The sequence below is a fragment of the Equus quagga genome, chromosome 3 (genome assembly GCF_021613505.1).
Source record: "Equus quagga isolate Etosha38 chromosome 3, UCLA_HA_Equagga_1.0, whole genome shotgun sequence".
Classification (NCBI taxonomy): domain Eukaryota; kingdom Metazoa; phylum Chordata; class Mammalia; order Perissodactyla; family Equidae; genus Equus; species Equus quagga.
Window position 1 is genome coordinate 90,911,670 of NC_060269.1, and position 144,179 is coordinate 91,055,848.

General features: G+C 40.5%; 1 long non-coding RNA gene and 1 pseudogene across 1 annotated transcript; one reads left to right on the forward strand and one right to left on the reverse strand.

Moving 5' to 3' along the window:
* The first annotated feature begins 21,058 nt into the window (after nucleotides 1-21,058).
* LOC124236641 (uncharacterized) lies at nucleotides 21,059-63,429 on the forward strand. Its single transcript, XR_006887822.1, has 4 exons — nucleotides 21,059-21,134; nucleotides 22,405-22,472; nucleotides 37,824-37,885; nucleotides 63,355-63,429. It is a non-coding gene; the product is annotated as an uncharacterized LOC124236641 (long non-coding RNA).
* A 16,995-nt stretch (nucleotides 63,430-80,424) lies between these two features.
* On the reverse strand, nucleotides 80,425-81,659 carry LOC124236640 (glyceraldehyde-3-phosphate dehydrogenase-like; annotated as a pseudogene).
* Between the last annotated feature and the right edge of the window lie 62,520 nt (nucleotides 81,660-144,179).

The following is a 144,179-nucleotide window of genomic DNA, read 5'->3' on the forward strand; positions in this document are numbered from 1 at the left end:
ACTGAAGCGGAACGTGCAAACTTAACCTCCATGCTACTGGGGAGGCCCCAACGCAGAGAGTATTTTGATGACCCTCTATTTTTCCTGGTACATTATATAAATGTGTCAATGTGAGGTTAGTTATTAGTTTTTGTATTATTAGCACAACACTTTGGCAGGGCTTGTGTGTCAGGAAAAAAATTGATATTTGGGTTCATTTTATTTCAGGGTTCTGAAACACTATGTAGTTCTTTCCAGCTTTTGTTTTACAATCCATTTAGATTTGATTTAAGTCCATTGTCAAAACAAAATTTAAAATGTTTATTGACGAATACAGTGAAACTGGAAATCACATAATGTTCCACTTTATATAGCTACATCAAAATTCTGTACACGAGCCAAAAATATAGTGAAGGAAAAAACTTACTAATCTACCAGAAATTCTTTAATTAAATTATAAATTTTTAATGTATCTTTACTTTCATATGAGTGTATTTTATTTTCTTTGTCCGTTATTCATTTGAAAAGTTATGCAGTTTTGAAACTGTGTTGTTACAAATATGCTTTTATTGGAAATTAATTGAATACTAAAAATTATTAACAAAATCTAATTTTACTCAAAACAGATTGACTCAATAATGTATGAAACAAACGTATGTAATATATAAAGCAAACTTGTTAAAAGAAGGAAATTTAGAGATCCTAAACATTGATAAATAAAGCAATATCAATATTAATATTTTTATTTCCTTTCCCAAATATGACAACCCCTTGATGTATCCTTTGGTTTTATGTCATTTAATCAACCTTTAATTGTCTGTGCTGTTTAGGTAAGGAAAATTATGAATATACAAAACTAATTTTTTTTTCAACAAGACTCTCAAGAAAAGCTTCATGAGTTAGATGTTACATGAAATAAATACTCAAAACAAATGCTCAAAAAATATTTAAATTGCTTATAAGCAATGAATAATTAACCTTAGTAATGGCAATAGTATTTACAATTTTGGATACAGATGGCAAGAGTTCCTTGGAAGTGATTTTTAAACAGCTCAGATTTTATTCAGATTTCATCAGCTTTTCCGCTAATGTCTTTTTTCTGTTCCAGGAGCCAATCCCAGACACCACATTGAATGTAGAATGTATTTTATTTTATCAAGTAGTTTCTGTTGTGCCCGTGTTTTATAATAATCGCTGAACAGTAGAAATCTTTATCATTCTGTGCATGTATGCGTGCGTGTGTGTTTATGTATTTTTTCCCTCCTCAGTGGCAGAATAGCAAAAGTAATATTATGGGATTTGAGTCATACTGACCTGAGTTTTAATCCTAAGTTTGCTGTGTAACTTTGGGGCATTGAACAAGTTACCTAAATTCTCTAAACTTCAGTGTCTTCATCTGTAAAGTAGAAATAGTAGTGACAATAATGCCTATCTAATTGAGTTGTAAAGACTAAATGTGACTATACAATGAACTGTAGTGGTGATTCTTGGTATTATTATTACTTACTGTCTAATGAAGATACTAAAGAAAAGAGAATTATCCAGAAAGCAGATGGTCAAGGATGACTTTTAAAGATGGGGGAGGGAGTATGGCACAGAAGAGCCACAACTTGTCAATCCGACCCTGAAATAATCAGGAATCAATTGTTCAGTAAAATTAAGAAGCTTCTTTATTTCTTGCCAGCATATTTATATCAAAATGCGTAACATGGGGCCAGTTTTTTCACTTGGCATGTTCCCGGCCATTTGTAAAAAGAGTGTTCAGCAGCTGTTGCTCTGGGAAGCAGATGGATGGATGACATTTATGAATTGTATTTTTCAGATCGAGAAACTGAGGCACCAAGTGGTTAATTGTTTTTCCTAGCCTTCCGTGTCCATGAAACATCAAATTTGAGATTACAGTTCGTGAATATCTTCTGCCTTCTAGCTATATGCTGCAGAAAGGAACTGCCAATGGATGAGATGGTAAAAATGGAAGGCTTTCTCTAAGGGAGGCCAGCTGAAGAGTCGTGCTTTTGTGTCTGGTACAGATGGCCAACGGGTAGTGCTTACCAGGGTTTCCCTCCCCTACAGCCACCCACCCTCAAGTGACAGCTTTTTGCATCTTCTTGTCTAATTAAACCACCAACAGAGAATGCCAGTTATCTGCCTGTGTGACACCTCTGAATATTAAGTAGCTTTTGTAATTAATTATTTTTTGAAAGCCTTGATCCTCCATAATTAAATAAATCTTTGAGAATTAATAATAGGTTAGCATGGTATATAGACTGAAAACACCGTGAGCAGCAACTTGGCAGTGAGGGAAGAACTTTGCATCCAATATAGTGTCTCTATTGATCAATCTTTGATGATCTGCATGCTCCCGAAATAACATCAAGATATGTTTCTTGTTTTCTCTATATTCCTGTGCACCCAAGTGGAACCAATTGTTTCTGCACAGGGTAAGATATAAAAATGCAGATTTGCTTAAATAACTTACTGCCCAACAAGGCAGTCTGTGAGGTACATGAGAATAGGCTGCAAGCAGCTGTCTCCCTCATATTGCCCTCTGGGTTATGACTGTGATGCTGGTTAGTCACTTTTGCATCTTTTTGTGCTGGCAGCAACATTGAGACCAGATAATAGATGCTGGCAAGATCCTGAAATCAAAGGCGTGGAAAGAGCGCCTTTAAGCAGGTGGTCATGTCCTTCAATGGCGAGCTTGTGGGGTGTGACAGAGCTGGCCCACTGCAGAGGACAGTCCAATATGCCACCACTGTCTGGATGAGGAGTCTGCCCTTTTGCCCTTGAGGGGCTGGGCAGCTGGGGAAGCAGGAGACTTGCTGCTGGGGGATATTCTGCCTCCAGGGCCTGGGGTCATGTCATTTTGCGTGGGACGATGGATAGAGTTTGTTGTTGATAGTGTTGTGGAGTCGATTCGGACTCCTAGTGACCCTGTGTACAGCAGAGCCTTTTTGCACCATCCTCTCACCTTCCAGCACTCTATCAGACAATGCTCAGCTACTATTCATAGGGTTTTCATGGCCAATTATTTTGGAAGTGAGTGGCCAGGTCCTTCTTCCTAGTCCGTCTTAGTCTGGAAGCTCCGCTGAAACCTGTCCACCATGGGTGACTCTGCTAGTATTTGAAGTACCAGTGGTATAGCTTTCAGCATCGCAGCAACATGGAATGACCACAGACAGACTGGTAGTGTGGTTCCCTGACTGGGAAACGAACCCGGGCCATGGAGGGCTTGGATAGGGTCAGGTGAGCAAAAATAGGAAAGACCCACACATATTTAAAGGCTATTTCCTGCCTTTCCTTTCACCCGGGCCACTCTCTTTCCTTCTGCCTTCTTTTCCTCTCTGTCTTTCCCCTTGTCCACTTGTCCTGATTCTGCATCTTGGTTTTAGAGGTTGGCACCAGTTTTGTCTTGCTTAGATTTCAGCTTTCAGAGTAGCGGGATCTTGTGCCAGCATTATAGAATTTTAGATCTGGAAGATGTCTTGGGAATTCTGGATCAGCCATGGAGAGTCTTGAATCTTAAAGATTCTGGAGAGACTCCAGGGTTCTTCCCAGGGGTTTGACTTTTCATTAGATAGACCTAGGAGTGCTGTCAGGTTCAGAAACGTAGGGGAAAGGGTAATGATTCTAGTAATAATTATCATCATAATTAATATGCATTGAGTAATGCACACTCTATATACCTTGTCTTTTGTCATTTTAGTTCATTTTTCAATAGGTAATACATCTGTTTGGGTCTCAATTCAAAAATTATAAGAGATATCTAGTAAAAATTTCCTCTCTTCCTTCCAGAGTTACCACCTCCCAAGAAATAAATAATAGCTGTTATTCATTTGTTGTATATCCTCTCAGAGACTTTCATGTATTCACAAGAAAATATAAATATCTATATGTATTTTCCCCGTTTCATAGCACAAATAGTAACACATTATACCTTGTTCTGCGCTTCATGCATTGTCTTTATTTAATCCTCACAGCAGCCCTATGTGGAATGAGCTGTTTTTACCCCAATTTACAATTAGAATTCAGCTCTAGCTGAGTCTCTTGCTCAGGGCAACATAGCAAGGTGGTGGCGTGGGATAACCCTGACTGTCTAACTCGATCAGTTGTGATCTTCGTCACTAGGCTGTCCTGCCTCGCTGGAGCCGGCACAGACTCCTCAGGGTTCCTGCTGATTTGCATAAGTTCCCCAGGGGCTCAGCGCAGTGCTGGCTCCTAACCACAGACTCCAGCCCACAGTCAGGGAATGCGGCAAAACTTATTCAGCTCTGCATCAGTCAGCATCTCTTTTCTTTTTCTGGGGGGAGGAGAAGTAATGACTTTTAAAAAGTTGTGGAAAATACCTATAACAAAATTTACCATCTTAACCATTTCTAAGTGTACAGTACTGTGGTATTAAGTACATTCGTGTTGTTTTGAAACCAGTCTCCAGTACTCTTTTCACTTTCCTGAGCTGAAACTCTCTACCCATCAAATAGTAACTCCTCATTCCCTGCTCGCCTACTCCTGCGTGATCTCCCTTCTACTTTCTGTCTCTGTGAGTTTGACTACTCGAGATGCCTCGTATGTGGAATGATACTGTATCTGTCTTTTCATGACCCGCTTATTTTATTTAGCACAATATCCTCAAAGTTCATCCATGTTGTAGCATGTGTCAGAATTTCTTTCCTTTTAAAGCTCAATAACATTCCATTGTATGAATACACCATGTTTTGTTTATTTATTCATCTGTTGGTGGGCACCATTTTATATTCCCACCAACAGTGCTCAAGGGTTCAGTTTCTCCATATCCTCACTGACATTTGTTATTTTCTTTTCTCTTTTCCATAGTAAGCGTCCTAATGAGTGTGAGGTGACATTTCTTTTATAACGTGCCATTAAACATATTTCTTAGTTCTTGTATTCTGCTCACCTGCCACAGAATTCAGTTTTTCTCACATCAGGTCCCTCTTGTAGACAGGTTAAGGTTTGTTGAGGAGTGACCAGCCCACAGGCCAAGTGAGGCTAGCTGGTGGCTCGGCTCATTATACCTGGTCAGACCCCTCCTGCCACGTGGATCCTTTGTGACCTCATTCTGTGCTTTAGGGTGGCCGCATCTTCTTTCTGGTTATTCCTCAGCAGGAAGATTTTCTTGACCTTTACCAAAAAGACAGGATGAGCTCCCAGAATGCAGAGGAATCTTTCCCATCTCGTAGGTTCCTCACATTCTTTATCCTTCCTGGATGGTTGCTCTCTTGTTAAACTGGGAGATTTTTCAAACCTAGTAACATTTTCATTCAATAAGCCAAGTCATTGTTAGACTCATCCGCCTTCCACCTTTATGTCATCCTTTGTTTTATCCTCCCTGGGAAGAAGATGGGACTCTTTCTCTCCCACAGTGTACCACAGGATACATCAGGTCTTATGTGGACTCCCCAGGTTAGTGACTCAGTTTGGCACTTTCAATGAGCTATCTTTCCCCATCTCCCAGCCCCAGGCTCTCTGGAGGTGTGTCTTGGGAATGATTATGCAGCTTTAATCTCTCAGGACCAAGAGTGGCCTCAGAGCAGTACCAGAGAAGTGTTTGTCTATATTTCCAGCCGTAACCCCTACATCTAATCCAAGGCTTAGCTGCCACTAGGAAGGAGGTGGAGCACCTTCACTTGTGGTGTAATCCATTCTCAGTCTGTCTTCTGTATGTCCTTGAATATGGCCATTTTAAAAAGTGGTGTTTTTTTCTAATTACAAAAGCAAATATATGTTCAAAGCAGAAAACCTGAAAAATGAAGAAAAACACACCACTAAAACCTCGTAGTGCATGGGATCAAATATAGGTACTGTTTTATAGCCTTCTAATTTGCTTAAGAGATTGTGTAATTTGCCTATACCTACAAATATTCTTTTACCATATAACTTTTAGTGAAAATATTTGTGGCATGATATGGATATGCTATAGTTTATTTAAAAATTCCTTTACTGTTGGAAGTTTAAGCCATATTCTTTTTGGCTGTCATGAACTTTCCTGAACATCTCAGTACATATATCTATGAAAACTATGCTATTTTTAAATGCTATGTTTGGAAAGATGTATAGAAAGGTCTATTTGATTACAGTGACCCTGACTCCACAGGGAAGCGAGCTGAAGATGTAGAGAAAATGTCGATAAAAGGGAGTGGAAAGAGAGTACCTTCCCTTTGAATTAAGATGAAGGGTATCTGGGCGCTGACACCAGCTCCAGAGAACTCAGAACAAACTCAACATCACTATTGCTTCGCCAATTTTGTTTGACACTCAGAGTTGCAAGATGTTCAGGATGCTCTTTTTTCTCCCTCCCTGCTATTCATGGTCCCAATTAGTGGAACCCTTGGAGCGATCTCTCTAACCACTCAGGACAATAGCCACGCCCTCAAAATGTAGATCTATGCCTTTGTTCGATTGTTTTGAGAGATGTTGGATGACCTTAACAGTGCATTTCCTGAAGTAGCCTATATTTTCCCAGATTTTTGCTTTAATTCTTATTGTATAGACAAAGGGCATGATGTCACTGTTATTTTCATTGTTATTCTGGTCATATCCTCTTCATTGGCGATTTACTGCAGACAGTCCTAGCTTTTTTGCCCAAACACATTCCTGGAGACTGTCCTCAGGCAGATTTTTAAAAAATCATATTTTCTAATGAGAATAACACAATTGGAAATCTACGTATTCATATCAATGAACTTGAAAGCAAATAAATCATAGGTATGGTAAATAATGTGTCATTAAAACAAAGAAGCATCTTTCTATAAATTTTCTAAATTTTCCTTAGAACAATCAGAAACAGTCAAAGTGGTTCCACAAATTCAGGTCATATAAAGAGAGGATAAATGTATTTGTTTGTTCAGAGGGCCTCAAACGTATGTAGAAAGTGTAAATAGAGACTATATAAAAATATAGTTATATAGTGTGATAAGTTTGGCCCACATCTAGATCCTTAGGGCTGAAGAAACTTGAGAAAGATCTATCCTGTCTCATTTGACAGGTAAGGAAAACGGATCTCACAGCATTAAGTGACTTGCCGAAGATCACCATGCTTACATGAATTCAATATGTAATTAATGATGGTTTTGCTTCCTTCGATACAGTGAGGAGATAGTGTGGTGCAATTATCAGAATCCCCCTTCAGGACTGAAGCCCTTATTATCCTAACTACTAGGAGTGTTGGCAGTGGCCAGTTCCCAGCTGAGTCCCTCTCCAGGGACTTGCCATTAGCTGCACAAAGCCTCTTTACCCAAGGTCACGCTCTTATCCCAAGGGCAGCTCACATCTGATGATGGGTGTCTGGTTGATGCAGAGGTATAAAGGCCTGATCCCTCAGCCCTGACTGAGACAACTCTGAAGGGCCAGTAGAGTCAGCTAAGCCTTTGTTGTCCCTGCATTGTGGCCCAGTGTCTCCCTCTGCCCACTGCCGCTTCCCTCCCTTCCCTCCAGATATTGATCCTGAGAACAATTCCTAATAAATGCCCTGTATGCAAACTCCATTTCAGAGTTTGCTTCTCAGGGAAGTGGACTGTGACATACGACAAACCTCTGGGAGATATTTTGGATCACTGGGTCTTAAAAAATTTGTACCATGAAGTTTGAACTGATGTCTTATTTTTTTATACTCTTTATAGATTTTCTTAGAGAGTAAACAGTGGTATTCAAAATGATTCTATTAACTCAAGTTTGAATATATATGTATTTATATTATATACAAGCACAAACATATTTCTGGTAATTTTGCAGCATCTTGTTAAGGACTTTAATTTGGAAAAGATATATCTTATTTATAAATATTTTTTTATTCCTTCCTTTCTCATTCAACAAATTCACAGTCATTATTACAGGGAGAAAAAAAATTCCCTAAGTTTTGTGTTTGGGTAGAAGGGAAGGCTGATGGGTGGGAATCAGGAGATGAAAGATATTTATGAGCTGATTTTATGGAAATTAAATCTGAGGACTTAAAGAAAAAAATACAAAAAATAAAATAACAAATGTCCATGTATCTATTACCCAGAATTAATATTTGTTAATCAATTGTCATATTTTATCTTTTAAAATATGAAATAACATGTTACAGATAGAGCACGGAGGATTTTCTCCTAACAACATGGCAGACCCCCCCAGTCCTGTCTGCTCTCAGGGGTTGGCTGAATTGCCAGCCAGACAGCAGCAGAGCTTTGACACCAAAAACACAGACCTGGTAAATGTGGACAGGAGCCATGTGTCAGCATTACTGGGTAGCATCAAATGAGCAGAGGGATGAAATATGTTGAAAACAGAACACACCTTCCCTGAATATGGACAATCACCATAATGGAGTCAGGAAGGTACAAAGTGAATTCCAGACAGTGAAACTCCAGTGAACAAAGCCTTTGGGAAATAGCTCTTTTTATACTACAGCCAGTAGTATTTTAAGAGTCTTCAAAATTTGTGGAGATTGAGTGGCTTGTGTAAAGGGGTTTGGAATTCTTGATGAATTCATAAACAACTCCTCATTTTCCCAAACAAGTTTCTTCTCCTTCCTTGTTCCAGTAAACCTATTGCTGAGTCACATGAGTCAGAAACCTGGGAATGTCCCTAAAATTCTCCTTATCTGACACGCCAGAACAATTTAGCCTTCTGAAGAAGCCGGTCAGATCCACTCCTTACTTCTTCTGCTTGCTTCTCCCGTCCTTCTTTGGAATCCCATCAGCTCTGGTTGGACTATTACAGAAGTCTCCTAACTGGTGCTGATGCCTTTAATCTTGCTCCACTGCCACCTGCCCCACGCCACCTCAGACACAGGATTTACACTGCCACCAGCGGGGTCTTCCTAAAATGCAAATCTGGCATATCATTCATTTTTTTAAAAACTCTTTTTCAGTTCCCCACTGCTCATAAACAGAATTCAAGCCCCTCAGTGAGGTAGTCAAGCCCTCCACATCCGGGCCACTGGCCTTCAGCTTCATGCAGCATCTCTTCAGGCTTCACACTTCAGATTCCAGTAAGGCTGCATGGATTTTATACCTCCACACCAAGTATTTCACGCCTCCATGGCTTTGATCATGCCTCTTCCTTGTCTTGAAATATAATCCTAGCTCCTACAACTTCAGTTGGCTAACTCCTGCTCATACTTCAAGACTCAACATTGGCGTCCTCTCCTTAGGAAGGCTTCCACAGTTTCTTCCAGCATGGCACAATTTCTGCTGTCTGTTTTTATGTCTGCCCCTCTACTCTACTGTGAACTCCAGATTCCATTAAACTCTGCATCCCAGTGTCAAACACAATACCTGCACTTTGTCAGTGCTTCTAAATGTTTGTTGACTGTCAGATCAGTGCAGCTGGGAAAGAGATTGAACTGCTAGTCAGAACACCAGGTGGGTGGCGAGACCTGGGCAGTATGTGGACTACATGTTGCTGGATGGAGCATCAGTGAGACTAGCTGGGGCATCTTGAGCATAGTCATGTCACCTGCAGTGGTCTCCTCTCTAAGAAGGAGGCAGAGGATTGGGCACCAGGTTTGTTTTGAGTCTTTGCTGAATCTCTGAGAGCCTCTTGGGCCCACATGGGCTAGATCACTGGAGGTGGGAGGTGGGAGAGATAGTGTAGACTTCATGTCATTGGGCAAGTGGAAGGGAAAGGTGGAGGTAGTGGATAGGACAAGGTGTTGCTAAGTATTGTGGGAATGCACAAGAACAGTAGCAAATTTTTCATGGAAGGGACTGATCAGAAGACATCTCCTTTTCTTCATCTTGTTCCTCTTCTGTTTCCATTCTTCTCTTTCATTCACTTCCCTTTTTATTTCTCCTTCTTCTTCTGCCTCTTTTCTTTAATTTTGGCAGACGTCTGCCACCAATCTTCCTCCTTTTGCTGAGGAAGACTGACCCTGAGCTAACATCTGTGCCCATCTTCCTCTACTTTATATGTGGGACGCCTACCACAGCATGGTTTGACGAGCAGTGCATAGGTGTGCACCTGGGATCCGAACCGACGGACCCTGGGCCACCAACGTGCAACGTGTGCACTTAACCACTGAGCCACCGGGCCAGCCCCCCAAATAACCTTTTAATAGTAGTGGCATAGAGAAAAAAGGTAGAGAAAAATATGTAGAAGTGCAAAATAAATTTAGGCTCAAAAGGAGGGTTGAAATTAAAGAGATTACAAGTAAAACGGTTCATTCATTAAATTGGGCATCAACAGCCTTAAAACCAATTGTAAATCAAGCACATGCATTATGTGAGGCATATTGTCTTGGTGCATAAATCTAGTAACATTATTACTGCTAAAATAAAGTGTAAGTTCAAGATACTGGCTTATGAACCAAAATAGGAAATATATAATGTTAGGTGATATGGCACAATGCTTAATCTCCCTCAGCCTCTGTCAAGCACGCAATAAGTATTGAGTTTATTTGGTCATTTGCGGATCAGAATTTGCATAAACTATTGATGACTTCTTGTGAATACTTTGAGAAGCTAAAGACGGATACTAAACTTCCGAGCATTTATATCACAGGTAAACCTGGTAGTGCTGGAATGAGACCATAGTAGAATTTCCATGCTGTTGAATTTACAGTGTCTTTGCTTGAAGGAGTTATTTTCTGTGTTTAGTTTAAGATACGTCCACAGGCCAGGACATCGTTTCAGCCTTTTTACTCATTCTTTCTCACAATGTGGGCCTTTGACCTGCATTAGCAACACCTGAGGTGCTTGGGGCTGGCCCCGTGGCCGAGTGGTTAAGTTCGCGCGCTCTGCTGCAGGCGGCCCAGTGTTTCGTTGGTTCGAATCCTGGGTGCGGACATGGCACTGCTCATCAAGCCATGCTGAGGTAGCATCCCACATGCCACAACTAGAAGGACCCACAAAGAAGAATATACAACTATGTACCAGAGGGCTTTGGGGAGAAAAAGGAAAAAAATAAAATCTTTAAAAAAAATAAGAAAACAAAACCTGAGGTGCTTGCTTTGGTCCAGATTCCTGGCCCCCGCTCAGATCTACAAGATCAGAATACCAGAGAGTGGGTGCTGGGGCTCTGCAGTTTTAAGAAGCCATTAGTGCCCATGTAGAGCCTGCTGATTGTGCATTATGAAAGTGATGGTTAGTATTTGAGTAGCATGGACTGAAGTGGTGATATAACCTGTAAGCTCTAAATCATATTGGATGGAAGATGTGCTTTGCTGTCAGATATTGTTAAATTTCAGTCAGAAATTGTGGGTGATACCATTCATGTCACACAAATGGCAAAGCGGGTGAACTTCTAGGGGCTGACCTAGCGGTGGGCAAGGTCTCTTGGGTGGCTGTGGAAAACCCTTCCCTGGAGAGATGACAAAGCAGCGGCTTGAACAGTGCCCATGACCTTGGAGGGGCCTCCGCCAAAGGATCTTAACCACAATTGAATTTGACTGCCTGACTCATGCATGGGAGGGATTTTTTCAGAGAATAATCCTGACCTTGAAAAAACCACACAGGGAAGTGGTCTGTTTGTAGGTTGTGAATTGCATCCGAGCTATAGCCAAGTTTGTCTGCTATTCTGTACAGCTCCTGAGCCTTCAGCTAGCCAGGCCTTCTGCCACCGGCAAAGCAGGCCTGCAGTAAAGCTGTGGGGCCAGATGCATGGGCAGCCCGCCCACTCTATCTTAGCGCATGGAACAAAGTCATATCATGATCTCTCTTCATGGCTTTCAACCCATTTGGTGATATCCCAGAAATATTTAAACATATTTTCCTGCTCTGATTCACTCCCTCTTCTGATAACTTAGAACATCTATACCTATTATATTATTTCTGTCCTTAGCAATATAACGCCTAATAAAGAATGTCATTGGTAAAAAGCATTACTGTCTGTGATGTACTCACATGACATCTTGGAAAAGTTGTTGGATTTATTCCAAGAATTTTTCAAGTTAGCGTTAGGAGTATGTGAACATTCACTACTGATTCTAAAAGCTCTTGCTTCTCTATTGTACCACTCAGATTCCTTGCTATGGGACCGAGGGAGGTGTGGTTCACTTATTTTGGCTCTGGGTGTTCCTGTCTGGCTACGAAGTAAAACATTTGCAGTTTTACTTGAACATGCCACCATCCTGACCTCACAGAGAGCCCAATAGCTCTGCCCCGGCACCAGTCTAGGTTAGAAGCTCCCCGCAGACCTCAGGATTGTCCTGTTTATAACACACTTCTCTGGGTTCCAGCAGGCTGTCCACACTTAGCTGGGAGGAAGATACAGTAAGGCAGAGAGCAAAGGGCCTCTAACTCAGGGTCTCTGATAGTTTTCCCCATTGGTTCCTGGACTCTTGCTTTTATCTCTGACCTTCCAGACTCTGGACCTCATCTTTCTAGAGCTGTGGCATCTGCCGGTGCCTCCCAGCCTTACCTGACCCCTCTGGGATGCACCCTTGTAAGACTGATTCTTGCAGCCTCGTACGCCCTTTGCCTCTCTATCACTGGCAGTATCTGTCAGATATCCACCTGGCAAAGCAGGCCTCTAGTACTGACCCTTCCTGGCTCCCCAGATTCTGTTTCCACCGGAATCTAGAATTTATCCAGACCTGGATTAAGCTCTGTGTGGGCAGGCACTATGTCGGTTTGCTCACTTCTGTATTTCCTGTAGCAAGTACTAAATAAATACTGGCCAAATGTTGAATGAAGCTGTAAACAGACTTTGACATTTTAAAAAGTAAGTATACATTATAGGATTGGGAACCTAGAAGGAAAATTATTTGAATAAAAGACATGAAAGCTATGATTCTCGGGGCTGGCCCCGTGGCCGAGTGGTTAAGTTCGCGCACTCTGCTGCAGGCGGCCCAGTGTTCCGTTGGTTCGAATCCTGGGCGTGGACATGGCACTGCTCATCAAACCACGCTGAGGCAGTATCCCACATGCCACAACTAGAAGGACCCACAATGAAGAATATACAACTATGTACCAGAGGGCTTTGGGGAAAAAAAGGAAAAAAATAAAATCTTTAAAAAAAAAAAAAGTCTCTTCAATAAATGGTGTTGGGAAAACTGCACAGCCACATGCAAAAGAATGAAAGTAGACCATTCCCTTACACCATGCACAAAAATCAACTCAAAATGGATTAAAGACTTGAATGTAAGACCCGAAACTATGAGACTTCTAGAAGAAAACATAGGCAGTACGCTCTATGACATTGGTCTGAGCAGCATATTTTCAAGTCCCATGTCTGACCGGGCAAGGGAAACAAAAGAAAAAATGAACAAATGGGACTACATCAAACTAAAAAGCTTCTGCACAGCAACGGAAACCATCAACAAAACGAAAAGACAACCTAACAATTGGGAGAAGATATTTGCAAACCATATATCAGATAAGGGGTTAATATCCAAAATATACAAAGAACTCATACAGCTCAACAACAAAAAAACCAATAATCCAATTAGAAAATGGGCAAAAGATCTGAACAGAGATTTCTCCAAAGAAGATATACAGATGGCCAACAGGCATAAGAAAAGATGCTCAACATCATTAGCTATCAGGGAAATGCAAATCAGAACTACAATGAGGTATCACCTCACTCCGGTCAGAATGACTATAATTAACAAGACAGGAAACGACAAATGTTGGAGAGGGTGTGGAGAGAAGGGAACCCTTGTTCACTGCTGGTGGCAGTGCAAACTGGTGCAGCCACTATGGAAAGCAGTATGGAGTATCCTCAGAAAATTAAGGATAGATCTACCATATAATCCAGCTATCCCACTGCTGGGTATTTATCCAAATAACTTGAAAACACAAAGGCATAAAGATACTTGCACCCCTATGTTCATTGCGGCATTATACACAATAGCCAAGACGTGGAAGCAACCTAGGTGCCCATCAAGGGACGAATGGATAAAGAAGATGTGGTATTTATACACGATGGACTACTACTCAGCCATAAGAAATGACGAAATCCGGCCATTTGTGACAACATGGATGGACCTTGAGGGTATTATGCTGAGTGAAATAAGTCAGAGGGAGAAAGACAAATACCATATGATCTCACTCATAAGTAGAAGATAAAAATGACAAAAAAAACCCCAACACATAACATTGAAGATTGGACTGGTGGTTACCTTTGGAGAAGAGGGGGAGGGGGGAGGGCAAAAGGGGTGATTAGGGTCACATGTGAGGGGATGCACTATAATTAGTGTTCGGGTGGTGAACATGATGTAATGTATACAGAATTTGAAATATGATGTACATCCGAAAAAAATAAAAATTAAAAAAAAAAAAAAGAAAGCTATGATTGTCTTTCTCCTGTTCACAATAATTCCTGTGGTTCGCTCTGTTATCAAGAGGTATTTCCTATATTCTTTTCAGCTCTTAGGAATAACAGGGAAAAATCACTGCCATTCCAAAATACTGACTTAATAGGATTCTCCCCTTAATATGAACTGTGCACTGAAGAAGGGCAAAAACCTCTCCAAATCAGGGACTCAAACTGAACAGTTCTGGGGCCTAAAATCTAGAAGAGGCCACTGTAATTAATGTTCCTGACTCTGAAATGAACACTTTTCTTCCTTTTCCGTCCAAAAAGTCAAATATCATATGCGCCAACTTTTCTTTTCTTTTCCCTGTTCAGTTTGCAATATAGCTCTCTCCAATTTAAGGGATCAACTTATTTATTTATTTAAATTGAGGTAACATTCGTTTATAACATTATATAAACTTGAAGTGTCCATCATGATATAAGCCAACTTTTTCGCCAAAAATTCTTGATAAATGTTATTGATCAAGAATGGAATCAATAAATACATATTTTTTTCTCATCCCAATTCTTATTTGCTGTAAAATAAGAAGAAAGATCACTTGTGATCCTACTGCTTGTCTCCATGTTCCCTCAAATTGGAATATTAGTGTCTTATGTGAGTGAAAGCCTGAGCTGAGCCAGCATGATGCTAATTAATTTACTTATTTACTTATCTATTTACTTACTATTTTTTAACTTCTGTCTTGGCTTGCCTTCTTGGTCATTGCAGCTCGTCAAGTGAACTCCTGGGGCTGGTATTACTGTGAAAAATTTTCATGGGCCATTCTCTTTGAAAATTTTATTCTTCCTAAGTAGAAGGAACTAGAAAAGGTAAATACATCCTTAAGATAAAGCCAAACTTTGGATAAGAACATATGTTTTTACATAGATTTTGAAAGAGCAGAATGTACCTTAAGATGAGAAGAGCCCAGCAAATGCTTAAGTTGGTCTCTGGTGTGTGTACATGAGGAGGAAAGATGGACAGAAAAGAGATTCCAATATCTGACCTTGGGCAGCTCCAAGGGGCCAGCATCGTGGTAGTGGTCAGCACTGGTACAGAGGTATAAGTTTGTTTGCAAGTGTTCCCTCCTCTGAGCTTCTCAGCAATCTTGAGATGTAGTCGGATGGGCAAGATGGTTCACTAACCTCATCTTCTACCTAAGAAATGGAAGTTCAGAATGTTGCTATATCCCACTCAGCAAGTATGTGGAAGAGTTGAGAATCAAACCTGGGTCTTTTGACCATAAATCTTGCTCCTTTCCATTCACCCCTCCTGGAGTGGTCACTGTTCTATGTTCTTTTGGAGCTAAGAGCAGACCGACTAATCTCCTTAGCCATGGATTGCCTGAAGACTGGTATGGGTGTGAGAGATTTGCTTGTTGTGCACTTTTGTTTTTGGTTTCTTATTGTAATATTTATTCAGAATGATTTACCTAGCATAGTGTTGTTTATTAGGTCCAAATTTCTGAGTAAATATTGGAATTTTACCTACCTGGAGTTTATCAAGTAAACTAATATCTTTGATATAAACATAAGTCAAAGCTACAATAAAGAGAAATTTGAAGCATGTTCAATGGGTTTGGTTTTCATTCTTTGGATGCCTTTTACCTGGGCTGTTGGGTTTAAATAGTGCCATAAATCATATTGTCCTCAACAGAAAGTAGGATGGAAGCCTCAAGGAATTGCCAAAATATTTGGTTTTCCTTTTAAGCTCCTCACTGATTGTGAGTTTTACTTCTTTTCTATTGGAGGAAGAGGCATTAAAGCAGATTTCCTCTATAGCTTATTCTTGATTATACTTGTCTACAATTCCTCACCTGCAATTCTGAATTCCAAACAGTTCTGAAAATCCTAACTTATTTTTCATAAATTTTGGTGCATACTTATTTGGTGGAAATTCCAGAGCTAAACTGAAAGGAGTTTAGGCTTTATTTATCTCATTTTAATGTGGATATTTATGTGTTTTGCTGCAGAAATATTAACACAAAATGTTCCCCAGATCCCATGTAGTGTATTACCTAATAATAGTTTCATAAAATCTGAAAAATTCTGAATTCCAAGATGCATCTAGCCCCAGGGGTTTCAGATGAGTGATTGTAAACCTCTTCTCAAGAAGAGAGGGGAGTTGTGTGAATAACATAGCATAATGGAGAAGCATGAACAGTAGACTACAGCCCTTTCACTCACATTGGTGCCTTCCCTGATGGAAGATTACACATCTCCTCCCTGTTGAACTCATGTACACCCACGTGATTGATTTTCTTTGGCAAATAAAATGTGAGCAGAAGAGATGAGTCATTTCCAGGCGAAGCTTTAAGTGCCAACATGTAGCTCTCCATTTTCTCTCCCTTCTGCCATGAGCTCAGCAAAGTTCCAGATAAAGGCTGGAGTCCATCAGCGTGGATGCCCAGTGAAGCCTGGCATAGAGCTGTGGCTGATCTGCTCTGGAGATGTAGCATGAATGAGAAAGAAACCTTTGTTGTTCAAGCCTCTGCAGTATAACCTACTCTGTCTTCACTGACATATGCAAAATCAATGCCTTCCGGGATGGAACCATCCATTAATGTAACATCTGTGGGCCCCAACACAGTTAATGACCAACAGTCAGTGTCTTCTAGGGGTTCACAGTCCAGCTATAGAGATGAACAGTTAAGAAGGAGATACCAAGTCAGGCCTGGCCTGCTACACTGCCACACTTTCTTCCCCACTCCAGTGTTTGGTTCCATACCTAGGCCCAAGGCCTAATATCTCCTGATGTTACGTATCCAAATAAGTGCTTGGATATTAATGCACATTTTTCTTACTTTGCTAGATTTAACAAATTACATAAGTAATTCATGTTTATTATAATAAACTATACAAAAGTGTATAAGGAAAAAGCTTATTCTGTCTTCCTCTTTCGTCTTCCAATGGTGTGTATCCTTCCATACGTTTTTCTATGCTAGGCAAATATATATAGATACATAAGGTCACTTTTTGATATTTTCCTACCATGAACATTACTCTGCCAAGGACGTCTATTCAATTCAGTTATTAGCTCTAACTAGACAATTAATTCTTTTAATTATTAATAGCCTCTTTGATTGAATGCTGACTATGTCCACATCACTCTTGTAAACACTTTATTTAATCCCTTTGTCAACTCTGTGGAGTAGGTACTGTTATTATCAGCATTTTCCATTTGAGAAAACTGAGACCCAGATAAACTGAGTAATTTGTGAGAGTCACGCAGATTAGGAGGTGATAGAGTAAGAAACCGAGGCAGTCTCACTCTATACTCCAAGCTCTTCACCTCTAAGTTATATTGCTTCTCTAATTGCATAATAGTCTGTGAATGAATGGACAACAATTTATTCAACCATTTCCCTATTGAGGGAGATTGAGGTGATTTACTTTTTTTCTCTTTTTATTTTGGTATCACCAATATTGAAATAGTAACACTGAAATATATACAGACACTCTTTTCTCTGTTGAAAAGAGTCCCATGTTAATTTCTTCCTAATTTGGAATAACCCTATCAACTCTGGCAGTCTCCGTCCTGGTTAGGCAAGGGGTCCTGGTTATAGTAATTCATATTCCAGTGACCAGTTAGGAGTTCTTGTTTCACCAGATCCTCTGAACCTTCCACACATCTCTCTAGTATGGAGCAGAGTCGAGAGCCCTGTTTAAGTCAATGCAGCTTACGTTTAGAAACAGGAGGAAGTGGACTGTAAGGGATTATCTTCTCCTAGATGTGTCAGATGCAATCACACCGCATGGATTTATGAAGCGGAGTGAAATATTTGTTTTGATTGCTCACTGATTAAGAATACACTCTAGTGCACAATCTTGACAGACATCTAGGGCAACTACCCTTACTTTAAGAATCTGGGTCAGGGTTGCCCAACTTCTTCTAATTCAGCAGTCTCATTTCATTAAAGGATTATGCAAAGAAACCTCAGTTGCGTCTGTACAATTGGCTGCTTCATCTTTGGTATTTAATATTGCAGGAGCCCCAGCAGTTACCAATGTCATTGTACACTGATTTGTAATGTCTTCTTCCTCATTGTTCAGTATAGAGTTTGGAAAAGCAGTTAGCTGGGGGTCTTATGAAAAACAGACATTCCTAGGAAAAGGGGACGTATAATTTAACACTAAAATAATTGACAAAGATATTCAAGATAAGGTGTTAGACAAAACCCTATATGTTGGAGATGCTTAAAAATGGGGTTTTCAAAAACCTGAAAATTATTTGGATCAAAATAATTAAAAATCTCAAGAGGTGTGTTTTAAAAATTTAATCTAGAAGCACTGCAGGGTATCTATTTGTCAGCAGATTGCTACGATGTGCTACCATATGAAAATTGGAGAGTGAAACAGATTTGGTTACTTCAAAGCAAATCATCCAGTGAAATTCAGAGAAGAAAGTCATAGCATAAATTGGGAAGTCTTGTGTTTGTGCCTGGGTAATGTCTTTCTGTGTGGGGTAGGGAGTAGGGTGGATAAGCACATGGTCTCCTTTAAATTGTTGGTTTTTTTTTTTTTTAGTACAACATAGGCTTTAGGGTAACCAATAGTCACTCTATACAGTGTATGTTTGAAAGAAATGCATTCAAGAGCTCACAAATTGATGATTGTATATCAACAAGTAAGAACTTCTGCTTTCAAAAGCAAAGCCTCTCATTGTCTCTGTCCTGAAATGTCAGTTTGTCTATTTCTCTCCTCAGCAGCCCTCTTCCTTTCTGTTTGCGTTTTTATTGATGGAGGGGAAGGGCACAGGAGCATTTACGGAGGAAGCCTCACTCTTAAGCATGGATGCAGGCTTCAATCTGTTCTTTCACTCTGTTCCTACAGGGGTGGGGCATGTGACAGATATTTTAACCAATGCTCATTATCTTACATTATCTTGAATACCACTGTTTTCGCCAGTGAGAGCCTGTTTCTACATCCATGATGGTGATTAAGATACTGCTAATTTCACCAGTGGAGCTCTATCTCTGAAATTCTTTGTGCTCATTAGCAAAAGCACAGGTGAGGACCAAGATACGAATACCTGAAGGGCAAGTAGCAGTAGTGCCTCTGGTGTGTGGGCTTTTACCCCATGAATATGGATTTCTGATTAGGACAACTGACTGCCTCTTGTGTAAAGCCTAAGCCAACTCACACATTATTGTGTCCCATTGTCTATGCTGAAGATTTTAAAGTAAATTATGGCCACTTAACTGTGATGGACCTAAGCAAGGCTTAAACTCAGCTGCTCTCCATCTTATTTCTATCTTTCTGTATTCATTCAGATTTTGCCTTTGGCCGCATACTTATTCCATTTCTAGCTCAGCTCCTGCCCTGGTTTCACTCACGATGATAGTTCTCTTTTTATACCTAAGTGTATGAAAAAGTATGGTTACTTTTTTGAGTGATCATTTAGGTTACTTTATTTACTATTGCATTGTGCTAAAGGCAGTGAGTTTTGGCCTGAAAGATGCAAAGCTCTGTCTGCCAAAAGAGAAAAAAAATGACGTTTCCCCTTGGTGTGGAATGCCTTCCACCTTAATGCTTTGGGGGCTCTGCTTCCTTCCACCTGTAAAGTGAAGGATTTGGGCTGGAATAGCTTTACCTTCCCTGTGAGCTCTGATAGTCTGAGATGGTCTTCCTTAAGCTAAACCTACAACAGCCTGTGAAGCAAAGCCATGGAACAGGGCTTGCATTTTAAAGGGCCTGCTGAATTGGTATGGGTGTTTTCCCTTCTGACGGTGAATCAGAGAACTCCAGACATCATTATTTGATAATCCAGCCAGCTCTGTTCCTGTAATGACTAATGGATGTGTATGCTGTGGTGCCAAGACTCTGCTATAGGTGAGGCATCCTTTAGACCAGGAAGTACATCAAAGGGGGAATCCATGGGATTCAACTGCCTGCCTTCAGTTTTTATGCAGTCGTTGATCAAAAAAACATGAAGAGTGTAGCACATCTTCCCATCTTTGCTTTTAAATTGAGTTCTGCTCTCTCAGCGGGTTGCATGATTTGTTCAAGGCAGCAGAGACTCTGCCTCTGAATATCGAGGGTTGTTTTAAAAGGAATAATTGGCTGGTGTAGACGTCTATATTTAATCTCAATTTAAATATTATTTTATAATAGGCTTTTGTTTCAATGTCCACTTATTCTTTACTGGTAGAGTTATTCCTCATTACACAGAAATTCAATATAGTGAAACTTGAAAGAAGAATTTATAGGTACAGTATTTATTCAATATGTGGTACCTGTTGACTGAATTCAAGGAATGTGCAGACCTCTTGACTGACATTCTAGTAAAAGGACTCCTTCATTTGTTCATTTGTTCCTATATTCTGCTGGTTGTTTTTCTCTCTGTTCTCTCTTCTTCAGTTTCCATGATTTTGCTCATTTTCAAAAGGGAGCAGCTTAGACATGTGCTTGGGTACTCTCTGAACCGACTGTCCCCTAGAAAACATGGGAAAGGAAGATTGGCAGAAAATGGCTGCTTTTTTATCCCAATTTTATTTTTCTGGATAGTTTAGTTCAACCCTTTGCTTTTCCTATAAATCAGCAAGCCATCAGGTCAAGCAAAGAAAAGCCATCAGGTCAAGAACACTTACAGTCACATTTTGATTATTCTTAATTTATCAGAAAGTAAAAATTTAAGGATATACTATTATATTTTTTCTATAGCCTTAAAGTGTAGTTTTTATTATATTTTAAGCCAAACTTACCTCTCCCCACCTCCCTCCCTCATCCTTAGGAATAATATGCCTTTCTTTGCCTCTTCTTGCTGATTCTAAAGAAATCTCACGACACCATGATTCTCACTTAAATTCATGTTGGTCAATCTGTTTCCTTTTTCAGGTCTGCTCTTCAGCCTTTTCCACTTTGTTCTGTGCCTCGGCAGTTGGACAACTTCGTCAGGCTCCCTTACCCCCTGGTTCGAGGTTGGTTTTCCCAATGGGGGTGTTGGCAGGCTGTTAGAGGGAGGGAGGAGACTGAGGCCTGTGTATTTATTGCCCCTCCCCTCTCTTTGAGTGTCCAATCCATTGACTGCATTTCTGGACTATCTTACAGATTCTGTAAAATGTCCCTCTCTTCATAGCCTCTTTGTTGCCAAATTCCAGCAGCCACCTTGCCCCTCAGGCTAATGGGTATTAGCAAGGACCACTGATACTAACTCTGCATTATCCCTTGATGTTCCCTACCCCCTACACCCTGTTGTAGACAGGCCCTTTATTAAACTTTCCTCAAGTTGTTAAATTGGAATGTGCCATCTGTTGCTTGCTGGGGCCCTGACCGATAGAATAATTCAATGAATGCTTATTTTACTGGGAGGTAGTATGGTATAATGGTTGTCTTACATTTGGCATCAGACTAATCTAGGTTTGAATACATCCCCATCACTTGCTGTTTGGCCAATGCCCAGTTAGGTAAGCATGCAGGATAGGTTGCAGAGAAACTGAAGAAAAGACCTGGAGATGGCAAACAAGACATATAGGTTTATTGGGATTTACTCACAGGGAATGTCCAGTGGCGGCTGGCTGGATGGAAGTGTACACCTGCTACCAAAACTGTGAGAGACACATGCTTAAGTAGGCAGAGGAACAAAGGCTGCATGCTTGCCAAGGGGCAGGGACCTTGTATGACCTGCATTCCAAGGACCAGAGCTCCCCCTGGAGGGCCTCCGTGTTCCCTCAGACTCCAACGGTCTTTGTGCTAACTGTCCCATGAGAAACAGCTGGGTTGGCCAAACCCGGGACTATTATCAACACTCATCATGAGTGTTGGTGTGTAGCCCACACAAGGGGCTTCAAGGACGCATGGCAGCTGTTAAAAGGCATACAGGCTAGTTCCTTTACACTTACTAACTCAGAATGGAGATTATTTAACCACTCTGAGCCTCAGTTTTCTCAAATTTAAAGTGGGGATGATATTACCTACTTCACAGAATTGTTACAAAATATGTGTGAGTACTCAAAATGTTAATTATTATATTAGTTTAAATATAAATTAAAATGTATATAATGTTTTAATTTCCCCTCAATTTACACTGAATAATTTCCTCACTGGTAAGTCTTGAGCAACTACAAAGCAGTCATTTTTAGTTCCTCTACACTTTGTGCTGTGATCTTTGTGTTTCAAATTATGGGAATACCCTCTTCCCTTGCGCCCCACAAGTTCCTGCTTGTCTAAATGACACTTTGTCTCCCACAGATGGTCCTGGATGCTCTGGTCATCTTACCGCAAGTCTGTGGAACTTTCAGATGACTCTTCTTCAAATGGTGAGTGTTAGACATAAGGGGTCCCTGGTGAAGTGAAAATCTTTGCTGGTGTCTTAACTCTGCGCATTGGCTGCTGGCTGCTCAGGTACTCTGAATCATTGGGTAATCCACTGCTTTACAGGATAGCTATTTTTTGTTTCTATCTTCTTTAAACTATATCTCTAAATTGTTATGAGAGCACTGGCTAAGCCCAGAGAGGTGTTTCAAGGATTAGCTAATTGATTATTTTAAATGCTTTGAAACTGGCAGATAGTTTAGTAAGAAGAACAGGCTAAATAATTTTTGCAGGCTCAATGGGAGTACAAAGTGTACCAAATGACTCTTCTAATTTGCTTTGGTATCTGGTAGGACTTGCTTATTGTATAACGTGTCCCATCAAAATGAATTATATATGTTATTGCATTTAAAACATGACCTGGGGAAATGCTTTAAGATAAAAAGAGATGTTTGGAAAATACACAAAGCTTTTGTCAAATGGAGTTTCAGATACTGAAACCACTGGGATTTTTTTGATTCCAGAGAAGCCCTGTGACACATGACTCAGTAACATTTGTTTTTTAAGGGCCTGCTGTGCATCAGGGCTGGATGTGGTAGTCATGGTTCCCAGCCTCAAAGGGCCATGTACTAGAAGAGGAGACAGCTATATAGACAGTCAAAACCTCTTAAAAGCGTGCAATAGGGGCTAACATGGATGAATATACAAGGTACAGAGTGACAAAATCAAGTGATAATTAACTCAATCTGAGGGAAATCAGGAAAGATTCAGAAAGGAGGAGGGTCTTGAGTTGGTCTTTAATGACAAGTGAAATTTGCCAAATAAAAGAGGTGAAGGACTTTCCAGACAGAGGGGAACAGCACATGAAAAGTTTCTCTCTCCTTGTTTCATTGAAACATCTGTTAAGAGTTTCTACTTCCTCTTTTTCTAGCTCTATCTTATTCTTTGCACATAGTAGATATTCAATTAACAGTTGTAAGAGGATAGTAGTGGGTGGTGAGATTATCGGCAGTGATTTCAATTTTGTTCATTAGATTTTTCTTTATTTTCTGTAATAAATGTGTCTTCCTTTTGTGATTAGAATATTCTAAAATATTCAGGGAATGGTTGTCTCAGTCTGTGGCTGCATTGGAGTTGAAGATTATTGTAGTCAAAGAGGTCGGTGAACTTTGGGCTTCAGGACAGTTGTTCACCTGGTCAGGCGAAGGCTCGAGACTGTGGCAGGTATCACTGGAAAGGAAGCTGGAATGGTAGGTTGTGATCAGAAATTTGGACTTTACGTTGCAGACAGTGGGAAACCGTTGAAATGATTAGGCAGGGGAGTGCTGTGCAGAGTCCTCTGGCAACACTGTAGAGGTGAACTGGCTGTGGAAGAGATTGGAAAGAAAAGGACCAATTGGGACACTTTTATAATCCAAGTGGAAAGTATTGAAGGTTTTCATGTTTGGGTAGGGTTGGGGAGAAGATAATGAATGTGGTATTAGACAGGACAAATTTGAAGTGTCTGTGAGCTAGTCTACAGGAAGGCCAGTAAGTATTTGGAACTCCCCAAGGTTGAGGAGTCACCATAAAACATTGCTGCCACCAGAGACCTTAGAGACTTGGAGGAGAGGATGCTGTCTGGAAACCCAGGGGGGAAGTGAGGAACAGGCACAGCGTGGTCGGAAAGGCAAGAGGAAAACAGAAGAAAATGGTGCTGTAAAAACCATCAGAGAAAAGGAGGGAGAGGTGGTTCAGAAATGAGTGATTATCTAGTCAGGGAGTAGATTATTTTCCTTTCTCCAGACATATCTCTTCCCCCCTGCCTTCAGGTTTCTACTCAAAAGACATCTTTTTGAAAATGCCTTCCCAGCCCACCTACTAAAAACAGTACCCTTTATCACTCCATTCACCTTCCCTGAGCACTGTTTTAAAGATTTTATTTTTTTCCTTTTTCTCCTCAAAATCCCCCAGTACATAGTTGTATATTCTTAGTTTTGGGTCCCTCTAGTTGTGGCACGTGGGATGCTGCCTCAGCATGGCTTGATGGGCAGTGAGACGTCCACGCCCAGGATCTGAACTGGCGAAACCCTGGGCCGCCGAAGCGGAGCACGTGAACTCAACCACTCGGTCACAGGGCCGGCCTCCCCGAGCACTGTTTTAAAACATAGGTTTTACTATTGTTCGGGTATAGTGAGGCTACCAGATCAGGAGATCATTGCCATTGAAAAGATAGTTTGTTACTCACAGTTCCCAAGAGGAAGGGACATGCCATGCCATGCAGGGCCACACGGGGAAGCACCAGGGTCAGTGAGAAGGCAGAGGGAGAGGTGGGAAATGTGGTCAAGAGGCTTTATTGTGCTTTCCATGGGAAGGAATAGGCGAGGCAGGATAAGCAGGTTTAGGAGTGGCTAGTTTGAGCGCCAATGGTGGGCTTTTGGGCTTAGGAGCTGTCCCTAGCTGTCTGATCCCTGGCCCTGGGGTGATTAGGGCAGAAGACTGTGACCTGAGCGAGGTGGTTGGAGTAAGGGTTTCAGACTGGCTGGTTTGCGTATGAAAGACGTGCTGGAAGGCGAGGTGTTTACTGTCTCTAGGAGTTGGCTATCCCTGGGACGAGTAGTCTTCTCAGGGTCAGTAGGACCCCAGAGGTGAAAACATCAGAATAAAAAGATGTGCTTAATACAAGAACCACCTAAACACTGCATGTTTATTTGTTTGTGGAGCACTGCCAGAGCTGGGGCTAGGGTGAGGTGAGCGAGGCATTCTCCTTGGGTACACAATGAAAGGGGGAATACCAAAAAACTCAGTAATCAAGGTAAATAATATATTAATATTTTAAAAAATCAAAATGAATACAAAAATATACATGATGAACAAATATCAAAATTTTAAGTAGAGACAACATCAATAACAGTGCTGTGCTGAGCCATATTGGAGCCGGAAACAAGAGGAAAAATCACTAATACAGATCTGATCTCTCTCTCTTTTTTTTGAGGAAGATTAACCCTGAGCTAACATCTGCTACCCAATCCTCCTCTTTTTGCTGAGGAAGACTGGCCCTGAGCTAACATCTGTGCCCATCTTCCTCTACTTTACATGTGGGACGCCTACCACAGCATGGAGTGCCAAGCAGTGCCATGTCCGCACCTGGGATCCGAACAGGCGAACCCTGGGCCGCCGAAGCGGAACATGCAAACTTAACTGCTGCACCACTAGGCCAGCCCCCCCATCTGTTTGATTTTTAAAACTGCTGCATTAAAATTATTCAGCCTTAAAAAGAAAGGAAATTCTGACACATGCTACAATGTGCGTGAATCTTGACGCTAAGTGAAATAAGCCAGGCACAAAAAGACAAACGCTGTGTGATTCCACTTACGTGAAATAGTTAGTCAAAATCATAAAGACAGAAAGTAGAACAGTGGTTGCCAGGGGCTGGGGGCAAGGGGAATGGGAAATTATCATTTAATGGGTATAGAGTTTGAGTTTGGGAAGCTGGAAAGAGTCCTAGAGATGATGGTGGTGGCTGTCCAACGTTATGACTGTATTTCATAGCACTGAACTGCACACTTAAAAATGGTTAAGATGGTAGATTTTATGTTATGTATATTTTACCACAGTAAAAAAAGGAAAAAAACCCACTATTGCATTAAAATGTTGCTTATGTTGATTACTGAGTTTTTTGGCATCCCTTTACATTTTTCGCTTGCCTCAGCCTGATCCTGGCCCTGGGGAGCACTGTGGGAGGAGCTGGGTGGAGGGAGGAAGGTGGGGAGGGGAATCAGGAGCTGAGGTTTGGCTGTCCTCCTTCAAAGGCAATGTGCCTTTTCTACTTATTATTGGTTTCGAGCCATTTAGTTTAAATGATAAGAGGAACTATATTAGTTAAGAAACGCAGGGCCGGCCCCGTGGCGGAATGGTTAAGTTCACGTGCTCTGCTTCGGTGGCCCAGGATTTCACTGGTTCGGATCCTGGGCGTGGACATGGCACCGCTCATCAGGCCATGCTGAGGTGGCATCCCATATAGCATCAACCAGAGGCGCTCACAACTAGGATATGCAACAGTGTACTGGGGGCCTTGGAGGAGGAGGAAGAGGAGGGGAAGGGGCAGGAGGAGTTGGAGATTGGCAAGAGATGTTAGCTCAGGTGCCAATCTTTAAAAAAAAAATTCTAGAAGTCACCACTGCTGGGGTTGATTTAGTGACAGTGTAGTTGGATCTAATGGTCTCTCTGGTTGTTTATTGGTTTTAGGGGAAGGAGCAGGACCATATACATCCTTTATGTCATGGAAGCTCAAACTTTTTCAGAAGCACACCTCCCAATAACTTCTTAAGTGTCATTGCTCATTCCCGCATCAAATGGTACCCTGTCCACCAGCCGCAAAGGAGGCTGAGAAAGCAAGGGACAGAGTTGTCCGGACTGACTAGGACCAATCCTGATCCGTTGCCTGTGTCTGGGCATAGGACCTTTGGAGATTGAGGTTCTGTTAGGAGGGAAGCAAGAAGAAAAATGGACATTGTGAAAGTAATTAACCCATGTCTGCCACAGGGTCCTTGACTACTGACACCTTTCACAGAAACTAGGATTTTGGTACCTTGGCATATTTACATATTTTTTCCTCTTGCAAGTCTAGTAAGCATTTTCTTCATTGCACTGTGTGGTATCTAGGCCATTGTTTTTATGGGCTTAAAACCCTGAGCTATTAAACGGTAAGCCTGTGGTACTGCTGGGGGATCCATCCCTCTAGCCTTTAGGAATGATTAACACAGAAAGCATTAAAAATATGGCTCATGTTCTATTCAAATGACTTAGAATTGCTTGGTGTTTATCCTTTCTTCCTGCTGGGCCTTCTGTCCAGTGTCCTCATCTCATCACTGCAGACAGATGACTTTCCTGGGGTGATGGGCCAGGGAAATGGATCATTGCATTTTTCTCTTTAACTCACACTGGATACGCAATCTGCTATTTATTGATTTAGAAAACTTCCTGTCTTGGATTTTTAAGATCCAGCCAAATGGGATGGAGATATCTGAGGTCTTACAAGATTTCATTAAAAATGATTATACAAATTCCGTAGTCTAGATGTCCCAAGTTCAAATCCACATCTGGCATTCCCCAAATATTTTAATATGGAAGAAGTAGGTTCACTAATACTGGAAAGTAAAAAGAAATGGAGAAAAGATCCAAAGAAGTCACATGTAAGTTGAGATGTGTGCGGGGAAGGGGGACCCTGCCTGGGTGGTGGTGGTGGAAGGATGGTCCATGCTGATGATGGATAAGCACTTTGGGGCTCCGTATCAGTGTCGATTGCCACTTGTTTCTTCACCTTTTTCTTCTTCTGCTTCCCTGTGTCACAGTGAATTCAGAGCCTCCATTTCTGGTTCCCATGATTGCCCTCTCTAGTAAGTTTGCAAGGGAGGGTCTTCATTTTATGCAAATATAGCACAGCTGTACATTGTACCATGTTTTATGACAGATCCCTAAAGTTAGATGAGTCCTAAAGAAGTAACTTAGTCTAGAACATTTTGCCTTCTCCTTTGCAAGATCCCTCAGAGATCTTCATATGAACTGTCAGAGAGACCTTGGCAGGGCTGATCCGAACTACATTCATTGCAAGCTAAATTTAAAAGCCCTGATAAATATATAATTGCATGTGGTGGCTTTCTAGGCAATGTACTAAGAAAGAGGCTCAGATCTGTCTTCTAGACACTTAAAATCTAAAATGAAAAATAAAGTATAGAGGAGCCAGCTGGTGGCACAGTGGTTAAGTACACACATTCTGCTTTGGTGGCCTGGGGTTCGCTGGTTCGGATCCCGGGTGTGGACATGGCACTGCTTGACAGCCATGCTGTGGTAGGTATCCCACATATAAAGTAGAGGAAGATGGGCACAGATGTTAGGTCAGGGCCAGTCTTCCTCAGCAAAAAGAGGAGGATTGGCGGCAGATGTTAGCTCAGGGCTAATCTTCCTCAAAAAAATAAATAAATAAAATAAAGTGTAGAATAATTGATGGGAGTGACTGTTCTAGTTCTTGTCTACAATGCACAGACTTTATTATCATTATCATTATTATTATTCAAGAGTGAGAAATGGAAGAACTTTCTCACCAGTTCTGCAATGACAACCTAAGAACGCCTTGCTTCTTGCTCAGAACATTTCCTTGCTTGCGTTGACCCTCAGCTTAAGAAATCAACCAATCCAAGGATGCACCTGCTTCTGATATCCTAAGTAAGAACTCTAAGCCCAACCTGCCAGCTATGAAGAATGGACACTCACTTTCCCTCATGAGACACTGTTTCAGAGTTTGCATGGTGTTCTCTCTTGCTTCAGTAGTTCAATAAAACTCAAAGTAATACTAAAAAATAAAACTCAAAATAAAGTTTGCTTATATCCTTATAAGGGCTTTTCCACATGGATACATTAAAATAAATACATCTTTTAAGAGTCTGGAGGAAGGTTGTGAGTGAGGCTGAAGACTGAGGAGCAAGTCCGCTGATGTTCATACACGGTCTGGATCTGCGGACCAGGCAGCGTGGTTGGGTGCTTTTGAATATTCCAGCCTTTCTTGATCGGGGCACCTACTGTTCCAGGTTCTTCCGGGTGTCCCCAAGGGAGCTTCTTGCAGAATCTTTTCGGTATGGTTTTACAATTCCTGGCACAAATATTTGTTGGATGATCAAAGGCCTGAATGCCAGGTTTCTCTGGGCCTAAAGAAGACCCTTAACATTTCTGAGGACCTGTCTGGAGATATTCAAGAATCCCCAGATCTGCCAACCCCTCTGTAGCGTACAATTCCCTCACAAAATGGGTGTTTTTTCCACTAACTGGAGCAGTCACTGAAATGGTTTCAGGATTCCCCTCTGCCCTGCTTTCATATAGAGCATACTGTGGACTCTTTCAAGTCCTAGATCCAAGTTCATTGCCAAATTTAACATTCTGCCCTTTAACATGTCCAAAACTCCCATGGGAACTCAAGCCGCATTCCAATACCTCCAATGAATCTCTGGGGACTTGCAAATTATGTTCCAAGTACTGGGTCTTTTTCATTCATCTTGCAGCATTTACTCTGATGCTATAGGCCGGCACCTTGTCTATTTTGTGGCAACTGCTCTGGCCCACTGTGGCAATGTCCCTTTTGCTGCTTGTTTTGACAGTGGCTCCTATATGGCTGATGTCCACTGAAGGCATTGCTGAAGCTGGTACCTCTGTTGCTGGTACCAGCCAATACCTGTGCCCAGGAAGCCCGATGCCAATGCCTGGTGATGAGGCCCTGTTATCAGGAGGGCTGGTTCCCAGGCCACAGAGCTGCCAGCACCAGCACTGGGATGCCTTTTCTCAGAGATTATAATTTTGTAGTTTTTCTTCTCCACAGGCACCCTTCCTTCCTTAACCAAGCCGAAGTACAAAATAATTCAAGATAGAAGAATCAGAAACCCTTGTAGCATAAAAATGTACAAGAGAAATGTTAAGAAGAGGTCATTTTAGGCAATGTGAAAGGTCTGGTAGTCTTGACGGTTTTTGTATATGTGATATACCAAACTTGGGGAGTTTATTGCTTCTTCAATTTTAAGAAGTAATTATATTCTATCCTGTGGCTAAACCGTAAAGCCAGCATGTAAAAAAAAATCGAAAATAGACAAAATCACTCTTGAAATTCTCTTAAATTGCTTGTAGACTAAGTATACATGGCCATCTCTACAATGAAGACTGACATACTGTCTTTCAATAAATCTAACACAGCTGGCTTTTCCACTGGCATTGAAACAAACCCTTACTTTTTGACTGACTGCTAAAAGTCATCGACTTGGGTGTAGGGGTCATGTTATATCAGATATATAGATCTTTAAATACTGTAATCCTGTGGAACCCAGTAAGATGTTCACACTATGAGAGCCATAAAAACTGAGCCAACTAAGGGAAAAAATGTGGTGCATCCACTCCTTTAGTGGAATAATAATAATAAAATTATCATTTATTAAAGACAGGCTATTGGCCACTCTTTTAAGCACTTTGCATGTATTAATTCATGTAATTCTTAACAACAAACCTGGAAAGTGTTTACTATTATTATACCCATATTTTAAAAAGTAAAACTGAAGCCCAGGGAGGTCAGGTGACTCGCACAGTTAGAAAGTGGCAGAGCTGGAGTTTGAACTCAGGCAGCCTGGCTCGAGCACTCCTGCTCTTAGCTGCTTTGCTCTACAGTTTTAACCATGATTGCACTACTTAAATATGTCTTTTTTCTCTCTCTTTTTGCTCTGGGCAGGGTGGAATTTACCAATTTAAATGTTTTTAATGATGTAACTCCATTGTCCTTTCTTGTAGCAAAAATCCGAACTATACCAAAAGGCATAAAGTATATAAAGAGATGATGTCACGTGTTCTCACCCTTAGAAGAAATATTAATGGTTTGTGCATTTTTTTCTCTGGGATTTCTCTTATGCGTGCACACACATATTTTGTTTTTGTTTTTTTGTTTAACATATATTTTACTCTAATTTCCTTTTTTAATCATCAATGTCATAGACATCTTTCTATGTCAGAATATGGAATTCCACCTCCTCCTTTTAAAGAGCTGTTTTAGTAGGCACATATTATTCCACTGCATAAATAAACCATAATTTATGTTTTCATATTCCCTTACTGATTGATAGGTTTAAAAAAACGTTTGCCAGATTTTTACTCTTATAAACTCTGTAGCAAATATGCTCATTTGTTCTCCTAGTATTTTGCGGATTTATTTTTTAGCTTTAAATCTTTAATCTACATGGAATTTATTTTGTGCAGGAGGTGAGGTGGGGATTACAGTGATTTCTTGACTTTCCTCATTCAAATGATTACCCACCTGAAGAGATTCGGTCTCCAGACACCCAAGTAAACACGTTGCATCTGTTATAGAAATACATTGAAAATTGTAATGAGAGGAATCTCTGTGGTGGAAAATAGTAGGTAGTGTGTTGGGGAGACGTCTCAGGAACAGCAGGCTCGATCAACGTGGACCAGAGCAGGGAGTTCTGCTTTCAGGTTGGAATGCTGCATTTTAATTAGCAATATTACTCCCAAATGTTTAGCTGCAACAGTGGGGGGATTAGAGACCCCTGCTTGCTCATCATAATTCAGAACCTGCACATCAGAGTGTCTAATTAGATCTTCTCTCTTTTGAAAGGTCAGCCAATAAAATTGTCATGTTGTGTCATTCAAGGTCTAGAAGTTACTCTGCTATAAGCTTGATGGATTTTTTTTTAAAGTTAAAAAGGCCTGTTCATGTCTAGTGTCTTTTAGCAACCTTTGCTAGACTAAGATTCTGGCAGGCCATCATGCAAAGGATCTCTGAAATCTTCAGCCACTTAGAACAATTCTTGTCCTTTATGTTATTTTTCTTTATCACTTTGACACTATGTTGGGGAGTGCTTCTATATCATAAGCCAATTGGTGTATTTTCCTATTCACAAAGAAAACATTTAATTCAGTCTTTGTTTTGGTTCTTGGATTCTGTAATTGAATATTACTTTCAATTAATTTCTATGGGTAAAAATCCCCCAAATAAGCTATGCTCTTCTGGAAATATTATCATCATACAGAAATTAACGGAGCTAGATTTTCTCAATTTTATTGCTTGACTGTAAGTGAAGTAAGTTAGGGACCTATCTTAATTATTTTGAGCCACTAGGATCTTAAATAGAATTCTGTATGGGGTGACAAGTTCAGGAGGAAAAAATGTGAATTACGGGCAACCCTTCTATATGACAGTTGCTGCTGTTTCGCTCCACTTACTCAGCGCCTAGGAGAGGGGCTGCCTCCTGGGTTCATCAGACCTCACACCAGCTTTCTCGATGCTCAGACCTGTTGGGCTTTTAGCCTAAGGGTCTGAGACTAAGGGGAGGGGGTATTCAAAGCTGAAAATTATCATTTCTCCTATTTCAGGTATATTATGAGTTAAATTAGCTTTTGTGGGGGTATCAAGAAAATCTTATCACTACTAACAATGCTATTTTCCAAAGTCTAGTTGCATCAGAATCACCTGGGTGTTTAATCAAATTGCGGCTTGTTGGATTCCATCCCAGAACCAGAATCTCTGGTGGTAGAGGTCAGGGATCTATTTTTAACAAGCCTTCTATGCAATTCATTTGTGCATTAAAGTTTGAGAACATTTGATTCATTATATTACTTCTATGGGAAAAATGTGCTCCCAGTTCTAACCAGTGGACTTCGAAGTGTACCTTTGGAATTAGTGTGTGGGTACATTGGGGCTTGCCTGTGTGTGCCACTGATTAGTGGTCTGGATGACAGTTACACTTTAAAAGTGTAGAGCTAACAACTGGTGAATAGATTATGGCTCAGGGTATTTAGGTTAATTAAGTTCTAAGGCAGGGAGCAGGGGACTACGCAAAGAGAGAATTCCTGCCAGAATTAAAGCACAGAATAGATATTCAGCTAGGAGGTGAAGCTGCAAGAATGGTTTAAACATCTGTACCTAGATGTACTTAGATCAGCCGGTTGCTCTGCCTGTGGAGATTTTCATAAGATGACTCAAACCCTTTTCTACATCCCCTGGAACGTCCAATGCCCTTTCTAAAATTTCTGCAAATCCTGGGCAACTTACCTTCCCAGGGTTGCTTCTGGGGGAATCCCTTTTTTCAGCTCTGTGTCTTGTAATGGTCCTTTGTCTCTGTTCTGTATGGCAGGCCCCTTCTTGATCCCTCCAGCAACAAGGAGTTGTTTCATTAGTCAGAATCTTTACAGAGGAGTGTGGAATCAAAAGGCAGGAGTCACATTGCCACATCACACATCACAGAATACAAATTACAGTCGTGTATTAAACATTCCTGTCCTTAAAGGTATTTTTGGTGCCGCCATCACAGGGGTATGTCTTGCTGGTCAAGCCACTCGCTGGCCTCTCTCCATCTTGCTGGCTCCCCTATCTCCTTTGTCTCAGCCATCTCTCCAAGTTTGCTCTCAGGTACTCCAAATTCTTCTCACTCTTTTGTTCGGAAAACCTCAACTCTCTCAAGCCCCCACTCCCAAACTCACCCCTATGGACAACCTTTGCATATCCAACACCAACCAGGGTGCTTGGCTGAGCAAAACGGCCACCCAGCCTTTTCTTTAACAGAATCCATCCTCCTTAGAATATAATTTTGGGATTTAGTAGAATTTCTCTAAAATCTATTATATATTTCTTCCATGGACAAATGAATTCTGTCTAGGCTCTCCTGAATGCATCAAAGCTAAGAAAGAATCTTTTCTTCCTACATCATTAAAGAATCTTTTTTGTTGAGAGATGCTCATCTGGAAAAAGTTAAGCAGAATTTTTACAAGGTTTTAAAATGCAGGTGCACATCAGTGTGCTGCCGTTAGTTAACCTCATCAGTCTTTACAATGGCATTACTGACATGTTTAGGAATAGAGCATCTATATTTGTAGCCAAATAAAGGAAAGCAGAATTATTTCCCACTCGCCAGCCAAAAAGAGTGCTACTGCTTCCAGGTGAGTGGCATCTGCAAGGCCATTCAGGGCATTCTGTGTCATAACTCATATTTTGAGAATAAAGGGAGAGAGTTAAATTGTTTTCAGGATGGTTTGCTTTCTTGCTGTCTTATCTTTTGTGTATCTGAGAGCTTTCTGTTTTGCTTGAAATGGAAAGTCACTTCCCAGATGACAGATCCTTTTATTTAGTGCTCTTATTTTCTTGGTAAGTATTCTGAATTTTTTCCTATTAATTTCTATTTGAATGCACAGTGATTCTCAATTGGTGAGAAAATTATGATCTCATAATCTCTTTTCCTTGTACTTGCTGAATGATTAGCCTCATTTGCTGTGTGAGTTCCACTTCACGGTTGTGAAATGATGACTCTCCCTGACTCTGGCTAAGCATGTCGGCTTGATGGCTTTGACCTTTTCCAGGAAAACAAGGGAAATGAAAAGATGTGACATGTGTGTAAATTGTCACTCAAATGGGGTTATTTTGGAGAGCAGCTCAAAATACATGCTTTGCTAAACTCCCAGAAGGTACCAGTGGAATGTTCTGTGTTTGGGGTTTCCTAAGGCATGTGAGAGTCTTGTTATTTTTAAGCAATGAGAAAAAAAAATCCCGATTGGCCATTAAATACAAACAATAAATTTGCATCCTGAATCACAAGCTGTGTGAATAAATGCAGTAGAGATTCCAAGAAAAACCCTGTTCTCGAATGGTGCAGTTAAATTTGCTTCATCTGCACTGTGATGGATATTACTTCCACTGCACTTAATTGGGATAACTGACAAGCTTAGATTCAGAGCATTTCAATGACTCCAAGGGCTGTATAACTATCTCACCAAATCCATTTAAGTGGTATTCTGGATTTGGTCAGGGGTCTCACTGTAGTAATTTGCAGGTGTGACCGATATTAACTTATAAATTTCCCATGACTGGTCCTTTGTTGATTTCAGGCTTCCCCCCTGTTCAGTAATGATTGCTCAGCAAGCATATTTTACCTTCCTTCTCTGCAGGCCCTTTATTGCTTTGAGATGTGCCTCTGCGTGTGTGTGTGTGCGCATGTTTTTAATAGTAATACATGAGACAGTATTTCCCACTAGAGCATATTCATTTCAGCTTGTGGAGCCATTTCTTACCTGACATATTCCTCTCTTCACTTGGCTGTGCTTTTAGTTGGGAACTTGGACTCTATTTGACTGGATAAGCAATGACAAAACAATAGGGATGATGTAGAAATAGACACATGCTCTCGTGATCTGTACAGTATCACTCTTGGTTAGTGAACTTGTGAGATGAGTTTTAGTGATCACCATCAGGTGGGTTTGAAGTCCAGCATAATAACCCTAACGCGTTACTGTCATGGAGCTGACAAATTTACATATGGGTGAAAATGATCAATTTTTAAAATTCTTTTTCTTTTTCATGACTGAAAATGAGATTCTCATTCCGTGACATTAGAGCATGATCTTTCTATCATGTTCTTTTTTTAATCTCTAAAATTTTAAACTATATTGTATAGAGTTGAATTTCTCACCAGTTAGTTTTTGACTCATTTCAGAGACTTGAAAAAATGAATTGTGCTACAAACATCTAAGATTATTTAAGGCGGAACTGCTTGGCTTGTGTTATTCATAATCATTGTTCTCAGCTAGCATACCTCTGTTTAAATGAAGATCTTTAGGGTATTTCTTGCTATTTCATTTGGATTTGAACTATGTTTTTTCATTAATTCATTCAAAATGTATTTATTTATAACCAACTAATTTTGTCAGCTTTATCGAGGTATGATTGACACAAATTGTGTATAAGTTGTACAACATAACTTTTTAAATGGTGTATGACGTGGTGATTTAATATACATATACTTTGTGAAATGACTACCACAGTCAAGTTAATTAACACATCCATCACCTCACATAGTTACCTTTTTCTTTTTTTTTTAAGATTTGGACCATTTTGGTGGTAAACCTAATAAACAGTAGAAGAGATATCTGTACGGTCTGGTACATATGGATGAATTTTTTGTTGTTAGTAATGAAGAAGAAAGACATTTCTAACATTCAGTATCATTGATGAGCATTAAGATGCATATAAAACCTATCTTAATAAGATGAGCATTAAGAGAAGGATAGGGGCCGGCCTGGTGGTGCAGCGGTTAAGTTTGCATGCTCTGCTTCGGCAGCCTGGGGTTCACCGGTTTGGATCTCAGGCGTAGAGTTATGCACCATTTACCAAGTCATGCTGTGGCAGCCTTCCTGCATATAAAATAGAGGAAGATGGGCACAGATGTTAGCTCAAGGCCAATCTTCCTCAGCAGAAAGAAGAGGATTGGCAGCAGATGTTAGCTCAGGGCTAATCTTCCTCAAAAAAAAAAAAAAGACAAAGATTAAACTTCTAGTAATAATAATAATGGCCATTATGTAGCGCCAGTAGTTAATATTGAGAACTTGTTATAAGACAGGCAGTGTTCTAAGTGCTTTATGTGTGTATGAACTCATTTAATCTTCACAGCCATCCTATAAGGTACATTTTTATTATTCTAACTTTAAAAATGAGAAAGCAAAGAACAGAGAGGTTAATTAATTTGTCTGAGATCACACAGCCAGGAAGCTGTAGAACCAAGATTTGAACGTAGGTAGAATCACCAGATTCGGGGGAAACACACACAAAAACACTCGTGTGCACACATACATACACACACATGACACCCATGCATTCGTGCAATACTTGTCTTCTTTTTGCAATATTTGGGACTACTTACACTAAAAAATTATTCATTGTCTATCTGAAATTAAAATTTAAATAAGTGTCCTGTATTTTATCTGGCAAACCTAACCTAAACTGTCTTGCCTTAGAGCCCATGTTCTTGACCTTTATGCTAATTCTGCCTAAAACCCAGGCTTAACTGATGAATGTTGACTTTGCACATCTTAGATCAACTCCTTTCTACATCTACTCAAGGTTTTTTTGTTCAAGCAGGTTCTTCTTTCTAGAGGTAGGACTTACTGTCATGATTGTGAGAATATGTAAGTTAGCACATATGTACTTTCAATTTACTTCATGTTCAGCATTGTGTCAAAGAATAATGAGACATGGTTTTACCCCTAAAAGAGCTCACAACCCAGCAGATGAGATGGATATGTAAAAAGCTAAATCTATTACAGTATAATAATAGTTTTGTTGGACTATGACCTGTTAACTCTCCCTAGGAAGTTTGGGGAAAGCATCACAGAATAGGGAACATTTGAATTGGTCCTTGAAGGATGAGTAAGAATTCATTAGGGAAAGAAGCTATGGGTAGGAAGGAAACAACATGAGAAAACGCAAAGGTATGTGAAAGTACGTGGTGGAATCTTTTTCTTTTTAAATGTAAGGTACACGTCCTCTACCTTGTAGTGGGTGATGAGACTTGGAGAGTGGGATATGGATATGACCTCAAGGACTTCAATGCTATACTCAGAAATCTTATCGTAGACAATTGGGAGCCATTGAAGGTTTTTAAACTGAGCAGTGATGTGATCAGAATAGCAGTGAGGCAGACAGATTGGAGAGGAAAAAGACTGCCGGTCGTTCATTTGGAAAGGACAGCTGTGGAGATGTCGGTGAGTCACGTGAGTGGGTGAGTTTGCTCTGGAGAGTATGCAGAACAAGGAGAGAGGAGGGCAATGATCAAGTCCTGTGAAACACTGATGTTTAATTTGGGAGCAGGATGACAGAAGCCAGAAACAGAGAATAAGAAAGGGCAGTCAGAGTGAGAAGGAGACGCAGGAAAGAGCAATATGAACACCAAAGCATGAGAGAGTGTCAGGAGGACAACGATGTCAGATGGTATGCAGGCGGAGATGATGCCAATGGACTGGACAACTGGGCCGTTTTAATTTATTTTTTATTTTTTTAATTTCAGCTTTAATGGGCCACTTTTTGAAAGCACTATTGACCACCTCTTTGATGTGGAGTTTGCTGCAGGTAAGGATTAATTCAAATGCTGAGTTGCCTTCAAGCTCAGATTTTGTAAGAATCTGTTTTACTTGCATGACGCTCCAGCTTCTAAAATTCTTAATTGTTGTGCATAAAATAAGAAAATAATTTACGTGGGAAATATTATGGTCTGATATCAATGTAGAATACTTAAATATAAAGGAATTTGACTATTTCTCGGTGACATTTGAGAAAACTCACCACCCACTGTTGATGGACTTCTCTTGGCTAATTTACTTTGTTGGATCTCTGCCTGTTTGCCCCTCCAGCTCCTCCTCTCTTTGTTCTTCTCCAGGCCCAGGAAGCTGGCCTGTAAGTATTACCTTAAGGAGATCCCCTTGCCTCTGGCTTCTGGTTGGGTTGACCAATGGTGAGAACTGACAGGACGTCTAAGAGAGGGAGGCAAATGGAGCCCTGGCTTCTTCCTTGCTGGGTCACCACAGGTTGGCTGTTTCCTTCTCTCAAAGTCCACAGCTCCAGAGTGAGGCATGGACCTTTCCATAAAGCTCTTCTCCCTGAGTTCTGATAACCCATGCCTTATCCTTCCCTTTTCAGGCCCTGGGTGTTAATCTCTCCCCTCAACCCACTCTCCTCACCTTACTAGCTCCCTTGTATAGCTCTATTTCTTACTAGTTTCCCTAAATCTTAAGCCCTGTCCACACCCTTGTAAACAATCTCCTAATGGGCCAGTATGAGTGTGCCGTCTGTTTCCTGCTGGGATCCTGACTGATAGAACTAGGGACTCTTTTTCCAGAACAAGATTTAGAACGTGGTGAAAGATGCTAACTTGGGAGACCTAGAGGAGGAAACTGCAAACTTCTGATGGAGATGGCGCCTCCTTAGGTCATTTATGTTGCATATTGAAATTATTTTTCTTTTGGGAAGAGAGAATAGATTGTATTAAATCATCAGAAGATCTGTGCTGGCTTTTACATATTATATTGGAGCAGAGAACAGCTCTGCGCCTGTGTGTAAGTCCTTGAGAGTTCCTTGGGTCTGCAAGAGGATGTGGCCTAGCATGGTACTGGGCAAATTAACCAAGTGCTTAATCCACTCCTAAGTCCTGGTCATACTACATTCACTTGTAAATTTTTTTTTGGTTACTGGTGAAATTAAATTAGAGAAAAATTGAAAAACAAATGGAAGGTAGTTCAGGAATGTATATTTCAGGATGTTAGAAATGTGGGAAGGAAAACAAATTGTGGAAGTATAGAAGGCAAAGATCTGGATTTATGCTATCAATAAAATGAAGGTATTGTATGAAAACTAAACACCCATTAATTTCATCTCATGGTATTAGAATATGCAGATGGACCATATAACGTAGGCATTGAGTAGGAAATAAATATATGTGAAACACTTTGCAAACTATGCCATCCTATACACATGGAAGTTACTACAATAGTAATCCTACTTTTCAATATTATACTATTATTAGGATACTCTTTCTAGTCCTACTTTCCAACTTTAATTTAATTCTTTTAAGGAAAATTTGAGAGCTATTTTTTGGCCAGGATGGCTTCAATTTAATCTCATTTGCTACCAGGACTTTGTGATCTCCTGAGTTACTTTACAACCTTGTGCTTCTGTGAGGTGTAGGACATCCTGCAGGGGAAGATGCTTTAGCTCTCGAAAGGAAAACTGAAATATATTCTAAATGTCACATTTTGATGATGATGATAGTTTTTGAATGTTCTGTCTAAGAGGATCTGAATGCATTGTGAATAGAATAAGCAGCAGGAGGTCTGACCTAGGCAGAGGGGTCAAGTAAAAATTGACACTGACATCTTAAATGCATGTAGCCTCAAAGGCATGTGGTGTCCACTCCTCTACATGTTCTTAATGGAGCTTCATTACACCCCACCTGGTGGAAAAGGAAGTAGAAGCTGTTTGAGTCTGGGTCCCAGAGCTAGTATGCTCAAAACTGGGACCAATCCAGGTCTCCTAACTCTCACTTTTATGATAGGTTGTCCCAGCTTTCACTCTGCAATTTTACAGCTCTACTGGGGAAATACACAAGCATGTTGAGGGAGAATGAAGTCAAAGGGCCCGGGGCACTCTACAGTCAGTCTCTTAAAATTTTGTGACTTGCTGCTGGTGAGAAAGAGTTAATTTGACGACAAAGCCACCATGAGGTTAGTCATGTGAGAACCATGTAGTTGGAATCTAACCCCATGTTATAATTAACAGATACAGCAGGCTCCTATCTAGACTTTGGGAGCAGAGGACAGACGCTGAATTCAGAGTGAAGGCTGATTTACGTCTAGTGTCTCTCTTTCCCGAGCTTGTTTTCTTGATAACTTTTGCCATCAATTTAGCTATATTTGTATTTGATAAAGTGACTCTTACTCCGTTAAATACTTTAAGTAGTCAAATCTTTATTTTGACCTCTCTTTGGAAATATTTTGTAAACAAACAGAACTCCAAGACTCAAATGAATAATGGTGCTCAATTGTAAAATTTAATGCAGTGAAACTAACAATTATAGCAGTGCTGCCATCCAATTCAAGTAAATCAATAGTTTCCTAGTTGCATTTGTACTTGAGAATCGTTGTGGCAGTGACAAATTTACTGCTACAAACTTGAACGGTGAAGAATTAATACCAATGGCAAAGTATCCTATTGATGCAGCTCTGGCTGCCCAGCTGGAGAGGGAAGGATGCTCTGGTGCGCTTTTTTATGGCTAATGCAAATTAGCAGATAGTTGTGGGAATAAAGTTCTCTTCTTGATCTATGGCAGGAGATAACTAGTCTGTAAGAGTTCATTTCAGACTGTAATTAGTTTATTCATTAAGGTTGGAGAATTCAATGACACAGCTGCATGAGGTACCATTGAAAGCTACCTGAACATATGGCAGAAGGGTAATGTAAATTTAGTTCCTGAAAGAAAAAGGCAAAATGGTACAGCTTTGTGCTTTTATTTTACATCCTGCAGTGACTCCCTGAAGGGAGGTGGTGAGTTGATTACACTCCAAACTTTCTAATATACATTGATTTTAGCTGGGGGGAGGGGTTATATAGTTTCCTTAAATGTTACTACAGTACGTATAAATGTATACAACACATCCCCACACACATCCCTAGACATCTAGAAACATACACAAAAGACAGAATGCTGTTTTTGGTTTCCAGCAAGAAAGACTAACACCTGTATCTATTAATAATGTTTCTGTCTCCCCTTCCGTTTTTAGAGTTCGTTATTAATCTAACAAGGTTTTAAGTCTGATTAGAGGTGCATGTACAGAGGTGAAATGAAACTATTGGTTATATCTGACTTCTCTAAGACTTACAGGTATTCATACATAAATGTAAAATTCAACCTTGTTTGTGAAATGCAAGCACTTGGATAGAGGGATTCTCTTAAATCTGTTTGTACTGCTAATCTGACTTCAGATATAGCCATAGTTATGTAAGGCTTAAAATTCATGTCGCACTTCACTTACAAAAACTAAGGCCTATAATTCAACTAGGTTATAGGGAGAATCAAATCTGTATTGTTAGGAAGGAAGCCCAGTAAGTTGAAAAAATTGATTGGAGCAAAGCAAAACTGGATTCGAACCATGACGCTAAAGCATTCTTACATCTCTCTTTATGCTCTTCGTATGTCACCTATAAACATTCTAACTGAAAATGTTATTGAAGTCAAAATGTTCAACCAGGGAAACAACAGGTGTAAAATTGTGACAGATCTCTCATACTTTTGTTCTTGGCAATTGATTTACTCTATAATTAGTGCCAAAAACTATTTATTGACTATCAGGTGCTCATAACACTGTCGTCACTTCTTCTTGTGACTCTCAATCCAAATTGATGGATAACAAAGATGAAACAAAATTCTTCCACCAAAACTAAGATGTTGAGTTAGGAAGGAACTCACAAGACTGCGCAGTAAGAAATTAGTGATTGCTTCTTGTATGTCTGATTATAAGGACACTTTACATCCTAATTTGTGGTTTTCTGTATTGTATAAATTTTGTTAAAATGTGTGTGTGTCGCTTTCATAATAATTCAAAGCCTTTCATTTTCAGGAATGTAAACTTACTTCTCTGCAGAACCTCATGTTTGTGGTTGTGGCTGTGAGCAAGAGGTGGTTGTGGGAGGCTGATGGTTCTAGGTGAACGGGCAGAGAGGGACAACCGCAGCTGTGAGTGGTAGGTTAGGGAGATGTTAGGGATCAGAGTGAGGATGGGATCTGAAACTAATGTGCCTGTCAGAGCAAACCCAGAGGCAAACCCAGTCAAGCAATAGGTCAAATTTAGTGAATATATTAAGAATCAGATGATGATAAAATCAAGGAGTCAGGCTGGTGGCATAATCCAGGGTCTAGTCCAATGGTGGTCTCTGAGAGCTGAAATGAAACAAATCAGGAGTCAGATGGTACAGTGCTGGAATTAGGAGACCTTCCTAGATAAGGCAGTTTTCTACCTCATCCCCCCAAATTTTCATATCTTTAAATAAAATAATCCCTCTGACAGAGAGAAACCTACTCAAATGTACATAAGAAGATGCAAGTGGAAATGCTTGGATGGATTAGGGAATATAGGCCTTGACCCCAGTTGCATTTGTAGTCCCTGGTGTTAACCTCAATATGTTGCCATAGAGAATAACAAGACATTTCTCAGACTCTCAGTGGACAATTCTGCCATTTTAATTTTATTTTTATTTTTACTTTTCCGTGTGGAAGTGAGGGGAGAAGCAGCATAATTCTGCGGTTCCTGGGATTGCACTAATTTAACTGGTTGTGTCGTGGATTTAGGGTCTAGACTGTTCTGTCCTTTGTACGGCCAGATGGTGAAAGCTGTTCCTCCCCAGAAAATGTGTTTGCTAAGGAATATTTGTATTGACTGATTCCTGATTATTCAACCCTCTACTGATGTTTTGTGTATGAAGAAGAAATAAAAGTTTATAATCCCTGCCTTTGGGAATTTTATAGCCCTTTTGAGGAGACAAGAGATACAGTTGTTCATCCATTTTTACATTCATTCACTTACTACCTATTCCAGATGCCATGTCTATCTCAATAAATGAGGCAGATACATCCTTGGCTTCATGGAGATTGCAGTCAAATGAATGATATAAATGATGCAAAACTCCTATTCTACTTGCCTGCTCCAAATGCCCTGCTTTCTTGCTCAAATCACTTTTTAGTTTGCAAATGCACAATAGAATAAAATTAAAGAAGGCCTTGTGGTGTTAAAGCTTTGTTAATTTTACAAGATGGTTTCAGCACATTTACTGGTGTCTGGTGAAGAATTGTGATAATTAAAATTCAGCTATACTAATTAAAACAAGTGAACAAAGTCTGTTTAATGTCCTTTTCCTCACAATTTTTAATTTCCTTTTTGCTTACTCCTGACTTTTTGGAATTCTGTAAGCCTCACTGGGATTTTCCTGTCATTAGGGAAATTTATGAAGTTATGTAGATCAGGAAACCTGAAGGAATTCTATAAGAAATATTTGAATAAATTTAGGTTCCTTTGGGTCAACTCCGTTAAATGAATGAATTTAAACTGATATGTGTTCTGAAAGTCAACCTTTTGTAAGAAATGCTCACCAGTATTTATTATTTTAATATGCTAAGGTTAAAACTGAGTCCCCATCTGCTTCCCCAAATATCCTCAGGAATTAAAAGCTGTACTTGTGATATGAAATCAACTGAATAAAAACTGCATAGAAAATAAACAAAAAGAAGGAAATTATACAAAATGCTAATAGGGGTTGTCTCTGGATGCTGAGATCATGAGGTTTTTGTTTCTTTGTTTACATTCTTTCTATATTTCTAAATTTCAAATTTAGTGTTTAGAATATTAAAAAACTACAATAATAGCAGGTGCTAAATGCTTTCATGGGTTGAGATTTCTGCCATAGATAGGACTTTTCTTTCAAAGGCAGGTCTCAACTTCCTTTTAAACAATCCATTCACATTTAGATGGAGGCATCTTTTGGCTCATTTTGTTTTATAAACTGTTGTTTCATTTATTTCTTTAGAACACTTGTCAACGCCTCAGGTCCTTTCTGAGTTAGTTTGATCCAATGGAGAGTTAAGCTTCATCTTTTTGATTTAGTCCAACTTTGAAAATACAGTGCTGCCTTATGATTTAGTGCAATATCAATAATAATAATAATAAATAATGCCTTTACAAAGTGTTAAATCATAGATGGGGAGGAGTTTTGAGGGAAATCAGATTTTGACCTGTCAGTTTAATTCCCAACCCCAAGAATAGGAGAAGGAGTGACGTCAGCATCATGGTGGAGTGAGCTCTTCCCTTAGACTCTCCCCCTAAGATACAATGAAAAGGACACTCATAAACCAACAGAGGACATTCACACAACACAAAAGATGTCTGAGAGACCCGCACAGCCATACATCTGAAAGTGGAGATGCTGGATCCCCTGGAGGAATTGGAAGAAGGTAAGGGGATCTCCTCTCCCTCCTGAATGGCAACAACCCAGGATGCAGGACCATGCATGGCTCTGAGAAAAGAGGGGGAAGGGGTGGCTCTCCACAGGAACACCTTTGCTCTCCAAGTTCCCTCACAGCCTGTGGGAAAGCCCTATACAGAGGTTGCTAAGCTATTGTGGGGGTGTCTTCATCAAGCCAGCACCCCAGGAGAGCAGATAGTGAGGAGAGAGTGAGAATGCCCCCAGGATCACAGAGGTGAAAGAAAGCACTCTTCCCCCCACCAGGTGCTCCAGCTCAGCCGGTTGGCCAGAGCACCTGAACATATGTTAGAAAAGCAGCAGCTGTGAGTGAGTGAACTGGTGATTGCAAGACAGGCCCTATCAGCAAAGATTCCAAAGGACAGGCACAGGGTCTCGTCAAGATGGTGGTGTGAGCAGAGGTTGAACTTGTCTCCTCCCATGAACACAACCACGTTAAAACAATTTTTGGAACAATTACCCCGGATTGAAAACTGAAAACTCGATAAAAAGAACCCCCACAAAAAGGGACAGTCCTGACAAAGGAGAAGAGGCAGAAATTCCTTCTGGAGAGGAAAAAAGCCACCTTTGGGAGCAGCGGAGCTTCTCAGCTGGCGAGGTGGGAGCCACCCTAAGGTACACAGCCCTCCCTGGAGGAGTGAGGTCGATACTGCTATAAGCATCTTTCAGACTCAGCCCAACTGAGACAGGGTCTTACTGTCTGGCTTTGCTGGCTATTAACTGCAGCCAGGATACCCCAAGAAAAGCTATCGGCTGAAAGCTGAAAAGACCCAGGGCTTAAAGGGCCTGTGCACAAACTCACTCATTGCAGCAACCTAAAATCACCAGAGAGAAGGCTGACAGTCCTTTGCTGAAACGAGACTCACCTGGTGGGCTCTGGGGGCATCTTGGTGAGAGGAGGGATCTCTCTGGAGACTGAGACATTGGTGGGGGCCATTGTTCTGAGCTGGTCTAAGCATGCTGACACAGACCCTGGTGGGTGCCATTGAGGTTCTTCCCTTGGCCTGTTAGCCCAGGGGTCTGCCACGCCCACTAGAGCACAGATTTAATCCAGTTCAGCCAGGGCAGTCAACCAGCCCTAGGGACCGGCCCCACCTAACAGCAAGCCCTCAGGCTACTTTTCAGCCTGCATTGACTGGGTGCCTTGATCCTCTACAGGCAGGCAAGGGTATCTGCCTCTGTGGGGCAGGGCCTGTGTGAGGACCAGGTGAACTGTGGGGGGCATTGGTGGACAGGTGCAGGCCTCTGCAGTGTGGTGTTGGGGTACGCTCCAGGGAGTTGAGAAGTGTGCACGGACCAGGACTGTGTTGACAGTGTATGTGGTCCTGCGGGGGGTGAGACTTATCAGCGGCAGAAGACCTGTGCTTCACAAATAGCCATACAAAGGATCAGCCCCACCTTCCAAAGCCTGAAACATTTGAGTGCCCCCTGCCTAGGGCCAGCCCCATTCAGCTGCACTCCTAAGAGAACTGACAACAGCCTTGTATCACAATTGTATGCCCCTGAGCCTAGCAACCAGCTACACTGGGTACCAACCCAATTAAGAGGAAAACTGCAATAGGAGTGTGCTGATAGACTTTGTAGCAAACAGTGCTGAGGCTCCCCAAACTGGATTTACAAACAGCTGGCCAGGGAAGGAAAGATCAGACTCCCTGGCTACCTGCAGTGGGAGCAACCCTGCCACAGCAGAAGGTCATAAGTAGCTCACCAAGGGGTCACTCCTGGTTCTTATGGACTGGTAATGAGAGGGAAGCACACTGCTGGACCTCATAAGGCATCTCATACGTAAGGCCACTTCTCCAAGATCAGGAGACATAGCCGACTCACCTAATACATAGAAATAAGCACAGAGAAAGAGGCATAATGAGGAGGCAAAGGAATACTTTCCAAGCAAGGGAACAGTACAAAACCCCAGAAAAAGGACTAAATGAAACAGAAACTAGTGACCTACTAGACAAAGAGTTCAAACAAAATTTCATGAGGATGCTCACAGATATGGGAAGAAGAATTGATGAACACAGTGAGCACATCAGCAAAGAACTGGAAGATATAAAAAAAATTAGAAATGAAGAATACAATACTGGAAATGAGAAATTCACTAGAGGGACTCAACAGCAGAATAGAGGAAGCAGAAGAACGGATCAGCGAGCTAGATGAAAGACTAGAGGAAATCACCCAAGCAGAACACAAAAGAGAAAAAAGAATTAGACAGAATGAGAACAGTCTAAGGGAACTCTGGGACAATATCAAACATGCTAACATTTGGATTATAGGTGTCCCAGAAGGAGAAGAGAGAGACAAAGGGGCATAAAATTTATTTGTAGAAATAATAGACGAAAATTTTCCTAACATGAGGAAGGAAACAGACATCCAAGTTCAGGAAGCACAGAGAGCTCCAAACAAGATAAGTCCAAAGAGGCCCACACCAAGACATATTATAATTAAAATGTCCAAAATTAAAAACAAAGAGAGAACCCTAAAAGCAGCAAGAGAAAGGCCACAAGTGACATATAAAGGGAAGCCCATCAGGCTATCAGCAGACTTCTCAGCCAGGACCCTACAGGCAAGAAGAGAATGGCATGACATATTTAAAGTGCTAAAAGGAAAAAACCTACAGCCAAGAATACTCTATCCATCAAGGTTGTCATTCAGAATGGAAGGAGAGATAAAGTGCTTCCCAGACAAGCAAAAATTTAAGGAGTTTATCACCAAGAAACCAGTTCTGCAAGAAATGCTGAAGAGACTTATTTAAGTGGGAAAACAATGAACACAAATAGAGATAAAAAAAAGTTATCAAAAAAACAAAACAACAACAACAAAAAACCAGGCAATAAAATCACTTGTAAGGTAAAAATATAGTAAAGGCAGCAGATCAACTACCTGTGAAGATAATATGAAGGTTAAAAGACAAATGTGCTAAAATCACCTATTTCAATGATAAGAGGGTAAGGGATAGACACACACTAAACAAGAGACTATATATGATTTGCAAAACATATAATGTGGGAGGAGGGGAGTGAAAAAGTAGAGCTTTTAGAAAGAGGTCAAGCTAAAGAGTCTATCAATTCAATCTAGACTGTTATATGCATAGTATATTAAATAGGATCCTCATGGTAATCACAAATCAGGAACCTATAACAAGCAAGAAAAAAAGTAAGACAAAAGAAATCAAACATATTACTAAAGATAGCCATCAAACCACAAGGGAAGAGAGCAAGAGAAAAAGAAAGGAACAGAGATGAACTAATAAAACACCCAGAAAAAACAAAGTGACAAAATGGCAATAAATACATATTTGTCAATAGCTACTTTAAATGTCAATGGACTAAATGCTCCAATCAAATACCATAGGGTGGCTGACTGGATAAAAAACCAAGACCCATGTATATGCTGCATACAAGAGACACACTTCAGACCTAAAGACACTCACAAACTGAAAGTGAAAGGATGGAAAAAGATATTCCATGCAAATGGCAAAGAAAAGAAATCAGGGGTAGCAATACTTATATCAGACAAAATAGACTTTAAAACAAAAACTGTAACAAGAGACAAAGACGGGCAGTACATAATGATAAAGGGAACAATCCAACAAGAAAATATAACACTTGTAAATATCTATGCACCCAACGTAGGAGCACCTAAATATATAAAGCAATTATTAACAGACATAAAAGGAGAAATAGACAGTAACACAATAATAGCAGGGGACTTTAACACTCCACTTACACCAGTGGAGAGATCATCCAAGCAGAATATCAATAAGGAAACACTGGCCTTAAAGGACACATTAGACCAGATGGACTTAGTAGATATATACAGAACATTCCATCCAAAACCCACAGAATACACATTCTTTTCAAGTGCCCATGGAACATTTTCCAGGATTGGTCACATATTAGGCCACAAAACAAGTTTCAATAAATTTAGGAAGCTCGAAATAATACCATGCATCTTTTCTGACCACAAAGTATGAAACTGGAAATCAACTACAGGAAGAAAACCAGAAAAGCCACAAAAATATGGAGATTAAACAAAATCCTACTGAACAACGATTGGGTCAATGAAGCAATCAAAGAAGAAGTCAAAAAATTCCTGGAGACAAATGAAAATGAAAACATGACATGCCAAAATCTGTGGGATACAGCAAAAGCAGTTCTAAGAGGGAAGTTTATAGCAATTCAGGCCGACCTCAACAAAGAAGAAAAGTCCCAAATAAATAATCTAAAAGTACACATGAAGGTACTGGAAAAAGAACAACAAACAAAGCCCAAAATCAGCAGAAGGAAGGAAATAAAAAAAAAAATCAGAGCAGAAATAAACGAAATAGAGACTAAAAAACAAAATAGAAAAAAATTAATGAAACCAAGAGCCGGTTCTTTGAAAAGATAAACAAAATTGACCAACCCTTAGATAGACTCACCAAGAAAAACAGAGAGAAGGCTCAAATAAATAAAATCAGAAATGAAAGAGGAGAGATTACAATGGACACCTCAGAAATACAAAAGATAATAAGACTATACTGTGAAAATCTATACCCCAACAAATTGGATAATCTAGCCGAAATGGATAAATTCTTAGAAACATACGACCTTCCAAAACTGGACCAAGAAGAAGTAGAAAATTTGAATAGATCAATCACCAGTAAGGAGATTGAAACAGCAATCAGAAATCTCCCAAAAAATAAAAGTTCAGGACCAGATACCTTCCCTCATGAATTCTACCAAACATTCAAAGAAGACTTAATACCTATCCTTCTCCAACTCTTCCAAAAAATTGAAGAGGAGGGGAGGCTTCCTAACTCCTTCTATGAAGCCAACATTATCCTGATACCAAAACCAGACAAGGACAACACAAAAAAAGAAAATTACAGGCCAATATCACTGATGAACATCGATGCAAAAATCCTCGACAAAATACTAGCAAATCGAATACAATACATTAAAAAGATCATACATCATGATCAAGTGGGTTTCATTCCAGGGATGCAGGGATGGTTCAACATCCGCACATCTATCAACGTGATACGCCACATTAACAAAATGAAGAATAAAAATCATATGATCATTTCAATAGATGCAGAGAAAGCATTTGACAAGATACAGCATCCATTTATGATAAAAACTCTAAATAAAATGGGTATAGAAGGAAAATACCTCAACATAATAAAGGCCATATATGACAAACCCACAGCAAATATCATTCTCAATGGAGAAAAACTGAAAGCTATCCCTCTAAGAACAGGAACCAGACAAGGATGCCCACTGTCACCACTCTGATTTAACATAGTATTGGAAGTCCTAGCCAGAGCAGTCAGGCAAGAAAAAGAAATAAAAGGGATCCACATTGGAAAAGAAGAAGTGAAACTGTAACTCTTTGCAGATGACAGGATTTTATATCTAGAAAACCCTAAAGATTCCACTAAAAAACTTTTAGAAACAATAAAGAAATACAGTCAAGTCGCAGGATACAAAACCAACATACAAAAATCGGTTGTGTTTTTATACACTAACAACAAAGTAGCAGAAAGAGAAATTAAGAATACAATCCCATTTACAATTGCAACAAAAAGAATAAAATACCTAGGAATAAACTTAACCAAAGAGGTGAAAGATCTGTACACTGAAAACTGTAAAACATTGTTGAAAGAAATCGAAGAAGACACAAAGAAATGGAAAGATATTCTGTGCTCTTGGATTGGAAGAATTAACATCGTTAAAATGTCCATACTTCCTAAATCAATCTGTAGATTCAGCACAATCCCTATGAAAGTTCGAACAACATTTTTCACAGAAATAGAACAAAGAATCCTAAAATTTATGTGGAACAACAAAAGACCCCGAATAGCCAAAGGATTCCTGAGAAAAAAGAACAAAGCTGGAGGTATCACACTCCCTGATTTCAAAATATACTACAAAGCCATAGTAACCAAAACAGCATGGTACTGGCACAAAAACAGACATACAGATTAATGGAACAGAATCGAGAGCCCAGAAGTAAACCCACACGTTTATGGACAGCTAATATTCAACAAGGGAGCCAAGAGCACATGATGGAGAAAGGAGAATCTCTTCAATAAATGGTGTTAGGAAAACTGGACAGCCACATGCAAGAGAATGAAAGTAGACCATTCCCTTACACTATGCACAAAAATCAACTCAAAATGGATTAAGGACATGAATATAAGACCCAAAACCATGAAAATTCTAGAAGAAAACATAGGCAGTATGCTCTTTGACATCAGTCTGAGCAGCATATTTTCAAGTCCCATGTCTGACCGGGCAAGGGAAACAAAAGAAACAATGAACAAATGGGACTACATGAAAGTAAAAATCTTCTGCACAGCAACGGAAACCATCAACAAAACAAAAAGACAACCTAACAATTGGGAGAAGATATTTGCAAACCATAAATCAGATAAGGGGTTAATATTCAAAATATACAAAGAACTAATACAGCTCATCAACAAAAAACCAACAATCCAATTAGAAAATGGGCAAAAGATCTGAGCAGAGATTTCTCCAAAGAAGATATATGGATGGCCAACAGGCATATGAAAAGTGCTCAACATCATTAGCTATCAGGGAAATGCAAATCAAACTAATACAATGAGGTATCACCTCACTCCGGTCAGAATGGCTATAATTAACAAGACAGGAAAGGACAAAAGTTGGAGAGGGTGTGGAGAGAAGGGAACCCTTGTTCACTGCTGGTGGGAGTGCAAACTGGTGAAACCACTATGGAAAGCAGTATGGAGTATCCTTAGAAAATTAAGTATAGATCTACCATATGATGCAGCTGTCCCACTTCTGGGTATTTATCCAAAGAACTTGAAAATGCCAAGGCATAAAGATATTTGCATCTCCATGTTCATTGCAGCATTATACACAATAGCCAAGACATGGAAGCAACCTAGGTGCCTATCAAGGGATGAATGGATAAAGAAGATGTGGTATTTATACACGATGAACTACTACTCAGCCATAAGAAATGATGAAATCTGGCCATTTGTGACAACATGGATGGACCTTGAGGGTATTATGCTGAGTGAAATAAGTCAGAGGGAAAAAGTCAAATTCCATATGATCTCACTCATAAGTAGAAGATAAAAACAATGACAAACAAAAACATAGCATTGGAGAATGGATTGGTGGTTATCATAGGGGAAGGGGGGGGAGGGCAAAAGGGGTTATTAGGCTCACCTGTGAGGGGATGGACTATAATTAGTTTTTGGGTGGTGAACATGATGTAGTCTACACAATACAAAATATATTATGATGTACATCTGAAAATAAATAAATAAAAAAGTTTTAAAAAAACAACAAGAAAACAAAGGACAGGCACAGATGCCAGGGATCTTGGTAGGCTCAAATACACAGCTCTTGACCCCACCCTGGTGGTGGCAGATGGAAGATGGAACCATATACTATCATTATGGGAAAGCACAAACCCACACCATCAAATAGTATGAAGAAATATATTAATACTACAGACCAGAATGAAAATGACAAGCACCCAGGAATCAATCCAGAAGGCACAGAAATTTATAATCTAAATGACAGAGAATTCAAAACAGCTATCATGAAAAGACTCAACAAGTTACAAGAAAAGACAGATAGACCGCTCAATGAAACTAAGAACAAAATTAATGAACAGAAGGAATTCTTCACAAAAGAGATTGAAAGTATAAAGAAAAACCAGTCAGAAATGTTGGAGATGAAAAACACAATGGATGAGATAAAGAAAAATCTGGACTCCCTGAATAACAGAGCTGATATTATGGAGAGCAGAATTAGCAGTCTGGAGGACAGAAATATAGAAATGCTTCAGATGAAGGAGGAGAGAGAATTAAGACTAAAAAGAAATGAAGAAATATGCGACTCACTTAGGAAATGCAATATAATTATCATAGGTATTCCAGAGGGAGAAGAGAGGAAGAATGGAGCAGAAAGCTTGTTCAAAGAAATAATAGCTGAGAACTTCCCAAACTTGGGGAAGGAGCTGGAAATACAAGTAAAAGAAGCTAATAGAACTCCTAATTATATCAATGTAAAAAGACCTTCTTCAAGGCATATAGTAGTAAAACTGGCAAAAGTAAATGACAAAGAAAAAATATTAGGAGCAGCAAGGCAGAAGAAAATAACCTACAAAGGAATCCCTATCAAGCTTTCAGTGGATTTCTCAGCAGAAACCTTATAGGCTAGGAGAGAGTGGAATAATATATTCAAAATTCTGAAAGACAAAAACTTTCAGTCACGAATACTCTATCTAGCAAAAATATCCTTCAGATATCATGGCGAAGTAAAAACTTTCCAAGATGAACAAAAGCAAAGGGAGTTCATCGCCACAAGACCCGCCTCCCCAACAAGAAATGCTCAAGAAGGCCCTCATACCTGAAAAAAAAACAAAGAGAAAGGGTTTACAAAGCCTTATGCAAGGAGATAAATAGGCAGACAAAATCAGAAAATTGCAGCTCTCCATCAGAACAGGTTAGCAAACACTTAATTATATCATTAAAGAAAAAGGGAAGGAAAACATCAAAAATGAATGTAATCTTGTCATTTTAACCACAAACTCACAATACAAGATGGAATAAGTTGTGACAACAACAACTTAGAAGGGGAAGAGAAAAGGGATGGAATTGGCTTAGGCTAAGGAAGTAAGAGCATATCATAAAATGGACTATCTCTTCTATGAGATTTTTTTATACAAACCTCATGGTAACCACAAAACAAATAATCGGAACACAGACACAAATGATAAATAAAGAGAAAACCATCATAGAGAACTACCAAATTGAATTGGTAGTCCGAATTAGATGGGATGAGAAACAAGGGAAATACAGAACAACCGTAAAACAAGTGATAAAATGGCAGCATTAAGTCCTCATACATCAATAATCACTCTAAGTGTAAATGGATTGAATTCTCCAATCAAAAGACACAGAGTGGCAGGATGCATTAAAAAACAAGACCCAACAATATGCTGTCTCTAGGAAACACATTTCAGCTCTAAAGACAAACAGAGGCTCAGAATGAAGGGATGGAAGACAATACTCCAAGCTAATGGCAAACAAAAGAAAGCAGGTGTTGCCATACTTATATCAGACAAAGTAGATTTCAAGATAAAACAGGCAATGAGAGACAAAGAGGGGCAGTATATAACAATAAAAGGGACATTCCACCAAGAAAACATAAAACATAAATATATATGCACCCAACACAGGAGCACCGAAGTACATAAAGCAACTATTAACAAACCTAAAAGGAGATATTAACAACAGCATGATAACAGTCGGGGACCTTAACACCCCACTTGATCAATGGATAGATCATCCGGACAGAAAGTCAACAAGGACATAGTGGATTTAAATGAAAGACTAGAGCAGATGGACTTAATAGATATATATAGAACACTCCATCCAAAAACGGCTGAATACACATTCTTCTCAAGTGCACACGGAACATTCTCAAGGGATAGACCATATGTTGGGAAACAAGGCAATCCTCAATAAATTTAAGAAGACTGAAATCATATCAAGCACCTTTCCCAACCATAAGGCTATGAAACTTGAAATCAACTACAAGAAAAAAGATGGAAAAGTGACAAATATGTGGAGACTAAACAAAATGCTACTGAACAACCAGTAGATCACTGAAGATATTAAAGGAGAAGTCAAAAAAATATCTGGAGACAAATGAGAATGAAAATACACCATACCAACTCATATGGGATGCAGCAAAAGTGGTCCTCAGAGGGAAATTCATAGGAATACAGGCCCGCCTTAACGAACAAGAAAAATGTCAAATAAGCAATCTTAAACTACACCTAACAGAATTAGAAAAAGAAGAATAAACAAAGCCCAAAGTCAGCAGAAGGAGGTAAATGATAAAAATTAGAGCAGAAATAAGTGAAATTGAAACCAATAAAACAGTAGAAAGGATCGGTGAAACAAAGAGCTGGTTCTTTGAGAAGATAAACAAAATTGACAAACCCTTAGCCAGACTCACTAAGAAAAATGGAGAAGCCTCAAATAAATAAAATTTGAAATGAAAGAGGAGAAATTACAATGGATACCACAAAGGCACAAAGGATTATAAGAGAATACTATGAAAAACTATATGCCAACAAATTGGACAATCTAGAAGAAATGGATAAATTCTTAGACTCATACAACCTCCCAAAACTGAATCAAGAAGAAATAGAGAATCTGAATAGAGCAATCACAGGTAAAGAGATTGAAACAGTAACCAAAAACCTCTGAAAAAATAAAAGTCCAGGTCCAGATGGCTTCTCTGGAGAATTCTACCAAACATTCAAAGAAGATTTAATACTTATCCTTCTCAAACTATTCCAGAAAGTTGAAGAATACAGAATATTTGCGAACACATTTTACAAGGCCAGCACCACCCTCATCCCCAAGAAAGACAAAGACAACACAAAGAAGGAAAATTACAGGCCAATATTGCTGATGAACATAGATGCAAAAATCTTCAACAAAATGTTGGCACCCAAATACAGCAATACATCAAAAAGATCATATGTCATGATCAAATGGGATTTATACCAGGGACACAGGGATGGTTCAACATCTGCAAATCAATCAATGTGATATACCACATCAACAAAATGAGGAATAAAACCACATGATCATCTCAATAGATGCAGAGAAAGCATTTGACAAAATCCAACATTCATTTATGATAAAAACTCTCAATAAAATGCATATAGAAGGAAGTTACCTAAACATAAAAAAGGCCATATATGACAAACTCACAGCCAACATCATACTCAACAGGGAAAAACTGAAAGCCATCCCTCTGAGAACAGGAACAAGACAAGGGTGCCCACTCTTGCCACTCTTATTCAACGTAGTGCTGGAGGTTTTTGCCAGAGCAATTAGGCAAGACAAAAAAATAAAAGGAATCCAAATAGGCAGTGAACAAGTGAAACTCTTGCTGTTTGCAGACAGGATTTTATCTATAGAAAACCCTAAAGAATCCATTGGAAGTCTATTAGGAATAATCAACAGCTACAGCAAATTTGCAGGGTACAAAATCAACTTACAAAAATCAGTTGCATTCCTATACTCTGATAATGAACTAACAGAAGGAGAAGTCAAGAATATAATCTCATTTACAATCACAACAAAAAGAATACAAAGCTAGGAATAAATTTAACTAAGGAGGTGAAAGACATATATAATGAAAACTACAAGACATTATTGAAAGAAACTGATGATGACATAAAGAAATGGAAAGATATGCCATGCACATGGATTGGAAGAATAAATATAGTTAAAATGTCCATACTACCTAAAGCAATCTACAGAGTCAGTGCAATCCTGATCAGAATCCCATGGCGTTTTTCTTGGAAATAGAACAAATAAGCCTAAAATTCATATGGGACAACAAAAGATAAAGCAATAGCTAAAGCTATTAATAGATAAACCAAATAGCTAAAGCAATCCTGAGAAAAAAGAACAAACCTGGAGGCATCACAATCCCTGACTTCAAAATGTACTACAAAGCTATAGTAATCAAAGCTATAGTACTGGTACAAAAACAGACACACAGATCAATGGAACAGAATTTAAAGCCCAGAAATAAAACTACACATATACAGACAGCTAATCTTCAACAAAGGAGCTATGAACATACAATGGAGAAATGAAAGTCTCTTCGATAAATGGTATTGTGAAAACTGGACGGCCACATGCAAAAGAATGGAAGTAGTCTATTATCTTTTGCCATACGCAAAAATTAACTCAAAATGGATCAAAGACTTGAAGGTAAGACCTGAAACCATAAAACTCCTAGAAGAAAATATAGGCAGTACGCTCTTTGACATCAGTTTAGAAGGATCTTTTTGAATACCATATCTACTCAGGCAAGGGAAACAAAATAAAAAATAAAGTGAGACTTCATTAGATTAAAGAGCTTCTGCAGGGCAAAGGAAATCAGGAACAAAATGGAAAGACAACCCACCAACTAGGAGAAAATGTTTGCAAATCATATATCTGACAAGGGCTTAATATCCAAAAAATAGAAAGAGCTCACACAACTCAGCAACAACAACAACAAAAACAAGCTGAGCAAAAAATGGGCAGAAGATATGAACAGACATTTTTCTAAAGAAGATAGACAGATGGCCAATAGGCATGTGAAAAGATGTTCAACATCACTAATCATCAAGGAAATGCAAATCAGAAGTACAATTAGATATCACCTTATACCAGTTAGAATGCCTATAGTCACCAAGACAAAAAATAAATGTTGGAGAGGATGTGGAGAAAAGGGAACCCTCATACACTGCTGGTGGGAATGCAAACTGGTGCAGCCACTATGGAAAACAGTATGGAGATTTCTCAACAAATTAAAAATAGAAATACCACATGATCCAGCCATCCCACTACTGGGTCTTTATCCAAAAAACTTGAAATCAATAATTCAAAGAGACTTATGCACCCTGTGTTCATTGCAGCATTATTCACAATAGCCAAGATGTGGAAGCAACCCAAGTGCCCATTGACTGATGAGTGGATAAAGAAGATTTGGTATATATGTATAATGGAATACTACTCAGCCATAAAAAAGACAAAATCGTTCTATATGCAACAACATGGATGGACCTTGAGGGTATTATGTTAAGAGAAATAAGCCAGACAGAGAAAGACAAACACTGTGATTTCACTCATGTGTGGAAGATTAACACATGGACCAAGAGAACAGTTTAGTGGTTAGCCGAGGAGGAGGAGGAGGATGGGTGGTAGGCATAAAAGGTGAAGGGGCACATTTGTATGGTGACTGACAAATAATAATGAGTGTGGAGCGACGTTTCAGGTTATGAGTTGTGTACGTGGTAAGAGGATGGGCTTTAGAATCTAAGAGCTGGTTTCATTTCCTAACTCTGCCACTGGATAGCTGTATGAACTTTGCCAAATTATTTAACCTCCCTGAGCTTCCTAATCTGTGAAATGTGGAAGACGATTTCTACCTCCAAGTTTGCTTTGAGCAGGTAATGTGCGTAAAACGTTTACCATCGTGCTTGGCACATGTCACTATTAATTGGAACAAGAGAAAGACACCTATGGGTGGAAAAGTCCTCATGTAAGTTAATATCCCTGACTTCCTGTTTTAGGAAAATCAACATTTGTCAAGAATAATTGTCAACTCCGATAGGAAGTTGTGAACTCCTGTAATATAGGAAGTATTACAAAGCCCTATTGGGGTTTAGAATTTGTTAATGACACTGAGTGGCTCTGCACGTGAGGAATGAGTAGTGTTGCCCACACACCAATTAGCTTCACCCCTCATTAGTAATGTGTGCCTGCAGACATTATTTCTTTTGCTCCATCTAATTTCACTCGGACGCCATCCAAGAGAACACTTAAATAAAAACCCAGTTGTCATGTCTTGCTGTTAGCTGAGCAAGTGTAGAGTAAACACCATTAAGGTTAAATGTATTACAGGAACCTCAGTTGAATGAGCGACACGAAGGCCAAGAAATACTCCATCTTAGTGGAGAAATGGCCAATATTGAATGACAAAATGGAACCTTCCAAACTTATATCTGGGTTCAATTACGGACGTTCGGGATTCTTACCTGAGATCACAAGAGGAAAACTGGTTGGTTAGAGTTGTTCCTTCCCTTGGGGCCTGTTTATTACTGGTAATTATTCTCCCTATTCAAAATTACAGTTGAGGGGCCGGCTCCGTGGCCGAGTGGTTAAGTTTGCGTGCTCTGCTGTGGCGGACCAGGGTTCAGATCCTGGGCGCAGACATGGCACCGCTCATTAGGCCACGATGAGGTGGCGTCCCACATCCCACAACTAGAAGGACCTGCAACTAAGATATACAGCTGTGTACAGGGGGGGTTTGGGGACATAAAGCAGAAAAAAAAAAGAAAGATTGGCAACAGTTGTTAGCCCAGGTGCCAATCTTTAAAAAAAAAAAATTACAATTGAGCATATTTTATATCCTTTTCTTCCTCTTATTCCTTTTTCATTCTCATCAAGATTTATTTACTGACCACCTATTATGGCCAAAACACTAAACTAAATTTTGAAAGAGCCAAAAGTGTAACAAGAATTGCTGCCCTCCACATCTGCTCAAGCACTTCAGTTACATATGGTGGGACCAGCCACGGTAGAAGGTAGATTTTGATGATGAAGGCCAGATGGGTTTCTATATAAAATATTCTGTATTCACAGTTTAGTAAAAGTAGAGACTGAGTAGGGACTTTCATTCCTTCCAACTCTAATAGGTGAAAACACTTGATTTATCTTCAATTTTCCCAGATCACAGCTGGCGCTGCTGCCTTGGTCTACCTTTCCTACAGGCAGTAAAATTCCAAGTGTCATCTGGAATTTGAGAGCCACGCTCCATTAACACTAATGAGTGACTTATGGTGAAATCTTTGTGGATCAGGCTGAACATCTCCCTGTAGGTATGAGTTCACATTTCATGTCGGTGGGCATCCCACCAGCCTGCACTAAAATTGCTTGCATCATTTAACCTATAAGGGTGTCCAACAAACCTATGATTTATGGTTTGGAAAGTATTCAGCTCCGTCCAGGCTGTTATTGAAAATTTCCTGGTTTCTAGGTTACAGTTTCACGTTCAGGTCAAATATAATTATAAATTTCCAGGCCTTCATTGTTTCCTGTAGGACTCAGGTCAAGATACTTTATAGGTGGAATAATATGACTTTAAAATGACTGTTCTAACAATAATGGAATCATACAAATTTACTTCTGAAAGCTAGAGGTTTAAGTTAAACATCCATGACAATTGAGTCGCCAGACTGTATGTTTTGTCATTGTAATGATTTGAAAAATAACCTTTAGATTCACAGGCATGTGGGTGAACAATTTAAAATACTTTCATGAAAAACCCAAGAGACCAAAAAAAAATCATATTTCTATTTCCTACATAACTCTGACTAGTGTTTATATTAATCGTATCTACCTTGATTGCAAATTTAATGTCAGGAAACGTTGAGGTGTGTAATTCAGGGTTAATAAGAAGGTGTTCTTTTGTGATTTAGTCATGAGCCACAGCTTGAGGCCTCACCCTCCCACCACTAATGAGTCCTCTCCAGATTTTCCTCTAAAGCTACAAGATTCTGAACCTTTGAACTGCTCCGGGGAAAGTCTCTGTGCCTGTGTGTTTGTCCTTTTGTTTGGGGAACTGGTCCTCGCCGGTATTTCCTAACAAATCGAGTCCCTGTTGCAGTCTGGCTGTTAGATTGGGAGCCATTAATAATTGGCAATTTGTAGCTGTCATAATGATGCTGGGGACTTTCCAGATGGCTTTTCTCTTTCTCTGGAGAAGGACTAAGACTTATACTTATTCTCTTTGAAGGGATTTTAATCAAGCAGACGTCGCTCATGGCCCTTGACCCACAGTAGGGACAGGACGGGGTTGGCTCATCTCTGGTCTAGGGACAGCCCTGTGTCTTGTTTTCCAGAGGGCAGGCTCACATGCTTATCTAAGCTTAGGCTTTCTGACAAAGGGACAAGGCCTCAGGCGGGTAGGAGTTGGCTGTATCGGGATGGAGGTGGTGGACATATTAGGGTGTTGTGAGTGTAAATTTGAAAAGAAATGTTAAAAAGAGAAAGAAATGCCCATTTTAATTTTTCAAATAACTAAACCAGTTGTGAAGGGAACAGAAAGTAAGAAGATGAGAGTTTAATGTTCCCTTTGGTCCTGGTTCTGTACTCCTTGCAGGCGAGGCACTTCACACAAGTTTAAATTAGGAAGAAAATGGTAATTTCTGCTGCTAAGTTTTATAGCAAATAATTTTCTCACCTCCAACTTTCTTCCCCTTCTTGTTCCACCATATCTCCCACCCAACCCTAAGAAAAAGAGGAAAAAAATTGGAATTTTCTGTAAAATTTTGTGGTTAGTGTTACCTGAGCAGCATTATGCTTCAGAGGGGAGATAGTGGCAGTTGGAAAGTATCTTTCCTGTGGAACTGATGAATGTTCCAACGTGAAGCTTCTTTCTGCCTCACGGTCCTGGTGTTTGGGCTGCCCGTTGACTAAACTCTTGTTTTCAGTGGCTTCGTTGAATCTCTGCTTAAACATGACCTCCTCACATACGTTCCCTGACCTGCTCCATCTGAACTAGATTCTCCCCTCCCTGCCCTGTGATATCCTGAGTCTCCTTACCCTACTTTCTTCTTCTTAGCCCTCATCACTCCCTGGGTAACTGCTTATTGTCTGCCTCTCCCACCAGAGTAAGCTCCGTGAGAGCAGGGACTGTGTCCTCACTGCCATGCCCTCAGGGTCTAGTACCTGGTAGAGAGTCAAAAAATATTTATTGGAATAAGGTATTCATTTCTCACCTTAGACTCTGCTTGTTGAACCTGAGCCTCTATAAACATCCAGCACTACTGTGCTTATTGCATTATCATAGATGCTACATTCCGAGATGTGCAGTTTTTCACATTTCTGAAATCAGTACATTTAGAAATATACATTTAATGTGGTAGGGGTTACCACTTGTCAGAGCTGCTACTAAATTGATGTACCTCTTACAGTTAAATGTACCTTAGAATCAAGGACATTGTGGCGGACAGAATGGCCCCCCCAAAGATGTCCATGTCCTAATCCCTGAAACCTGTGAATGTGTTACCTTGAATGGCAAGAGGGACTTCGCAGATGTGATTCAGTTAGGGATTTTAAGACAAAGAGGTCATCCTGGATCATTCATATTGGCCCAAGGTAATCACAAGGGTCTTTATAAGAGGAAGGTAGGAAGGTCAGAGTCAGAGAAGATTTGCTGACAGAAGCAGAAGCTGGAATAATGCGGGGCTACAAGCCAAGGAATGCAGGCCTCTAGAAGCTGGAAAAGGTCAGGAAATGGATTTTCCCCTGGATCCTCCTGAAGGAACATAGTCCTGCCAACCATTTTAGACTTCTATAAGACTTACAGAACTATAGATAATAAGTTTGTATTGTTTTAAGCACTAAATTTGTGGTGATTTGTTACAACAGCCACAGGAAACTAATACAAACACGCTATTACAGGCAATAACATATATTACATTCTGGAAATTCTTAATGTCCAGTTTCATAATCTTCTTGAGCATTGCTAAGGTATGTCATTGACTCTGTCTTTCTGGTAACAAAATGTCATTGCTATTTCAGGATCTAGACAGGGTATAGTTGTGGAATCTTTTGAAGTCATTTTGCAGATGCTCTCAGTGCCCCTTGACCTATGCCAGAGGTCATCTGCAGATAGTTCCTATATTAGAGTGACCAGTCATCTCAGTTTGCCCAGGACTTAGGGGGTTCCCAGGATGCAGGACTTTTAGTGCTAAAACCAGGGAATTCCTGGGCAAGCCAGGATGGGTTGTTCATTCCACCCATACATGGGGCATCTACCTGCATATGATGAGGACATTCTCGGGCCATAGGCTCCTCCTCATTTTACGTACATGGGTGGAGTTAACACTGCAAAGCATCTCTCAAACAATGCAGGGTGAGAGTTGGTGGATGTGTGCCCAGCTTCCCTGCCTCAATGGCAAAGTTCTGAGGCATGTTTCATGCAATCTCCCAGGGGGTCCCCTCCAGCCTTGAGCCCTAATTGCCCACAGCGCTCAGTAGTGACCCTCTTATTGGCTTGCCTTGCTACCTTGTCTTCAACCCTCACCAAGCTTCCTGCATTACTTCCCAGATAAACATTTTGCACCCAATCCTTGCCTCAGGGTCTGCTTTTGGATGAGCCCAAACTGGGACATCACCCTAGGATCAAGAGTCTTAAGTCCAAAATCCTTCACGTGGCCCCAAACGTCTGGACCCTGTCTTCCCCTCTAGCTTCATCCCTGAAACCCTCTCTCTTGCTCATCAACATCCAGCCACACCAGCCGTTATTCAGAATCTGATCTATCCTAAATTCCTTCCTCGCTAGGTCATTTGCACTTGTTTCTCCTGCCTGAATGCTCCTAAGTTGTATTCATCCTTTAGGTCCCCAATCAAATGTCACTTCCGCATGAAGGTATCCTTGGCCCTCCAGACTATGCATGTTTTCCCTGACCCTCCCGCGCTTTTCTTCATGGCACTTACTACAAATGAAATGACAATTATTTTATTGGAGGTTGATTTCCTGTTTATGCGTGGGTCTTGCAAAGGATTCAAACACACCAGTATTGTGTGATGTAGGTGTAAGACAAGCGTTATGGGAAAATCACGGGCAGAAGGGTCAGTGTGGTGCACATGTCCCCGACCTCGGGCCAGCTGACTGAGATGCATGCTGGGTGAGGCACAGCTGGAGAAACCGTGGGAAGTGCTCCAAGAGAAGGACCCTGCTGTGTGCTACTTTACATACTTATAGGGAAACTGGGAGGAGACACAGGACATCTAGTCAACACGTGGTTGTGCAAGCTCCGTGGACAGCTAGATGGCCTTATTAGACCAGAGCGTAGCTAGAAGTCTCATCCCAATTTTTCAGTAGAAAGCCCCGTTAAAAAAAGTTCAGTCCACACTTCCAACATATGTATATTTATTTATAAGTTTATACATCTATCACTATCAAGCTAAATGTCAAATAGTAGAGAAGCTGAATTTCTTTTTTGAGATAATCATAAACGAGAATAAAAATAGAATAAACAAAAATAGAAATAAAATTTAAAAAAGAAGTTGTAAAACTTCTTTGCACATCCTAATAGATCATTTTGTGTGTGCCCTGAGGTGCACATACCAGGTGGGGTGAGTATTGCTCTAGAGCAGTGCTCTCCCAAGCAGATCCCCTGAGGAGCTGGTTAATTAACATGCAGACCCTGATTCAGTAGGTCTGGATGCGGCCTTGGATTCTGCATTTCTAACCATTGCCCAGGTGGTGCCAATGGTGATGGTTTGTGAAGCACATTTTGAGTAGCTAGGCTCTAAAGCATCTTGCTGTCCAAATATTCATAAGCCACTGAGATTTAGATGCTCAGGTTTAACAGACTGATACAGCATCTTCTCTTATTTTGGAATGATTTTCTTCTGTCTCATGCTTTGCTGTTTCCAGGCAGAATCAGTGGAATGTGTGTGACCTTCACCATCTTGTTGAATGATTGCCCATCGGAAAATACAAAAAGTGAAGGACAACTGAGCAAGGTAAAAGTTTGTTGACTCCTCATTTCTCCTGGCCTTTAAAATCTAATTATCTGTTCTTATTCCTCTGATGAGATGGCAAAAACACATTGAACCCCATGAACAGGCTCTGTGCTGGGTGCTTTTCATGTGCCATTTCATTTTATATCTGATTCTAATGGCAGAAACCGGTCTGAATACAAAGAGACTCGCAGTGTGTGCATGTGGGCATGTGTGTATGTGGATGCATGCATGTGTGTGTGTGTGTGTGAGACAGAGAGAAAGGGAGACTCAGCTTTGTCTCCTGACCTTCTGCCTGACCTGCTGTGCGGGTTGGGACAAACCATTCCAGCTCCCTGTGCTCAGGGATGCGGTGAGGATTTCCCAGTTAGTGACAGAATCTGAGTGATTTGTAGACATTTGTGTGCTGATTGTCTTGCCCTCTAGGCATGAGCCGTGTTGCATCAGGAGGGCAAGAGGGTTCCAAATAGATTTAATATTCCTTGTATGAGCTTCAACCATCTGCCCGCCAGCTCTCAGTGTGAGCATAATATATGTTTCCAGAATCAAACACAAAGAGCCTGGCTTTTTTTTTCTCTTTCTTTTTCCATTTTTCAAAGCCTTTTAGTTTGGATCATTTGTGTTTTTCTTGTATTTTGGGGTAGGTTACTAGGGTCATCCTCTCTACAATTATATTTGCTTTCATTTTGTTTCCTGGTGCCTCTGGCATATTTAAATAAATGGTTTCCCCCTCCTGATCTCCATGTCCCCTGTACAGAACTGCATCCTTGAAATTAATAAATATCCACGAAATCTTGTGATGCACAAGATGGCTGGGATTAAACTGCAGGCATTCCCAATGGGTGCAGATTATACCCTGGACATTGGACAATTCTTCCCTTGCTAAATTTGAACACTGTTTTCCTGAGTGGTGACACTTCAACTTTTTTTCCTCCTTCAAGGGAAATCTTGTGGCTGTTGATGGGCCTGTCCTAGCAGCTAAAGCTCATGGTAGGACTAGAGTTGTTTGGGTGTTGGGTGTCTGACCTAGAAACCTTGTGTCATTTAAGGTAATTAACATATGGGGGATCTTAAGCTCTGAAAGAGATGAAAATAAGTTAAGCCAATCAAATGGAGTTCTTATAAAATCTCACTTAAGTTAAAGAAATTTGGCAGATTTGGAAAGCTCTTTGATTTACATGAAAGTTGGGTGGGGATACCATTGATACTCTCCTAGCATTACTCAGTAAGCATTAGGAGGGGCAACTAATGGAAAATGAACTTGGAATATTTTCTTGTGCAGGCTTGAGGGCATAGAGGTAAAAATTCTCCAGTTCTGCTCCTTTTTATTTAGTCAGCAAACTTTGTGTTGTTCTGCATTAGACAGTGTATATTTAAGAACTGCTTCTTCTTTCAACTCATTTCAGATTCAGTTCTCCTGACGGGGGAGGCTGAAAGAGCCCCATCCCTTGCTGCTCTTCTAGTCAATGATGAGGGGATGTCAGATTAGGATGTGGGCTCTGGGGGACCACTTGGGTGCCTGGCTAGGCTCCATCTCTTTCTGCCTATGTGACCTTGGGAGCATCATAAACATCTCCATGCTGTTTTCCTCAGTTGTAGAGGAGGGCCTATGACAGTGTTACCCGAAGGGTATTTGATGAAACAAAGGTATATTTGATGAAACAATCAAATATAATAATGCATAATAATGTATGTAAAGTTCATAGCACAGTGCCTCCCGCATAGTACCGTGTTAGCTATTGTTACTATCATTACTAGAGAAATGAAGGATGGAGAAAAATGGGAGCGTGGATTCCATATCATGACTTGTACTGTTTTGGCTGTGGAAGATGTTGTCTGAAACATACCTCTGCATGTGGAGAATTAAGAGGTCAGGGCTGACAGGGGAAGGACCAAAGAAAATAGAAATAGTGTTTTTAGTAAGAGCTTTGGTTTAAATACGTGGCTGCTAGAACTCACGGAGGTGTGTGGTTGGATGGAAACCATCCCTTCCTTTCAGGCTGATGCACGATTAGCCTTGCCCTCTCCTCCCCCACAACCCCCACGTGTTTAGATTTGGTCTGACCTTGGGTCCTTTTTGAACTGTATTGGTTGTGAGACTGATGGAGCCTCAGGGGTGGCATTGTCCAGAACTCTAATCTCACCGAGTATCTAGTGCAGAGCAGATCTGGGCCTCTGTGGGTAGTTAGAACTGAACCTGCCTTTAGGGGGAGGGTGTGCTTCTGGCCAGAGCCAAGAGCCTATCCATTCACTTGTCCCAGCTGTCTTTCATGTGGACTTTCATAGACGTAGGCCACACCAATTAAGATGGGGGGCCAGTCAAAGGAGGTGCACAAAGCAATGAAATGCAAACAAAAATGGTATTTGCCTCAAGAGCCTTATGGGAGATCTTCTGGATCTTTGGCTTTCGGGCTCCCTGTTTCCCATGGAGGATCCAGGCTGGCTCACATGTTCAGCTCTTTCCTTGCTGCTGCTCTGCTGTTTAGTTCTGGCTGCTCTCTCTGCTCCATTGTTTGTGGCCTCTGTGGCCACCACTGCTCACTGGGTGGTGCCATGATCCTGGCCCTGATGTTCCTTTGCCTGGTGTTAGCTACGATCCTATTTGCTGTTGCCCATTGGTGCACTTGGCCCTAAGGGCTCCATATTGATGCTCCATTTCTTTCCCAAGTGAACTTTGGCTCTCTGCCTTTGAGCTGTGATTCCTAAGTGTATGGTGTAGACTTGATGCCACTGTGGGTTTTATTCTTGTCATGTGGCATCAGTCCCCTCATTGTCATCATCGGTGTTGACCTAGGCACTACCACCAACACCCTGGTGAATCAGGCCTTTTCCCACCAGCATAATGACTCTTCTATTAAGACCCCAACTGGGGGAGATGTATCTTATTCTCTTAGTCTCTTGTTGCACCTATAATATTGTGACTTTTCTATTTATTGATCCGGTTCCCCAGGCTGCTCCTCTCCTGTGACTCATAATACAAGTTCCCTCCAGGACTGGCTGGAAGATGATTGATATCACATTGAATAACTTAATCCCTAAACAGCCTGTCTTCCTTTTGTGCTGACCATCAGTCAATTATATTGGTCAAACCTTGAATCTTTCCCATCTTACAATGTGTCTCCTTCCCATCCCGGACAGCCAGGGCTGGGAGGGTCTGGTGTATCTCTTTGGTCATCACCTTCAAGATATCCTGCAAAGATTCTTCCAGGGAGCCTCATTATAGCTTTTCAAATAAGTAAATCTTGGCTGCTCACTGTGCCTGGAAATCCCAAATTCCTGCACCAGGGGAATAAGCTCGGCTGTGGGAGTGGCACTTCAAGGACATGATGCTGGACTCTTCTCCCTCCCTCTATAACTCTTTGTCTCTCTCCCTTCTTCCTTCTTCCTTTTGGTTTGCACCTAGCTCATAGAATAGTGCTGTTTTTTCAGGCAAAACCTCAGCCCTGGCATGATTTAGAGAAGATATGGAGTTTCACACAATGGGCGCTGAGGCACTGACTCAATGGAAAGAGTGTGGGCTATCTGGATACTTGGAACCTGGCTCCTGCTCTACCAATATACTAGCTGTGCAAACTTGGGCAAGAACCTTAACCTCTCTGAGCCTCTGATTCTGTAAAGTGGGGTTGCGGGAGGAGGGTAGTGGTAGATTGAACTAAATTCTTAAAAACACTCTCTTTTTTTTTTTTTTTTTTTGAGGAAGATTAGCCCTGAGCTAACTACTGCCAGTCCTCTTCTTTTTTGCTGAGGAAGCCTGGCCCTGAGCTAACATCGTGCCCATCTTCCTCTATTTTATACGTGGGACATCTACCACAGCATGGTGTGCCAAGCGGCACCATGTCCACACCTGGGATCCGAACTGGCGAACCCCGGGCCGCCGAGATGTGGAACGTGCAAACTTAACTGCTGCGCAACTGGGCCAGCCCCAAAACACTCTCTTTTTGATGGAAATTGGCTTCTAGCAACTAGCGATGGAAAAGGCCTGGTACCTGTATATTAGGCTCTCCTGCAAATCTTCTTGGTAAGGCAGAATGGGAGCCCAGACAGAAGCTACATGCTCGCTTGTTCCAAGAAAGAAGTGAGGGAAATATTGTTTAAATCAATAACATTACATGAACACAGAAGATGGAACTATTTTCCCCCAAATTGTTTTGATTGCTGCCAGTTGCTGCTATTTGGTATGAAATCCATTCAGATGGTAAAAAGCCAAAGGAACATACAGTACGTGAAAAGATGTTGTAATTGGCACCATTGTAACTCTATACGGTGTGTGATCTTAGCTGGGAGGAGGGAGGGTTGTCGGATAACTTGTAATCTAATTTTCTTTGTTGTAAAATAGAATGTTACCATTGTATTCCTGTGGAATAATAATTATAACATCTCAGACAAATAGAGAGCCTTTCTCGGGAGGTGCTTAAAGAGCTCAATAGGCATTCATTCAGCCTGGTAAACATAGTAAAACCTGGCTTGCTTGCCTTTCTCTCAACTGAAAATTCCTTTTACCCAGCATCTCCCCTCTCTGTCCTACCGGGATAAATGATTTTTATGCTGGTGAACCTGACACCCCGAGAGACACTGAAGTGCCTTCTGAATCATCAAAGAATTATGAAACCTTCAGTAGAGTTTCAGTGTTAATTGCAATTTATGACAGCCTAATTTTTTGAAAAGTGGTAATTCATGTGTTGCAGAGACGATAATTAGTTGGAATAGTTGATTAGTCAGACTGCTCTATTTTCTGACCACATTGAAGTACAGTATTTACAGTACCTGCAACACCGGCTCTCCCAGAGAGCCACGGAGGAGGTGGGGAAGTGAAAGTAGCAGTCTTTATAGCTTGGCAGGAGTAAATTACTACTCATTCTGGGCAAATGATCATTTCCAGAGCTTTATTCTTCAACTTCTACATTAGCTTCTAAACGAAATGAGAAGAGAAAATAAGTGAGTTTTAAAAATAGATTATATTTGCTTCTTATGACTTGGCCATCCCCAGGGTCATGGCTCTTGTTGATAATGAGACTGTTAGCTCTTACGGTAAACGTGAGTGGCTTTAAAATCAAATTTCGGATGATATTCAGTAGGGCTTCTTCACAAACAGAGATTCCTTAAGGAGAGTATCAGTGCAGTAGATTTGTTTGTGTTAATTGGTCCATTCTAAGTGTTTTATTAAAGGGATAAGATCTTAATTCAGTTAAGATTAACTTGATAACTTTTTTTTTAATGTCCAAGTTCTTAATGATGGGGTCTTAAAAGAAAAAGCATTAGAATCAGTGTTGTGCTCAGGTTCACTGCCAAGAATAGACAGTTCAGTAATACGGAAAGAAGAAAATAAAAATAGTCCATTATTCTATCACTCAGAGGAACTATCATTGCCTTTTAGCATATTTCCTTTAATTTTCTTCCTGTGTATACATGTAAACATATTATAGAGTTATTCCATGCTACATGTACTATGTGCTGTCTCCCATCAACATCACGTAAAGGACATTTTCTAGGTCAATAAATATTTTTTTAAAACATACTTACTGCTGACTCTATTCATGAACCATAATACGTTAAACCAATCTCCTGTTTTTGGACTTTAGATGGTTTACAAAGTTGGGCTTTATAATGATGCAACAAGTGTCTTTGCTCATTTGTTTGTCCCTCCATCCATTTATTCAATCAATTTGTCATTGAGTCCTGTGGTCAGACTTAGGGCCAGGAGTTAAGGATATATCATTAATCATAACCCTCCGAATAGTTAACATTTGTTACTTACTATGGACCAGGCACTTTTTTTAGTATTAGCATATTAATTATATGAATATATATTAGTATAATAATCGTAATAAGTTGGTATTAACTAATTAAATTCTTATGAGGTAGGTATTATTATTATCCCTATTTTCCAGATAAGGAAACGGAGGCTTAGAGAATTGAAGTGACTTGCCCAAGATCATCCAGCTGGTGTGTGGCAGGGCCGGGATTCAGTCCCAGGCAGCCTGACTCCAGTCCTGCTCTTTTAACCTCGGCGGTTACTGTGTCGGTAAAAAAGACACTCACTTGCCTCTATGGGCATGAAACAATTTTAAATGTAATAGTCTTTGAGTGATTCTCTGGTTATTTTCTTAGGATAAATTCTAGAAATGGAAATACTGAATCAATGACTATGAACAACCCTCCTAGTGAATAATACTGTGGTCCAGGTCCTAGATGGAGGAGGACCAGAGATGATAAGGTGATTTATTTCTTTTCTTTTCTTTCTTTATTTTTTTTAAAGATTGGCACCTGAGCTAACAACTGTTGACAATCTTTTAATTAATTAATGTATTTTTCCCCCTGCTTTTTCTCCCCAACCCCCGCAGTACATAGTTGTACATTTCAGTTGTGGGTTCTTCTAGTTGTGGCACGTGGGATGCCACCTCAACATAGCCTGGTGAGTGGTGCCGTGTCCGCGGCCAGATCTGAATCAGCGAAACCCTGGGCTGCTGAAGTGGAGCACGTGAACTTAACCACTTGGCCACAGGGCCAGCCCCAGATGATTTATTTATTTGTTAGCTTTACTTTCTTGTTTTTGGTCCTGAGTCTCTGTCCTTGCTCTACCAGCAAGGTAGACAGCAGGAAGTAGGTGTGGTAGTGACTCAGGCCTAGGCAGACCCTGGAGAAGGTCTAGGCAAGGCTCTTGCTGTCAAGGCGGGGTCAGTGGGCGGCTGCCCTTCAGAAAGGTTGATCTCCTCTTGACACTACAAGATGCAAGATGGCAGAGGGGAGGAAGCGTAGAAGAGGAAGAGCTCAGCAAAGGAATGAGTCTAGGTCCCACCTGAATGTATAGCCTCTTAAGACGAATATCATCACAAAAAAATACCTCTGCTCAGAAAAAATCCCCAGGTTCAGTTAAAGACTGACTTATTTCAGTTAGTCTTTGGTACGGCCTCCCTTGCACCTAAACCATAAATTACTCTTATGACAAGTGACTATCTGTAAATATTCCTTCTGCTCCTCTTTATTGCCACACTCCTTCTCAAGTCCCACTCCCCCAAATGAACATTCTCTCTCCTTTGTCCAGCTTTCTGTGATGCAGTATCGTGTAATAGCAAAAGCAGACTTGAGCAGGCTCTCCTAGCTTTTATTCCTGGCTCTGCCACTAACCCACTGTGTGGTGTTGGACAATCTTTTTGGTTCTCAGTTTCTCACCTTTAAAATAACACAGAGTTATAATGACAATCAAATGAGGTGCATGAGCAGAAAAAAATAATAGCTAACCTTTATTGAGATCTTCTAAATATCACAAAATAAAGCACTGTTCTAAACGTGTAAAATGCATGCATTTACTTATTTCTCAAAATAATCACGTGGTAGGCTGGTTTCTAGATAGTTCTCATGGCCTTCACCCCTGGTGTTACTTCTGCGATTATGTTACATTATATGGTGAAAGAGTCTTTGAAGATGTAATTAAGGTGACTAATCAGTTAACCTTAAGATATGAAGATTACCCAGGTGGGTCTAGATATTATAATCATATAATCACATGAGCCCCTTAAAAGCAAAAAATTTTTGTCTGGCTGTTGGCAAAAGAGGAAGTCAGATTTGAAACATGAGAAGGACTCAACATGGTTGCTGCCTTGAAGATGGAAGGGGTCTCATGAAAAGGAGCACTTCTAGGAGCAGAGGACATGCCCCTTGCTGACAACCAACAAGGAAGCAAGGACCTCAGACCTACAGCTGCAAGGAACTGGATTCTGCTGACAACCTGAATGAGTTTGCAAGTGGATTCTTCCCAGAGCCTCTGGAGAAGAGGTCAGCTGGCTGGCATCTTGGTTTTAGCCTTGTAAGGTCTTAAGCGGAAAACCCAGTGAGCTGGCTCAGACTTCTAACCCACAGAACTGTGAGAGAATAAATGGGTGTTGTTTTAAGATGCTAAGTTGTGACAGCAATAGAAAGTGAATACAAACTGTGTGCAGGAGGTACTTTTATTATCATGCCCATTTTGCAGATGAGGAAACTGAGTCACAGAAAAGTAAAGTCACTTGCCTGAAGTCTCACAGCTATTAAATATCAGAAGTGGGATTTAAATCGAGGTAGTCTGCCCCTAGAGCCCATGTTCGAATCCAGTGACACAGTGCCTGAGACGTTTGTAGGTGCTTACTGCGTCTTAACTTCCCTTCTCTTTGTAGTGTAGCACAGAGGGCACCTGGCTGCCATATTTCTCGGTTTTGCTGCTGGGGTTTTCTGGTGCTGTGGCAGGGGCTTCTGGAAACCATGGGATCAAGATAGCATATTTGGAGCATTAGTTTTACTCATGAGGGTAGATCTTTTTATATTATAAGAAACCTGAATATGTCACAGACTATAATGTAAAAGATAAAACCAGACATTTCAAAGAAACTTTGTTTTTGATAATCTCTACTGTGAAAAATACTTGACTGAAAAAGTTTGAGAAGCAGCGAGCTGATATATTCAAACTAATCTAGTTTAACACCTTTCCTTCCCATTTTACTCTAAATTCACAGTGACTTTGCTATACCAGCTAGAATTCTGGGATGAGAATCAGGAAATCTGGACCCAGCTATGCACCATCCATCCAACCATCCGTCTTCTGTTGGTCCAAACAAGTACTTACAGAGTGCTCCCCTATGGCTGGAGTGTCTCTAATACAGTGTGACTTGATGAAGTTTTATGAACTTTTCTAGTTCTGTTTCCTTGCATATAAAATTAGGTGATTTGACAGAACTTCCTCTAGGGTCTCTGTCTCTTACCAGTCTAACGCTTTTAAAGTTCTCTTAGGTGCTGACTTCTGGATTTGCCGAGGTAGAGCAATGTTTCTTAAGATGTCCAGCCTGGGCACCACCTGCATCAGAATCTCCTGGGGTGCCTAATAAAAAAGTAGTTCCTGAGGTTGCTCCAAACCTATTGAATCAGAAACACTGGGAACTGGGGCCCAAAACTTCTGGTTTTAAATAAGCTCTTCAGGTTATTATTTTGCACACTGAAGTTTGAGATGTGCAGCTATAGGGATGCAAAAATAAATGTATAACATGGGCCGTGTGCCCTAAGTATCTCCCTTATTAAAATACAAGCCTTGCACGTTTGGGAAGAAAAAGAGGGTCATGCTATCCGTATCAGTCTCCCGGCCAGGCGCATGCTTGGCCCATCCTGTGGCCCCCTCCCCTAGCCAGAGCCAGGGAGGGAGCTGTGACTGTGCAGCCGATCTGGCTCAGCCCCGGTGCCTACAAAGGCTCCTCTCCCCTTCTGGGGCTTACCTGTGCCTGCCCCATTTAATAAAAGGGGTTTATGTGAGAACAGGAGTGGGAATTCCTCCTCCCAGGCTTTGGGAGCCTTTTCCCTTTCCCAAAGGGAGGGTGGGGCCGGCGCAGGCAGGTGGGGGAGCCCCTCTGGGCAGCTCGCGCCTTGCAGCAGTATCTCACCGGGGTCAGTCGGCGGCCCGAGGCAGCCGCCTTTCCCACTTCCATTCGCGCGGAGAAGAAAACTGGGCGAGTGGGTCACCCTGACTGGTCCTCATAAGCAGACCCTCCCCCGCCTTCGCCTCCCGCTCTCCCGCGGAGCGTCAGGCCACGGCTCCAGCCGAGCGGTGTCGCTGGAGTGGCCGTGCCCGGGGCCGGGGCGGGCGTGTGGCTGCGCCACGGCGCTCTGCCCGCCGGCCGCCCTTGCCCGCGCGCGCCGCCGGCCTGCGGCGCCGTTGGCCCTCCCGCCACCCCCTCGGCGGGGCCCTTCCCTTGACTATGGTGATAGTGACATTCAGCGGGAAAGGCTAGCGCAGACGGCGGCGCCCCGGCTCCCGGGCGCGGGAGGCTCGGTCGGCGGACGGGGCTGCGCGCACCTCGCACCCCGGGCTGCCGCGGCCGGTGGCAGGCGCGCTCGCCCCCCGGCCCGCCGCCCCCGGCCCCGGCGCCGCGGGGCAGCTCGAGCCGCAGCCCGCGTTGGCCCGCGAGCTGCGGGCAGGACCTCGCCGCTCGGGCTCGTGCGCGGGGGAAGGACGGATCCAGCGCTTCGGGAGGGCCCCTGCCTTATTGCTCGTATATGGCAAAGTTTCTCGCCGAGCTCCTGGGCTGCACGTTGCCGAGCAAGGGCGCCTCTCCCATGTTTGAGGTAGGTCGAGGGTGTGTCCCTGCGGCGGCGGCCGTCTGCGGTGGCGGGCGACCCCTGACCGGGCCCCGGGGTCCATAGGAGTTGACAGGCGTGCGGGCTCATTCGCCTGGTTTCCACCTGGATGTCTGGGGTGGGGCAGGGACAGGATGGCTAGGAGGAGACCGGAAGCCCCAGAGCCTGAATTCTTGCCTCCCTGGAGCTCAGTGAATCTTTTTTTTCCTTCCCTGGTTGACAGGGGAACACGTTTTCTGTCAATCTGGACGAGTTTTCCGAGTTGCTCTTTACCTAAAATGCCAGGAATGTCTGAAAATGAGCGGTCTCCTGCAGTCCTTTTTTACTGCTTACTTGATTTCTTCGTTTTTCTTTTTCATCTGAAAAAATAAACAGTAACATCTTGAGGTCAGAAGGTTTCTACCTTCCTGCCTCCTTCAACTGCTCCCTTCCTCCACCCTCCAAACTCCATTGAAGTTAACTCATTTCTTCTTCCGTGAGTGAACTACATGGGGATGCGAAGGGTTAAATGGGATTTGCCAAATCAGGTGAAGAAATCGCAGTTCTGACGGCAGGTACATCTAATTGCTCACACCTGCCTGAGGTGGCAATGATGCTTCTGTAAGCATTTCTGCAAGGAGTCTATGAGTCTATGAGAAGTCTGGCCTGCTTGTCTTCCTGGGGGAATGATGGCATCAGCTGTTCTATAGGAAACCTCCATGGCCGCTCAGCAGGGACAGCTTCACACTGTGCACAGTCCCACGCTACAGCTACTGTGGGAACAAAGTGTGTCCTTTGTCTCTGTCTACTTGCCCTCCCCCAACAACCTGACAGCTAGACCTGGACCAGAGGGCCATCACTCTGGCCGGGTTAACCAGCGCTGCAGTGTGGGCTTGAGGGCACTCCTCACTCTGTCCTAGGGCCTGACAAGTTTCCCCGCCAGCCTCGGGGCTACTCCAGGAGCCGCCTCAGCATCGCTGTCTGTAGTTTCCTGACTGGCCAGAGAGAGCAGAACTTGGTCTCTTCTCTCATGGATGCGGGAGCTTGTCTTCAGCAAGGCAACTCTTCACGATTCAAACTCTTAGTCTCTTCCCTGGTTGCTGTGAATCTCTTCTCACCTTGGGCACCTGTAGGTGTTCCTACCTTCCGAGGTCCTATGGGCATATTCCTTTGATTTTGGAGCTCAGATTGCCCAAGCCCATGATGTCTGCTGTGTGACAAATCAGTTTTTAAGCAGGGAGATCCCAGTAGCAGGCAATAAAGAGCAACTGGGAAAACACGAGTGGACTGGGAGAAACCAGACTGAAATGCCTGACACATGGTAGCCTGAAATCTAAAAAATAATGAAGAGCTGGAAAAGTAGAGTTTTGCAGGCCTGCAGCTAAAATTAGCTGTCTTGTTTGGCATGTAGCGTCTCTGTCCATTTGCTTGTCTGTGACGTAAATGTTAGGCAGCGTTTGGGGACCATTTGGCAGACCTGAGGTGCTCCTTTAAAACTGCTTTTCTCTTTGGCTTTCTCTTCACTTGTATTTGGATTTTTATTCTTAAACTACTGAAACCCATGCCAAGCGATTTTGATTGCATGTACTACCTTTTGGTTGTATGTTCCTGACTGTTTTATCCTCCAGTCGATAGATGCCCCACCTTGATTTCTTAGAATAATTGACTCTCAATCATTGCTGGTTGGAGAGGGCCTTGAAAACCATTCTGAGGCCTATTTAACAATTAAGAAAATGAATGGCAGTGTTATTTTTGAAGAGCTCCAGGAAAGGGAATTCCCTCAGTCCTTGGTGACTCCTTGTATCTTGCTGTGTGTTATTTTCTACCCCTCTAGAAGCAGGAGCTACTGTAGCATCTGCTCTCTCCTTATTTCTGCAAATGATTGATTCAGTGTTGGCTGAATCAACCAAAAACACTCCACTTAGGTATCACTTTTAATCGGTGTTGCTGGAGGAGTTAAGTGATCGCCCCTTTCCTGCCTGTGGGGGGAAATCTGTGCCAAAGAGATGAATAACTGAGTCAGAAATGTGCTTGGAGGATGCTATCTTCTAGGGCAACCACCCCTTCAGCACACTCTTACTCAAAAATGAAGAGTTGTTGAGCTCTCTGCGCCTGGGAGGAAGAGAAATGTGTGAGAGAGATATTCTTAAACCTTTATAAATATTCATTTCCTAAAAATGAAAGTGCCAGGACACGGGAAAATTCTAGGCAGCTTTGCCTTTCCAGCAAATGCTCTAATTCTGACTTTGCAGGTTACCTTTGGTTTGCGGAAGATCAAGAGAAGAGATGGATGTCTTCACAATGAATGGCCTTTGGATTTATTTTGGGTAGGAGGTGGCCAGGGATGTTGTTTCTTCCTAGACGGGCCAATTGGGTTTGCACAGAGGAGATTCTGCCTAAAAGAGCACTGAATCCCGACAGGACCTCTTGTGTGTTTGTAGTTGTCTGGGGAGGCTGGGTGATAAGTTATGGTGAACACAGGTATAAGAAGTCGCAGTGGTTGAAAAGCGGCTCCAGTGCGTGCCCTGCTGCGTCCTCTTCAGAGGCGAAGGACAGATGGCGTGCATTTGAAACACGGTGTCTTCATGATCATATTGTTAACCTTTCCTTTCCTTTTTCTTTGTAAAGTATTAAGTTTATAAACCAAGTCTTTGGGAAACAAATTTAAAATTTTAAGAAAAAAGCAAAGGGTAATAAGTTTATCCCAGCCATAGCAGTGCCCTGAGCACTGGGCTAGATTTTTGGAATAAATGTACGTGCCATACCAAGGCAGAGCTTCTGCAGAAAGAGTGGGTTTGCTGTGTATTCTGATGTCTAGAAAGGGTAGGTGGATTTAGACCTACAGGTCCTACTTACATGCGTCCTGTGTGCTTGGATGGATGAGTGTCTGGTCCTGGCATCCATTCCTTCCCCTTTAAGCTCTGAGCTATTATGAACCTGCTCCCCAACTCCAGCCTCAGTGTTGCTTTGCATTGTGCCTTCATGATAGGTAGTGATGGGGTCTGGTTCCAGGGCAGGAAGTGGCAGGAGAATTATATAGTCAGAGGCGATTGCTTTTTCTCCTTCCAGGCCCCTTTTCCCTCAGTCTACAAACCTGCATTTTTGATCCTCCCATCCTTAATCATCTAATCTGGTGGGTCACCTTTCAGGAGCCACATCTGTTGGGCAGAACACATTTGGCTCTTCAGAAAAGGGACGTCCAATTCCATGCCACTGGTCATGGATGCGATTTCTACAATTGTCACACCTCACGTATATTCTACTTATTTCCACCTTCTATTTTCTGTCTTTACCAGTATTGCTGCCTAACTGCGACTATAGCTTTATTTTAATTTACCCATAATATCTATCATTTATTGCCTACTCTGAGCCAGGCATTGCTCTAAGGGCATACTATACATAATCCCAGCTATCCTCCCAATAGCATCGCAATATAGGTGTTAATAGCCGTGTTTCACAGATGAGGACATTAAGGTTGAGAGAGTTTAAGTAATTCGCTTAAGGTCACTCATTGTATGTGCTGGAGTGAGGATCTCAAAGTTCACTTACCTCCCTCCACTATGGTTACTTGGTATTTAATGTTTTCTTTTGTTTTCTGTTTTCTACCTCAGGTTCATTCCTAGATATACCCTTTCTCTTTGGAAGTGGGAAAGGTAAACCCCCATTCTTTCATATTCTTTTATTCTTTCACCTTCACTGTGTTACCATTGGGATGGCATGAGTACCTTAGTCCCGGAAATGTTCAATCAAAGGCTGATTGAACTCAGAGGAATAGTTAAGGGGAAGGTTCAAATTCAATAGCCATGACCCTTTGCAGATAGCTCCCGTTTACACAGCATTTCCTGCATGTTGTCCTGTTTTATTCCCCAATAACATTATGAGGTAAGTTGTGTTGTCATCCCTGTTTTAGAAGCGAGAAAGCCAAGGCTTAGAGTCATTGCATGAATTTTCCAAGGTCACTCACCTACGTAGAGTCTGATCTGGGAGGTAAATCCTGGGCTCTGATTCCACAGTGCTTTGCCAGCTAGCTGCATTGACTTTCCTGATCTTTTCCTGGTCTCTGATCTCTGCTCATCCACTCTATCTTTTGGACTATTTCCCAAGTCATCTTTCTTAATAGCCCAACTCAATACAGTGCCCATTTGTATACCCCGGACTCTTTGGTGGTTCACCATTGCATGCTGACTCAGAAGGGCATGCAACTCCCCTCAGTAGTGTGGTCACTACCTAATTTTCTTGTCTGGTCTTTCCTTCCTTCTATTATATTCCTGGTATTCCAGCAACTTTAGTTTACTCGCATTTCGTGATCATGTCCTCTCACCTCCAAGCTGTTCCTCTGCCTGGAATATTCTTCTCCTAACAACACCTATTGATGTTTCCCCTTTCTTCAAGGTTCAGCTCAAATCTCACCTCCAGATCCACCTCGTTGGACAATGTCCAACTCTCTACCACAGGCCCGCTGAATGTTATTTGTGTTTGTTTCTATAGGAGATTTTCGATAACTTTCTCTGTGCTTCAGTTTTCTGTCCTGAGTGCAGGGTGGTGAGGGTTAAATGAGTTGATGCCTGGAAAGAACTTAGAATAGTACTCAATACGTGGTAATTGCTGAAGTCCTTGCCTGTGTGTCTCCGAACTATTTAGCCACAAGAACTAAGTATTTTTTCCTTCCACAGCACCTAGTGGAGTATTTTGCACTTAGTTTTGTATCAAATATCTGATGAGTCAAATTTATCTTCCAACCCTGAAGGTTCATGATTTACTTTACTCTTAAATTATTTGTTGTTTATCTGGAATTCAAATTTAACTAGCACCCTATATTTTTATTTGCTAAACCTGCAACCCTATCTTACTTTCCCCCTCCTCCCCTCAAAACCCAGCTCCCGGAGTTCAATCCTGGAACTCAACTGTGGAAGCCTTGTCCCCATCCTTCCCTCTTTATAGCCCCTACTGTGTCAGAGATCCTGTCCCCGGCCAAGGGAGCCACCTATAGGGAACTGCAGCTGGGCAACTGTCTGTTCCCACTGTATGGAAATTCTGGAGTGAGCAAGCTTTCCGCTGCAAGTGTCAGGGCCACAACCAAGAGAGGTGTATTACTGGCATGTTATTTATTCATTCTTCATGTGCTCACCAGTTCATTCAATCGTGCATTCATTTAACAAATGTTATTAAATGCTGACTTTGTGCTAGGCGCCCCATGGAAGCCTTGCTAAGAGACGTTCAAACTGTTTTGACCGTGACCTACAGTAAGAAATATATTTTACATTACAATCCTGAATGCACATAGCTATTTATACCGATAACCCTGAAATTAAGTTTCAAGAATAATACTTTTCCTTGTGACAGGGGATCTCCTCTGATCTTTGCAATTCTGTTCTTTCCTTTCCATACCATTTCTTCCATTCTATTAAGAATTAAACTGGGAAAGACCCACTGAATTGATTTCATGAGTTGTGGCTCGTAATTTGAAAAGTACTGCTCTATAGGATGTAAGATTCTATTTTCACGGAACAATGTGTATTAACTCATTATCCCAGGACTATACTTACACATTATTGCACTGTACATTAGGAGATCTTTGTGGTCTATCTGGGAAGCCAATCATCATGCATAACATTATTTTTTTGGAGAAAATATTTTTAGGGTTTCAAATAACTAATGCATCAACTTTTTTTTTGCTGAGGAAGATTTGCCCTGAGCTAACATCCACTGCCAGTCTTCCTCTTTTTGTATCTGAACTGCCACCACAGCATGGCCACTGACAGATGAGTGGTGTGGGTCTGTACCTGGAACCGAACCCGGGCCGCTGAAGTGGAGTGTGCAGAACTTAACTGCTAGGCCACCAGGCCTGACCCTCAAAAAACTTTTGATAAATATCCTGCCTCTAAATTGAGTCAAAGGTTTGGCATGTTATCTGAGCATATTTTATGACATGGTCTTTTATTTTGAACACGGTACTCGAATTTCAATTTATTTCTCTCTTTGCATCCACTAACAACAAACGTGCACCACTGTTTGGATTGACTCCCCAGGCTACATTTTATGAATCTTCCCAGTTTTATATTTTAATCGACCTCATCCCTTCTCTCTTGAAGGAAGTTATACTTTCAAGCAGTTTTTTCCCTCTAATTTGCCTGGTAAAGATCTCGATTTTATCCATTACAATGAGCCTTACACACTCTCATCCACTTGGCCATTCTGATGGCTTCAAGCATCTAAAGAATGATCCCTCTGGTCAGGCTGTTTTGAAAGCAAATAACTTGGATGAGTATGGCTGTAGCTTCAGTGATTGGATGTTGGTGGACGATCATAAGGGAGAAGTTTACTTTGAGAATAATAGCTCCTGTTGCCACAGCTGGGCTTTCTATGAGGGTCATTTGAATTTTAAGCTAATGGATACTGAGTTTGTCTTGTAAATTCACAACTCAGTTTGTTTGAGGGCCAATTGGATTGCTCTACCACATCTGAGCCATTGTATACACACAGGGCAACTCTACTTACCTTTTGTGTTAGCTGCTTTTAGACTCTGCATGTGGTCCTAAATGCACACATTTCATTTATAGGAATATTTGGTCCCATTGTGATTACATCTGTCTAATGGCTTCTTGCTGAGAAACCGTTACATGATTCTTTTCCTTTTTGTATTTTGATAAGGCAAGGCTGGTGTTTCATATCTGTCAAATGGCCAATGCTGGCTGCATGTCATAGGGAGCAGGGATAGGAGCTTAACTCTTTGATTTATTTCCTTTTGCTTAGCTCTTTTCAGTTTGTAATGGTGTTCTTGTGTATTGTGAATTTCTTTATTTTGCAAATCTTTGATAAAATACAATAGGTCCTGGGGTGACATTTATATTAGCAAGATTCTACCTACTTAGAGTTGCCTACTGAAGTGGCGTATAAATAAAATGACAACTTTTTTTTTTTTTGGCTGGGTACAGTGTACTTTATTGATGGTACATGACAAGGTAGGGCTCCCCAAGCCCCTCCCCTTCTTCAGGGGGTCTGAGATGGAAACTGTGGAGGTCAGGAGACTCTCAATATGTTAGGGGGTCAAGTTGGGGCAAGCATTCCCAGCAGCTGAGGGCCTTTCTCCTTCTTTTGCTGGGTGATTGGTGGTCCAGGGGGCTCTTACTCCTTGGAGGCCATGTGGGCCATAAGGTCCACCACCCTATTGCTGTAGCCAAATTCATTGTCATACCAGGAAATGAGCTTGACAAAGTGGTCGTTGAGGGCAATGCCAGCCCCAGCATCGAAGGTGGAAGAGTGGGTGTCACTGTTAAAATCGCAGGAGACAACCTGGTCCTCAGTGTAGCCCAGGATGCCCTTGAGGGGGCCCTCCGATGCCTGCTTCACCACCTTCTTGATCTCATCGTATTTGGCAGCTTTCTCCAGGCGGCAGGTCAGATCCACGACTGACACGTTAGGGGTGGGGACATGGAAGGCCATGCCAGTGAGCTTCCCATTCAGCTCAGGGATGACCTTGCCCACAGCCTTGGCAGCACCAGTAGAAGCAGGGATGATGTTCTGGGCAGCCCCTCGGCCATCGCGCCACAGCTTCCCAGAGGGGCCATCCACGGTCTTCTGGGTGGCAGTGATGGCATGCACTGTGGTCATGAGTCCCTCCACGATGCCAAAGTGGTCATGGATGACCTTGGCCAGGGGGGCCAAGCAATTGGTGGTGCAGGAGGCATTGCTGACAATCTTCAGGGAATTGTCATATTTCTCGTGGTTCACGCCCATCACAACCATTGGGGCATCAGCAGAAGGAGCAGAGATGATGACCCTTTTGGCTCCACCCTTCAAGTGAGCCCCAGCCTTCTCCAAGGTAGTGAAGACACCAGTGGACTCCACAACATATTCAGCACCAGCATCGCCTCATTTGATGTTGGCGGGATCTCGCTCCTGGAAGATGGTGATGGCCTTTCTGTTGATGACAAGCTTCCCGTGCTCGGCCTTGACTGTGCCATGGAACTTGCCATGGGTGGAATCATACTGAAACATGTAGACAATGTAGTTGAGTCAAGGAAGGGGTCATTGATGGCGACAATATCCACTTTGCCAGAGTTAAAAGCAGCCCTGGTGACCAGGTGCCCAATACGGCCAAATCCGTTTACTCCGACCTTCACCATCGCGTCGCGGGCACGCGGCTAGTAGTGCGGAAGGGAAGCGGCTGTCTGTCGAACGAGGAGGAGCAGAGAGCCTAAAATGACAACTTTTATTTATTTGAATTTTGTGATGAGTAAGGACTGTACTTTCCACCCTTGGAGAGATTTAAATGTATTCTAGGCCTATTTCTCCAAAAACCTATAGTATGTTAACATAGATTAATATATCTATGTCCCTTTCAAACCTCTACATTTTCAAACCAAAATGGAGGACTCGGCATCCTGCTTGCACCCACCTGATCCCTACTTCTTTCTAACTCCGTCAGCCAAAAGCACTACACGTCTTCTTTTTACCTAGGCTAGCATTTTGGTGCTGTCTTTGCTTTCTTTTTTCTTCGTGAACAATCTGTCAGTGACTTCTGCAGATGCTGTCTTGGACTTATGCCTTTCCTTTGATCCCTGCTAGTCTTCAGCCACTGATCTGACAAACATTTACTGAGTGTGTACTATGGACAAGGAGCAGCAGGGTCTGTAGGGGATTTCACAATAAGCTACTAATGGATTTGCTTTGCTAAAGTCTCGCCACTCTGCTTTTCCTGAATAGGCTGCTATACGCCACAATGCCTTCTCATCGGCGCTTTCCTACATGAGAGTCTACATGACTTTCTATTTCCAAAGGTTAAAGTCTCTAAATTCTGCCTAGGTTATTTCTAAGATATTCACTGAAGGGTCTTAGTCTGCCTTGCCAACTTGACTTCCAACTGCTGATTCTTGTCAGAGCTCCTCACACGTCAAATACAGATTCTTGCCCCTGCATCTGTGTTTATGCTACTTGTCTGTCCTGTAATGTGATTACCTATCCTCTTTGTGTTTGTTCTTCCTAACCAAATGCTACCTAATCTTCAGGGCCATAGTAAAGACCCAGCCCTTCATGAAACCTTCCCCAAGGACAGCCAAGAGCCTGGGAGGGCACAGCCTGCAGAATCAGATACTTGGCTTCCAATCCTGGCTCCTCTACTTCTTGTCTGTGTGACCTTAATAAATTACTTCTTTGTGTCTCACTTTTATTTTCTGTAAAATTGGAGTAATAAAAGTAGCTATCTCATTGAGTGGTTATGAGGATTAAATAAGGTAGTTCAAATGAAATGCTTAGCGTAGTGTCTGGCATGTAGTAATTGACAAATATAATAATAATAATGATGATTAATAATAATAATGATTGTTATATATTTTCACCTTGATCCCAGTCCTCTGAGTTCTCTCTTTTATTTGACTATCTTAGAACATAGCTTACACTTTTCTGACTTCTCCACAGTGCTAAGCACAAGGTAGGTGCTCAATCAATGCTTATTAATTTTGAAAACATGTCATATGCTGTTTTAGCAAAATCTGGGAACCAGTGTATTTCTGGATATATTTAATTGTACTTCATGGAAATGTGACAACCCCTGTCCTTTAGTGACTTGTCCCCTGATCTCTTGGATGTATATTGATGCTAATTTAGGCTACAGTTGTACAAGTGATGCTAATGTACTTTTATACACAACTGTGGTAGAAGCAGTACTTGAAAAATGTGTCAATTATAAATGCCATTAATTTAAATGAAATCCAACCATAGATTGCAATATAATTAAACAGAGTATTTTTTATTTTTCGATTGGTTTGCAAACATGAATCCTCAAAATAGGTCAAGTGAAGCAAATCCATGCCATAAGTCAAGATTTTATTCATCAGACTTTTGTGTTCCATGCTGTTGGTGGAAAATTCTGGCTGGAAGTCAGGTTAGATTATTTCAAAATTAACTTACTCCAAAGAACACTTACCCAGTGGGCTTCCTTATCGTATTTCTAATGGGAAAGAGGGAGTAATGGTGCCCTGCTTCCCTGGAAACTCTGTTGGATGCCCTGAAAGCATGGGAATTTACTTTCATGGAGATTATTTGAATTTGGCTGGAAGTCAAGTGAGGATGCCTACAGAGAGGCACGTGGGGCTGCAAACTACGGAGTGGCAGCATCATGAATTGCAGAGAACCTGCACCAGGAATCTTAAGATCTGAATTCTGAGCCTTGCTCATCTCCTTACTGGCTGAATGCTATTGGGGAAATCTCCTTACCTCTCTGAGTGTCCATTTTCATAGTTCTAACATAAAAGTGTCAATATTTGATTTGCTTTACTCACAGAAATGATGTGAGGCTCTAGTGTGGTAATAAATGTGAAAGTCCTTTATAAAGTATCAAGCATCATACAAATGTGAATTGCCATTACTGATACAATAATGAAGAGGACAGAGACAGAAGGTGTGTACTGGCATCCTAGGCATGCAGGAACCTGCTGGCAAATGGAATGCTAGGAATGGTATGAATGGTAAAGAATACAAATACCTCATTTGAAAGGTAGAGAAGGAAATATGAAGCTGTCATAATTTACAACTAGAGCTTTAACCCATCTGCAATAACGCCTGGAATCAATTTGTATCTAGAAATTTCCTTAGGCAATAAATGCTTTCTGAGAACTAAACTTGAACTAAGTTTCTGAATGAAATTCTGTCACCATGAGGGGAGGAATGTGCAGATATCATGACCGAAGGCAAATTGCAAGGTGGTAGTGCTGGGCCAGATTCAGAAAGAGGGTCTAAGAGTGTAGGATTGTAGATTTCAGAAACATATAGTGGCTGTTGTTTGAACTCTGTCCTTTCCCTCTGTCCCCTGAGCCTAGCTACCCTGTGCCAGAAAAAAGAGCTTGATGTATGATGACCCAAGCAGCCCTGCTTTGGGGCCATTTCAGAGAGCAGAACTCGGAGGAGGGAGCCTTTTCAATGTAAGGAGAGCACTGGTGGCCTGGGCTGAGCAGTAGTGGGTATTTTGCTGCAGGACAGTGTACACACCTGGGCAGCCTGGAGACAGCATGATCCAATGGTTCCCTGGACTGGTTTGAGAGCTAAAAAGACATAATTTCCCCCAGAGGACATCAAATGATATCAAAGGAAGATACTGATACTGTATCAAGGAAAGAAGGGATCCTTGGAAGAGACTTTTATGTTCTCAGGGTGGGGGTGGGTAGCAAAATTAGGGTGTGATTAGGTGACTCCATTTGTAACTACAATTGGGTACATAATATTGGTCCATCTAACTTTGTCGGTTTCCTTCTCTCCTATTCCATTGTTGAATAAGTGTAGGCCTTTTGTGAAATTTAATCCCCTAAGCCATTTTTTTGGCCCAACAAGCTTATTCTTGATGTTCATTTTAACCAAATTTCATATGTGTTAAAATGCGTTTTATGTCTCTTAAGAGAGAGTGGGGTGGAGTGGGAGAGGGGAGATGCATGTACGGAACCACACACAGGTAGAAAGACACACAGGCGCACAGTGATTTGCCCCTGGAATGGGCTTGATGATTAAACCACGTCATGATCAGTGGTTAAATGAATCCATAAGTCTCACTAACTTCATTTACTAACTTTCCGCCAAAACCTTAAACGTGCTTGTGTACGTGAGGCCAAGTACAGAGATTCTTCTCAGGGCTTAACAAATTGAACTTCCTTTGGTTTTGAGTTTCTCTTTTGCCTCCTCCCTCTCCTCCAGCTTAGGGATGTTCTTTCTAAGAATCTGTGACATAGCTGTGTGTGATTTTCATTTTTTCCATCTCACTCTGCAAATAGAAACTGATTTCATTTTTTCTCATGTATAAAGAAATAGTACATCTGATTTCACAGGCCAGAAAGAAATGATTGGAAAGCATCCAGCCAGGTCCTGGGGAAGCCCCTAAAATTATCTGCTACCTTATGGACTGTCCAGATTGTATGAATGGCTGGGGAAGATGGGGGCAGGGAAGAGGGATTTGGGAAATAAAATTTTCTCTTGCCCAGATGCTGTGAGTGAGTCAGATGGCTGGGTGAGTACCCTGGTGCCTACTGTGATTTTTTAGGAGTCCATTTGCTCAGTGCCAGGTTTGGATGTTCAAGCAGCTGGGCAGACCCTCTGGGGTTCCTAGTTAATGCAGCTCCCTCTCTCTGCACGTTGTGTGGACTTCCCGTATGTGTGAGTACTTTCTAGATAAACAGAGGGACTTCTCCTGGCTTACCTTGGCTTGCACTTTTGATTTGGAATTGCTGTGTGTTAGAGTGACTAAGAAATATGCCCTCACTTGATAGATGGTACATAGTAATAATAGTTAAGAATTTACCAAAACTCCTTACATACATAATTTTATTAGAAATGGAGAAACAGTAGATTATTTTACTCTATTTACAGATGGAAACTCTAAGGAACAGAGAATTAAGAAATATTAACTATTGGAAAATAGCTTGGGTGTAAAATTGTCCAACAGCTTTGCAGATATTAAAAATAATTTATCACCTTTTTCTACATATATCTTCCTCCTTAATAGAATTAAGAAGATAGCACTATAAAAATACTATCAGTTGAAATCATTAATATGAATTTCTTTGAAAATCATAAAAGTGGTACAAAAAAATGTAAAGTATCTTACCTCAAATACGGTTTGTAACAATACAAGGTATACCTAAATACCATAAAATATTATTATTATGTAAATGAAAAATTCCATCATTAGTAAAGGTCCTTCCCATTTCTGGCCTTGCACGTGAACATGGTAACAAATGGGAGCAGCTTTGATGATCTATTTCGGAAATCATTTCCACGTCCTTCTTTGTCCCACAAAATTAGCATAAATCCCACCTGCCATTTCTAGCCATCCCCATCTCTTCCTATGAGTTCTGTCATTGGATGAAGAGCTTCCAATAGAGAACAATTAGATTTTTCTCTCCAGACAAACCATTGCTAAGGTACAGCTTGTTGGGGGTGATTGCCCCGGATTTTATGTTATGGGGTCTCCTGTCCTGCTGGTGGATGAGTGAAATATCAGTAGAACAGAATAATCAACAAATTCCATGGTACAGTGCCGTGCAGATTTTGAAGCACTTTCACTGAAGCCTCTTCAACAGCTTTTGAAACATTATCATCCCCATTTGACAGATTTAGAAGCTGAGATTCAGAAGATAAAGCGAATGTCCCGTAACCACAGCCAGAAAGCGATGGAGCGAGGACTTCAGCTCCAGGTCTCCTGTTCCCAAGTTCCCCTGCTCTTTCTAGGGCAAGCTAGGTGTCAACTGTGATGCCCTTGCCCATGTAAGGAAGCTCCCAAGTCTCGTATATATTAATTATTTCCGTAATGACTCCACCATCACCAAGGCAAAGGCGTGGCACTTCCCGCTCCTTGTGTCTTTAGTGAGACTAAGGCTGCCCTTTAATAATTATCTTCTAGAATTTAAACTAAGTCTCTACTCTATCACTTGTAGCTTGTTATTTGTGTGACCATAGGCAAGTTACTTAACCTCTCTAAGATTCAGTGTCTTCATCTAGAAAATGAGGATTAAATGAGAAAATATATGTAGTGTTACGCTATACGTGGCACATAATTAACATCAGATGTTACCGTTCTTCTTCTTTTTTTATTTTCTACTTCCTAATTGGGCTTGATTTACATTTTAGGCTGCTTCTTTCTGTATTAACTTTTTGGAGCTGAGGTAGATATCAAGTGGACATGTGATGGGAGTGGGAAAGGCCCAAGAGAAGGCGCCTACCCTGTGCTTTGTCCCTGGTCCACACGAAAACTAAATTAGGTGCCATAGCACTAGCGATGATAAAAGATTGGTTTCATTATTTTTTTTCTGGGTAAATACACCAGTGGTTACTTTTCTTTCTGAAGTCTCTTGCCCGTCACATACTGTGCTACGCAGAATACTCATTGTACAAATATTTATTTAATCCAAATTATGTGTCCTTTTCATGTGTGTGGTCCTGTAAGGATCACAAAAGGAACAAGACATAGTCTGTCCCAAATTTACCTGAAGAGGCTTGATTTCTAAGCACAAAACCAGAGGACCATTCTGAGCTCAAGTCTGGTAGGAAAACCACTATGCCTATTCTAGGGAAAAGATTTCAGGGGCTAACTCTTTTCCCAGAATGCTTCCAAGTGCTGTGACAACCATTTAAAATATTTTCCAAGGAAGGAGTTGATTTCACAAGAAATTCTGTTTTACCAGATTGATGCTATAAATAGGCAGAATAAGTTATCGTTTGTGTCTTACCACTTTCCAAGACACAAGCAGTGATTAAAAATGGTAAAAGAAAAAAAATAGGATTGTGTTTGAGGTCACAGCAGATGTAAAATCTTTTTAAAACTATGCCTCCTTATTGGATTTTCTGATTTTGTTTTGTAGTGCCTTAGGCAAGTTACTTTCCTCATATGTAAAATACTCTAAATAAAAATATCTCACTGGGCTTTCATGCAGAATACATGAGATATGATGGGAAAGCACTTAGCATAGTGTCTGGCACATGGTAGCCAGTATCGAATTAGCAATATTTTTCTTTCTACATTGATGAATATGCTTTTTGTCTTTTCTAGACCAGAGATTTAAATTAAGTCCTCCTTTTGAAGCCCCTCCTCCTGTTATCCACTTTTATTCTGCTATCCCCTGGAGCGTTTCAATATTGTCTACAGCTCAGCATGGCTTTACATGCATTGCCCATCAAAGAGTTAACAAGGCTGTGCTCCAACCTTTCTGGTTTGCTGGAGCTACTTAATCGGAGAAATCATTGTGGCTCTTTTTGTGCAACTCATTGATGTCCAAAGCAACTAATTAGAGATAGGGAGTATAGAAAATCAATTTTTACTAACATTGACATTTCTTCCAATTTAAGCAATTGGTTTGCTTACATTCTTTGTGAAAACCTGTTGAGATCTAAAATTATCCCACATGACAAGATTAGAGGGTTCTAATAGGTTCTTGGTGTTAGGGTGTTAGAATAAAGATTATTTGAACATTAAATACATAGTCAGAATTTGGAAGGGATCCAGCACGTTACATGAACTCATTAGACAAGTAATTTGGACTCATAACACCCTTAAAGAAACTTCAAGCCTAATGGGTGTAGGGGGCAGTATAATTCTTTGAGAATCTCGCCTACTTAGAGGGAAGAGGATTATGTTGGATATTTCCCTTTGTATCTCCTGTACTTGACCTTTCTCCATTCTGTACACCAGGAAGCCAACCTGTATGAAATACATCTGCAGGATTCTCTTGGCCTCAGCTTTCAATTGGGGCTGGCCAGTGGGGAGCATTGGTCAGAAACTGGAGGGAGTAGAGATTGTGAGGGCACGATGTTTATTACCTCAACTCCCTATTTTCAAGGTCACCTTGAGCTGGCTGTATCCCTCTACCTAAGACTGAAGCTCCTGTAAAGTGGTCCTTTCCACCTAGCCCTTCTGTCTCCAGCTCTCTGCAACTCTTCCTTCTCTTGCTACTTTAGGGGGGATAATTGGACATGTTACCAGCCCCAAGAAATTGTACCAGGCCTTATAGTATTTCTTACGCCCTTCTTACATCGTTGTAAATGGTCAAAATTTTACTGAACTTTCTTTAAATTACCCAATTTGAATATGTTACCTGTTTCCTACTAGAACCCTGAATGATAGAGGAATGATAGCAACTTTCTTTCAAAAGATCAAAGTGACCGTCTGAATTACTGGTTTGTAAAAAATTCTGCCAATTCATAAAAATACTGTGTGCCTCATTACATATTCAGGTAAAAGTAGATGAATTCACAAGAATGATGAATAATGGTGTGGCTTGTGTGGGTTGTGATTTGTCGTTAAATCATGTCATTTGGGTTGAATGAGGATGTTATTAGAGCTTCAGTAGATTCCAGTGTCTTAATAGAGCAGAGCCTTTAGAGATGGAGTGGGATGCTGAATGCATTGCATCACAACTTCTTAACTTGCAGGTAAGGAATCTGAGTCACCAAGAAGTTAGATGAGTTGCTCAAGGTCAGACCATTAGTATGTGGCAAAGCTGGGTCTTGAACCATGTCTTGTGACTCTAAGGCCAGTGGTTCTTTTAGTGCTCCAAATTGTGGAAACCAGTTAAATCTAGATTCCATTAAGCAAAATACATGGATTTGATTTCAGTTGGTCAGCTTGCAATGAACTGGAATCGTGCTTGAGTGTGATGTTGTGGGTTTTGATTTGTTTTTAAAAAGGAAATTAAGTGCAAGTGAGGAATTTCAGTTTACAATAGTTCATCTGTCACGTCAGTTTAGCTAAATAGAACCATGTTATGAAGATGTTAACACTGTTTTAGAATTTGTTTATTCATAAGGGAATTTCTTGCTGTATAGTACTTTTAGTTTCAGAAAATATGATTTATACTTGTGCTGAGTGATGAATTATAAAAACACTCAGAAAACAATCCTAATCCCTGAATATATTTCATTATTGGAAGAGTTTTGGGGGAACTAGTCTCTCATCGCTATTTCATATCAGAAAAATATTTGATTTTCTATCATGTGTGTGGCGTGTGTAGCCTGAGAATTGCAATAGTTGGTACATGGAAGGTGTCAATGCTTCTGCCCTTAAGATAATAACAGCCTAATCCAAGGGATATGGGATAGAGATTATATACAAATTGAAAAACAAATGAGATAAAATTTTCTTCTTAAGTCAACTGTTAGGAGGACCTACAAGATAACCACACAATTAAGGTGTGATCCCCTGAAGTCAAGGGTGAAAACCTACATTTCTTTCATAGTCTATTCTACCTCTTTACAGGGAACATGATAATTACTTAGTAAATATTTGACAAATAAATAAATGAAATCACAATAGGTGTTCTTGCAGTATTTCAGGAATAAGAAAGGGAGTTTGGTCTAATCTGTTGTTTTATGTGGTTCTTCGTTGCTAGCCTAGATGGTTCACACATTGGGAGCATTACTTTGCTATATGTTGTGTATGAGTTTGGTGACAATTTTTTTAAATTTAGGCTTGCATATAGAAAAATTGCACTGTCAATTCAATATTATCTTTTTAATAAATTAAAAAGTGAAACTGTTTAGGTAAATAAATCAATAAAAGGATGATTTAAATCAATTTTACTATGAAACATCATCAATTTTCTTGTACAATAAAACCTTGAAAATTAATAAATATAAGTTGTTTAGTCGCTTCAGTTTTTGTGCTTTGATACTGATCCATAAAAACAATGACTCACACCAGCTGGATGTGTTAGTTTTCCTTGCGCTTTTTTGTAATGCACTAAGATGGTCTTTGCTCTAATTCTGCTTTCCTGGATAATGCTGCGTATTACTATATGACTTGGATATTTTAGAATTTTGAACTATGAATTTTGCGTCTGTGTAATGCAAATATATGCTATTCTCTTTAAAACATCATAAATGGGTTCTTGTTTTTTTTTTAATATCAAGATTGGCTTAATTATCTTTTGAATGGTGGAGCTTTCAGAGAAATAGCTCTGTTGAAAAGATAATGGTCAACTATATGGTTACCCAGATGTAAAAATTATATTTTGATAATGACATTTCCTCCAGAAAGAAAGTTAAAGTAGAAAGTTACCCTAGCTCCTGTAGGGTGAGTACTCAATGCTCCTTTATTACTCATCCTTTATTACTCGTTTATTGATTCTGTTCCTCATTTGACCCTAAAGTGGAGGAATACAAATCTGACAGGGCCGTATCTGTAGTGATTGGAGTCCTTGTATGCATATGTCTATTTCTTTTTCCTTATTCTTTTCTTCCTTCTAAAATGGCAATGATCAGAGAAAACTCCCATTTGCAAAAATGTACAGCTAACTCTTTTTTTATATTTCCCTTCTATTCTGTGAGAGTAGAAAGCTGTTCCTCAGAAGAGGTCCAGAAGACTTTCTTGCTATCTCTAGATTCACTCTCTTCATTCCACACTGCAAAAAACGTGGAGTTACTGTCCTAGAAAGAAGCTCAATATTAGACAGTGAGGAGAACTGTGTTTATTTCTTCACTGTTGTATCCCCAGCACATAGCAATATTTCCCGAATAGCAGTCTTGTAGAATTAATACATGAATGAATAAATGCGTAGAACCACACCATACCTTCTCCACAGACCTTCCTCTTCCCACATCACCAAGGAAACTTGGAAAACTTTCTACTCCATGACTGTACGTACTTAAGGATATAAGATACTTTTTTGATGGACTCCTTTCCCTTTTCTCTTTGGCCTTGCAGGCTTGCAGATTTGATTTTCATATTAACCTGGCTTCATTTGCTTTCAGATATTGAGATTTGATGGGAAGGGATGTTAGTATCACCTAATATGATTTGCCCTTCTTTGGGGAAGACACTGGACCTTAAAATATTTTAGGATGACATCGGTTGTAAATTCTAAGATATATTGTGATACAGCAACTTTAACGTTGTTTAAATTTATTAAAAATAGTTGTATGTGTCTGACATTTTTAGTTGATACAGTTGAAACTGTTTATTCTTTGCAAGACACTAGTATCATTCAATTGAAGAGCACAGAAGCATAAAATTTAATGTACCTTTACTTCACATTTCGGTGATTATTTGTGTGTTAATTTAAATATTTTGAGGCATTTTCTGTATAAGTCTTCAATCACCATTAATTGAAACACTTACATAATAAATACAGAGATTTTCTTCACAAGGTAAATTGTTTCTGTTATATTCTAAGATGTTCATCATTTTGAAAGGTGCCTGTAAAAAATGAAAATGGAAAAATTTCCTTATTATCATAAACACCACATTAACTTGAAATATTAACAGTGTTCATGGACTTTTGCTGCGACGACTTTTAAAACATTATTAGTTTTTCTGCTTGAGTCAGTCTCCTTTTCCTACTTGTTGCGACTGTCCATGGTGCTGAAAGCATAGTGTCCTGTTAGACATAGTCACAAAATGATGGCGATGTGAGAAATTTCTAGGCTAATGCCTCCATTTTCATTGAAGAAGTGCAGAGAGCTGAACTCATTTACCTAATTTGATACATCTTGTAATGGCTGATCAGGACAAGAATCCATGTGTTTCTTCTAACTGTACCAGGCTGGCAAACCTGTCTTCAAACCTGGAGGACCCCTAGTAGAGTTAAATGCATAAAACTCTAGAGACCAATTAGAAACAAAAATTTACTATATTAGGAGTCTTCATAAACCCTTTGGACACAGGAAATAGAGACTTTTTTTTCCTTGGTGACTACACTGATAAGATTTCATAGCTTGTAACAACCTTACTGGTTAGGCCTATAAATCCTGTTTGAAAAAAAATTAAAACATTCTGAATCATTTCTCACTTTTGAGTCCTTTGAAAGCCTTCTTAAAATTCTGACTGAATTTGGAGTACTTTCCAAATGTGAGCAACTACCTCATTATTTTAGGACTATTTAAATTCATTGTCCACTCATGATTTAAAAAAAACATTTGGGAAGTGTAGCAAGATTTAGAAGAATAAATCTTTTTTTTTAATATTTTATTTTTTTCCTTTTCCTCCCCCAAAGCCCCTTTGGTACATAGTTGTATATTTTTAGTTGTAGGTCCTTCTAGTAGCAGCATGTGGGACGCCACCCCAGCATAGCCTGATGAGCGGTGCCATGTCCGCACCCAGGATCTGAAACAGCTAAACCCTGGGCACTCGAAGCAGAGTGCGCGAACCCAACCACTCAGCCACGGGGCCAGCTCCTAGAAGAATAAATCTTGAGACTACTAGGTAAAAATCCTGAGATAAAATATGAACCACCCTTATAAATTATGTTTGGGAAAATTTTATTTGGTAAGGCTTTATGTCCCTTCCTGATAGTTTGAGATGCTACCTTGTTTGTTCTTGCACATTGAATTGCTAATTTTACTTTCCTCATTATTTTTTTCTTGGTTTGACTGCCTTTTGGAAACATTTGAAATCTGTTTTGGTACTTCTTTTGAAAAAGTAGTAAGATTACTTGTATGTTATTTAGAACATGGGGAAAATTTTAGAAGAATTCAGACATTTTGTCTTCCAAATGTATTGATAGGGAAAATAGCAAAAAACATCTCTTAAATTAAAACTATGTAGTAATTGTATTATGTAAGTGCATACTATTTGTTTATAACTATACTAGGAAAAAATTAATTTATGGCATTGTCTGGGCCTATCCTTCTTATTTTGTAATTTATTTTGTTTAAAAATTAACAATTATTATTTTTAAAAAGCTTTACTGGCATATAATCGACATATAATAATTTGCCACAAAAGTATACATTTGTTGTAAAGTGTACAACTTGGTAGGTTTTGACATATGCATACACATGTAAAATTATCATAATCAAGATAATGAACATAGCCATCACTCCCAAAAGCTTCCTTGTATCCCTTTATAATCTGTCCACCTGCCTCCCCACTACTGATTTGTCTTCTGTCTTTAGAAGTTAGTTTGCATTTTCCCGAATTTTCTATCAGTGGAAACATACAGTTGTACTCATTTTTCTGAGGTTTTATCTTGTTCTTTTATGTGGAACATATTCCTCTGTTTCTTCATTTTTCTTGACTCTCTGTGTTGGTTTCTATGCATTAGATCACACAGCCACCTCTCCCAGTCTTGAAGGAGTGGCCTCCTGTATGAGATGAACCTTATTGTTCAACCTTGCCCTAGCTCTTGGTTGTCTCTCAAACCTTTGTGATTATCCAAGCAGCCTACTTTACTTTTAGTGGCTCCCGGTAGTTGAGAGTGTGCCAAGACTTGTCAGTGTCTCAAAAGGGAGGAGCTCAATCAATACCTAGATTCAAGTTGATCGGAAGCCAGACCCTCAGGCAAAAGCTTTTAAAGTGTGCAAATATATCTCTTTAAGAGGCAGACTGGGAGATGGGTGTTTCTGTCTGCTCTCTCTGTGTTGAGAGTTTGTACTAATTTTTGTCTTGCTTTTTTTCCCATTATTTTGTGATCAATCCTTGTTATTGTGTATACCAACAGCTTATTCTTTATTTTTCTGAGAGTATTTTGTTGTATACATATGCCATAACTGGTTTATTCATTCACCTGTTGATAGACATTTGGATTGTTTACAGTTTTTGACTCTTACAAATAAAGTTGCTATGAATATTCATGTAAAAGTGGACGTATGCTTTCATTTCTCTTGGGTAATACCTAGAAGTAGAATGGCTGAGTCATATGGTAGTGTACATTTATTGTTTAAGAAATTGACAAACTGTTTTCCAAAGTGTTTGGCCTATTTTACATTCCCATTAGCAGTGTATGAGTGTTCCACTGCCTCTGTATCCTCACTAGCACTTGGTAGGTTAGCCTTTTTAATTTCAGTCATTCTCATAGGCATGTAGAGCTATCTCATTGTGGCTTTAATTTAAATTTCCCTAATGACTAATGATGTTGAGCATCCTCTTGGGCATATTACATGGGCTTAGAAACATGGGCTTATTTGCCATCCATATATCTTCTTTGGTGAAGTGTCTCTTTAAATCATTTGCCCATTTTGATTTTTATTCTTATTATTGAGTTTTGAGAGTTCTTTATTTATTCTGGATACAAATACTTTATCCGATAAATGATTTGCAAGTATTTTCTCCCAGTTTGTGGCTTGTCTTTTCATCCTCTTAACAGTGTCTTTTGACAAGAACAAGTTTTCAATTTTTTTTTTTTTAATTGGCACCTAGGCTAACAGCTGTTGCCAATCTTCCCTTTCTTTTTTTTTTTTTCTGCTTTATTTCCCAAACCCCCCTGGTACATAGTTGTATATCTTAGTTGCAGGTCCTTCTAGTTGTGGGATGTGGGACGCCGCCTCAACGTGGCCTGACGAGCGGTGCCATGTCCGCGCCCAGGATCCCAACCCTGGGCTGCCCCAGCGGAGCGTGTGAACTTAACCACTCGGCCACGGAGCCGGCCCCAGAAGTTTTCAATTTTTATGAAGCTCAATTTACCATTTTTCCTTTTATTGATCATGCATTTGATGTCATAGCTAAGAAATATTTATTTAAGCCAAGGTCATGAAGATTTTCTCTTATATGTTCTTGTAGAAATTGCCCAATTTTACATTTAGGTCATTGATCCATTTTGAATTAATTATTGCAAATAGTTTGAGGAATGGATCAACGTTATTTTTTTCTTAACATATAGATATACAATTATTCCCACCATTTGTTGAAAAGATGATCCTTCTCCACCCAATTGTCTTTATATCTTTGTCAAAAATCAGTTGTCTATGGGAACTCTCTGTACTTTCCACTCAATTTTGTTGTGAACCTAAATTTGCTCTAAAAAATAAAGTCTACTTAAAATAAAGAAAGAAGAGATAAAAGCAAAAAAATAAAATCGGTTGCTCACATAATGTAAGTCTCATTCTGGACTGTCTACTGTGTTCTATTGATTTATTTGTCTATCTTTATGCCAATACCACACAGTCTTGATTACAGTAGCTTGATGATAAGTCTTGACATCAGATTCTCTCACTTTGCTATTCTTTTTTGAAGTTATTTTGGCCATTCTAGGTTCCTTTCTTTTCCGTGGGAATTTTAGAATCAACTTACCAATTTCTACAAAAGAAGCATTCTGGGATTTTGTTTGGGATCTATAGATCAATTTGGGGATAACTGACCTCACAACAATATTGTATCTTCTGACCCATAAGCATGATATATCTCTCCATTCATTTAGGTCTTTTAAAATTTTTCTCAGCATTATTTTAGTTTTCAGTATATGTTTTGCACATCTTTTGTCAGATTTATCCATAAGTATTTCATATTTTTAATGTTATTGTAAGTTGCATTATTTTTTGAATTTTTATTTCTGCCTGTTAATTGGTAGCGTATAAAAATACAATTGGTTTTTGTGTATTGATCTTTGATCCTGCTATATTGTACACCTCACTTCTTAATTCTAGTTGCTTTTCTGTAGATTCCATTATATTTTCTACATAGGCGGTATTGACATCTTTTTCTTTTATTATTTAAATATGTTGCTCCCTTGTCTTCTCCTGTAACTTGTTTCCCATGAGAAATCTGCTGTCACCTTCATATTTGTTTTGGTGTATGTGATGTGTCTTTTTTCCCTGGCTGCTTTGAAGTTTTTTCTTCTTATCATTGGTGTGAGTAATTTGATTCTGATGTGATTTGGTGTCATTTTCTCATGTTTCTTGTACTTGAGGTTAGTGAGCTTCTTGGTTCTGTGGGTTAATTTTAATTAAATTTGTAATATTTTCATCAATTATTCAAAAATTTTTTTTACTTCCTATTTCCTCTTCTTTGAGACTCCAACACGTGCATATTATACCTCTTGAAGTTGTCCCACAGCTCACTGATTTTCTATTCATTTTTTAAATTCTTTTTTTCTCTCTGTGTCATTTTGGAAAGTTTCTATTAGTATGTCTTTAATTTAATAATATTTCCTTCTGTAACATTTAATCTACCATTAACCCCTTCCAGTGTATTTTTCCTTTTAGATATTGTAGTTTTCATCTCTAGAAGCTTGATTTGGGTCTTTCTCATATCTTCTTTGTCTCTACTAAGTTTTTGAAAATATGATATAACAACTTTTGTAATGTCCTTGTCTGTTTTTTATTTTTTGAAGATTTTACTTTTTCCCTGTGTACTGTTAGTTGTGGGTCCTTGTGGTTGTGGCATGTGGGACGTCGCGCCAGCATGGCCCGATGAGCGGTGCCGTGTCCGCGCCCAGGACTTGAACCGGCGAAACCCTGGGCCGCCGAAGCAGAGCGTGTGAACCCAACCACTAGGCCACGGGGCCGGCCCCTATAATGTCCTTGTCTGTTAATTCTAACATTTGTGTCTGTTTTAATTGGTTGATTTTTTCCTCATTAAGATTTATATTTTCCTGCTTCTTTATATACTTAGTAATTTTTGACTGGATGCTAGCCATTGTAGATTTTATCTTTTTGAGTGCCGGACAATTTTGTATGCCTGTAAGTATTTTTGTGCTTTATTTTGAAATGCAGTTAAGTTGCTTGGAAACAGCATATTCCTTCTAGGTCTTATTTTAAAGATTTGTTAGACTCACCTAGAAGTGTGGTTAGTCTAGGGCTAATTATTCCCCACTTCTGAGGTAACGCTCTCGGAGCACTTTACCCAATGACCCGTGCATTGTGATGTTTCGCTGTCTGCCTTGCGGCAACAGGCATTTTCGCAGTCCTAGGTGGACTCTAGGTATTGTTCTTTCTAATTCTCCCAGGTGATTCTTTCCCCAGCCTCTGATCAGTTCCTCACATTCATGTCAAATCAGTACCTGCCCCCCTCCACCCCCTTGCTGGATTTTTTTAGAGAGATCCTCTGCAAATCTCTGGAGTTCTCTCTCTCTGAAATTCTCTCCTCTTTCCTACTCTGTTGTGCAAATTCTAGCTGCCTTGGTCTTCCCAGATTGTCAGCTCTGTCTTTTCAGCTCAAGGAGTCTAGTCAGCTGGATTCCCTCTGCATTTCCTCTCTCTGCCCTGCAGTGTGGAGACTCTCCCAAGGCAGTACACTGGCACAAATGTAGGCCTCACTTTATCTGTTTCTTTTCTCTCAGGATCACTGTGCTTCATTGCCTGCTATCCAGTATCTTGAAAACCATTGTTTCATGTATTTTGTTTGTTTTTTTTTGGTGGTTTCAGGAAGGAGGGTATATCTAATCTCTGTTACTTCAGATATAAATGGGGATAATTATATGCTAAACCATGTGCTAGATCCAGTAAGTATGGCTGTAGGAATTAAGTGGAAGTATAAGTAATTTCCAGAGTGATAGGAGAAAGATACATGGAAGAAGGGAATGAACTGATGTTTGAAGGTTAAGTAGGATTTGGATATACGCAGTGGAAGTTTCGTATCCCTGCAGTCAGAAATAGTCCTTCTCTCATCACAAAAGAACTATGGAGACGTGAAGGAGCAAGCTCTTTGTTATTGACTACTTTAAGGGACTAGTCTATCAAGTTGCCTCAAGGAATTTCTTTTGCTTATCCATGTCTTTTAGATGGAAACTATTAAGAGGTACAGTGAAATGGCCGTTTGGTAATATGTTGTTTCTTAATACCAGGTTTTAATTTTCAATGAGTTATTTTACTATATGCATTTTTATTGTAAATAATAAACAAAAGTTAAACAAATTGGTTTTGGAATCAAGCAGATCTGGATTGGAATTCTGGCTCTGTCATTTATTTGCTGTGTTTCCTTAGATCAGTTCTTCTTCCAGTTTCAATTTCCTCCTCTTTAAAATGGGGATAATGATGGTTGTTATCAGGATTCAGTGAGAGCATTCATATAAAGTACTTAGAACAGAGGCTGGCACAGGTTGAACCTCAGTAAATGTTGGTTGGCATTATTTGTTATGCTCTGAAGGTAGAATGGCAGTTACATTAAAATATTTTGTGATATTCAGCCATCTGACAAAACTACCCATTTATTTTTCTCATAGACTCTTATAGCTGAAAAAACCATATTCAAATGTAATATTCCTCTATTCACTTCTTAAGCTTCATTTTATTCAGTATTCTCAGCCTTTGCCCCCATGATAGCAAACATCTGGATAAAAATTGAAACAAGCATTAGATTTGGATGACTGGGTTCATCTTAATGGCCATGCTGGGTTCACCAGAGGACCTTGACTGAATTAACTGTGTTTATGTGTTTTTCTCTCCTGCTTTCTTCTGGATCATTTCTTTTTTTGTCTCTATTATGCCTGTCCTGCTCAAGTTGGCATCTCCTTCCAACAGTTTATCCTTTGTGGGTTTCATTCTGGAAGGGAGTTTTGGCTGGTTAGTTCTGAGAGTAGTAGGAACCACGCTCCTCTAGCTCTTTCAGACTTCACTGAGAACCTCTTGCACTACAAATGGAAATATACTGAGTTCTGAGTTTCAGCCACTGTCCTCATATTGGCCCACTGTGCTTTCCAGTGAGCCCTTGTTGGCAAGTTTTGTGTTTTCCTGTTCTTGGCTCCATCAGGTACTCTTTGCTTCTTTCTCTTTCCTCCTACATGGGAATACTCATGGGTCTTGTGGCTGCTGGTGGTTTATCCCCATCCACTCATATTTTCAGGTTCCTAGGGAAATCTTATCACTTAATTGTCACAATTTGATGTAAATATTGTTCATGAGTTCTTGGTTTTGGTATTCTGGTTGCTCTGTCTGTTTTTATGGGAGGATTTGGGGAGATTTAAAAACTATATTGTGGCTGTCGTCATATTCCCGGAATTCCTCCCTGATCAGTGTATCTTTCACATTTATCTCTCCATTTGAGATATAGCCAACAGTTTTCTGGAAGCTCTGACCCAAAGGTTAATGAAATGGAAACTAGATTGTGATAAAAAAAAAAAAACTGGTCTAGCTGGAGGTGGCTTGCTAGTTGGATTCTTTTAATTCAGGCATTTAATTTTTCTGGATGTGTCTGTGGCTTAGGGTGCATTACTTTCTTATCATTTAATTTGCAAATATGATGACAGTGTATATATCATTTTTATGCATTTCAGATATGCCATGAGTCAATTTCTGTTCTCTTGCCCTATATCATGAGAACTACTCAAAAGTTTTTGATACAGCCCTATTAGCTTACAATTCAGGTATTGGTTCTACTCATTATCACTAGAATTGTAGAGGGATTTTACTTTTTACAATGTGAAGACTTTTTTTTTGTCTTCTTGGTGAGCTGGGCTTGCTTTCTTTTCTTTCTCTGGCCTCTTATTTTTCTAGGTATTAAAAATCATTCAGGTTGGAAATGTAGGAGGTGAAAAGCTTTTTAGGATTTTCATAGGGTCAATTAAACCAATACAATTTCTTTTGGAACTTTGCCCTTTTTTTGAGGAAATTAATCACTGCAGAAATAAACATGTCATCTGCTCATTTGAAACCTTATGGATTTTTGTTCAAGTTTAAAATTGATTAGAAGTAGTGCTGGTAGTGGTCTGGGATGAGGGAGAAAGGAAGGAAACAGAATTAATTACCCCCCAAAAATCTATCACACTCCAAGGGCTGATTCGTAGGAGAGATAAGTAGGAATCTGAGGAACTGTTAAAAGTCCAGGAAGATAGAATTAATTCCCAAACTTCCTCCTTGTGTTCTATGTTCTGCGACAGAAATAGCTGAACTTTTAACAGCCGTAATCGTTAATGACCTACACTTTCCTTTGCAATGACAATTTTCACCTAATTTTCAGAAAGGTTAAGAAAACGCTCGTTTTGGAGACTGTAGAAATTACTACTGATCACACACAGTTTTGTGTCCACGTGGACTTTGATGTATTTGGATGATTTACAGCAAGGAGAGGTTTTCTTCTATCGGACCTCACCTCTTAGTCCCCAGTACAGCCCGTCTGCTCCTCTCTGGAGTCTTGCTGAGCGGTCCCTGGTTCATGACTGTTTCATTCCCAGTTCCCTGCCCTTTCTGAAAAGCCTCCCAACATCAACCCTCTTAGTAAGAGTTAATCTCTCATTCTTATCTAGCTCAAAACTTGATTCCTGAAGGAAGTCTTCTGTTACTGCTCTTTATTCTCTCTGACTGTGCCATTGGCGCAGGGTCCCCTCAGCACATACATATTTGATTTGAACCATAATGGTTCTCACTGCATTTAATACAGCTTTCTGTCCAAACTGAGCTCTTAATAACTAAATAACTCATCACCTTTCCTTGTAGGAAAACCAGTAAGTAAGGCTTATGTATCAAAAGTCCTTATTTATTCAGGTTTTGAGTGTCTGAGGGTATAACAAATATGTTCTGTGAAAACAAAAGGAGGATAAGTTTAGATGAATTGGGTTTTGTACTGGAATTTGGTTATTTACATACCAGCCCTTAAATATAGCATGTAGTAATAACTCCATAAATGCTTTTTGAATTATAAAAGTAACTGTTATGTATTACTTTGTACCAGGTACTCTCCTAAGGAATCTTGATTATCTTGTCTAATCCACCCAATACTTGGAGGAATGTACTATTATCGTGCTTATTTTACAGGTGGTGACCTTGATGCTTAAAGAAGCTGGGTAACTTGCCCAAGATCACCCACATAATAAATAGCAGAGATGTGGTTTTATTTTATATTTATGGGCAATCTGCATTAGAACTTATGTTTTTAACTACTTCATTTAACTCTTTTTTTTTTTCTTGCTGGGAAAGACTTACCCTGAACTAACATGTTACCAGTCTTCTCTCTCTATCTTTTTCTTCCCTCCCCAAAGCCCCAATACATGGTAATATTTTAGTTTTAAGTCCTTCTAATTCTTCTATGTGAGCCACTGCCGCAACATGGCTACTGAAAGATGAGTGGTATGGTTCTGCGCCTGGGAACCGAACCTGGGCCACCAAAGTGGAGCCCGCTGAAGTTTAACCACTAGGCTGTCAGGTCTGGCCCTCACCACTCTGTTTAACTCTTAATGCCAAGAATAAGAACACCATGGTGAATCATCTTTTTTCCTTTCCAGGCAGATTTAGATAGTCCAGAGCAGTGTTTCACAAAACGTTTTTCCAGACAACCTGCATCAGAATCACTACATTGTATACCCAGTTCAGTGACTAAGCGTGACATGTGGGGTGTAATCTTAGTGCAGCTTTGGTGTTTTCTCCAACTATCCTGGTTTTATTCAGAAGTTTACTCCATACTGACTCTTGCTTTAGGAGGTCTTCTTGGGCAAGAACTCAAACAACTTGAGGCCTGCCTACTCTCCTGTGTGGCCCACCCGGTCTAAAGGAAGCACGCATACATCCCCTGCCCCCATAAATTCTGGGAGCACAGACTGATCTCAGCCCACCAGCCAACTAGATCCTGTAGCCTCTGGATGCTTTCACTTTTTCAGAGGTAAGTGTAGCCTGCTGTCTTTTGGTGACCAGGAAGACATTTCAGGCTCTGGGAGTGATCTCACGAGAGCTCTCTCTCTCTTTTTCACACTCTGACCCTTTTTTATTTCCTTATTCAGATGAGGCATTCAATGTCATTGGAAACATTTCTTTTGTAAATTCTGTGCATGGAAGGTGTGGCGAGTGGGTGTGGTTACACTCACTTAGATTTCTGTAATATTGGTGCCTATGCAGAATGTCTTCATTTTGCCCCTCCAGACCCACTCTCCATTCTTATCCATCCTCTTGTGTGGCCCAAGAGGCTGACCTGTATGTTCTTCACCAATGGGCTCTCTTGCCTTCTGGCTTCCTGTTGAGTTTGGTCAATGGGAAGTCTGGGAAGAAGATGGGAAGAAGGGTGGAGAGTGAGATTAGGTTAGTAATTCCTGGCTCCCTCTCTACTAGCTTTCCTTGAGTGGCCTGCATCCCTCAACAAAGGTCACAGCTTTTGTCAAGCAGTTTTCTCCACCTGACTCCTTCTGTCTGATTCTAGTAACAGCTCTCTTCCCTTTACCTTTCCAGTCTATGGATGTTGACAGGTGCCTTGCTGCTGCTAGACTTGGGACACTGCATCATCCCTTGTGGTTTCCCTACACTCTGCCCACACCTTTTATAAATGCTTCCTTTACTGAGAAGATGTGGTATATATACACAGTGGAATACTACTCAGCCATATGATGAAATCCAGCCATTTGAGACAACATGGATGGGCCTTGAGGGTATTATGCTAAGGCAAATAAGTCAGAGGGAGAAAGTCAAATACCATATGAACTCACTCACAAGTAGAAGATAAAAACAATGACAAACAAACACATAGCAACAGAGATTGGATTGCTGGTTACCAGAGGGGAAGGGGGGAAGGAGGAGGGTGACAGGGGTGACTAAGCACAAATGTGTGGTGATGGATTGTAATTAGTCTTTGGGTGGTGAACATGATGTAATCTACACAGAATTTGAAATATATTACGATAAACACCTGAAAGTTATATAATGTTATAATCCAATGTTGCTGCAATAAAAAAAAAATACTCCCTTTATTAAACTTTCTTCATGTTACCCAGCTTCAGTGTGCCGTCTGGGATCCTGCTGTTCCTACTGAGACACTATTTGATGTGACACCTTAGTTGAAATTGACATAGAGATGCTTCCGTTTTAACATCCTGTTACAAGCTTAAAAAATATAGATTCCCCGGTCCTCCGATAGGCCTACTGAGTCACAATCTCTGGTGGTGGCATTTGGGATTCCGTATTTTTAACAAGCATCTCAGATGATTCTAATGCTTACTAAAGGTCCAGATTTAACAGAAGCCTAAATCAATTCAGGAAATAGAAATCAAGTTTTCAGTGAGGCCCAACCTGCAAGGATTGAACTGTTTTGCCAGCCTAGAAAGCTTACTGAGTTCAGATTGGCAAAGTGCTTTGAGACTCAGTAATTGAAAAATACTGTGTTCATACTATCCATGGAGCATTTATGTCTTATTTTTTTTTCTCTAAAAATTGGCTTAATTTTTTAAACGAATTGATTGATATTTTTGACTACCACAAATAGCTCCTACGCATGGTTCATTTTTTTGCTTTTCTTAAGATCATGTCTATGTTCAAGTTCAAAACAGTTCAAGTTAATAAACAGTGTTTGAAGTAACTATTACTGCTACATACTTTCTAGAACATTTTTTAAAAGAGTGGTTTTTGGAAGTATTTTAACAGGGATGTGGCATGCAGAATAATGACCCACCAAAAATGTCCATGTCCTAACCCCTGGAACGTGTAAATGTGTTAGGTTATATGGCGAAGAGGTATTAACATTGTAGGTGAAATTAAAGTTGCGAATCAGATGACCTTGAGATGTTCAGATTATCCTGGAATATCTGGATGACCTCAGTGTAATCACAAGGCTCCTTAACAGTGGAAGAGGGAAGCAGAAGTCAGAGCGATTTTCTCTGAGATTGACTAGACCTATAGTTGGCCTTGAAGATGGAAATGCCATGAGCCAAGAAATAAAGACTTCCTCTAGAAGCTGGAAAAGACAAGGAAATGGATTCTCTCCTAAAGCTTCCAGAAAGGAAGACAGCCCTGCCGATACCTTGATTTTAGTCCAGTAAGACCAATGTTGCACTTCTAACCTATAGAAAGATAATAAATTTGCATCATTTTAAGTCATGAAATTCATGATAATTTGTTACAGTGGCAATAGAAAACTGATACAAAGGGTTAAAAGAAATGAGAGGAAGAAGATTTCAAATAATAAATTAATACTTTAACTGGGGTCATATACCCTGCAAATTTTCAAGTATGCAAAGGCTATAATTGTCATGTCTGAATGTTTGAAAATTTAATTCATTTCTTTGGAGCTTTAGTGGGTGACATCATGACTTTTTGATATTTTAGTTATGAGGTTGGTGTGGGAGCAAATTATACACAGACAGTGAGAACTAGAAACCTGTGGCACACTATTGAACCCATTCTAAGTCAGGGCTTGACTGCCTAGAATGTAGCTGACCTTCAGTGAATGGCAGGCCAGCGCCCAAGAGATGATATCTCCATAAAGAACCTGTTCTTTTGTGTCTCTGGGAACCCATCACTGTGCAGGTAAATGAGGCTGGGCAAACAGCAGAAGCACCTGTGTCTGATTATCTTTGTTGTCTTTTTTATTTTCTATTGTATTTTTTGTTTTACTTATCTTCCAATTCTCATATTAAAATTTTTACATTTGTTTTCATATTTTTATTTTTTATTTTCAATTTTTTTGGTGAAGAAGATGGTCCCTGAGCTAACATCTGCACCAGTCTTCCTCCATTTTGGTGTGAGACACTGCCATAGGATGGCTTGATGAGCAGTGTACAGGTCCACGCCCAGGATCTGAACCTGCAAACCCTGAGCCGCCAAAGCAGAACATGTGAACTTAATCACTACACCACCGGGCTGGCCCTGGTTTTCATATTTTTAATTACCAGGGACTAATTTTTGATTTCTGAATGATGACAAGAACTCTCTCCTTGACCAACATTAGTCAGGCTCTGCTGAGCCATCTCCTTGACTATGCCTCTCCTTGTCTGCCAGCCCAGTTTTAGCAAGAATCCTGCTAAGCCACTTTAGAGAGAGTTTTCCCACCCTTGGTATCGAATCGAGTTCCCCATCCTCCACCTTTGATACCTAACAAATTTCCTCTTAGTAATTTTCCATCTGATGACTCCCTCATCCAGCGTGTTGGCTATAAATCCCCAGCTGTCTTTATTGTATTTGGAGTTGAGTTCAGACTCCTTCCCCTACTGCAGATAGTCTTGACCCCTGTTGAAATAATCTTGAATGAAGTCTTCCTTGCCTGTTTAACTTGTCCAGTGCAATTTCTCTTTGATAATGCTTCTTTTGTATAGACTGTTTTCCTTATTTCTTTCAGTTCAGTATCTTACAGAGAACATTAGTGATTTTAAAATCTTTTCTCTTCTCTGCATTTTATTTCCTAGAAATTTAGAGTTAGAAAATATTTTTTTTCTGTTTTTTGTATTTAAGCATGGAGCACTAAAATTCTAACTGGAAGTTCTGCGTGTGACTTGTCAGTTGAAGACAGCTTTAGTGTAGGATGTCCGGGCTAGGCCATTTCATTGCCTCTGCCTTTTCCTGCAATCCTCCATTAATACCTATGGCTCCTTTCTCTGGGGCTGGTGAGTTTTTCCAGAGAGAAATTTCTCAAACTCCTGCCAGCTGGGAGAGATGTAAGTATAAGGCTAACTATGTGAGTTCTGGGAGCAAGAGTGAGCGAGAAACTGGGACTCTCACCTTTCAATATGTGGTGTGTTTTTTTTTTGTAATCCCCCTGGTTTTAGTGTGATATCCCCTGCTTTCTATGTCCCTGGTGTTCCCCAGCTCTAATCCCTTCTGTTCACCATCTCCAGAGAGTGAATCTAGAGTCTCCGACAGGTTAACGAGAATATTTGAGGTCTTATGTGGTCTTATGCACACTCCCAGCCAATCTTTCTGTTTATAGCCCTGCCCAGTTTCCCACTTTTTTGGAGGTACATGGTAACTCTAATTACTGAGTCTTTTTCTCATTTCGAGGAAGTAATTGGTTGGTTTCTTTCACTACTGGATTAGGATTAAACTTTCTCAGGTCTGCTAAGCCAGGATCACTTGTCTATCTGCTTTCCATCCTCCAATATTTTGTTTCTGTCTTAATTTTTTTTTTCCCTAAAAGTGGAGCATCAGAAGGTGTTCAAAACATCATGTTTAACTGGAAGTAAATGCCTACATTTTAGAAAGATTTTCAAGATTTTGACTAATTATCTTCTGGTTTCCTCTCAGTCAATAAGAAATTCAATTCACCTTAGCATCCCAGTCCCTCCCAGCAAACTTAAAATTAATAAATGGTGATGAGACTATTGATTAATTATGTAAATAGATGCACTATGTTTCCTTGATACTTTTTAAAGGATATAAAGCTGCACTATATTAAATAAATCCTAATGAACAAAAGAATTCACAGTAGAGAATAAATTATATAAGTGGAGACTACCTCACCCACCATATTGCCTTAAAGCTGAGGATATCTCAGTAATCACCTAACAATAGGGGTCCATATTGATTTTAACTGCAAATTACTGCAGGGATGTGCCCCTGAGTTAGAGTTTTAAATCTAATTCTGTGTAATCTCAAAGTACTTCCTGAACTCTGAGTTGTAAATTTAAACAGAAAAAAATTACAGACTATGGCAAAACAACTAATCTGAGTGCTTATCAACCACATGAACTGATTAAGAACTTTTTTATCGTCTTGTATTATGGCAAGTCTGGCCTTGTATTTTGGACCTAGGAGTGATAAATTGTGATATTTAAGGCCAATCCAAGTGGAATAAAGCTCCCAAAAAGCTCAGAATTAATAAATGATGATGGAACTATTTGCTCATTAAGATTGGATATTTCTCTTGTTTGTCAAAGACATTAGAGTGAAAAATGAAAACCTGAATAGAATTTAAGGAGTAAAGTAGGGTAAAGAATCAGGAGTAAACATGAAGGAAAATAGTGAGTTCCTATTTGGCAAAATCCAGGACTCATCTTTCTCTGGAATAATGCCTCAAATCTCTGCCTTCCTTTTAAAAGATATAGAATAGAAGTAAACACTGGTGACAGCTTTTTCTCAAAGCCAAGAATGATTCTTGGATCAATCTTGGTCATATTCTTCATTTACATAAATTAAATTTGGTGGTGGCTGAGACTTTTGAGAAATGTTTTAGGTCATTATTGATAAGCTCAGCCACTCAAAGGACTCTGTTTAGAGTAGGGTCCTGAAATGTCACATGAACAGTACATTTTCTTGAATGTTTAGATACAACACAGGGTTTAAAATATCTTGCTAGTAGACAGATATGAATTTTTGGCTGTTGAGGAGATATAAAAGATTAGTTGAATTGACTCCCACTTCACGCCATTCCAAACTCATGTTATAATGTTCCAGAACATTCCCAATTAAAAAAAATGCTTCTTACTGAAAGCATAGCTCAATAATTTGATGCCAGGTGGTGAGGAGAATCGATTTCTAAAGAATCCTCTGCCACATTTCTATTTTGATGAATAACATAACTTTTAAAAATATCCTTTCAATAAACCTCTTTTACCTATAAAATAAGATTTATGTTCAGATACTCTTTTATCAAAACAGTTTTCCACACAAGGAAAGGTGTACTAGATAGGTCTTCATGCTATGTCTTTAGTTTCGATGCAGTGAAACAGACTTAAAAAAATACTTTGAACTGCCTTTGCCAAATATCCAGTTAGACTATTGTATTGTCAATATTTCAGTCTACAAGTATGTATTAATAAATGTCTTAACACGTCCTGGGCTACAGAAAAATACGTTTTCTTGTTTAATTTTATGAAGGCACCTACTACAGTGCCTGTCACATGATAGGTGCTTATTAAACATTTTCTAGACTTCAGTACATATTAATCTTGTTGACTGTCCACTGCAAAAGTAAAGGTCTTCAGAAATAAGTTATTAAGCAAGACTTAAGCCATTTAGGCAAATGAAGATGAAGAAATATTCAAATCATTATCTTAAAGTAAATAAGTTACCTATCACTTACCTGTAGGTAAAGTTGATCTTTAGTTAGTACTGGATATAAAATATAAACTATACCAGTTGGTATATAGCCACCGTTCTGAGTACCTACCCCTCCCACTGCCCTCAGCACCCTGGACCTCCCTGAAATCCAACAATTAAAGAATTAAATCCTAGCACAACAGTGATCTCACAACAAGGCCCAGAGTCCATTCTGATTGGCCAAGGTCTAGGATGTACTATTGTTAAATATCTTGACTATCACCCTTCTCCACTCACCAGGTGTTATGTGCTTGGGATGCAAATAAATTTCAATACTACCTGGATGCAGATTTTATTAGTATGCAAATCAGTTCTTTTTGCGTGGGGGGAATAAAATACAGCATTTCCCAAACTCTCTTTTGTGGAAATATTGTTCATTCACTTGAAAAATGCTGGATTGAACAAAGTTATACCTGTTTCTTTGGTGTAGGACTGTTCAGAGCCTTTAATATATATATGTCTTTACCTTTTAAATCTCTAAGAAGGGATATCTCTATTTCCCAAACTCACTTGACTGTGGAACCCTTTTTTTCCATGGGATGCCAATTAATATCAATTGATCTAATGTATACTGAAATCATAAATATTTAGAATAGCCCTTGATTCTCCTCAGATATTAAAAAAATTAGCAATATTCACTCTTTTTGAATTATCGATATTCTGGCAAGGCAGAAGAAAAGTTAGAACCGATCAAGAAAAGTTAGAGTTGGCTATTCTTTTCATCAGGTTAGGCTAGGTCGTGCTGTGGGAACCCTCAAATCCTAGTAGTTTAACACAACAGCTGCTCATGCAAAGGCTGCTGTGGGCCAAGACACTGTCCTTCAAGTAGTGACCCAGTGATTGAGCTGCTTTTTCCTTATGTTGGGGAGCAGATGGAATAGTAAGTCTCTATCAAAACTGTATTGTGAAAATCAGGATTGTGTAGTTTAATATGTTGATTGTTCTTCATTTTTGTTTTAATTAATAAAATTAATAAATTAATAAATAACAAGCTACATGTTTTACCTCCCTCCAAAACTTTTTTTCACCATTCTACAAATTTGCCCTTGAAAAGTATCGATAGGCTTTGCTTAGCTCATTCTTAGAGCGTATATCATTTTTACCATAACATGTTCAGATATTTAGTTCAAGTTTTTAAATATTCAATCTGTGCTCTAAACATACAGAGCTGAGAGTTTGGTCGTCAGATTTCTGTGCTTTTTGGCATCTTGTTTACATGTCAATATTGTTCATTTCAGTGTTTCTTATTCTTTGTGTCTATTTGGTTAATTCGTTTGTAGATACTACAGCAAGAACTCTATGTTTTTTTTCTAAACATCAAAAGCACTTTCTTACCATAATTATTTCCTAAAAGATACTTGCCAAGTGAGAAATCTTCCCCGATTTTGTCACAACTGACAGTCTCTGTTGAAGAGATATTCTTGTCTTTGTTATCAAGGGGCTAGTGGAAAGGATATGAACACTGACAGAACTTCATAAGAGCAGTTGAACATAGTGGCCTGTGGTGCCTGGTCTAAATCGATTGTTATTAATTTTTCAATTTTGTGAGTAGCACATCCGCTCACATTTATTCAGATGTTAATAAGGCCTCCACTGTTACCTCCTGCCTTCAAAGCTCTGGGTAATCTCACTGCGTTTGAACCCTGTAGTGGAAGGAGAGATGCTGCCTTAACCTGGTGTTGACCGATGCTGAGGGGTGCTGTGGTAAGGGAAGAGATGAGCCCCTTCTACTCATTACTTAAATATTTTTCCAAAATGATTTGGACTTAACATGGTCCGCTCATATAATTTTTCTTCATGACGCTGTAGGGGAGGAAAAACATCTTTTCCTTCTACCCTCCTAGGTTCTCCGCTGGGGCCCCTATAACAAGACATTAACAAGAGAAAAGCAGGCAGATGTAGTTTTTAATATAACTTTTATGTGACATGCGAGCCTTGATAAGGAAATGAAGACCTGAGGAAGCAGTTAAACCTGAGTGCTTTTATGCTAGGTTTGATGAAGCATGGCAAGTTGTGGAAAAATTCGATAGGACAAAAAACGGTATGAGCTAAGTGTTGTAAACGGTAAACTGGGGGAAACAGCAATGTCAAATTCCTCTTGACATCCCTCCATCTTGGAGAGAAGGATGTTCCTTTCTTCCCTGTGTAGGGAGGGCACCTCCCACACAAGGATTTTATGACTTGCTTCAGGGGAAGCTTAGAAAGTCTTACCTGCACATGACGTTTCTCAAGTTCCTCCAGTTTACAATATCCAATATGCCAAAGTACTATATTTTGAAGTCGTGTGTCGTGAACCTCATCAATGCTGTGAGTGAATATCCAGGAAAACTCATTGGCCAAAACTGTCCCTGATACCTTCCTTCTTGGGTTCTCTTACTTTTTCTTCCCAAGTTCTCCCAGCAGGTATGGCCTTTGCCAACTTAAAAAATTCATAATGACCAAGTACTGGGCAGCAGTTATACTAAGCCCTTGTCGGTAGTATTTTCTCCTGGCTTTGTGAATGCAGTGCTTTGAGAAAATAATTTTCCCTACGAAAAAGTTGTAGATGGGGTTTAGAGTCTTCAGCCTTTTGGATCTTTAAAACACAAATTTTTAAAAAATTTAAATTAAATTAAAAAACAATGCATGCTTATTGTAAAAATATTAGAAATGACAGGGAAAAAGAAAAAATTCACCCTTAACTTAACGCCACCACTCTCCTGCATGAAAATAACTACTATCATCATATCTATGTATTATTAGAGTCTTTATGACTTTTTTCTTTAGGTATAAATAATTTCTCGAGGTTACAATAATTGTGTAGACAAAATTCCATGTTTTCTTTTGCTTTTACATTTTATAGACTCTTTTTCATGTTTTTTATGTAATCTTCATATTTATCATTTTAGTGGCTGTTTTAACAATTTACTGAATTAACGTACCATCATTTGAAAATGAGTTATTGTTAGAAGAAACGGATTCTTTGAGAAACATTTCCCCTCTATCCATTTTCTTTGAGTGGAGTTCTGGAATATAAAGTCACTCTCCTCTCCACCTGGGCACATGCTCACCCATTTCCTCATTGCTCCTGTTTTCCCTCTTTTACTTAGTATTCAAAATATTTTTTCATCTAGGCATATGAATACTATTTGAAACTTATTTGGAAAGAAATAATAAGTGAAAGAAGTATTCTCTGAGGAAGATCCTTTTGGATAGGGTTGAAGGCAGGTTTTTCATTTTATCTGACATTAGCTTCCAAATGAAAATGGAAGGCACTGCAGCTGGATTTTAACTACAGAATTGTGCATATATGTGTCTGAGGAACTTTATGAAACAGCTTAGAAAATGATCATCAATGCCTTGAACCAATTCATTGCAACGTGTGTACTTATTTAAGCATATTCTTGGCTCCTCTGCGTTCAGACGGCCTGATTTGTAATATCTGCCATTCTTTTCCGTGGTTTGCATATCAGAGATGAGGCCTTTTTTTTCTCCCCCTACTGCTGCTGCTGCCTCTACCTGGGATTATGCAGATTCTGGTTTAAACCTCTTTATTCTTTTCTGCAAGTGCACAGCATGATGGGCTTCATTTCTGCAAGTAAATGATAATGGATTTCAGCTTTCACCAGTGACATTTGGAAACTACATGTCTTAAATAATATGTGTGCTGCACAGTCAAAATGGTCACCCCATTCTAACAATGGGAAAATGTAAATAAAAAAGGAGTGCTGTAAATATGCAGAGGCAAAATCTTAAAATGAAGGTGGGGGGTCCTAATTATTTTAATGGAGACAATTTTATGATTTTTCAAGCTGGATGTGAAGGACAATCTTATCGATGGTGGGTACTTGGGATAATCAAGGGAAGGCTTTTAGAAAGGGTTTAATTTATTCTGTCAGATATTCGAGGCTATAAAACATTTCAACAAATCAAAGCCATCATTTGAGGAATAACAAAGATTAAAAGCCAGCATTGGATACCACAAGCTTGCATCCTTCCTGCCCTTTAATCTGAGTACAAGTTTTATATTAAATAAAGCGTACTTATCATTGATTAGCATTTATTTCTATCTCATTGGGTGTACAGTGCTTTTTGATGCTCTACATGTAAGGAGAGTCAATTTCTTGTCTAAAGTAACTGAGTATCTATCTTTCATTTATAAAGATAAACATAACATGTGAAGGGCGTGAAGAGTTTTGATAAGTTTGTCAGACCTGGGCTATTTATGGCTACAGTCTGCTGAGGGAGGAGAGACAGAGCTGCGAAAAAGGGCCTATGGGACAAGGGTGTTTGAAAAGAGCTGAGGTATTTCTCTAAAGAGCAATGAGCTTGAGGATAAGATTACTGAAACCTCAAATCCCACTTTTGGTTCTTGGGGCAAAGAAACCTTTGCCTTATTTCCGTATTCCCATTTACTACGAGCAGAGAATGGGAATCAGTTTCCTGCCTTTACTTTCTCCCGAGCTCCTCACTCCCATGCTGCCTATTCTGCAACAGAAAGAGGAGGCTTTTCTGCTCCAAATGCCTGGGGAGGACCTTCCTCATTTCATATTCCTGAATCATCTGGGCCCTTGCACTTGGAGTATTGACTTGTGGCAGTGACACCTCCACCTCGGTGTAATATGTCTTTCAAGTGAGAAGCCTTTCCTGGTCAATACTGAATCAATTTGCTCTGGCAGTCTAATTGAATGCCTCCCTCAGACAAATGGGTCACTGGGGGAAAGGGTAAAACCTTGATATGCAGATCTGAATCGAAGCCCCGGAGAATGCTGTTTAAAAATAAATATCCCTCTTGAGAAATAGCCTGTGTAACGAAGGAGTGCTAGTTATTTGCTCAGCAGAAGGAACATAAATCAATGTTTACATCCTTTTTGTTGCACTACTATTTTACTTTGACTTGATTCCTCATAGTGAGAGAGAGAGAGAGAGACCAAAACTCTAGGATGAGAAATTTCTTGCCTAAAACTTTTGGTTAAGTGGATCTCTTTTTAAAAATTGCACACTATTTTTATTTAGCAAATTATATTGATGTTTAAAGATATCCTTAGTATTCATAAAATATATCTTTTTTCTAAGGTAAGCTTGTTTTTTTTTCGGTGTTCCCTTGAGGGTATGTGAGAAGAAAGGGAACTCACCTGTGGATCCCCAGCATTGTGTTAGCTTCTTTCTAAGAACTCTCTCCTTTAGTCCTTCCTACAGCCTGTAAGAATCCCTGATTTGTAGAGGAGGAAACTCAAGGAGCTTGGGTGACTTCCCCAAGGTGACTTAGTTACTTATTGGTATGAACCAGACTCTGGTGTCTCCAAGGTCAATGCTTCTTTTCCCATGGGGTTAGATTTTGATACCACTTTTCAGAATGGTATCTTGGGGACAATGCCTCTTATTCATCTTTCTACCTACCTGATGTGAAAATGTGTACATGCCCTGTATATTAGTTTCCCGTTGCTGCTGTAACATATTGCCACAAACTTAGTGGCTTTAAACAAAACAAATGTATTGTTTTTCCGTTCTGGAGATCAGAAGTCCAAAAATATGTGTTACTGGGCTAAAATCAAGATGCTGGCAAGCTTGCTCTCCTTTCTGGAGGCTGTAGGGGAGAATCTGCTTTCTCGCCTTTTCCAGATTCTAGAAGTTACCCTTGTTCCTTGGCTCATGGCCCCTTCCTTCATCTTCAAAGCCAGCAATGGCCAGTCTAGTCTTTCTCATGTTGCATCAGTCTGACTTCTGCTTCTGTCATTGCTGTAATTACCTTGGGCTGACTGGATAATCCAAGGTAATCTTCACATCTCAAGGTCAACTGATTAGCAACTTTAATTCCATCAGCAGCCTTAATATCCCTTTGCCGTATAACCTAACACAGTCACAGGTTCAGGGGAGTAGGACATGGACATCTTTAGGGAACCATTTTTTTGCCTACCATATGCTATGAAATCTTTTAGGAGAATAATACAGTAGTGACAGATCCAGGATTTGAAGTCAGATTGCCTGCTTTATCACTGTGTGATTTGGGGCAAGTCAATTACATTCTCTGTGCCTTGGCATCCTCATCTATAAAACAGGAATAATAATTTGTGGTGGAGATTGAGATAATGTATACAAAGTGCTAGCATGTGCCAGTACATGGCATACAGTAGATATCCAATAAATGTTGGCTGTTATTATTTAAAAAACATTACATGCATGGTGCTTTGTGCTGCACAAAAGATTTTACAGATATTATTTTGTTAGATTTCTTACCACTCTATGGCACTTACTATTAACACATTTCTAGTTTATGATGAAATTATTTAAAATCAAAGTTGTAATTGTAAAAAAAAATTGTGGCTTAAAGAGAAAGGAAATTTAGGGGGAAAACCTACCATATTAATACCTTATTGTAATTATTTAATTTTTTAATACTTACTTCTGAGTCTTTACCTACACACATTCTTATTTGTAAGCTTCTAGAGAGTAGGAACAATGTTTTTGTTCATTCTCTAGGTGCTGGCTTGAACATAATTAGTGTGCCCTGAATGCAGGCAAATGCCTGAAGGAACCCAAGGAGGCTGAAATGGCTGGAGGTGAGGGCATAAACTGGGAAGTGATGAGGCTTTTGCATTCTCTCACTCCTTTTATTGCATTGAAAGTCCCCTCGCAGGTCCCTTAACTTTGTGTGTTTAAATCTTTTCAACTCAGTGAAGACGTGGCAACTTATTAAGAGCTGCCTTGATCAATTCAGTAAATTTGGCTTTAGCATGTGCAAGTAACAGAAAGCTGACTCAATTTGGCTAAAACAATGAGGCGTTTATCAGTTCATGTAACTGAGAAGTCACAGAGGTAGGTCAGGCTTTAGGTCAGGCTGGAGCCAGTGGTTCATTGATGCCATCATTTTGCCTCTACCTTTCTCTTCTCTGTTTTCTGCTTTGGTCTAAGGCTGGCTTCCCCTGTGGGCACAAGACAGCTGCTGGCAGCTTCTAGGGGCTCCATGATTCTTTGCTTATATTCTGCAGGAAGAGACAGCACAACTCTCAGTAGCAGTCACAGGGGAGTAAAGAACTATGTTTTTTAGAAGTCTCCCAGAAGCAGTTCTCCACATCTCATTGGCTGGGGTGGAGTCTCAGCCTCTAGCATCATTCCTGAGCCAATCATAGTGGTCAAGGGAGAGCAATGTGCTGATCAGCTTACACCAATTAGAGTTCACCTGGCTGTGTGTGTGTGTGTGTTTGTGTGTGTGTATTTTCAGCTTTTCCCCAAAGTGGAGTTACAAGATAAAACATAGGATAAACATAGTACTCAAGCTGCAGGGAGGAGAGGTGGATTCTGAGCAGTCAAAGTTAGCAAAGATGAAAACAGCTCAGCACATCTAGGGGGGTGAAAGAAGAAACCCTTCTCCTAGGTAATGAGATCTGGTTGAGTTGGAGTCCTAGTCTCTTAAACCTTTATTAGCAGGTCTCTTTAATTATCCTTCTTGCTCATTATCTTGTTAATTTATGGAACATTTCCTAAAGGTTTCAATGCAGAGATTTGCTTTTAAAGTGTTAAGTACTTCATTTATTCATTTGTGAGGATTTATCAAACACCTACTCATGCCAGCTGCTCTTCTAGACACTGGGGACTCAGAAGTGAACAAAACACAGCACCAAACTTTAAGGATCTTACCACTGAATAGAGCCCCTGATCTGCCAAGATTCTTGATTAGTTTCAAGGGTAAATCCTTGTCAGATTGTCAGTCTGACTGTAATTGGGTCAAGAGAGGTGAGTCTTCATACCTGTACGTGAGCATAAAGAGCCCACTCACTTATCTCAGAGGGAGCAATTTTGGAAAAGACTCAAGTAGTCTGGATGAAAGGTGCATAATCGATAACAGTGAGTGATACAATTTAAGCTTTTCATATTATAGTCATAAACATAGGGTGGCTGGAAGGTAGAATGCATTCTATGGGGCCTGGTGTGAACTGAATTGAAAGTGCTTTGAAACCATGCAGATACATCACAGTTCGCGACCTCTGTTGGGAGGCCCTAGAGAGGAACCTGGGATCGAATCTGTCAATTAAAACACTATTTTCTCTCCAAGAAGTAGGCCCTCTGGGTCATCCTGAGAGCTTCCACTGATGATGAACTTCACATTTTAACAGCTTTCTCTCTAAATAACTACCTCCCTAGGGTGGAAGGTGCAGATCCCTTGGTGCATGCAAAACGTACTTAAGCAATGAATTGACTTCCTGCAGGTCAATGCAGGAAGTCCCAGGGGGCAAGAGTGTAGACTAGGGGCAAGGACTAGGGTTAAACCAAGTTGCTTAAACTGTATCCACTCATGTGGTTGCAATTGTCGCTCAATGTTGTAATGCTGGGTGCTAGAAGAACAGAGCAAGCCTAAGTATATCGAAACACATTTAGTGTTATAATCAAATAAAATTTCAAAGAAAAATAAGATGACCCACATTAATAGTATTTTTAGTAGTTATTATACATATGACAATTAGTCATAATGGTATTTTCAGTCACTTGTTCTAATTAGTATTACTTTGACATAGCCAGACCAGTTTTGAGTTTCCCCTTTGCTTTGTTAGTTTTTCAGTATCCGTAAATAGCATTAAGGTTTGTTGGGATCCCTGGAGGGTGCTCATTAAATAAAACCTGCTGTCCTACCTAAGGGCTAAGAAAGATAAGAAGTAAGACAGCAGAGTAAAACAGATGAGAGTTCAAAATACTACCTCTGTTACTCATAAAGGCTCAGTTGGAGGATAGCTTTAATTATGCTTTCCCACCCAGTTGTTGACTATGCTGGATCAAGGCTGATTCTGTGGGTAGGGGAGAGGGTTAGGGGTAGGAGATGTCAGGAGATGACTTGGGGTTGCCTCGGAGGAACACAAAAGAACCAAGAGGTAAAAGGGAAGAGCTGGACTGAGCATGTCCAGTTTATTCCTCCAAATTTATCTATCAAATAGGTTACTCCAGAAAGAGGTCATGGATGTTACACTAAATGAACTCCTTTCACCAAGAGTAGAGAAAAAGTGTCCCCTTACACTGTGTAAACAGTTTTTCTAGATGTTTCATACAGTTTAATTATCTATTTATATATTGATTCAACTATACTGTCATCCAAACACAAGATCTTGGATTCAGAACAATCATAGGACTTGCTTTATCTTCTGTCATCCCCTCTTCTACCCCATTCCTCCTCCTCATAACTCAGTCTGGCTCCTGGGCTCAGGCTTCTTGAGTTCCTCTTCTATATTTATTTAAATTATTTAATTATATTAAATCCCATATTTAATCCTACTCACTAGATTCATAGCTTGTCATGTGTCAGTCATTTTGTGTATATCATCCCATTTAATCCATAACAAACCTGGGGAATAGGATTTATTCTCATTTCTAGATACAGAAACTATCTGTCAGAGAGGGTAATTCATCCAAGGCTAAAGAGAGAGTAAGTAGTAAATAAGATTCAAACCCATGTCCCTTTACTCCAAAGCCTATACCGAGGTGGTGCTGAGAAGCTGATAACCTGAGCACTTATTTCTCCAGTCTCAGTGGTAGTGAAGAATAGGTTTGAATAAGAGATGAAATACATCCACCCTGACCTGTGAAATGAGCAAGTTCACATAGGTCTTTGATATAAATGGGTACAGGAGAGAGCATAGTTGGACATAGAGCTCTCTGAAATGGTGGAAGGAAGGTGAGAGAAAAGTAACATACATTTTTTTTTTCTCTCCAAAGCCCCAGTACACAGTTGTATATCCTAATTGTAAGTCCTCCTAGTTCTTTTCTGTGAGCTGCCACCACAGCGTGGCAACTGACAGATGGGTGGTGTGATTCTGTGACTGGGCTGCCAAAACAGTAAAAGCGCTGAACTTTAACTACTAGGCCATCATGGCTGGCTCTTTTTTTTTAGTAACTTATATTTTTAATATAGACATCTGTCCTCCTAGCCCCACTCTATATGGAGAGAGTTAAAGCTGGGAAGGCTGCAAGATTAATTTTTCTAGCTTTCCTACACACAGTAGGACATGGACTTGAGAAAGGCTTGATTTGCCTTTGGGTGGGAGCCCTTGGGCAGAGAGATGGTCAAGTGTGTAAACAGCTAGTAGTTTCTTGACCTACTCTTCTCAGACAGGCACCTGTTTTCACCTGTTGGCCCCCAAAGGCCTCTTCTCTCCTAGGACACCTCTTTCCTTTCTCCCTCCCTTTTCCCAGTCCAGGAGCTGGCAGGAGTGAAGTGCATGACAACCTGCTAAGAACTCTTGTGACTCTATGGTCAACAAGGTCTTCTCTGTTGGTGGTGGTGGAGAAAGGAAAGAAAATGTATATTCTGTTTTTCTTTATTGGAGAGAGGGCAGCTGTGCCCATGCATGCCTATTTCTGAGGATTTATGGTTTCCTGACCATCTTTGTCTCTGGAGCAGAATGGTTTCCTTCACTTTCTTCTTGGTGGATGATGCCATAAACCTTGTTTTGCTTTCTTCTCTGGGAGTGCTGTGTGTGCCTACCCCCCACCCCCCGCCTGCCCCCAAAACATGTAAATGTTAAGACAATCAGTCATTCAGATCCCATCTACCTATAGCAGTGCACTAGAAATAGTTGTCAGATTGACTATACCATGTGCACAGCAACTTGCTTTTTGATTAAAGAGAAACTTGCAAGTGTTATAGCTCAGGGACAGTGTGCTGGTACACACTGTCTGGATACCTGATAAGAATAATAAACATCTCACCGAGAACTGTGGGCAAAAACCTAAGCCTGAGGTATGTGAATGACTATTTGGCTGAGACCTGTGGGATCTAGCGGTGATTTATTGGCCTATTATGTGGTATGAATCTGAGTTACATCGTGAAATCCTTAATTGCAGAGGGGTGGCAAAAAGGGATTTTAGAACATTATTTATAGTGTTTCTGAAATATTTAAGATTTCCCATAGCAGGGTGTCATATTGCCAAATCTCTGGTCCCTTGGTAATTCTAATTGGCCTTTGTAAATTTACTCATTTCTCCTGTTATTACTAAAAAGTAAAATAAATGAAATAAAGCAATAAAAATCCATTCTCTTCACTTCTACACTGCTCAAGGAAACTACACAGTAAATGTTCCAGTAACTTGATTTTACTATCAATAAATGTGAAAAAGAAAAAGAAAACCACGTTTGATTGATGTCTCTCACTCTGCATCCATCTCCTTTACAAAAAAAGTGGAAACTCTGACAAGATTCTATTCCATTGATTTCTTTCTTGGTTGGGGTGATGAGGGAGTGCATCAGTCATTTCTTTAACTTTGAGATATCTGTGTTGTTCATAGAGTACTTAAGAGTTTTGTCCTTGAACTGATACTCAAGCAGGGACTCATTTATAAACTTCTATGGAAACATGTAATCCACATGTCCTTGAGTTTGGCAGGACCACTGAAAAAGTGCTCACATGTTATATACAATATATTTTTTTATAAGGCACCTTAGTACCATGTCGTAGATTGAAATGGGCAAGGTGGTTATGGCCAAGAACGTATAGATTGTTAAAGCTAGCTAGGGATGGAGCAATTTGGTTTGTATTTAGCTTGAAGTTTCTTATCACCAAAGAGTAGTTTGACTTGGTTTTCTTTGTGTCATTTCAAAGAGCTGTTTGTGGTAAGGAAAAGGTGGGGGGAAATCCTTTAACTTGCCAGAAGTTTCCCTCATCATCTTTTCTGTTAATAGTTCATATTTCTTTAGAGCTAACTATTGGCTAGCCCTTGTGCTAAATGCAGTGGTACACTGGTAAATGTTAAACAATCAGCCCTCAAAAAACCCCACAAAAACAAAACAAAACAAACTAACAAAAAACACAACAGTTCGAATTTGTAGCATCTGGCAATTTCTGTGGTGTAAATAGTCCCACTATTCCCAATTGCAAACTATGAATGTGATGTCGCTGAAGGAGTTGCTACTAATAGGCTCTTGTGAGCTAATAGGAGTCAACTCCAATGCCCCACTGGCTAAATGTTTTATATGTACTAAACGCTCACAACAACTCTCTGATTTAGGTACTGTAACAACCTCATATCAAAGATGAGAACACTGACGCACCGAGAGGTGAATTAACTTACCCACATTACACAGCTAGTCAGTAGGACAGGCAGGATGTACACACAACAATCTGGTTCCAGAGCCGGTGCTCTTAGCCCCAACACCATATAACCTGCAGCCTGTGTAGTAGTTTCACCTCCAGTTCAGAAAGGCGGTGGAAATATTGTTTGGGAATATAAGGTTGTTGAGTATAAAAATTATAAAGTAGAAAACATTTGTATTAATCCCTGTATTTATATCTGTGTAAGTTCACTCTGCAAATTACTTAAGGTAATGGTTATGAGGGACCATCAGTTGGGGGATAAGATATTGCTCACATGGCGAACTATCTCTGAGAGTAAGTAAAAACCATCTCAAGGCAGAGTGTTTGAGCAGAAACATGGAGGAGAGGGTGACCCTGTGGATGGATGGTGACGACAGGGGTTAAGGCTCTGTTAGCAGGGACTGCTAGCCGAGGTTCCTGGCTGTGAATCATATGCCACCAGCTAGAACAGCTTCATGGATCACTTCTACCTGGATTTCCTAGAGGACGCTTCTGCATATCTGCTCATCTGCCGGTGAGCTCCGGAGAGCGGCTTCACCTCAACACATCATAAGTGGGGATGTCGCCATTATCTGAGCCATGAACTCCAAGGAAAGGTAGTGTGCTCTCCTAGTAACCCCTCCTTGGTTCCTTGATGTTGCTGTTTTCTTCTGTGGCTGTAGTTATGTATGTAGGAATAAAGCATCTTTTTTTTAAGGAGCCTAAAAGAAAACGTTGTTTCTCTACTCTCGAGACTTCTGACACCAGATGTGTGTTTTTTTCCCACACCATGCAAATCTTCACTTCTCGGCGGACACCAACTGGGTATCCTACAATTTAACTCAATTCTGACACCAACTGCCTGGAATTAGCAGACCCCATGGCTAAGGACTCACTCCCACAAGACTTTCCCCCATTTTGGATGCCAGTCACAAGTCCCAGGTTGTCACCTGTACTTCTCACCAATTGCCTGTAAATTAGGGGTTTCCACAACCCCTTCCTCAGGTTTGATAATTTGCTAACAGAACTCAGGGAAGTGGTTTGCTTACTATTACCAGCTTATTATAAAGGACACAACTCAGGAATAGCCAAGTGGAAGAGAGCATAGGGCAAAGTATGGGGTAGAGGTGCATGGAGCTTCCCTTCCCTCTCTGGGTGTGCCACCCTCCCAGCACCTCAGTGTGTTCACCAACCCAGAAGCACTTTGAACTCCTTCAGTTAGGATTTCTATGGAAGCTTCAATGCATAGGCACAATTGATTAAATCATTGACTTTGGTGATTAACTCAGCCGGCAGCCCTTCTTCCCTCTCTGGAGCTCAGAGGTTGGGGCTGAGAGCTCCCCCTCTCCAGTCACAAGGCTGGTTCCTCTGGCAGCCAGCCCCCATCCTCCAAGAGACACCTCATTAGCATAAACTCAGGTGTGGTTGAAAGGGGCTTTTTATGAATAACAAAAGATACTCCTCCCATTTCTACCACTCAGGAAATTCCAAGGGTTTTGGGAACTCTGTGCCAGAAACAGGGAATGAAGACCGGATATATATTTCTTACTATATTGCAATATCACAGAGCCTTTTATCTGATTTAAGCAAAAGAGTGTGTAACAAAGAAAATTATTATTAGTTGTAATTACTGTTTTAACATTCAAAATCAATACCTTCACATTGGCATAATCCAGATGTCCCCCAAGGGAGGTTGTTTCCTGGTGACCTCTGGCTTCTAGTTCAGTTTATAAGTCAGCTCACTCTCTCACATGTGCTATTCTAGTATTTGTAGAGTCAACACAAACAGAAAACAGAAATACTTGTTTCTGACACTTCCTCACTCATATCCCACCTCCAACCCTCCCATACCAAAAAACACCAAAACGAATAACCTAAAATCTTTGTGTGTGGAGAAGACCTTCTAGAAAGACAGAGGGTTTATACATTCTGCAACAACATTAATAGCTTGAAATTGAAATTTAATTTTGACATTCCCATTCACAAAAAGCCCCTTGGCTCTTTCCTCCAACCTGAACTCTGGTTTTCTTCCATTTTTTGGTTTTCTGTTTTTCAGTTCTTTACTGGACCTAGCTACTCTGAGAAGTTCTTCTATTTCATTGTCTGGTTTTCTCTACCTACTACCTCCAAAGTCAGTTCCAGGCCTCTCTCTGCAAACTAAAGGCCTATTAATATACTCTGAAAAACTTGGGCCTTTCTTCTGTCAATGTACAAAAACATAAACCAGTGTAAGAAGCAAGGTGTTCATTTGGGGTCAAAGAAAGAATTGCAATTTGGGGACCATAGATTCAGGTAGAAACCCAAATAGTGTCCCACTAGGGAATAAAAGTCAGGGGCTTTTAAAGGCAAAGAAGCGAGGTTGTATCACAAAGAATTTTGATTGGAGTTGGCGGCAGAGCTAGTCTTGGCTAAACATTGATTGACTCTTGATTCTATCTTCAGAAAGTCCACAGTTCTCAGTCTTGTGATCAGGATGTCTGTTCTCCTGCTGACTTCTCAAACAATTGCTGTTTTGGTCCAGCCCAAGGTTGCAAATAGCAAGGCAGTTTCTCTGGAAAGGCTCCAACTCCATTTTAAAATGACTCCACTAAAGTCGGTTTTGACACTTCCTTCTCTGGGCATCTTTAATAGAGGAAGAGACAGTCAGAGTGTATCCTCACAGATATGAAATATGCACCCGTACACAGCCCTCCCCCCGCCCCCCCGTAGAACTGCCTCTCAGTTTTGGTTCTGGTAACATTTGATTTGATTTTTTGTTTTCACATAGGATGAATTTAATTCTAGAATTTGCTCAAATGCAGTTTGCTGTAGAATAAGTAGTGACAATATGGTAGGTGGAATCATCACTTGGCGTGATTGTTTAACTTCACAGTCTGTTCTGTCCCTCAGGGGCTCAGTCTCCTTTGTGTCTTCTTATCTTGACATTGGTTTTATCTTTTAAATCAGTCCCATTAGTGTAAGGGTGGGTTTTATAGAATAGAGACTGTAGAATAGTCTGGCAACATGCAGTGTGTCCAGGTGTGTTTGGAGGGTGGGTACCTTTTGTGAACAGGCCTAACCCAACTTGGATATGCTTTGGGGTAGATCTCAGAGCCCCCACTAGATAAAGGGATATGATGACTAGCTACCCCCCACCTTCCACCACACACTCTTGGTTCCAGGTTATAATTAAAGCAAGTCTTAGACTAAATTCTTCCCCTCATGAAGATGCTTATTAGCAAGCAGAGTCATACAACTTGTTCTGCAGGTGGATGAAGCCCCAGCTCTGTCCTTTTTGTCTTCGAAAAACATCTTGCAGAAAGCATTCACCTGAGGCAAATGTGGCACCATTCCAGTGTCAGGATTCAGTGAACTACAGTCATGTGCTGCATAATGATGTTTCACTCAACAATGGACCGTATGAACGATGGTGGTCACATAAGATTAGTACCGTGTAGCCTAGGTATGTAGTAGGCTGTACCACCTAGGTTTGTGTAAATTCACTCTAGGATGTTCGCACAACGACAAAATCACGCAAGGACACATTTCTCAGACCATATCTCCATCATTCAGCAACACATGAAGACGCTGGGAAACGAAGAATCCTCTGACCCACTGGCTGGGCACAGGAGGTTTAGAGATTAGTTTACAACTGGAGTGCTCATTATATTATTATACTGTCTTCATGTACAGGTAGGAAAATGTCCCAAATCATCTATTCTGAATATCTCTAATTTCACCAGTGGTAACCCATTTCTAGCATCTGTTACACTAATTAACAAGCCGCTAATTTCACCATTGAAAACCCTTTCCAACATTTATTAAGCCAGTTGTCAAAATCTCTGGTGTTGATCAGAGATAAGGATAGCTGAAGGTTTGTAGTAGTTGCCTCTGATTAGATAAATGGTGGCCGGCTACCCCTTGAGTAAGAATTTCTAATTAGGGCAGCTGTAGTTAGATTGTATTTAAACTTACAAGGATATAATACCATGCTGTAACCAAATGGGAGTCGTGAGGGGGATAGCCTTTGTCCCAAGAGGTTTAAGTATTTTGAATGTTCTTTCTAAACACAGGGCTTCATTATTCCTCTTCTCCAAAGAATGTCTCCAAGACTACAGAGACAAAAAGACAGCTTTCTTTTCTCTGTGATGCAAGATTACAAACAAGAGCAGAATGCACTGTTGCAGATAGACATGAATGGAGACAGTCTGGTTTGATAGAAATAAATCTTGCAGTCATTGTGATGGGAAAGCTGTAGAACTTTCTAAAGGGATAGATATCCACTTTTCTGGCAAGTCAACTTTGTTTCCCTAAAAAACAAATTGAAAGACATGCTAGAAGATGCAGAAAATAAATCCCCAGAAACCTCTATGTGGCTCCTTTTATTCATTTCTTTTGAAATTCAGTCTGGTAAATATTGCTCATGATTTGTAGACCAAATAAAATGCATGGTAACTTGAAACTCTGCTCACCATTAAGTCTTTTTTTTTTTTTTTTTTCTGGTCATTTTTTGTGTCAATTCACATAAATTGATGGCTTGTCCCATTAAGGAGAAAAAGACAAATAAAGGGAATAGACAATTAACCTTCCTAACCAACCTGCGAAATAAAATATTCATGGAAGCTAGAGTTCTTAATTAGCCAAAGGCCATGGAAAAACAAGTTTATGAAAGGCTACTTGAAAATTTGGATTGCAAACACATATGAATTTTTACACTGTCCAAGGTAGATGACAAATTAATTTCCCTAATTAGGATCTCAAATAACTTAAATCAAATTCCTTAGGAGGAGTTAGATGTGAGTTAATAATTTTGTTGATACTTGTGTCCTAGAGAACAGGGTTCAGATTTTGATGTGCAATATTTTAAAGACAGATTTGAATGAATGGGTTACTGTCAATCATGGTGGACTGCTTATGCTTGGAATAATTCTACTCTTTCTGGCTGCCACATCTTTGAATATATTTCCCCTTGTCTGCATTGTTTTACTCTTGCTCTCTCCCTGATATCTGTAATCTGAACTACATTGTTTTTACTGTGCTAAGTCTGGGATTTCTTCGATGATGGGAGAGTGAAGCCAGGGAGGAGACTTGAATTTGGATTTGAATCCTTTCTGGGTCTTGGTGGTGGGGTCAGATCCAACTGCAAGTGCTTGGAAGTAGATAAGTGTGACAAGTTAAACATGGTACCTAATGAGGAGGGTAACTAAAAGACAATGGTCCATGGAACTGGGTTAGGAAGGTACTCACCAGGCCTATCCTTCCACGCCAAGGACAGCCATCACTAATTGATCATGACATCCTATCCTCTAGAACCTGGACATGGCCTTGGACTTCTTTTCAACAGAGTGTTCTAGGCAGCCAGTACACTTAAATGAATTGATATTTGTGGTCTAAATGGGTGACCTATCTGGAGGATAAGAAATCACAGAGCCGACAATATCTGGAAGAGAAGTTAAACAGGCCATCGGCGTCATTGGAGCTGGCTCTTAGCTAATAACTGGCCTGGAGAGTGACAAGCAAAAACAAGACACTCAATTGTTACGGGACTGGGATGTTGGCAGGTTACCAGGATGTGGAACACGACAGAGTTCCAGAACTAGACTATCAAGTGAGGACTAGGGCTCAAGGAAAAAGTCCAGTTATCAGGACTGGGGATGAAGTTGAAGCTGGGTTAACTGCAAGGAGAGCGTGTTGCTGTGCCCTGGAGTAATGGGACCGAAAGGGGAGAGAGAAAAAACAGTCTTCACTGGGTGTCTGATATGTGCCATGGACTGTTTGGTGCTTTATAGACTTGATCTTATTTCAGAGGCAGCTTCTATAATCCCTTCTGCCTGAGAGTAGATTTATTCCTGGCCTGGATCCAGGCCAAGCTGCAGAGGCCTAGTGCCAGGCCAGCGCCATCGCTTGTCACCTACTTTCTTATTACTTGTCTTTTTAAATCGCCAATGGGGTTTTAAGCTCTTGAGGGAAGATATTGGACCTACTGCTTCTTCGTATTCTCCTCAGGGTCCTACTTACTTACGTACTCAGTAAATGTTTGTTAATTGATTGCTGTGTCCTGGCACAGGCAGCATCTACTTTAGAAGAAACGTATTTCTAGGGATTGTGTCTCAAAGCAGAGCTCTGTGAGACCAAATCCTGATTGTCCTTACACTGTGGTTTTGTGTAGTCATTGAATGAACAGGTAACAACAGTAAGGGGTGAAGTCTAGATCTAAATATGTTGTAAGTGGTTGGATAGAATTCGCCCAATGGAATGCTCTCCATACCGAACCTCTGTGTGACGAAGAGTCTGGGCTGAAAACTATGAAAGCCATGAAAGGAAACACAGTTCGCAATTCTTACAACATCTCTAGGATGGGACTTCACGAGCCCCTGCGTATGTCCTTCCCATCCCCGTTTACCTCAATGTGCCTTTTGTGTTGTTTGAAACTCCCAGAGTACTTACCTGTATCTTTGAGTGAAGTCCGTGAGAGTGTATGTTAAAATACAGTCAGTGTCTGGAAGATTTAAATTAAACCAATGTCAGTCCTCTGTTTTACAAAATCAAGATTATGATACTTTTTCTGTTAGGGCTGTCAGCTTAGGCTTGGTACGGCAAAATAATTTGAGAGGAAACTTATGGCCAAATTAAAAATAACCCTGAAAGACAGGCCCAATCACCATTTCTCAACATGGGCCACCTCCCTGTAGATATTCATGGTGGATACTGAGACATGCAGGTGAAATCATGTGGACTTTGGGGTTAGATGGTGTTTTTGCCTGTCACTTACTTATTGGGCAAGTTAGTAAACCTCTCTGTCAGTTTCTTTATTTCTAAAATGTAGATAACAATGCCTGCATGCACAATTTTTGTAAGGATTTAAGAGAATGCTCACAAACTCTGCAGTGTGTAGTAGATGCCCGATAAAATGTGGATGTTGTTACTAAACTTTTCATTGGTTTTTGGAAAGTAGGAGATGAACCCATTATTGTCTGTTTTTATGCTTTTCTGACTTTTCCTTTACCCAGTAAACAAACCAACAAACCAACAAAATACAAAGTCATCGTGATGCATCACTTTTTTTTCTTGGCATCTTTATTCATTGGATATGGAAGTATTTGTCATTTATTATTTTATCACTCAGGCAACATATACCATAATGTTTGTGCAAATGCAAACATTAAAGTACATGCCTATAGTTGCAGCATTTTATACAAACCATTAGGGAGTTCACAATAGAGAGACAAGGGCAAGGCGAGCCTTTGATCTACAGATGCTATTGAAAGAAGCAAACATGGATTCCAAAATGCAAATATTGAGGATGCCTCCCTACCGCACCCCTATCCCTGCCATGTTCTTCCTCCAACGTTATAGTTTTGGGTATTTATTCTAGCTTTCAGTCATCTTTCAATCCTACGTGATATTCTTATTTAGGAGCTGTCTCTCATATCTCTCAGGCAACCATGGCAAATCAGAGTGAGATGTACTGAGGCAATTCTAACCTAATAACATCTTGGTACACATTTTTAACTTAAGGAGAAAAATAAACTCATGTTAAAAGGGAGCCTGCTATGTTGTGTTTGTGTGTGTGTGTGCGGCCCTTGTTGCTATAGAACTGTTTAATATTCTGCAAAAATATTTTTACAAGCTCAGTTCCAGTTACTATAATCATGACAATAATTTTTCACACCCTGGCACCTATTAAATTAGCAACCAAGTTCTTTTCTTGAGCCATTATTCAAATGGATTCTGTCTGCATTCAAATTAATCTCAAGATCATAGAAATTCACAATGGGAAAGGTACATTAAATCACCTAGTCCATTTCTTTGCTCGGGAAGAATTGATCTTTACATCATAATCTCTAGTGCTGTGTCCAGTCTGTTTTAAATGTCTTGAATAGTGGTATTCTGATTCTGGGTGGTCATCTCATCAAATTCCAGGGGAAATTCTTTTTCTCAGCCTACTGGAATATATATGTATTTTCTGATACTATACAATTTGCCAGTGCTCAGAGCCACCAGAAATCAGGGAATGAATGTTCCAGAGGAGTATGTGTGTGTGTGTGTGTGTATGTGTGTGTATGTGTGTGCATTGAAGAGGACTGAGTAGGTCATGTGATGGGGAGAGAAAGACAAAAAGAGGGCAACTTGAGAAGGGTGATACATTTGATTATATTTGAGATTTGAGAGTTGTTTGCTTTCATTTTGTAATACCCCGAGTGGCTTGGTGAATTGAAGGGAGAAGTAGGCATAATCACTGAGCTAAGAGAGACGCAATGAAAAATATGGGTGGATCTGATGCCAATTTGAGTGGTAATTATGAAATTTTTATGAGGTCCTATATATCTAGAAGCCAACTGAAAAATTCTTTAACTTAAGGTTATCCTTTATTAACCTTACCTATGGATAGTTTAAGTTATGATGTCTAAAGGAGAAAGTCAGAGTCCAGGCATTCTAATGGTGGCTATTTTTCTTTCTTTATAATTCAGTTGCAGCCTTCCAATTAGTTGGATAGATAGGTAGACAGACAGACAGACAGAAAGGTAGAATAGGCATCTATATTCACCTTCCAGCTCAAGAAACAGAATGTTACTAGTACCATGAACCCTTCCTTGATTGTTTATTTAACTAAAATGTTCTCTGTTTTCTTATTTATAAAATGAGATAAACAGAAGGCATGAATCAAACACTTTGTAAATGTTAGGGCACAACAAAGATAAAACAAATGTTATGATCTTATTACGACATATTTGTTATTCAAATTAAATGTTTAATAGAAGAGAGAGAAGTTCTTGCCCTAGAGCTGACATGGAAAGCATGAGGACCACTTCTTTCAGAATCTCAGGAAATATAAGGATCATAAAGCACTTTAAATTCTTTCGCCCTCTGTTGTGCTGCTTGAATCTCTACTTTAACATCCAGGACAAGTATTTGTTCAACTCCTGCTTGAATACCTTCCATGGTGAAAAAATCATTAGCACTCAAGGCTTCGGGAATAATGGTTTGAAGGTTCTTATTTCCATTGAGACCCAAACTCTGCCTCTTCAACACTTCCATCCATGGATCCTACACTTAAGGGCTGTACAGAACTAATCTAATCTCTTATAACAGCTCTTCACACATTTGAACACAGTTGTCATTGCCCCATGCTTCAACCCTCTAAGTACTCCCACCCCCAGCTTCTTTCTCAGCTCATTCACTCTTTCCCAGACGCCGTCACTCCCTCTGCTTGGTTTGTATATGACTGTTTTAAGTGGCGGCTCCAGGCAAACCCATTCTTCAGTCTTCCTGAAATACATTCTTTCAGTGCCTCAGACATTACAGAGGCTTAATATATATTTGCTAAATGGAAGAGTCTGGCCAATCCTGCAGCATATTTATCTAGTATTGTAAACCTTAGTCTAGAAAAACAAATTTTCTTCACTACCTCCCATATCATTCTCTTCCCAAGTCTCAGTCCTTATTAAAGAAAAGGTGAAAACACCACCTTTGCTTCCAAATCCTTCACCCTTTTGGGAACTGATCCATCCTTTTTGATGAGCCAAAAACACAGCAAGAATTACTTCACGCCTTCCTCTCCTGCACCTACTCTTTAGAAAAGGGGAAACCAGCTTGCATTTAACATATACAGAATTCTCTCAGTTGCTGGGTAAAATGTATTGAGTCTGAGCTATGCACAAACTACAGAGTACTCCTATAACGTCTAGAGGACATGACATAGGTTTTACAGCTGGTGGCATGGTGATGTTACTCAGGCTTCTGCTGCTGTAAGAAGTCCTTGTGCAAAGTAGGAAAGGGGGCCCCCTCTGGTGAGCCCTAGGAAAGCCCTGCCTGTCCTCCTGGCAGCCCCACTCCCGTCTTCATCAGGCACGTTTGTGGGTCACTCAGATAAACCAGCAAATCAGATGACTGATAATATCGTGGAAAAACTCTTGGAAATGCTTGTTGGTTAAATGATGATGGTATGAAACAAACAAACCAAATGCTAATAATTACTTTGAGGGGAATGAACCAAATGAGTTTGTTTAGATTTGGCCATGCTGCAAACCAAGTCCACTTTGCTCAGATATGTGCAATTTTACCTTGAAAAATGTTAACAGAGCCCTTAAGGGTGAGGAAGGCTTGTAATTGGAAAGTGGTCCAGCTGTGGTTCCTGAGGCTGTTGAGTCCACCAACTAAGGGATCACTAGCCTGGCCTATGACGTGGTAATGCACAGACACAAGGTGGAGGAACCACCCCAGAAGGCTACCTGCTGCTTGATGGTCCCAACTCTCAAGCCCAGATATTTGTTTGGTGATGAAAAGCTGAGCTCATAGGAAAGTGGAGAGTGCTGGAAGAAAGAATTAGCAGTCCCTCCTCGGGAAGCCAAATGTTAGATCAATCATGTCTTCCAGCCACAGCAGTGGCTGCAGAGAATGAGATGTTAATTTATGCGCATTGCCACCAGGAGCCTGGGAAGTGAGTTCTATAATCTGTTGTATTCTCAAGCCAAAATAGCTGCTGCTGTGTAACCTTTGGGACCTAGTCAGGTGTAAACCCCTCCACTGCAGTGACCATCCATGGGATCAGCAGGCTGGGCTCTATTTCCTAATTTTCTTTTCCTTCCCTGCACTCTGCACTATTTCTTCCTTCCTTTCCGCTAAGTCTGAGTTGCCCTGGTGGTAAGACAGGAAGAAAAACTTCGCATCCATATAGAGCAATTGGTGACTGACTGAAAATGCTTTTCTACAACCTGCAGGGAAACAGTGATCTGTGTGAAAATGAAATAGGTTTATTTCGTGTGGTTTTGAAGAGGCATTTGGAACCATGGAAAATAACACCCGACTTTACAGTACTGGAAAGTTGACCTTGCAGTTTGTTTATGATTTTTTTCCCCAAGAAAGGCCTGCAATCTTTTTTGAAGGGGGAAGAGGATGGAGAAGAGGTGATGGAACCATCAGCAGGAAAACCAGAATTAACCCTTTAGTATGAATAATTGGAAGTTCTTAAATGGAAATTGGCATGGTTGCAGATGACATAACATTTATTGATATAAAATGGGATGTCCCCAGAGGCATAGATAGCTTTAATTGTTCCTAGGTGAGAGCTTTTATGAACCCAGGAATAAGCTGTATTTTGTAGTATCTTTGTGGCAGGTGCCCTGCGTAGCCACAAAGATACGTTTAATAAAGTTCACTTTGCAGGCACAGCCAGAAGACCCACAGAGCAGTGCTTTGTACTGCATTGCAAGAGCAATATGCGGGAGTTAATTTCCATTTGCTTTTTGTTTGTGTTGTCACATATAGGACACCCTGTAGGATTAAGCTGTGTGCTTGACCCTGATGAAATTCTCTATTCATTGTCTGATTCATTGCCTCATCTCTGTGAGTGTTTCTTACTTGGAGGTGCTGGGAAAGATTACATGATTGGACTTGGGAGAGGAGGATGGGAGTCATTCTTGGTCTGGTGTGTGGAAGGATCAGACTGAGCAGACCGAGCGAGGGGATTTCTTCTCCTGGACCTCTTATGCTGATGGTTCCTGCCATCCTCCGAGAGCCTGGAGAAATGTAATGGCTCTGGGTCGCGGAGCAGAGGTTTGGGCCATTATTTCCAAGCCTGGTTGGTTCTTGATGTTAACCTGCCATGGTTCACTGATTGTTTACAGGATCACGTGTGAAAAAGCCCAACCTCAAGGGGCTATTTCTACAGTGTGTCCAAATTCATATTCACTAATTTCTTAGCCTTCTGCAGAGCATGTCTCAGTAGAAATCGTCTTTGAGCATAGTGTATCCATTTTAACGTGCACTTGTCTTCTCTGTAAGATGTTTTACACATTCCTGGATTGTGAGAATGCGACCTAATTCCATGGCTCCACTCTGGGCTTCAGTGAGCACTGGTCCATCTCTGAGGCCCGGACACCACGCAGTTCACTTTTACCTGCTTTCTTTGCACTGCTTTAAATCTCACCGTATTGGCTCTTGGTCTCACTGAGGTGGCTGTGCTCTGGACATCTGCCACTCTGGTCTCCACTGCTTACTCCGTCCAGCCTACATTTCATGGCTTATCCTTTCGTTCAACACTGTTACTGTTCTAAAAACAGGCAAAGAAATCCCTGTCCTGATTGAGCTTATATTCTACTTGGCAGAGAGAGAGTTAAAAAAATAATACTTGGCAGAGAGAGAGTTAAAAAAATAAATCAGTAAAAAAGGAAAAACATAAATATGTATCTTTGACTGAATATGGGAGCGCTGGTGACAGGGTTAGATCTTTTGATACTGTGCTGCCCCTCTTCACTTGCTGAGAACCTACCACCTTCTTTCTGGGTAGCCACAGAACTAGCCGTCTTTATCCCTCTGGGAGTTCTATTATGGCTCTCATAGAAATTGGGGAAAGGGGGAAATTGTGCTGAAGATGGAGAGCTGCTTCACTAAAGGCATGGAAACAGACCAAGTACAGTATTCTGAAAATCTGGGGCTTTAACATCCTCCAAGTCTAAGTGTTTGATTTGGGTTGATTTACCTAATTAATTGTAGACTGAAATGTTGTGCTCAGTACTGCTTAATTCCAAATAAAAAAGGATGTACATATAAAAAAATAATACATATGATGATTTTCTGTTTAAATAAAATGTTCTTACAAACACAGCCTCATTTTAGCCTCACAAGTCTTGGGAGGCAGGCAGAGCAGGTAGCATTTTCCCCATGACATGCCCATAAATTCCAGTCCTACTGTTTTTCTCTGAGCAACTTACTTAAATTCACAAAGCCTATGTCTTCATCTCTAAAATGGGGATAATAATGCTAACCTTGTACAGTTTTGGTGAGGTTTTAATGAAAAATGTAGGTAAGGTACCTAGATAGTGCCTGACACATCCTAGGAATCTAAATGACAGCTACTGTTGGAATTATGACTATTTACAGTCGAGGAAACTGAGGCTCATGGAGGAAAGCAGCTTGTCCAAGGCTGTTAGTGAGTGGCTGGAACCCAGATTCAGACGCTATCGCTTTCCCACTGTAACACCAGCGTCTGTGAGTCTGTCGTGTAGTTGTGAGGAAACTCTGTGCGACATCCACAGTAAATTTCAGACAAACGACCTTTTATGCTCACTAAATAATTAGTGCAGGTGACCTTGTGACATGGTGCTCGTTTCAGAGGGAAATGAAATCTGTAGTCAGAGACATGGTTTTAGAATCTGGTGGTCTCTTTAGGTCCTGGAGCATCGTCATGGACTTGGGTGAAGAACACACTAGGATCAAGTGAGAAAGAGAGTGAGAGAGCTCCTGCTGAACTGGGAGGAGAGGAAAGGGCCCCATGCCTTTTCAGTTTGCTGGGGAGCTTCATTTACCTGCTCCCAGAGGATGTTTTTCTAAGCAAGAGGGTCTTCCATCTGAAGTGTCTACATGAATAAATTCCCTAAGTATGAATGATTGAGACGTATTCCCCTGGGCTCCTCCCTGAAAAAATGATTGGGATAGACATATTGCTGGACCAAAATTGACATTAAGAAGCACTTAAAAAACAACTGCAGCCACCAGATTTTATCTGCCTTCAGACAAGGCTATTTTCTGCAATAGACAGAGTATGGATGGGTATAAAAAAAATAAGGCTTAAATGTCCTGTGTTTCAAATAATCAGTCTCATTTTATAGATCCTTTTGATTTATGAAGTACTTGTACAAACGTGACCTCATTGAACCAAGCAACAGTTTAGCCAAGGCGAAGGGCCCGTGTTCTTCTGCCTGCTTTAGTGGTGGGGGCTAAGACCTGGGGAGAGGGATGTGAGGTTGCAAACACAAGCCCCATCAGGCACGAGACAAAATGGGGTGAGGGAGACAATTGAAGACTGCCTGGTCTGAAAGCCTTTACATCTAAAAATTTTAAAAGGCCTGTCCTGGCCTATTAAAACATGTCTGTGGGGTCAGTCTGGCTTGTCCCTTATTCATAACATTATTTGTAAAGTCATTAAGCTTGTAAGGGGCAGAGTTAGGCCTAGACCCTATGTGTCTGTCTCTACATTCAGTGCTCTTTCTACAGCACCTCATCGCCTCACGTGTTTATATTAAGTCCCTTGGATTTCTATGAATAATAACAATAGCTAATATTTATTGAGCATTTTACAATTGCTCTCCCACCTCCCGTGCATTCATTCATTTAAATCTCACAACAACCCGAGGAGGTGGGTACCATGTTGCACATGAGGACAATGAAAGCTTGAGAGGAGAAGGAACCTGCCCACCACTCTCACATAGCTCAGTAGCAGAGGAACCAGGTGACGGAAGGCAGGCAGTCTGGCTCTAGAACGTATGGTGGATGCTTTTAACTACTTCATGGTGTTAGAGCACCAACTCAACCTCTGAAAACTGAAAAATGCACAAAAATTTGTTAACCTGAGTCAAAGGCACAATGTCCTCTTAATAAAAATATACTGTTTTTGAGTCTTTATGATCTAAAAGGCAAAGTAAAGACCGAGCACCTTTCTCAGGGCCCTGGCCGGCTCCCCACACATTGGCAAGGCTGGTGTCTGGAAGTCGGGACCCTCCAGAAATGCCTTAGGTAGCTGGGAGGGAAGGGGGAGAGACAGCCCTGAGGGGTGCATGCTCTGTTTTTGGCTGGAAATGGGATGAGAGGTGTAATTGATGTATGTCCTCAAATTAAGTTGTATATTTTTCATATCTTTCCCCTCTTGATCAAATTTTCTACTTTGCTTTGTAAATAAATTTAAAAAAATGGTTCCATCACTTATTTGCTGTAATTAGGGATGTGGCCTGATCTTCCCGTGGCCATTTCCCGCTCTGCAATGAAAGAACTACCTCAGGAATAATGTGAGGAATAAATGAGTGTACCCAAAACACTTAGCATAGTTGCTGGTATATCCATTATAAAGGCTCAATAAGTGTTAGCTATCATCACCATTATGGTTTTAAAAAGGGATGGTAAAATCTTATGACTGGTATATTTCAACATAGTCCAAGTTAGAAACACATATGCTGATCACTTAGGTTGGAGATTTATTTTGTTCCAATTAAAAAATATAAAGAAAACATTATTGAGCCTTGCTGTTCCTTATTCCCTCGTCTGGGAGTTCACTTGCCCTTTACTGACTTGATTCTAGTATCAAGCCCGTGAGATAGCTAAGGCAGAAACTAATATTATTCCCATTTGGCATATGTGGAAACTGAGGATCAGAGAGAATTAGTGATTCTCAAAGTCATTCAGCTAATAAAAGGCAAATTAGAACTAAAATCCACATTTTCTGACTCAAAACCCAGTGCTTTCTCCGTAATACCACGTGTCACTCTCCCCTGACCTGCTTTTGGTCACCTCTGCTGATTACTACGCTTTCCCCGAGTTCTAGCTAGGCATGCAGGCAACCCAGTTCCTTTGCTTGCAGTCTTCAGGATCTGCTTTCACTTTCCTTGCTTTACAGAGATTTTTAATGCTTGAAAAAAGGTTTATTTGTTTTACACTTAAAATTTCCTGTCTTGCAGTTTCCCAAATCCAGAATTCAATGTCCTACATCCTATATCTCGATAAAGAATTGGATGATGGCTTTATTGAATAATCTTCAGTATCTAACTTGTGCTGAGCAACTTGAAAATGATCATATTAAGAGGAAGGTAAATTCAGAGCTGGTGGCTGTACCATCTATGGGAAAGACTCAGAGCACCATATGTGTATTTCAGTTAATGAATGAAAATTTGCCAAATTGTTCAGTTGATTGTAGCAAAAGAGTCAACGCGATAATGTTTCTTTACAAAATGAAAATTTAGTTTTGCAAAACTTAGTTTTATTTGGTCTTTGGCCTGGTTTTAGTTTCATTCTCAGCTTTTGCTCTTCTCTGGGGCACTGTTTCATCCACTGTAACTCCCATTGTCTTGGTCACTGTGACAATCTGCTTGAATGAATACTGCAGAACCCTGAACAGGTCCAGCAACAGTCAAGGCTCGAATGCCCTAGGCCAGTGCTGTGTGCTGCGTGGTTACATCGGCTGCAGAAATGCAGCAGCTTAAAGGGGACTCCATGTCAATTGGGTCCTGAGTGGGATGAGATTAACTCCTTCCCATCCCCTTGCCATAGGCTGAAGTCAGAGAATTATTTAGTAATCTGGACAGTTTCTAGTCTGTTCCTGTGCAGAGAAAATGCTAAGGATCAGGTACATAAATGAATCTTTCTTGTATTTATCCATTCATCAAAAAGTTATCGAGGCCTCCTATGTGTTTCTCTCTAGATTGTAAGCTCCCGATACCCAGCATGGTGCCTTACATGATAATTTTCTGTTGAGTCAATAAGTGACTGAATGAATGAGTGAAGGAAAAACACTGCAATGGGTGCATGTCAGAAGGAGGCTTAATTCCTCAGGGAAGACTCCAGGAGGAAGAGATATGTAAGAGGAGACTTGAAGGAAGAGTAGGCATTAGTCATGAAGTAAAGAAATGTTTGTTTGAGGGTCTGAATCCAGCAGTACCATGTTCTTCAGAGTCCTCATCATAAGAGACAGAAGGTGGCAAGGATGGGCACAGCCAAGCACAGAGAGACACTCCAGAATAAGAGATACTGGCAACACAAGAATGGAACTGGACATGGAGAAAGGGGGAGTCTGATCTTTTTTTTTCTTTTTTTCGTGAGGAAGATTGGCCCTGAGCTAACATCTGTTGCCAATCTTCCTCTTTTTGCTTCAGGAAGATTGTTGCTGAGCTAACATCTCTGGTAATCTTCCTCCATTTTGTATGTGGGATGCCGCCAAGCATGGCTTGATAAGTGGTATGTAAGTCCGTGCCCAGAATCTGAACCCGTGAACCCTGGGCTGCCAAAGTGGAGCATATGAACTTAACCACTACACCACCAGGCTGGCCCTTTGATCTATTTTTTATTTGTTTATTCAACAAAAACTTACTAGCACAATTCTATGTAATTTATAAATTCATCCTCATAACAAAACTATTATTGCCATTTTACAGATGGGAAACTGAGGCACAAAGAAGTTAAATAACTTACCCAAGGTCACGTGGTAAATGTTAGATAGAGCCAGGATGCAAACCCTGGCAGTCCAGCTCTAGGGCTCGTTTTCTTAATCCCCTCACCATGCTGACCCTTGTTGATGAGCAGAAAAGATGATCAGAGACTTGGTCTTTCAAGGCACGAGAGGCACAGCTACACCTGGACTCTTAGAGGCTCTGATACAAGGGCCAGGAGGCTTCTTCTACCTAAGCAGATGGATGCTATGCTCTGTGATAATACAGTAACTTACATTGCTGTTGCATTCACAGAGGAAAAGGTTCTGACCCTTTTCTGACCATTGCTGTTGTGTGTGAAAAGAGGAATAAGTAGAATGAGAGGGACCCTGGGTATATAAATGAGGGGAATTCTAGTTTGGGATATTCAGCCAGACTCTTGGTTCATCCCCGGAAGGTGGTCCCTGCCAGAGCTTGCTCCTGTGGGCCCAAATCTGCTTATTTCTTAGTCAGACTGTTACTTTTGCTCCACGTTGCTTCAGATACAATCGGAATCTCCAAATAATTTATTTATTTTTTGTATTGCAGTAAGAAGACTTTAAAGGAGATCTACCCTCTTAACAAATTTTTAAGTGTACAGTACAGGATTGTTAACAATAGTCACAACGTTATACAGCAAATCTCTGGAACTTATGCGTCTTGCGTAACTGACACTTTATACCCATTGAACAGCAACTCCCCATTTCTCCCTGCCCCGGCCTCTGGCCACTACTACCCCAGTAATTTTAAAGTGTTTGAAATGGGGGTGAGCAGAGTCCAGTTCAGAGATAATTTGAAGTTTCTTTCCCCGAATTACCTAGACAGAAGCTTGATGGACGTATCTGCAAAATTTTAACAGACATAGTAGTAATTAATACCCCTAACTGTTGCCTATTTCTGACATGTCTAGGAAGGTATTAAAACAATTTCCATGTTTAGATAAAAAAACTGATGGCCAATTTCTCGTATAAACTTTTCCACGTCGAGCTGCTCTGGTGTCCTCCCTTCCCGGTGAATGAAATGCCTGTGATGGGGTCAGGAGGAATCCCGTGAAAGGCCAGTATGGACAAGATTCACGAGATGAGGCCTTTGATGGAGCAGTGGGGATTCAGATTTGCTGGGCTGGATTGACAGAAATGACTTTTGGTGAAAACAGCATGTAGCTATTGTTTCCAATAGATTTTGCTTCTAACCTGTGTTTAGCGAGTGGTCCCCACAGCCAGTTGTATATTGGCTTCTGGACCCAGGAGCTCAAGCTCATTTTTCTCTCCCTAAAAGCACTATCATTTCCAGAGGGCAATGCGTGTTAGAAACCTGTTCCTGGGGCTGCTCTGTCAGGAGAGGGAGATATAGTAAGAGGCTGTCGGGAACAAACAAAGACATCCTTGACAATGGCGATTTATCTTGCTACCTGCAACATGCCCTTTGGTTTGATAGCTGCCTGGGCTGGCTGGGATTATTTATCTTGAGCGCACACTGATATATGGAAACGTGCTCCTGGCAGGCTTCCTTCCTTTCTTCCTTCCCTGCCTGGCCAGTCTCCTCCGTTCACTCTTCCATATCAGAGGGCTGTCAGCCAGCGTTGTCCTGGGGAATTAGAGGGGAGGGCAAGTGCCCAGAAATATCTTAGGAGAAATGATCTTCTTTGCAAGCAGGACTTTATCTGGTTTCTTTTTTCCTGGCAGTTAAGCCTTGGGAAATCAGAGATGCTAGGTGAGTATCTGGCAGGTGCAAGGAATGTAAGCTTGTGCTTCTTTCCAGCAGTGCTCTCTTTTAAGCAGACCCTCCTTCATCTTCTGCCTCTCAGAGAAAGGCTTCCTTCCTGCTTCTTTCTGCTGCTTGGGCTTGTTCCAGGTGATGCCAGCACGTGACAGCTGCAGGAGAACCTCTGGCAGCAGCTCTCTTCCATTCGTGCCTTGGAAAATGCTGCACCCTCTGTTAAGAATCTTGCCTCCCCTTTACCTCTGACTGCCCTGGCTCACTCCTGCTGGTTATTTAAACATTCAGCTCAGGCATGACCTTTTCTCAGCATCCCTTGCCCTGTTTTCCATCTTAGATTGTGCAGAGAGTTTTTTAGGGCAATGGGAAGCTGGAGAAAGAGTTATTGTTCAGGGTCCCTGGGCACTGCCTCTGATATCTTTCCCCACTCCTAACACAAGCATTCAGTATACACACACACGCTTTTGCACGCTGCCCCCCAAAGAGAATGTGGTCATATCCTTGTTGGTTTAGTTCACAAACAGGTGAGCCCAGTGTCTATAAATGAAGTCAGGCAGGCAAGAAATGGAAGTTATTCTCAAAAGATTTTAGCTGAGAAGAGTTTAGTGAAGGGACTATTTCCAGCAGAGTGAGTGAGTTAAGGAGCCAACAAAGGGTAAAATACTCAGCGACTAGCGACAGTAGGAAGGGACAAGGCTCAGAATAAAGCTACTGGGGTCATGAGAGAGATGGAGCTGTGGAAGAGGGCTGACCCACAGGAGATGTGGCCACAGAGAAATGCAGTCTCTACTGGAAGCCTAATGAGGCAGGGAGGGAGCCCGGGAAAGTCATCCATCCTCCAAGCCGGAGGGGTGGAAGGAAGCCTGGATGATGAGTCCATGGAGGTCACATCTGGGGGCACAGAGCAAGGCCGGGAAGGGTGGAGAGTGCAGGGCGTGTGGGGCAGGGATGCAGGGGAGGCCGTGGTGGGGGAAAATGGAAAGTAGTCAGCACGTGAACGTTCCTTTTCTCCTATGAACCCCTTTGGCAATCTGGAAAGCTAATAGATCCTTTATCAAAATAATGTTTCTACACACAAAAAATAGAATACATAGGATTACAAAGGAAACCAATTATATTGAATTACAGATATCAAAATACTAAAAATACAAAACTATGATACAGTAATATATATGCTTATTTATGAACACATGGGACTGCAAAATCTATCTGCAGATCTAATAATTACCAAACCTTCTAAATAATGATAAGAGTAAATGATATTTCAAGATACCTGCAGCAGCTGAAATGAGTATGAAAATATCTGCAATGTTTTTATTGGTGATAAGGTCTTTCTTGTTCTCATTAGTGCTATCAAGTCGATTCTGACTAGGAACCCTGTGCACAGCAGAGCAGAACCCTGCCTGGTCTTTTTGCTCCATCGTCTCACCTTCCAGGGTTGAGTCAGACAATGCTCCACTGCTATTCATAGGGTTTTTGTGACCAATTTTTCAGTAGCGGGTGGCCAGGTCCTTCTTCCTAGTCTGTCTTAATCTGGAAGCTCTGCTGCAACCTGTCCACCATGGGTGACCTTGCTGGTGTTTGAAATCCTGGTGGCGTAGCTTTCAGTATCACAGCAGCATGCAACTGCCATAGTATGACAACCCACAGATGGGTGGTGTGGTTCCCTGACGAGGAAACGAACCTCACGCGACTGCAGTGAAAGCGTGAATCTTAACCAGGGCTGACTGATAAAGTCTTAGGTACTTCTAATACTACTATGCTTTGTTGCCTACATTCATAGTTAAGTAAAATGCTAAATTTCAGTTGACTAGAGTTTAGTGATATAGATCAATATGTAATTTTTCTCCATCTAAGTTCACGGGCCCCTGAATTCTGTCCAAGGGCTCCTTAGGTCTGAAGACCCCAGGTTAAGAACACTAGACTTAATGTATGTGCAGGGATGTTAAATTCTAGTGGAGTGGTGATGAAAGCCTGAGTTTGAGAGGGCAACAGTATAGCCAGAATCCAACTGCTTACCACTAGCTTGAATCCTCCCTGTGCAGTATCCCAGGGCCCTGGAAAATCCGTGCCAAGAAAGGATGCATTTGCCCAACACTCTGGTTGCCATCTACTTCTGCTAAGTATTATGCCCTTGGCTATGCTAGAATGTAAACTTCTTGAGGAGATGAATTTTTAAAAACTTGTTATTGAAGTATTATATAGATAAACATAAATATAAATATTCATCAAGTGTACAGCTTGATGAATTTTCATGAACTGAACACACTAGTGTAAGCAGAATCTAATCATTACCAGCATCCCAGAAGCCTCCCTCAGGTCCCCTTCCTGACACCTCATCTCCCCCAAGGGTAACTACTACCCTGATTTCTAACAGCATAGAGTAGTAGTTTTGCCTGTTTTTTTTTTTTTTTTTTTATAAATAGCATAGTGCACTATATACTCTTTTGTGTTTGGCTTCTTTCTCGCAATATTGTACTTGTGCAACTCACTCATATTGTTCCATGTAGTTGTAGATTGTTCATTCTCATTGTTGTGTAGCATCTCATTGTGTGAATATACCATAATTTGTCTGTTCTGCCATTAATGGGGATTTGGATAGTTTTGAGATTTGGGCTAATATGGATAATGATTGTTTTAAATTGTTAAAAATAAACATGTCTTTTGGTGAACATATTGAAATATTTGTGTTCAGTATATACTTAGGAGTGAATTACAAGTAGGTATGTTCAGCTTCAGTAGATATTGTCAGTTTTCCAGTTGCTCCAAATCTTCACCAACACTCAACATTCTGTCTCTTTCACTTAGTCATTCTGGTGGCTGTGTAGTGGTAGCTCGTTGTGATTTTGATTGGCATTTGCCTGGTGACTAGGGAAGAAGAACACCTTTTCACCCCATCATTCGCCGTTCAGGGATCCTCTTTTATGAGGTGTCCTTGCAAGTCTTTGGTTCCTTTTTCTACTGTCTGTCTTTAGACATCTCAAGCAAATTATTTAATCACTCTCAGTTTCCTCATTTAAGTTAAGATATTAATAGAACCAATTCATAGGGTTGTCATGAGGTTTAAGAGAAACAGGCATATAAAAGAGATTTTCCTCCTGGCTTTGAAGAAGTAAGCCTTTATGTTGCGAGCGACTTACGTGGCTAGGACCTGAGACAACTTCTCTAGGAGCTGAGAGTGACCTCTGGCTCACAGCAAGAAAACAGGGACCTCAGTCCTACAACCACAAGGAGGTAAATTCTGCTAACGACCTGAATGAGCTTGGAGGAAGACCCCCAGCTCCTGATAAGGCCCCAGCCCCAGATGACACCTTGAGACCTGGTGAGACGCTGAGCAGAGGACCCGCTTAGGCTGTGCCTAGACTTCTAACGACAGAAACTGTGAGATAATAATGTTTTGTTGTTTAAGGAAAAAAATTTCACCTATCTAGGTGCCACTTTCCTGGAACGTCTCCAAGTTCAGGAGCATAAATTCAGGCAAGAACAGCCGCTTGGGGGAAACTTTATTTCCTCTTGGGTTTCAAGGCTAATGTGTTTCTTTGTAGTATAACCTATTAATTATGCACACCAATAACGACAGATTTTCACAGAATTGGCTCATGATAATTTCTGTGAATCATTTTGCAGAGAAACACTTTTCTAGGGAGTCACATCAAGCTTTGTTAGAAGCTTGAAACGTTTAATACAGTTTTAATTTTATCATTTAATGATATAAATAAGGTGGAGAAGGCTCTAGGCTTGACATACTTGACATTTAAATATAACTTGGCAGAACAATTTAGTAGGCAAGAAAAGTATTTCCTATGCTTTCTCAGGTCTGCCTGGATATTTTTATAGGATAGTAATGAGCATCCCTGGAAGGGGCAAAATGCATATTTGAAGATGTGTTTTTATTTTCTAGTTCATTGAAATATATTCTTTAGGCCAAAGACCTCTCAACTTACTTTTTCTCTGTGTTGGCCATACATTTAGCCATGGTTACCATAAGAATTACACTTTGGGAAATATTTATGTGGAAATACACTGTCATTGAATACATCAGAGCCTTTTTTCTGCTATTCTGATAGTCATTTGGAACTCAATTTAGAGAAGTGCTGGTTTTAGGAATTGAAATTCATGCCATTCATTCAGTTTACTGTATATTAATCACTTGCTTGGGAGTTTAACCATTTCAGATGTTTTTCTTTGTCTAAAAATGGCTGAGAATATTTGTGTGCTGGCACTAGAAATATTTTTCACCAGCATAATCAGATATTTTAATCAGTGAGTATTAAATAAACACAAAATATTGACTTTGTGTGGGTTTTTTTCATACTAGGAGATGGATGAGGATTGCAAGAGCCTCAATCTTGGCATTACAGTCAAGTTTAGGAGATCATGATCTATCTAAGTACCTAGTATCTAGTACTCTCAAGCGGCATTGCCCTCCCAATCAGGAGTGATGAGGATGAGCTGTGGAAATGGGGTCTATTGTTTTCCCATCAGATTCCCCAGGGAGCATCTCTCGTAGGCACAGACTGTCACATATGCCTGAGTGATGGAGAGCCTACACAATCTCCGTGGGAAGACTGTGGCAGAGGTGGCCACACTTTTGTATATCTGTAGCTCTATTTGTTACATCAACTAACATTACCCTATTATAGGAAATAGATTCTGTTGTGTAGACTTCTGATCTTGCTACTCTATACTTATTGTCCTTGAAATCCTTTGTCAATCTGAACTTAGAGCAGAAAGAGAAGATTGGTCTACATTTCCTGTGCTTATCACATCCACAGGAGGACATAAACATATGATTGAAAAATCGACACTCCCCAGATTTATAATCATCTTCCTAAATTCTTCTCCCAAATTTCTAGCCTATTGAAGGACAGTGTGACGTGGTGGTTAAGTGTGTAGTCTATGGAGCCAGGATGCCTGGGTATAAATATTGCCTCTCTTGCTTACTATCTCTGTGAACTTGGGCAACTTGCTCAAGTTTTCCGTGTCTTTGTCGCCTCATCTGCAAAATAGGGGTAATAACAAAATAGGGGTAATACCTACCTCAAAAGGTTGTTATGAGGATTAAGTGAATTAGTACAGCTAAGAGCTTACAGTGTTTTCTGGCTTGTAGTAAGCACACAATAAATGACATT